This window comes from Diceros bicornis, chromosome 6 (genome assembly GCF_020826845.1).
Source record: "Diceros bicornis minor isolate mBicDic1 chromosome 6, mDicBic1.mat.cur, whole genome shotgun sequence".
Lineage (NCBI taxonomy): Eukaryota > Metazoa > Chordata > Mammalia > Perissodactyla > Rhinocerotidae > Diceros > Diceros bicornis.
In genome coordinates, this window is record NC_080745.1 from 31,602,860 (window position 1) to 31,747,038 (window position 144,179).

A 144,179-nucleotide genomic window follows, 5' to 3' on the forward strand; every position below is an offset into this window, starting at 1 on the left:
AAATTTAGGAATCATGCTGACCAGGCATTAGAATGCTGCACTCAAGTTCCTGGGTGTACAGGAAGAGGGAGCCAAGGGAACAGAAAAAAAGCCTAACGAGCTAGAAATGGGGTCACTCGAGGCTCCGGAATCAATCGCCCATCTTAGCAATTTATCCCCTTTGTACCCCAGTTTCCTTATCTATAAAATGACAGGTTTAAATCAAATGAAGTGGTCTTTAATAGCCATCAGCCACAGACTATGAGCAAAGACTTTTTCCCCCTGATTTCCTCTGGCTCTGAAAGCCACCTCTGGTCAAATGCTGCCAAGGTTCCACCCTTCTCCTGTACCAGGAAAAGCATAGCTAGATAGGCTTCCACAATCCAAAACCGGATTAAAGCTGCAGCCTGATAGATATCCCTCCCATGAGCAAACCCAGCCAGCAATCTTGCCTGGTCATGGTTGGGATTACTCATGTAAAGGGTTAGAAGAAGAGAGGAGTCTTTGCTCCTAACAGTTCAGGCACCAAAAGCACTGATTAATTCTTTCATTCAAGCTCAGACAGGTTGGTCTGAAATCAGCTTTGCTCCACTGGGAGCTGGTCTGCTCTGGCTCTGTTTGATGCTGTTGTGAGGCTAATAGCAGAGACTGACTTCCCATTCCAACTGCAGCATAACACACCACCTCCCAGAAGAACCTAGTCTCTGCTCAGTCACTTCCATTACCTGCAGTAAGGCTTATTCACATTGTGAACTATCTGTAGCATTTTTAACCTCCAGAAAATTTCACTTTGTACAGAACACTGATCTGAGGCTTCACCCTCTACAAACCCAAGGAATGTACACAATACCTAATAACCAGGAGAAGAAACACGGCAATTTACTTCAAAGTTGGATTCAGTAAATGTATCTGAGTGCTTACCTCCAAAGCCCTTTAGACCAAAGCAGCATTAGTAGCAGCCACCACTTACAGAGCAACTACCTTGTGTCACCCACAGGGAAAGCAAAGTCCATTCAGACGCAGCTCCTGCTCTCAAGCACTTAAAGTCATGTGTATATAGGTGTCAAGAACTGTGAAGGGTCTAAGATTTTACCCTACTTACAAGCTAGCAAGTTAGCTTGCCATAGGTTCATAAGTTTATAGATGCTGGCTGAAGACATGAGACTCGAAGGTCAGAGACAAAAGACTTCGTTACTTGTGGCACAGCAGGCAGCATAAGCTTAATGGTGGAATCAGTTCCACTTGCCTTCTACGTCCCACAGGAGTGATGCAGAGCACCTAGGTAGAAGCTGTGCACACCATGTATTTATGTCACAGTTCAGGAATCCTGACCTTAGGAAACCCCCTGCTTATAAGGAGCTGCTAAAAAACCTGCCCAACCTTTGCCCCAGAGGGAGACATTACAGTGTACTTCTCAGGAAATTAAATCTTGCCTCTGCCCTAGAAGGAGACACTACCTCTATTTCCAAAGGCTGTTTGCTATGCAAACATCCTTGTAAAAGTATATTGCCACAGAGGACTGTGGGCACAGTCAGGCTGAGGAGACGCTTGCACTAAAGTTTCAAAGTAGGACTTATCAAAATTAAAAAGCCCTAAGGTCAAAGATGGAAACGCAAAATTCTAGAAAGAGGTATGTGCAAAGCCATATGGGGGCTTGAAGTGACAAGAATCATTTGGAAACCACAAGTAAGTAAAGCTGGAAAAACCTGTAGAAAAAGTTGAGAGATTAGTGTAAAGATGTTGGCTGGAGCTAAATACTGAAGGTCCTAAAAACAGTGAATGAGGAGGAGTCTAGGGTGGCTGGGAGCAACATTTCTGGCTTGAGCAACTGGGAGGACAAAGGTTCTACTCACTGTCGGAAGGGCTACAGGAAGAGGGACAGGTGTGAGAGTAAAGAGGATGATTCAATTTCGGATAAGTATGAGGAGCCAGGGGCCACATCTAAATGGAGTTGTCCAGTAGGCAATTATGAAGCCTAGGAGAAAGGTCTGGGTAAGAGGCTAAAAGAAAACTCAGGAGGGAGTGTTTTCCTGGAAGCCAAAGGGGAGAGCAGTGGGGAGGAAGGAGCACTCAACAGTGTCACATCCTGAGGAGCACTCAAGTGAGGTAAAGACAGAGTATTAGTTACTATTACTGTGTAACAAATTACCCCAAAACTTAGTAGCTTAAAACAACAAACATTTTATTATCTGGAAGCTTCTGTGGGTCAGAAATTAGGGAATGGCTTAGTTGGGTGGTTCTGGCTCAGGGCCTCTCATGAGGTTGCAGTCAAGATGTTGGCTGGGGCTACAGTCTTTTAAAGGCTTGACTGTGCTGAAGGATCCACCTCCAAGATGGCTCCCTCATGTGGCTATTGGGAAGAGGCCTCAGGTCCTCATCATGTGGATCTCTCCATAGGGCTGCTTGAGTGTCCTCATGACACGGCAGCTGCTTCTCCCAGAGCAAGTGATTCGAGAGAGAGAGAGAGAGAGAGAGAGACTGAAGGCGCAATGTCTTATATGATCCAGCCTCAGGAATCACACTGTCATTTCTGCCTTATTCTCTTTGTTAGAAGTCAGTTACTAAGACTAGTCCACACTCAAGGGAAGAGCAATTAGGCTCCACCTTTTGAAAGGAGTGTCAAAGGATTTGTGGACATATTTTAAATCACCACAGTCGATCCTCTGGTCACATTATTTCTATTTCTCCTAAACAGAAAATACACTGATTCCCTCCCAAGACTTCCCCAAAACCTCCAGCCTTTATAGCATCAGCAAGAGGCCTCTCAGGTGTAGTTCCTTAAGTGCAGCAACTCCAGTACAGTTCCTCTTGATTTGAAGACCTATGAAGTAAAGAGAGAAGCTGTCTGCCCCCTACACACACATCTAACACACACAGAGTGGGATAGGCACAGGATAACTGCTAAAGACACCCCTGGTCAAAAAGAGGGAAACAGGAGATACACAGGAGTCCACAACAGTTCTGAAATCCAGCCAGACAAATTTTGAAGATGCCTTTATTAGGACTCAGTCCTACTCCTGTCTGTGCCAGATGAGGTCACATGGGGAGAGCCAGCTCTAGATACACATTCCTTCTCTTCCTGCCCCAGGCTCTGTCCTTCAGTGTGAGGAATACACCCCAGCCCACACATCCAAGCTCCATCCCGCCTCACATACATATGCTCCTTGACTATCCCATGGGCTTAGGGGTGTGTCACTGGCAGTTCAATCCATGCTCAGAAGAAAGGGCTCTGGAGAAGTCCATGCAGGCCCCAGAATGAGGCTCAGGACTGTTTCAACTGGGAAGACTGAGATCTTCTGTATCCAGAGTTTGGTCCAGATAAGGAAAGGGTGGGCATGGGCTTTGGTGGGCATGTTCCCTTGGCCCTGCAGACTCCTCACCCCATAGGAAAAGGCACAATGTGAGAAGGGTTAGAGTGAGTCACTCTAAAGTATGAGGCCCAGGGTGGGGGCCCCTCTTGCCCAGGTCTAATATTAGGGTTAGGGACTGGGAATCTTCATGCAATGGAAACAAACATTGAGATGAGAAGAGAGAGTGAGAGAAAGAAAGAAGACTGTAAGCTGTGGTTACGGTTAGAATGCGGGACGTTGGGATGTAAGATTTAGCAGCGGAGCATTCTGGGTCGTGGAAGTGAAGTTCACTGGAGTTGAGATGGTCAAGGATGATGGGTGAGGCTTAGTTGTTGGAGGCATCTGCCCCACACATATCCAATGCACAATGGTGGGATAGGCTCAGGTTGTTGGCAGGGAAACTGAAGTCACCAGGATGTTGCCAGGATAAGAGGTAGAGAGGAAAACTATGAGTTAAGTGCCAAAGTCCTCAGGGAGCATGGGAAACTGGTTATAAAGGATGACAAGTAGAGGATGGTAGAACTGATGGCATGAACCTCAAAGGAGGTGATTTTATAGGAGGGTGGAGGAGTGAAGAAAGTGGCCACCCGTCCCATGCCCAGGTCCAGCCCTAGGGTTGGGGAGGGCGTGGGAGAATGAGCAGTATTCCCTGGGACCCAATATCCAGGGGAAAAGGTAGTTTTATGAGGAGAGTGAAAGAGCATTCAGTGGTGAAGCTGAGGACTTAGGGTAGTTTGTTTACAATAGAACAATGTTCTAGAGGGCACTGTGGGATGGGGTGGCAGGGAGGGCAGCAGTGGGAGGACAGACGAGGAAGCAGGAAGCACAGACAGGACTGGGATGAAAACTAAGGCCAGGGACTTAAAAAATTTTGGGGAGTTAGGACCTACAGTTGAGGGTGAGGGGCATCCTAGGATTAACTGAGCTTGAAAGTCAAGCCAGTACCTGTGAAAAATCACTGAAATTGCACAAAAAGGACAGTGTGCCTGGTTTTGTGCATACAACTTTGGGCTGTCATTCATAGACACACTAAAGCATGAAAACCACTGATCTAGACTGTCTATCAAATCCCAGCAGTGACTAGGGGAAAGGAGGAGCATTCTATAGCTTTCCAGATTACATGCAGCGTGGACTCCATTTTGATTTAGTATTTAATATAAGATGTGATGATTAAAGCAAGGGGTGGAGTTACAGCTTAACAGTCAGGACACAAATTAAGTGCAAGCTTCATGCAGTTTCTGTCAATTGATATTCCAGTGTAGTGATTCTGGGTTGATGTAGAGACTGATATAAAGCTGTTTATTATCCAGTCAGCAACCTGTGGTCTTGCTCAGAGTTCCAATCTTGCTCAGAGTTCCAATTACACTGGTGAACCCTGTGTGTATTGTTCACACTGATGTTACAGTGATGATTGCAAAAGCTCACACCTTCCTCTATGGAAAAGCTTAGCCCAAAGTAACAGGGAAAAGGCACAGAGAATCCTGCTTCAGAGACTTCAGTGGCTCCCCTTTACCTATAGGATAAGGTCCCTGATATAAGGAAGATGGACCATGGTCCTACTCTGCCTTCCATCAGTCATGGTTCCCACCAGCCACGTGTGCTAATTCAGGTCACAGACTGTTCCCAAATCATGGTGTTTTTAGTGTCATTGCCTTTGTTTACGCTTCTTGTTCCACCTAGAATGCTTCCTTGTTCCCACTGCTTTGAGTTAAACCACCTGAATCCTTTTAAAGCCGAACTCAAATGTATTCTCACCACACCACAGTTTTTTCTCTGACTTACCAGCTACAGGTTCATTTTACTTTCTCTAAATTTCTATGGCATTTGTTACTTTACGGCATTTATTACATATTTTCCCATTATTTTATTATGAAAATTTTCAAGCATACAGAATAGTTGAAAGAATTGTATAATGAACACCTATATATCTACTACCTAGATTCCACAACTACCATTTTGCTGTATTTACTTTATCCCATGTCTATCCATTTATCCATTCATCAATTCCTCTTACCTTTTTTATACATTTCAAAGTCAGTTGCAGACATCAGTACACTTCACCCCTAAAGACTTCAGCATGCATATCATTACCTAGAGTTCAATATTTGTTTACAGTTCTTTTGTTTCAAAGTAAAATTTACCTCCATATCATGTTTTCAAAAAAATACTTGTACCTTCTGTCTTCCCAATCACACTCTTTTTTTTTTTTTTTGTGAGGAAGATCAGCCTTGAGCTAACATCCATGCCAATCCTCCTTTTTTTTTTTTGGCTGAGGAACACTGGCCCTGGGCTAACATCGGTGTCCATTTTCCTCCATCTTTATATGGGATGCCGCCACAGCATGGCCTGACAAGCGGTGCATCGGTGTGCGCCCGGGCGCCAGCAGTGGAGCGCGCGCACTTAACCGCTGTGCCGGGGCTGGCTCCATGATCAAACTCTTTAATGGTGAGAACGATTTCTTATACAACTTTATCCCCACCCACTGACCCATCCAATATCTAATAGTGATGACATTAGTAATGATAAACACACTCAAAATAATCAGGGCTAACATGTATCAGGCACTTGCTTTGTGCCAGGCATTGCTCTAAATATTTAGTATGCTTTATTTGATTCTTATATAATATACTATAAAGATACTTGTTATACCTGTTATAGATAAGAAATATGAGCTTACAGAGGTGAGGTAACTGGCCCAGGATGCATAGCTAGTTCTGTAAGTGGTGGAGACAAAACTGAAACCCAGCTCTGTCTGAGTCTGGATCATATGCTCTTAACCACCATTCACATTGCCTCCCCATTGTCCAAGCCTTACCCATTGAGGGTGACTAATCATATTTATGGAACATTCAAAGAGTCCACTGCTTTGGACCATCCTTGTCATGGCCCATTAGCAGAGATAGTTGGCTTAAAAAACTTTCCCTGGTAAATTTGTTTTTTGTTTTTTTTTTTTAAAGATTTTATTTATTTTATTTTTCCCCCAAAGCCCCAGCAGATAGTTGTCTGTCATAGCTGCACATCCTTCTAGTTGCCGTATGTGGGACGCGGCCTCAGCATGGCCAGAGGAGCGGTGCGTCGGTGCGCACCCGGGATCCGAACCCGGGCCGCCGGCAGCACAGCGCGCGCACTTAACCGCCAAGCCACGGGGCCGGCCCTCCCTGGTAAATTTGTGATGAGGGTGTGAGCCTCCACAATGAAGGTACATGGGGGATAGGGAAGCTGGCTTCTCCACAGACTTGTCACTGGGTCAGCACTGAGAATGTCTCATGACTCACATCCCACGGCTGCCTGCATCTACTGTGTGGCTGCCCTGTGTCTCTGGGGCTGGTGTGGGAAGCAGTGGAAGGAGGGTGAGGGAGAGTTCTGAGGCCTGGGAAAGTCACAAGGGCAGCTTGGCTGCCAGCCGCCTGGACACTAAGTACAGAGGGAAGCTGATGAGGAAGCCAGAGGGACAATGGGCCATTATTTCTGGCTGTAGGAGGTTGGTCAGTTTGAAGTTGGGAAGGATACATCCTTCCCAACAATTTGAGTTCTCCTAGACCTTTGGTTGGAAGTAAAGCAATTGGATTTCATATGATTCACATGCTATGTCTAGAGACTGGGGGCAGTCCCAGTGCTGGTTATGGCTGTAACTAATCAGTGATTAACTTTGAGGGCCACTCTCTTGCTGCAATCCCCACTATAGACCACTGCCAGATAACATAACTCTGAGTGCATGACTCCCCTCTTCAGACCCCCTCCATAAAGCAATCCATGCACCAGGTTAAACACAGGCTAAAGTCCTCCACAATATGGCCTAAACCTAACTTTCTAAGCAAGCACCGAGGTTTATTGAACACTAATACACAAGGCATTAATAGAATATACATATATAGAAAGAGCTCTGTGATCAAATAGAGAACTGCTGGATTAAACCAAGGTTAACCCATTTCTTTAAGTAGAACTTCTCAGAGCCTTGAGTTATTGTGCATGATGAGTCTCTGAAAGGAGAATCTAATATGTTCCCAGTTTTTTCAAGAAAGATCTTAAGAGACTAGTGTTCCATAGAAAGTGTGCTATCTTAAATGTCATTCTCAACATAGCTACTCCTGAAATTTAACCAATTCTTCTAAGACTATCATGGTATCCATGAAAATGCACTGTTCAGATCTGCTGCTGTGAGGAACACGACAGACGCACTGCTCCAGCTGCTGCCCCTCTGGATCCAATGAAGCCACATAGGCTGCTCCCAGCAGATGACTGAGCCAACGACTGAGTGATACTCAGGTCCATCCCTGCAAAACATGGGACTCCTCTAACAGGAGACTTCGGCTTGAGGATGCCCTTTTGGCCTTGCCAAAACTTTCTTAGAACTGTGCTGCCATCTGAGACTCTTCCTATCCAATCTTCCTTCCTTCCTGTATTGAAATCTGAAGCTTCTGCTTTGTCCCCTTTGTCCATTATAGGCAAATCCCTCAACAAATCTCTTGCACATTTAATTCTATCTTGGCATCTGCTGCTCAGAGGACATAAACTAGCACACCTATCTCAAATGTGTTTCTAAAGCCTTCTCAGATCCAGCTCCTCCCTGGAGCCTCATATCACTTCTATGGCATCTGCCTTTTGTGGTCTGCACTGAGAGGCCTTCTGGTACAGTAGAGAAGCTCATAGACTCTGGAAGACAGTAGCCCAGGTTTGAATCTCAACTCTGTCACTTACTAGCAGTATAACCTTAAGGAAGTTCTTCAACAAGCTGTAAAGTGGGCGATGGTATCACTATCTTGCAAGGCTTGCAAGGATTAAATGAAATACTACATTTAAAGCATTGAGCATATAGCAGGTGCTCAATAAACAGAATGATTATGATCCTTTACAGTCATTTGTGTTTTTTCTACTTTCCTCTATCAGATTATAAACTCTTGAATGTGGACAGTGTAATCTTCATCTTTAACTCCCCTGAAGGGCCTACAATATAGGCTTTATTCACAGTGGACCAACAAATAGCTGTTAAATTGAATGGAAAAAAGTGGCCATTTGCAGAAAGAAAGGGCATCTCACAGAAGAGGGGCAATCAGGAGACTCAGCCAATGGTACAGGAAATGTAAATATTCAAAATATATAATATATGTATAAAATAGAAAATGTTTATATAATATATATTTATTATATATATAATATTTAAATATATAAAAGAACCATGATTTCAGAAATAACTGCCTAGAAGAGGGCCAGGGAGACCACAGGTGTGCTCCCAGGCCCCTTTGCAGAGGTTGGCACTCTGTGCCCTGTAAACACAACCTGGAAGGGCTATTTTAGCAGTGAAAGCCTCACACCCAAGCTCAGTGCAACTAGGAAAAATGGCAGGAAAGCAAAGGAAGGAAATTGCAAAGGTCGATGAGAAACACTGTGTCAACGAATTAGAACATTAGCACAATTAGAACATACAGAACCAGGGCTTTCCTGCCTAGTTCAGAATATTGCCTTCTCATTCAGTTCAGGGTGTCAGGCCACCTTGGTTTTAGGGTTTTCTCATGGAGTCTGACTTGGTGGGGGAAACCATAGCACAGCAGTGGTTGCCCCCAAAGTAACCTGTTGTGGGTCTTTGCAAGAGGAAGCTACTGGAATTCCTAGATTTTCTGCCTATATGCCCAGCTGTGACTCCACCACTGGGGAGGCTCAGGAAAGTACATCATCTGTCGCAGAAGGCCAGCATTGCTCTCTGATGGGAGAGGAGCCTTCACACTCACTTCCGCTCTTCCCAAAGCCTTATTAGTTCCTTGAAACCCCGCCTCCAGGAAATTTTAGCAAAGAGTAAAAAAGTCATAGCTGTAAAGAAATGCCTAAGGCCCTGTTTGGGAGGCACAGCCCAGCACTAATGGCCTCTTTGCTCTCCCAACAGGCAAGTGTGTTCATGTGCAGCAAGGTTTCCTCCCCAGGCAACACCCTTCTGTTCTAACAGGATGACCCTCCATTACCAGTCTGTGTTTTTCTTCCTTTAAGGCTCTTATGCCACAGGAAAGTTCTGTGGGTATGATATATGTATAGAAGTGGGCTTTTTTTTTTTTTTTTTTTTTGTAGGGAGGGAATGTTATGGGGGGTGCCTGTTGTTAAGAGTTAAGGCTGCTGCTACAGTTCCTCTACAAGTAGAAAGCCACCAAGCTCATGAGGTCCAAATCTAGAGACCAAAGTGTACCAGGGACACCTGTTTCACCTCCTCCAAAACAGCATCAGATTTCTCTGAGTTTCCAGCAATTTTATGAGACAAGCTACAAAGACACACCATTTGAATGAATGAGTCTGCTCTCTGCAGTGCCAAGGACTTCAAATATAGTTAATTCAGATTAACTAGGTCCATCTAACAAGAGTTGGTTTGACTGAATCATAAAGCATATTAAAAAAAATTGTTTTATTACCTTCAGGAATCTAGTTGAACTATGATAATAAATTGCTTCTCAGTATAGGTCTTAAGGGAAACCTATTTTAATGAACAGATGAGAATATTTTCTAATTCAGTTCATCAATTGTTTATATGGAAAGAGTTACTTGTCAAGAGTTTAAGGCTACTTGAAATGCTTGCTCTTGTTTATATCACAGTATTTTATTTTATTTTATTTATTTAATTTTTATTTTATTTTTTTTCCCCCAAAGCCCCAGTAGATAGTTGTATGTCATAGTTGCGCATCCTTCTAGTTGCTGTATGTGGGACGCAGCCTCATCGTGGCCGGAGAAGCGGTGCGTCGGTGCGCGCCCGGGATCCGAACCCAGGCCGCCAGCAGCGGAGCACGCGCACTTAACCGCTAAGCCACCGGGCCGGCCCAATATATCACAGTATTTTAGTTGAACAAACCTTGTGTTTATAAATGGTGTAAAAGGAACCATCCAACTTGTCATTCCTTCAAAATTAGTGAAGTCTCAGTTAATGCCACAATGGCTCTGTTAGCATGAAATCAAGTTACTGTACTCATCACTCAGGAGGAACACTCAGCTTTTGCATGGGCTATTCTTCCAGCCAAGGGGCCATCCCTATTCTTTCAGATTTTGTGACACACATTCCTTCCTCTTTACAAATGTTTATTAAGCAACTAGTATGTGTCAGGCACTGTGCTGGAGACTAATTAAAAATCAACAATCTCACAGTCTAGAAAGAGACACAGACATGAACAAGTATTGTAAAGTGCTGTAGGTGCAAACATTGCTATATGAACAGAGGACAGTAGGGTTACGAAGGAGTCGGTTCACCCTGAGAGCATCGAGAAGGCCTCAGAGTTAAATATTCTTAAAAATGGAGGATGTGTTTGTGTGGCAGACAAGGAGGGGAAAGGCAGCACATAAGGAAAGAGGCCCAGGCATGCATGATACAGCATGGAATGTTCAGCAACTGCAAATAATAATAAAGATGCCCAGGCATGATACAGCATGGAATGTTCAGGAACTACAATAATATGGAAATTGCAACAGATGGGATATTAGGGGAGGAGGTAGCAGGATGAGGGGTTACCTAGCAAGGCCAGGCTGGGAAGGTCAGCTGAGTCCAGATTGCAACCTACGACAGAATGCCTGCTCAGGTTCTACCTCCTTCATGAAATTACAAGCATACAATGCTAGACATATAGAGTCCAGATCATGGGGAGCATGGGCTGCCTGTTCTCAGTACTGGGCCCACATCACATCTGGGGTATCATATTTAGGACGATTGTGAGAATCTAGGGGGCATCAATGAAGTGGGAGGGTAAATCTGGTCCCTATTACTCCATCTTGGCCAAGGCAGAAGTCTAAATTTATAATTTCTTAATTGAAAAATTTTGAAAGCATATATGTTGGTCAATTTAATTCCAGGCAAAGCCAAGTGAGAATACACCAGTGACTCACCAGTGAGACTGCATTTAAAATACAACAGCCTCAGAGCCAAGACCAGCCTTGTGAAAAAAGACTTCAGGACAGTATGGAACTGGATATGGGCCAGAAAGTTTGGAAAAACACACTATGACCTCTTAAAGAAGTAGAGCCAGGCCTTTCAAGATATAGAAGACCAGTGGGAAAGGGCTTTAGAAATAAAATGTTAGCTATATCAGTCATCTATTGCCACCTAACAAACCATACCAAAACTTAGTGGCTTACAACAGTCTATGTCTGTGATTCTGTGCATTGACTAGACTAGTTTATGTCTGTGATTCTGTGTCTTGACTTCTCCTGCTCTCCCTTGGGCTTACTCACACAGCTGCTTCAGCTGGGGACTGGGCTCAGCTGGGATACCTCGGTCAGTTGGGCCTCTCCTTATAAGATCCTTCATCCCAGGCTCCTTCATGGCACAGCAGTTTCAGGCCAGCATCCCAAGAGGGTGAAAGTGGTAGCCTCGTGGGTCACATAATAGCACTTCCAGCACATTTTTATTAGTCAAAGCCAGCTACAAAGACAGCCCCTACAAGGGGTGGGGAAATAGACTTCAGCACTTGATGGAAGAGGCAGTGAAGTCACATTACAAAAGAGTACACAGTCTACCACAGAGGACTTGGTGCCCACTGCAAAAACACCTGTATGGTGTAGGGTGAATGCAGAAGGGCTGAAAAGCAAAGAAAACCTTCCCCAGGCCCCTGACCATGCAGATACAGAACATTGGAAAAACTGAGTGGCAGAGAGGCCAAACTTCTGCAGGCTCAACCAAAGCCTTCAATGAGTGCAATTTAGAGAACAATCTAGCAGAAAAGGCTAGACACGGCAAACATAAGGGCCAGCAAGAGAGCCTTATATCAAAAGAGGGCATACTGCTCACCCACACACCCTCTCTACTAGAACTCACTTTCAGGGAGATTTGGTTCAAGTATGGGAATTCGCCAAGTAATAGTATAACCTTATACTCCAATGATACCTTTTCTTTGTTATAGCCAAGATAATTAACTCTCTGTCTTCCTTCAAGCACTTTATGAAGTGAGCAGAACAGGGACTCTTGTTCCTCCTTTAGAGATAAGGACACTACTGCCTGGAGGGACTATGTCCCCCAGTCCCCCAGAAGGTTAGCACAAAAGCCAGGCTTCTCATAACTCCCTTTCAGGTCTCTGTCCTGTGCCAGGGCATTGTCCTTGTCCCTGATGCTGCCTGAGGCCTCCCTCCCCAACTCCTTCCTACAGAGGTGGTTAAGTCATTCCCTGGGAGTGTGATATCTTCAGTTCTTAATTCCCCAGCATCTAAGGCTCTGTAAAAATAATGGGGACCTGGGTCCTCCATGCCAGTTTGTGGGCAGAGGAACTGCCCAGGCAAGGGCAGCTTATCGAGGCTTTGGGAAGGTGACGTTCAAAACAGCCCTCCTCACCCTGCAGGCTAAGCATAGCCAACTCCACTATTAAATACCTTTGGTAAGATAATAGTCACAGAGTGGATATCACTTTTCAGTTTTAACTTTTACAACATGAACTCAGTGGATTCTTATAATGTGATGATGATGATGATGATCATGATGATATGTTATGCCTATGATGTTCCAGGGATTATTTTACATCCTTTGCATGTATTAACTTAGTAATCCTCATAATAACCCTATGAGGGTAAGTACTATTACCAACTCAAAACTGAGAGACAAAGAGAGTAAGTAACCTCCTAAGATTACGTGGCTAGTAAGTAGAGGAGCCAAGATTTGAGTCCAGGCACTTGGCTTCAGAGTCCATGCCCTTAAACCACTCTACTATACTGTCTTCCAAATATTATCATCCCATTACATCAAATCAGGAAACTGAGACAGAGTGGTTTGGTGGCTTGCCTGAACCCACACACAGCCCCACTATATCATGACTAGGAGACAGAACTCAGGTCTTCCCCTTGTAAGCCAAGCCCTACTACAGTGTGACAGTTGAGGTTATCAGCCATGTCTATTTTAAATGGTTTTCCTAACAGGAAGGATTATAAGGGGTGAAAGGTGGAGCCCAGAGTGGGAAGCCAAAGGCAATGCCAATTCTGAATCTACTCCAAAACATGCTACCCTACGGCTAGGGAAATGAAAATGTAATACACTTTAGACATGCTGATATTTTCCTTGAGAAGACAACAGCTACCTTTAAATTTAGAAGCAGAGGAAGCATGAAGCTGTGAAAATGGGAGCTGCTTAGTGAACTGACCCCAGAAGTTAGAGCCCTGGAAAAGGGGCTTGGCAAAGGGAGGACCAAGGGAGGTCATGCCTCCAGATACCATTTATCCCCACTCAACTAGTGCCCAGGAAAGGGCAAACTTCCTCTCTCCTGCTGCCTAGATTAGAAACCCCATCTATTGCTTTCTACTTTGGAGCCCTCCATGAGAATGCAGTTCCCAATTCCCATGACCTGTCAAATGCGCTGAGGGCTACTTTCACCTCTGCCAAGCCCTGGTCCACCCCAAGATTTAACCCAAGAGTCCCCTTGGATGCTACAACTCAGATACCTGACCCACGCAGGATCTCCTGGCTCAGAGTGGCAGGATTGTGCTAAAAGCTAGACTCTTTCCACTCCTGGCTGGAGCATAATCTCTCCACTATAGGAAGGTGGGGGTTCTATTCTCTAGCTCTGGCCAATGTCTCTCATCTCAGGGCCAATGCCCTTATTATCATTTCAGATGTTTTTTCCCCTAAGTGTCCTTAGTGGTCACTTAAGATTCAGAATACCATCAATTGCTTTGTGAATTGGTGTATCTGCTCCTGGATATAATGACAGAATGGGGTCAGCAGATCTAGTTCTGGCCACCAGAGAAACAAGAGTTAAGATGGAATGGGGGAAAAATAAAACTGTCCCTATTCACAGATGAGATTGTCTGCAACTATGTAAAAAATCCTGAGGAATTTCCAAAAGAACTTCTAGAACTAATACATGAGTTTGGCAATGTCACAGGATAAAAGGTAAACATCCGAAAATCAATTGTATTTCTATACACTAGTAATGTACAACTGGAAACCAAAATTAAAAGATGGAATGAGGGAATAAAAAAGCTAAACATGATGCTTAAGGTAATCATTTACATAGAGCTTCAGTTGAGAGTACATTCACAACCGCCTACGAGGATGGAGGAGTGAACTAGGGAGCTTTGTGAACACCTGCATTCTCACTCCACTACATTCTGAAATGCCCTTAGGGGAGGCTGCCTCAGCCAAGTTGAAAGGCTCTTCAGGTGATTCTGACCACCTCTAGAGAACCAGTCTGACTGGGAACATCAGCAACACCTGGGAACTTGTTAGAAATGACAATTCCTCCATCCACAGAATCAAACTCAGGAGGTAGGATGTAGCGTTGTGTATTTAACAAGCCAGGTGATTCTGATGCGCACACTATACTTTGTTCAAAACAACTTCCATAGTTCATTCTGTGCCTAAGTGACAAAAGCATACAGGCTGCTAGAGGTTTGTAGCACCCTCTGCTGGTGCCCATCTGCCAAGGCAGACCTCTGAACCAAAAACAAGGCTCTCATAACTCTAGTTGGCCAGCCTGTGAATTTTTTAAAGTGAAAAAAAGTTAAGAAAAATCCTGTTTCCTATTACATCCTCTGCTGCCTCGTTCCACCGCAGCATTTCTGAGATCATGGTGCATTCTCCTTTGGTTCTGCTGCAGCTTGCATTTCCTTGTGCATCCTTCATTCTTCCGAACTTCTAATAAAGGACCCAGAAGAGCTTGATGAAACTTTCAGGGATAACAGTCCCCAAGGCCGGGCAAGTCGCCCGACACAGGAGATGGGTGGATAAGGCCTTCTCTGCCTTAGCCTAAGGGCAGTGTCACTCTGTCTACAATGGAGATGTGGGATGGAGATGTGAGTCACTCCCCTACACAAAACCAAAATCTCTCAATGGCTTCCTATAATACTCAAAGCAAAATGTAGTCTTTACCAGGACCTTTGAGGCCTGCATGATTGGAGCCCTGGCTACTTCTCTAAATTCATCTCCCATCACCCTTTCCCTTGCTCACTCTGAAGCCAAATTGGCCTCTTAATTGTAGAACACGCCAAGCCTGCTCCACAGGCCAGTGCACTTGCTACTCTCTCTACCCCTAGATAGCCACATGGTTCCTCGCTCATTTCATTCAGGCCCTTGCTCAAATGTCACCTCTGCAGAAGGCCTTTTAGTGCTGTCAGGTAGCAAGCGCTCCGTGTCACTCTCTGTCCTTTTATCTGTTTTCTATTGTGTGTATGTGTGTGTGTATATGAGTGTGTGTGTGAGATGGCACTTTTGGCTACCTAAAGAGTCAATTCCTACCAGCCAAAGATCACCAGGAATACACATCAGTCAAAGTTTTTAAAATTAAACTTCCTGCAGCAAGAGAGACTAAACACCATGGAGAGGAGTGAGGAATTTCAGCAGGAAGGTATTAGGAGAGGCTTCTACAGGATTGGGGCTCCTGTTAGGTGATCTTACAGAGGTTTCAAGAAAACAAAGAAGTGGAGTGCTAATCTGGATTGGATGTTTTCAGAAAGCGGGGCAATTCATTATCTTAGTTACTCATATTATTCAGGAGGAGGGATATATAGTTATTTTTGTGTTGCGTAGTGTCTGTTTAGGCCTGGTTACGAGTGAAGATAGTTCATCACGGTCATGCAGAGTCCTCATCTGATGTTGATATTCTATAACGTTGCTTATGTTCAGTGGCGGAACACCACTGTAACTAGGCCAGTTACTAGCTGACAGCTGTAAGGGATGCTTTTTTTCTTTCTCATATATATACTTATTATCTAGAAACTAAGCTTCTGGAGGGCAGGGACTTGGTTTTGTTTACCACTGAAGCACCAGTGCTTAAATAGTGCCTAGCACATAGCAGGTGCTCAATAAATGTTTGATAAATATTCTTTCAAAGCAGCTTCCATACCTTGGGTCTTACACATCTACAATGGTGCCCTATATCTGGGACAGGTAAATTCAGGTCCTTAGAACATCTCATAGGCGATGGCAGAGCCTATAGTAGCTGCTGGTGGGCAGACAGGTATTAACATTTCCTGAGTCCTCTAGACTCTCCCTTCTAGACAGGACTTAGCTTCTTTCAGGTGCTCAGGGAAGATAATTATCAGAAAAAAACGTTACTCTCCAATAGCAAGAGATGGCCAAGTTAAAGACTATGCTACAAATAAAATGGGAGAAACACTCAACCTGTTAAATCATCTTCCTTTTCCCATTCAACATCTTATAGTCATATGGATTTTTTAAAAAAATATATGACATAGTCTGCGATTCATTTAGTCCTCCAGAAAGATTTGCATACCAATAAAGTTGGCACCATTCCACCATTCCCTTATTATATTACAATTTAAAAATACTTCTGCAGCTTACTTAGGTAGAAAGGGAATTAAGATACCATTTTTAAACCTATCAGATTGGCAAAAATAAGAAAGTTCAATAACACATTACTTTGGCAATGGTGTGGATTAACAGGCAAACTCATATATTGCTAGTGGAAGAATAAATTGGTACAACTTCTATTGAGGTCAATCTGACAATATCTAACAAAATTTAAAATGCACAAAGACTTTGACCCAACAAATTCACTGTTAGCAATTTATTCTACAGATAAACTTACACATATGTAAAGTAACATGTTCTTTATTGCAGTATTGTTTGAATAGTAAACGATCTAAATGTCCATCTTTCAGGGAACGAGTAATAAATTATGATATCCATACAATGAAATATCATGATGCTATTAACAAGAATGAGGAAATCTCATTATATAACTATACGGGGAGAACACTAATAAATCATATGAGAAAGAAGAAAGCAGCTCTTGATGTTGGGGAGCTGGCCTGGCACTCACAGCGAGGCCTTATTGTTTTCCTGTTGGACATAAAAAATTTCACAGAACATCAACATCAGACAAGGAGATCTGTAACCATGAAAGAGCAAGACAAAAACAAGACTACTCAGTCATCATGTCTGAACACAAATAAAAACATAAGCATTATTGAAACCACAGAGATGACCCAATATCCCTCTATCCTGTCTAATATGAGTGACTGCTGTTTCTTTACCAATTGTAACGTTAGCCTCAATTCATTCCTCCTGCCTTATTGTCAAGATTTATTAAGATACCCAATCATAGAATGGCCTCAGCATCCTGAAACCATCCAATCCAGAGCAAATCCATGCTTCCTTAACATATTCCCCCGAAACCACCTAATCGAAACCCAGATCCTATAAAAGTCCTTTCCAACACCCTCCAACTGAGATGCCCTGTAATTCCCCATGGTGTGCGTTCTCCCTCACTGCAATGAGGAATAAACACACTTCTTTAATTAAGATATGTCCCTGGAGAGGAAGGCAATTGGTACATGTTAAGTGAAATAAGCAAGTGCAAAACCATGTACATATATGTACATATACATGTATATGCTACAATTTGTGTAAAATAAGGTAAAAATAAATTTTTAAAATATTTGTTTGTATATGCATAGAATACCTCTGGAAAAACACACCAGTTAAAAATGGTTGCCTCTTGAAAGGAGAACTAAAGGCTGGGGCACAGGAGTGGGAGGAAAAGAGTTTTCAGTATATATAGTTTGTTACCATGTTCATTAATCATTTACTTAAAATTAATAACTTTTTAAAAAGATAGTAAGAATCAAAGGCACCACTGTGGAATCAATAGTGAAGAAAATTCAGCATCTTGCCTGGATGGTTAGGCTTACCAAATTACTGCATGTGAGATTTCAACCATGTTAAGTCCCTCAAATTGCATCACTACTGCCAAAATGCTCTCTAGCTAAGCCTCCAAAATCAGTCTTTGTCAAAAAACAGGATCAAATTTCTTGTACTTTGATGTCTTATTGATGAAGGCTGCTGATTAGTCTGTATCAAAAATCATTAAGTACAGATATTCTCTTTAGAGTGGGATCCAGGGCTCTTAAGGCTGCAATATGAATAGGACATGGTGGTTGCGTATTTCTGGTTCTCATGAGGAGCCCTGTGAGCTGCGAACATATGGTATTTAAATATCATGGTAGTCTAGCAGAGGCCTTATAGCTATCATCTGGTATTCTTCAAAGTTACAGCTGAGGGTGATAACTGGAACTCCTCTGAGGCATTCTCTTACCCTAGCACTCTCCTCAAGTCTCCACCAAAGCCGGCTCCCATTCCACTTCACGCCTGGCAGCCCAGCACTCCAACAGGTGGGTTAGGTGCACGACCACAAGCAAGATAATTTTGGATACAGAGTATATTATATCCTATATTCATATTATACCAGCCAGTAGAAGTTGGCAGCTCATTTGTTTGGTGTCTTCATCTTCCTTGGCTGGGGGCAAAGGCCTTTTTCAAGCTGTACCCAGTCCTGGGTCCTTGACCTACTATCTTAGGGTCTCTAGCCTTCCCTTCATCTCTAGTTTGACCTTTTGTGTACTTCCCACCATCTTACCTCTCTCTTTTTGACTTATACTTCTGCCCTTTACTAATTCCTATTTTATAGTACTACTATACCTGTCCCCACAATTTAGACCCTAGCAACAGGCATTCCCAATGCTTCCATTTATAATAAAATCAAACACATACCCTGTCAACAGTTCCCTAATACATAAACAAATAAATCCAATTTTTTGCATGACAATTAGAGCCCTCTAAGCCTTTCATCATGTCCTTATGAATTATCCTTCAGGGAAGTGGCTCAGTTCAAGTTTCACATGCTTCAGTGAATTTTTGGACCCTTGGTGCCCAGTGAGCCCCTCCTCCCCTAAGGTACCATTAAATGAAGACAGTAAATTTGTCTATTGCCTCAGTGGTTTCCAAACATTTCCTTCCCCTATCCTCAACCCGTTTTTCAAAGAGAAAGCCTACTAGGAAAGCCAAATATGTAAAACACCAACTCCAGATGAAAATGGTACAAGCCCCAACTCTCTTCCCCTACCCATGAAGATGTTCAGCCAGGCAGTTTTAAAACTGATCTATTCCACCAATGAATGTTGTTATCTACCTTTTTATCATCTGGGAATCATCTTCCCAGCTAGATTATTAATTCCCTGGGGGGAAAGGCCCTGTTTTATTGACCTAAATTCAATTAATATTTCAGCATTATGTACCAGGTACTGAGCCAGAAAGGCTACAGTACTTTCATAATCTGGCCCTTAATACAACCTATGAAGCAGGCATTTCCCCCCCCATTTTACACATGAGGTTAAGCAGAGCTGGAAGAAAAGACCCAATTTAATCAACAGCAGAGATGCAACTCATATCCATGTCCTCAGAGTCTAAATCCAGTGCATTTTCTATTCCACCAAGCAGCCTCTAGGTCGGTTCTAGACTATTCTTTTCCCAGAGTTCCCAAGAGGGACCAGCTGAGGCCAGCACCAGAGAAGCTACAATTAGTAGTGATCATGAAGACTAGTTTAGTTGTGGATTAACCTCATATGGTCCTGTGACAATGCTTAATGTACCAACTACTCCACGGTTCTGGGCTACTGGGCTACCCCTAACAACTGTCTTCACGTTCATGATTATCTCCAAAGCTGACCTGACAGGATGATGCCATCTTCTTATATAATCTACAATTAAAATAAACCAAAACAAACAAAAAACTTGAACGTCTCCAGGAATAAGTAGCTATTTGTTTCTCTTCCCTCCCTCTCGACTTAGTCCACAATTATTCTAATACCCTCAGGAAGATCACTCTTCTTTCCTAGTTTACAGAAAATAAAGGGGAAAGAGCAAATGGCCTATCTAATAGACAACTAAAAATTAGTAAATGTCAGGGACTAGATTCTTCATTAGGATTTAAAGTTGCAGGGCCCAATCATTTGCAAAAATAAAAATTCACTGTATAAAAAATAGACCTGCTGCATTAATAATGCAAAGCCATTTAAATAAGAGACTGCAATCCAACTTTCAAATGTTTTATTTTTAGTGTTTTTAAACATTTTAATACAACAAAGATATAAAATAATATATATTAGTTAAATCTGGATTTAATTTAGAATCAAGATATTTACTTATATACAATACTGTGCTTCAAGGTATGGCTACCACAGGAACTTTTGCATCTTCAAGTAATACTAGTTTTGGTGTGGATAAGGTGACATTTAGGTAGAATTCTTAAACAAAACATGCCCATGTTAGTCCATGCTAATTTTGCTTGCCCCAGTAAGTACCAGTTTCCACTTTCTTTGTTCTATATCAGAAATACTTCAATTGTCCTGACAATCTAACAATCTCTGAATAAAAAATTATTAAAATTAAGCATTTTTAAGATGACATTACTGATAACACTGCTTGGCTACCTTCAGACAACCCAGTAGTTCAGATTGAAACAGACCTGAAATAACAATGAAATTAACATATTATTCTTTCTCCCTCCATATTAGGCACAAAGCTTCCTTATGCTTAAACATGGAGTACACTGAATAAAAAGTCCTTTGGTTAATTTAGGGTAGAACATACTCTAAAAACCAACTTTATTGGTAGCTGAATTATGACTTTATAGATTTCATAGATATTTTTATTGAACTTGATGGAAAGTAATAGGCCACATTTTAGTTACCTGATATTGGTGGAATTCACTGCGGGTGAGGGGTCGGTGAGAGGGGGACCAAAACCTACTTCCATAGTAATTTCAGTCATTCAAAGCCACTCAAAGACAGGGAAAAAAAACTTCAACCTCTTTCCTTTCTCACTGGTCACCTGAAGCAGTCTGATTTTTGATGATACTAACAATTCTCCTCTACAGAGATATAGGGGTAATTCAGGCTAAATTTTTTACAAATGCAAACTGTCTTAACTGCCAAATACAGTTGGCCTTAAAACTAACATGCTTTGTTGGCTTTGAAACTATCTAAATGAAACCAATACTCTTGAAGAGAGCTATTGGACTATTCTAAAAGAGAGCTTTCTTGTCTCAAATGCCTGAATACCTTAAAGAACTGACAAATGACTATTACTATAGTTACTTTTATTAAGGGATAACTTAAATCTACAAAAAGACTATCAAAGAATTAAATTTATTAGATCAGAGAGTTTAAAACAAGAATATGGTCAATGTTCTCAAGCATTTTGGAACTAGAATCCTTGAAAAAAATTTACCATGAAACTAATATGAAATTGCCTTTTGCTGAATGCAGTCAAAGCACGTTAGTGTTATGAATATGACTTTGAATATATAAATAGCACTTTCCAAAGAGATGTACCTAAAATAGACTGTTTCATATCAGCTATAAAAGGATTTGGCTTCTCTGTTCTCCATTTACAAATGTGAAGATTCTTGGAATTCTAAGCAACAGCAGGTACAGGATAGGCAAGAATGCCACTTGCAGTGTCAGTGTCAGAGTTACACTACCAGCAGGCCTCTCAGACAATGGGTTTTTTCTTGTGAACAGTGCACACTTATTTAACTGACTGGTTCTAAGGCTAAGCTCACTGCTTACTGATTTAAAAGGATACTAATAAACAGACCCAGCATATGGAAGATGTATTTTTACCCTAGCAATTCTGGCCACAGAGAACTACGGAGATGATAGCCATGTTGAAAAATCTGCAGCATAGCCAAAAATTATCCCAAATTATTTGGTGATAACAGCAAACTTGCCTTCTTCAAAACCTCCCACTCCCTATGAACTTCAATTACCCTTCAGTAACACTGCCTTGCATGGACTTAAAAAAAAAAGAGAGAGAAAAACCAAAAAAAAAGGCAATGCTGCCCCCAGGAACAGAGAAAATGCATAGAGGACTTGCAATATAACTTCCAGTTTGCATCCTCAAACCAAAACCTTCTTGGTTCCTTTTGAGGTGTTAATGTTTAATGATGTAAGCCTCTCACAAGTCTGCAACTGTAGAACCTAATACAAAGTCAAAAAATATGTAGCTATAAGGCATGTAGCTTCTCTACCTAGCCACATTCACACCCAAAATGTAAATGTAAATACTACCTTCTCTATGGTTTAGATTTTAACAAGAAAAAAAAATAGAAAGACAAATCTGGAAATTTCTGGACAAAACAAAAAGTGACTAAAATATAGGTTTCGTATTTAAAAAAACACAGAAAAGAATTTTGTTTCAGAGTTTTTCCAAGAAAGAGACTTGGAGATGATTAATTTATGTAAACATTACTTTGTAATAGTTTTAACAATAAATTATAAATCTAGCTTACCTTTTCCTCAAAACAGATACGATAAATGCAAGGCTGAAAAGTTATTTTACAACCCTGATTGCAGTCTGCTGTTAGGTACTCTCAATGTCAATAGCTCTGTAAAGTTAGTTGCAATTTTTTTTTTCTATTTTGTTCTAGAATAGAATCCATATGAAGGAAAGAAGACTGACATTAGGAAATCTGCCATTAAGTTGCTATTTAACATTCTTGAATTCATGTTGCCACAGACTTTTTTCAAACATTGTCCCAAAAGCCAACATCAGTCCCTTCCTAGCTAACTGTGGTCCTGTTCTGTCATTTGGAAAAATGGCAGTAACACATCTTTTGACCTCAAGGGTCAAACTACTCTAACTGGCATAGGAAACATCCTTCACCCTTCATGAATATGCAATTTCCTTAGATGAAATGTTGGCATTTTGTCCCTAGCATGTAACAGAATCAACAATTTAAGATACTGTAAGATCTGAAGTATGAGATTTAAAAGCATAATAAAACTTGAATTGCCTTGTGCCATTTCTCAAGTGAGAAATAAAAAATAATGTTCAGAGCAGACCTGAATTGAGGTCATTCAGCACTGACTGAAACTCATTTGCATAATATTCCTTTCCTGCCCAATCCATTCAGGCTCCTCTGTAGCTTATACAGGGGTGGGAATATGACTCAAAGTGCAAAAATAAAATATTTCACCCATATGAGGGGCAGACTTCTGCTAAGTGCCTTAATTTTAGATCTCGATATGCCAGCACCTTTTCTAATTCCGTTTTAAAATGGAATGTAAAAACTACAATTAATATTCTAAGTGACAAAGCTCAACAGTTGGGATTCAAATTTCAATTCCATAACCATCCTACTGTCATAACTACTATACAAAATCATTAAAAGTAAAGTGACAAATGTTATCACAGAGGTCAAATTACTTAAGGTATTAAATTTCTAGTGTTGTAAATAGTAATTAAGTTATATCACTTCCTGACTGCCAAATTAAGACCAAATAGAAAGAATGTATGTACACATTGTATTTAAAAATAAAAAACAACAAAACCTTTTCATATCCAAATATGTCTGAGACTGCTTACTTCTGATGGCCAAGAATGAGAAATTTCAAAAACCAAAAAGTTATATTATGCCTGCAACCTGTTATAAATTTCTTTTCAGAAAGAGAAAAAATATTCTTTGCATGCATATCTCCCAACTTAAAGACATAAGAACTTTATATAACATCTGGTAAAACACTCCACTATTTTGCTCATTAAATAACGTCATTGAAAAGCATAAAATTGGGCTGTCATCTGTCTAACTAACAGCTATAGCACAAAGTTATTCCAGGTACCTACATCACTAAAATTAAGCCAATTTTATTTTTACGGATGCAGCCATTTTTCCCTCAAGAATACTTACTGATGGTCATACTGAACCCTCAGAACAAAATGCATCTTTTGTTGCATCTTTGGTGAAAAATTCCAGCAATATATTTGTACTTTGTCACCTCATGTATGGCCCCTTTTATTTTCTTCTTGTTTCAGGCAGTCTAGTATGTTCAGTATACTTTTCTTAAAGATGGTTCAGAAGGCAAAAATTATTTGTAAGTAAAATAGATCAATATCCAGAGTTGCCTTTTTCAAAAAGACACAGAGATTAGTTCAAAGAATAAGTACTGCTCACTTGGTGGGGCTTTTTCCTTTGAAGATAATAAGGAGCTTCAAAAAATATTATTTATTGACTCTAGTCCTACTAGAAATCAAAAAAAAAAAATCTATCAACCATCAAATTGTTTAAGTTGATTTGCTTAAGTTCAATAAGCAAATACTCAACAGGTTAAGGGTAACGGCCTGACTTCAATCACAACATTAAGTCTGCCTAAAGAGAAGGGGCAGAAAACATTTACCTAAGCTTTCAGTTCAAACAAATATGTAAGGACTCTTGATTGTTCTTTCTTGCTTTCTATAATCACAACCTTGCTCAGAACGGGGAACATTACTTTGTCAACACATAAGCCAAAAAGCAAGACATCCAGAAACAACCTAGGGGGAGAAAGCAAAGTTATTCACTTTCAACAACTACTGTATATTTAATCATGAACCCATTACCAAGACACTGTTCATCCAATTAGTCTTTTCATTATTTCTGGTTTTGAAAATGGCCAACAATATTCATTAGGTACTGTACCATTAACATTGCATTCAAAAAAAGAAAACATGGGAAACCAAATTCTTGCTCTCCTACTCTGGTGATATGCTCTGGTATTGGCTAGAGTATGGTAGTACAAAAAGAGTCTTGTTGTGATATAAAAGGCAATAAATACATCAATGGAATAATGTTCATGGGCAGCCAAAATGAAGAAGATTCCAAAGAGGTTGAGAACCCAGGATAAAGTGTGCAAGAAATTCCAGCTTCGTGGTGTATCTGGGAAAAGGACAGAAAGATCATTTTAAAATCACATTCCTTCCAATGCTTCTCAGTCATGTTTCTTAGGTCAATCTGTTTCTCCCGTTCTTCACAGAACTTGACACCCTTTCCACAGCCTCCTCTGCAGCTAGTCATCTAATATGCATAGAAGCACTAAAGAGATACTTACATTCAGTGACAAAGAAATTCAGCATAGTTAGGACGACTGTGTGGCCACTGAACATGTAATCTCCACAGGTGTGAACGCCAGTTAGGGTCATACCAAAGCCACTCCAAATGGCAAAGGCCCGGTGTAGTTTCTCCCATACACTACCATATATCTACAAAGAAAGCTATGAATTAGTGCTTCAAATGCTCACGGAGGTAGGGGCTTCCCAACATCCACTCCCATTAAAATTCAAATGCTGAATGACTTAGAAATAATATCTAAGCAAAAGCAACCAGACTTCCAGTCTAATTAATTCCAGACATCAAGAATGGGTGGTAAAAACTTGACAGTACTCAGAAATATTTTGGTAATTACATGAAATGAATGTAATTCAAACTTCTCTACTAGGAGTTCCTTTACAACGAAAAGGTCACTCTAACACAAAAATATTTCCAAGTTTTTAATCCAATAATATAGTAGTATTTTCTTGGCTGTTCTTGCCAATAAGAAATAGGCTATGACAGGGACAATGGCTACCATTCAATATCCGTTCTCCCCTTCTTCACTGGTAACAGAATCTCAAATTTATTTGAAGTGGCAATGAACTCAACCAAAACATTGCATTTCCCGGCCTCCCTCGCAGCTAGGTGTGGCTATGTGACTAAGTTCTGTATAATAAGATGTATGTGGAAATGTAAAACATTTCCGGGAAGGCTATTTATAAAGGAAAGAGACAACAGCTTAGAAGTCTTTTCTACCTTTCCTTCTTCTAGCCTACAACTCAGACATGCTAGCTGAAGCTCCAGTAGCCATCTTAGACCACAAAATGGCTTTGAGGATGCAAGCCAAGTGCTAGGATAGGAGAGCAGAAAGACAGAAAAATCATGGCTTTTGATGACTCCATAAAGTTACCATATCTGACCTGGAGTACCTACTTTCAGACTTACCTTACAAGAGAGAATAAACCATTGTTTGTTTGTTTATTACACCATAGCCATCTTGAATTTCCTATTATTAGCAGCCAAATCTAATCCCAACTCCCACACGTAAGCTTAAAAAAGCAATACATTTTGAGGAAGAGTTTGAGCAATAGTCATACACAAAAAAGATGGATTTAACACATAAGAACAATACAAAAAATTGCTAAAATTTTATGTGCGTTTACTATGTGCGAGGCTTTCTGTTAAGTGCTCGATGTGCTATTGCATTTAATTTCTACAACAATCCTATGAAGTGATTCAGTTGTACAGATGAGGAAACTGGCTTAGAGAGGTCACCTGGCTAGTAAGTAACATAACCAGGATGTGAACCCAGAAGTCCAATTCCAAAGACTCCGCTATGGCTAATGAACAAAAGAAACAACCTCATTAGATATCACAATTTCATTAGAAATCTCACTTGCTGATTATACACTACCCAGCTTTCCCTTTCTGCCTCAGTTGAGGGTGGGAGAGGGAGAGGAATTTATTATTAGAGAAAAGGAAAGAGAACGTACTAAAATACACATGGTTTGGTTCTTCCAGGACCTCTAATGAGAATAGGGTTGGGGATGTTACTCTCATGAAAGTAAAAAATCAGGCAGTGAAGAACAGAGACTGCTAAGAAAATGTCTCAGCCAAGGACAGAAAACAAGCGATGCCAATCAAAAGAAAGCAATTATTGCTCAATTACTCAAGTCTCCCTATTCTTTCCAATCTTAAATGTCCCAAATATTCTTCCAGAAAAATAAAAATTGAAACACAACAGAAGGAATAAGATGCTTTGATGAGACAAAGTGTAGAAATTTGCTTTAAGTGTTTCTCTCCTTAAGGTGGGTCTATTGCTAAATTTCAAAAACAGGCATGTTCTTGGTTCTGTCCCCAAACCTCCCACTTTTGGGAGTGAGATTTCAAGCAATTAATTTATTACAATGAAAATGCCCTATGGCGTTCATTGTAAGGGATTTGATTGCTAGTTACTATCACCTTAACTTGCTATTTTTAAGGACTGCTGTGAATAATACAGGTCAATAAGTAGGTTATATTATAAGTCAAAGCAATTAACAGTATTTAGGGCAGATTTGAATAGAAATGTCCATATATAAGTAACTGATAATGAAAAACAGTCACTAGAGACAGAAAAATGGCTGTCGATACCGTAGAGGGAGGGTATCTAATTTATTTTTGTTGCACATGTTGCAGCCCTATGCACATATATCCTCCTTAAAGTGGCTGACCCCCAATTAAATTCCTCAGCTACAGGAAATTCTCCTTTCAGTGTAATAAACTTACATTTTTCTTCTTTTAAATCTCTTCTAATCAACTAGCATACTATTTAGGGGAAACTGTTCTATCCCTCTTCATACCATGTCTAAAAAAAAAAATTCAACAGATTAAAGATTTAAATATAAAACATAAGACCATAAAAGTCTCAGATATTATCTTTCATTGATCAGAATGGCAGTGATAAGCAGTGCTGGCACGCGGGTGGGAAAACGGACATGCATACATTGTTGATAGTAGTGAAAAACTAGGCTTTTCTAGTGGACATTTGAGCAATACATATCACAATTTTTAATGTGCATGTTCTTTGATTTCATAATCCCACTTCCAGGAATTTATCTTATGGAGATGACTAAATAAGTGAAAAAGCATAAATGTACAAGGATGTTTACAGTAGCATTGTTTATAAATAGTAAGATTTGGAAACAACCTAAACGTATATCCTTTGGAGACTGGTAAATCATACAATGGAACACTCTGCAGCTATTAAAAAGATGACGTATTTCTTTAGAAAAAAGTAAACATACTATTAAGTAAAACATAAGCTAAAGAACAACGTCTGCAATATAATCCTATCTTTTGTTTAAAAAGTATTCATATGAATGTATAAGCATGCTTAAGAATAGTCTACGTGGCTATATAAACAACTGTTAGCATTATTTATGGGGTGTGGTGAAAGAAGAGGGAAATTATGTGAGCTTTTACTTTTTAATTTATATATTTCTATAAAATTTTAATTTTTACAATAAACATATAACTTTATAATTAGAAAAAATTAGTTTCCCTTTTTGATAAAAAAAGAAACAAAACAGCTTTTACCTTAAAAATAAAATATTTCCTTTATAATAAATCCTAAATGTCATATTAACCCTTCCCTCTTTCTTACTGGTCAGTCTCCCAATACCAAGAGAAAGTTGTGTCATCTTTCAGCTCAGGGCTCTATTTTTAGCTTCTCATCTCCTTTGGCTGCTTAATCTTCCCTTGTCAGCATTTCAGCTATTTATATTGCAGTAGAAGAACTGACACTTAATTTTGTTTTACACTTTACCAACATTAAAATAATAACAAAGGTATTAATACATATATTTGAATATTTGGAAACACATAACTAAAGCACAGAGGCTTAGAAAAGTGGAATAATAAATTCTTTTGTCCAAATTTAACAAGTCACAACAGCCAACTTTGTATATAAAGCATAGGTGATTTTCAGGGTTTTTTAAATTTTTTAAAGTAATTCATTACCCTGTTTTTTCGTTCCCATCTGCATAATCTCTCCCTTCTCAATTTAACTGTAAGAGAAGTCTACAGTATACCAAAACAAGCTCGAGTATAAAACAAAAACAAAAAATCAGCCATTATTTAATCCCAGATATACTCTGTAAAGTTTAGAGTAGTACGTACTGTATTTTACATGGGATATGGTCAAACTGAAACACTTTTAAAAAAAGAGTGATGAGGATAGTGAAGGGATCAGAGTCATGTCACGTCATCTGAGGAACTAAAGATGCTGAGGATGGTGGGAAAGGGAAAATGATAACTGAAAGGAACTTTTTTTCTATTGCTCCACAGTGGAAAACTAGTCAATGAATAGCCGTAACAGGGAGGTAGATTTTGGCTTAAGATTTTTACCAAATTACTTCTAGAGGTTTATTATAGATACTGAAAATACTGAAAAGCACATTTTAATGTTAAAAGCAAAGTCTTAGCCCTAGTGCATATATGGTGCCATCAATCCACCAAGAACAAGAGAAAAGAATGATAAAGAAGGTAGCAGGCTACCTTTCCAGTACACTGCAGGTGCTGTCCTGGCACGGAGAGGGAGGTCACAAACATGGTAAAGCAGCGAAGCAAGAATACAGTGCCCATCAGACTACAGAGCCTTCGCAGAAGTATTGACCTGTGAACAGATTGGCCAAAGAGGGAGAAAATCAGAAGAAAACAAACCAAAATACCCCGGGCATCAAATGTTTACTTAAAGGGAGAGCAAGCAGGAAAACCACTAGAGTTTGATGGGGACAGAAATCTTAGAGACCATCTAAAGGATCATTGTCCAATAGAACGTTCTGCAATGATGGAAATGTTGTATAGCTGCGCTGTCCAATAAGCTATCTACATGTGGCTCTTGAGCACTTGAAATGTGACTAATACGACTGAGGAACTGAATTTTAATTTTATTTCATTTTCATTAATCCAGATTTAAATAGCCACATGCAGGGGCCGGCCCGGTGGTGCAAGCAGTTAAGTGCGCGCACTCTGCTGTGGCAGCCCGGGGTTCGCCGTTCGGATCCCAGGCGTGCACCGACGCATTGCTTGGCAGGCCATGCTGTGGCGGTGTCCCATATAAAGTGGAGGAAGATGGGCATGGATGTTAGCCCAGGGCCAGTCATCCTCAGCAAAAAGAGGAGGACTGGCAGATGTTAGCTCAGGGTCGATCTTCCTCACACAAAAAAATACATAAATAAAAATAAATAGCCACATGTGGCTAGTGTGTGCCATGTTGGACAGTGTAGACCTAAGAGCACCATTTCATTGATAAGAAAATATAGCAAAGAGAAGGTAAAAGAGTTATGCAAGAGAGAAGTAAGACTAGTACCTAGCCTGACTCTTAACTAAGTGTTAGTCCTATAACTCACATATTGCTCATAAATTATTTACTTAATGAGAAGTAAAGTTAAACATATGATTGCAGAGAATTTTTTGCTCATTAATAATATTGTAAATTCGTTAATGATAGTAGCTATCTAATAAAGGTTCTCTAACTTCTTCTAACCTAAACGTAAGCTATAAAATATTAAGTTTTTTTAATACTAAGTTTTACATTAAGTATATCGCTAACAAAAATTTTGAACTGCTTTGTGACATCACTTGTATTATTACATTATTTTTTAAAATGTCTTAAACCAAAACAGACTATAAGACTATGCTTTACACATTTTCAAAATGCTCCTCCCATCCTCAAAAAAAGCACTGAACACAAGGTCAGGTATGTTTCAAACTTCAGTGTGTACACCTGGGATGGAGCCTAGGAACCTGCATTTTACCAAGAGCCCAGGTGATTCTAATGAAAGTGGTATAAAGACTATACTTTGAGAATCACTTTCTTTGACTAATTAAACATCAAAACTTGCATTAACTGGCCACTGCTACACTTGACTAAACCTACCAAGGTTTCCTATAAGGTAAACTCTTCATTTGAAGAGTAGATAAATTCAAATCCACAGGGTCTTGTGAGGCAAAGTTAAACCAGAAAGCAGCAGTGTTACACGTGTTTTTTAAACCACCTCTGGTTTTAAGCAATCCAGTTAAACATACTGCTTCAAGACGACAGAGAATGAAGTGCAATATGGCCTACAAGTATAACAAGAATGGCAATCATCAACCTTTCCTTTCACCTTCAAAACATGGAAATAACTGCTGCTTAGACCTAAAATTCATCACTGTGGTTTACCTCAAGCACTCTCTAGTGAGGAGGAAAGATCAAAAACTCAAGCAAGTGTCCCTATTCCTCTTCAGTGTAGAAGACCAATGGATAGCAGATCCATAAACTTTATACTTTAAATATTTTCTTTGCTATGCCTTATTTTTTCCTTAAATCAAGTAATTCCCCTCATTGAACCAGGAGAGGAGCCTCCCCTTATGCTTCTCTTCTTCTTCTTCTTTTTTTTTTTTTGTGAGGAAGATCAACCCTGAGCTAACATCTGTCACCAATCCTCCTCTTTTTGCTGAGGAAGACTGGCTCTGGGCTAACATGTGAGCCCATCTTCCTCTACTTTATATGGGATGCTGCCACAGCATGGCTTGACAAGCAGTGCGTCCGTGCGCGCCTGGGATCCGAACCCCAGGCTGCCACAGCGGAGCGCATGCACTTAACCGCTACGGCACCGGGCCGGCCCCTCTCTTCTTTTTTTGATGAAAAAATATTCTTTTCTCTTTATTTCTTGGTGAAAGTGCCAAAGAAGCACTTTCCCTATTCAGCAATTTCCTATACCATCTGAAGTAAACCACACTGACTAGATGTGCAAGATGTGCAAAATAATCTCTTTTTTAATGGGCCTCCTTCAAACAGAGAACAACTTCTTCCATCCAAACATATGACCAAAGACTGTCCTTGAAGGAGTTTCTATCCTTCTACAGAAAGTGACATTTCTGATTTGTTTCCAAAGAAAAATAAGGCCAGGCTGTCATTGATTGGCCCATGGTTAAACATCACCATCTCTGATCTTTCCCTGAAAAATACATTCAGAGTATTACTAAATATGTAGGTATTACCTCAGGCTGACTCTTTTGTTAATCAAACCCAAAACATTTTCCTGTTAATAACTATAATGTCACAATTAGAGAGAGGAAATTTGTTTCACAAGGAAACTGCAAAGGTAGAAACAAGGTTGATGACCTTTACACAAGACAATCAAAACACTTTCAGTCTTTGAATGAAATAAGTGACATACCTGTGCTTGTGAAGAAGAAGAACCAGGAGCCAAATATAGCACAGAATCATGCCACATACTTCTGTCATGGCAAAAGCCCATGGGATTCTAGGAACGCTGGAACAGAAAAAAATTACATTTTGAACTGACAAGTATATGTACATAAATGACGCCACCTTTTACAATAAGATTCTCTTCTAATAATGACCTTAAAATTGCTTTCTGTAACTTTTACCGCTTTTAGGAGATGATATTTGGAGAACCTGGGGAAAAAAACTGTTTCATAAAGTACCCCATTTACTAGAACCTCTTTGTTGTCTATTCCCAGGCATGGTTCTCTGTAAAGAAGTAACAACCCTTTTCTCCCTCCCTATAGCACAGTAGACCTGGATACAGGACTGCCCACAAAAGACAATGAGAAAAAGGCTCACGTCTTGCATGATGTGCTCATTTCAGAATCCAGACAACCAGGGCTTGAACTTGACTCCTCTTTTTTAGTATATTTGGTTTTGTTTTAGAGGCAGTAAATGGAGTTTTTGTTTTGTTTTGTTTTACTCCTTTATTTCTCTCTGTCCTCTTTTGTTTTATACTCCTGTTTTCTTCTGTCTTTTCCATTGATCTCTTTCCTCACCAATCCACAGCTCCTGTGGTTATCCACTAGTAAAACACATGTCATATTTCTTAATTTAAAAAGAAAGGAGGGGGGAGAGGAGGAGGAGGAGAGGGAGAAGGAGGAAACGGAGGGAGGAGATGGAAATGAATTAGTCCAAATAGGTCATCTCTGGGTGGTAGGATTATTGATGGTTTTATTTTTATTCTTTGTACATTTCCACTAAAAAATTTTATACAATGACATGTTAATTTTATAACTAAGGAAATAAAGGTGTTTTAAAAAGAAAATATGAAATCTGAAAGATTTTTTTTTTTTTTTGGTGAGGAAGATCGGCCCTGAGCTAACATCTGCCAATCCTCCTCTTTTTGCTGAGGAAGACTGGCCCTGGGCTAACATCCGTGCCCATCTTCCTCCACTTTATATGGGACGCTGCCACAGCATGGCTTGCTAAGAGGTGCGTGGTGCGTGCCCGGGATCCACACTGGCGAACCCCGGGCCACCCCAGCGGAGTACGCGCACTTAACCGCTTGCGCCACTGGGCCGGCCCCTGAAAGAAAGATATTAACAGTCTACTCCAAACCTTATTCACAGTAACTGAAGAGAGTCAGTCATCTTCATTCAGGGACTCATCTTTTACCTGTTACCTCAGAAAAAATATTCTTTTATGTATTTTTAATCTATTGCCTTATTTATCTGGCATTACTGGGGAAAGGGTTATTTCACATAGAAATTTTCAAATGAAAGAAAGATTCCTTTAAATGACCTCTAAAAATTAAAATTTTTTTTTTTTTGGTGAGGAAGATCAGCCCTGAGCTAACATCCGTACTAATAACTCCTCTTTTTGCTGAGGAAGACCGGCTCTGAGCTAACATCTATTGCCAATCCTCCTCCTTCCCCCCCCCCCCCGACCCCGGAAGCCCCAGTAGATAGTTGTATGTCATAGTTGCACATCCTTCTAGTTGCTGTTACGTGGGACGTGACCTCAGCATGGCCGGAGAAGCTGCGCATCGGTGCACGCCCAGATCCGAACCCGGGCTGCCAGTAGCGGAGCGTGCACACTTAACCGCTAAGCCACGGGCCCGGGCCTAAAAATTTAAACTTTTAAAATGAACATTTAAAAAAATTATATATATGTGTATGTGTGTATGTATATATATATTTTAAGTAGTTTTACAATGTTTATGATGAAAATAAGTTTTCTGCCCCACCTCCAACTGAAACCTAATTCTTGCTCCCCAGAGGCAATCACTTTGGCTATTCTGTTTTATTTGGCATTATATCTTTTAGCCACACATCACAAACACACACACACACACTCTCTCTCTCTCTCTCTCCCCTCCATGCTTTCAATATTATTTCACAATTTTATTTAAAATAATTTTTGGCTTTTACTTAATGTAAGTTTTAAATATCATTTATAGCTAAATCAGTAGAGTGATTAAATCCCTTTCCTGTACAACTACTTATAATTCTCTGGAGCTAACAAATAACGTTTTTTTTTAGTTTGCTGTTTCTTGTGTGCCTACCACCAACTCATCTCCAAACTATTCTATCAATTTCAATTTTTTCTTGGGGAAAGTCTCTCCTAGAACTCTTTTTCTTCTTGTTCCAATTCAGAATGGTTTCATTTTCTAGTTCTCCGGCATGGCTATTTGTCAGAATAAAACTTAACCCTCATCTTGGGAATTCCTCTTTTTTATACTGGATTCTTTGTTTCCTGAATCCCACGTCCTCTTCTTTCTCCATTTACTCCTTAGTTTTGATGGTGCGTATCCTCCAGGTGTTTTCTGAGATAGAGGGGCTATAGGATAAACTTGTTTTTAATGTTAGATTTATTGAGGTTTAATTTACAAACAAAAACTCACCCTTTTTAGCTATATAGTGCAATGAGTTTTGACAAACATCTTCAGTCACGTAACCACAATAAAGATATAGAACTATTTTTTTTTATGTGAGGAAGATCAGCCCTGAGCTAACATCTGATGCCAATCCTCCTCTCTTTTTGCTGAGGAAGATTGGCCCTGGGCTAACATCTGTGCCCATCTCCTCTACTTTATTTCTTTTTTTATTTTTATTTTTTTTCGTGAGGAAGATCGGCCCTGAGCTAACATCTGCCAATCCTCCTCTTTTTGCTGAGGAAGACTGGCCCTGGGCTAACATCCATGCCCATCTTCCTCCACTTTATATGGGACGCCGCCACAGCATGGCTTGACAAATGGTGCATCGGTGCGCGCCCAGAATCCCAACGGGCGAACCCCCGGCCGCTGTAGCGGAGCGCGCGCACTTAACCACTATGACACCAGGCTGGTTCCCAAAAGTTCCCTTGTGCCCCTTTGTAGTCAATCCTCTCCCTCACTTCCAGTCTTGTGGCAACCACTGATCTGTTTTCTGTCCTTTATAGGTTTGCTTTTTCCAGAATGGCCTATAAATGGAATTACACAGTATTTCTCTAGGTACCTTTTATATCTGGCTATTTTTGCTTGGCATAATATATTTCAGATTCACCCATATTACTGCATGTACAATTCTTTATCCATTCTTTATCTACAATTTATTTATCCATTACCCAGTTGAAGGATATTTTGGGCTATTTCCAGTTTTGAGTGATTATGAATAAAGACCACATACAGGTCTTTGCATGGACACATGTTTTCATTTCTCTTGGGTAAATACCTAGGGTGAAACTGTTGAGTCCTATTTTAATTGCATGTTTAACTTAAGAAACTATCAAACTGTTTCCAAAGCAGTTGGATCATTTTGTATTTCTACCAGTAATGTATGAGAGTATCAGTTGCTCCGAATCCTCATCAGGCCTTGTTATTATCAATTTTTTTCATTTTAGCAATTCTAGTAGGTGTGGGGTTGGAGAGTAAATTTTTTGAGACTTGAAAATTTAAAAATATTCTTGGGTTTAGCCTTATATCTAATTGGTAGTTTGCCTGGACAGAGAATTCTAGGTTAGACATTACTGTCTCTCAGAATATTAAAGGCATTGTTCCACTGTCTTCTAGCTTCCACTGTTGTTAAGAATTTTGATGCTATTTGGACTTCCAATCTTTGTATGTTACTTGTTTTGTCTCTTAAGCTTTTAGGATCTTCTGTCTGTACCCAGTGTTCTGAAATTTTTCATTTCTTGTACTGGGTGCTCAGTGGGCCCTTTCAACCTGGAAAGTCAGGTCCTTTGGTTCTGAGAAATTTCCTTGTACTGTATCTTAGATAATATCTTCCCCTTCCTTTTCTCTACGTATTCTTTCTAGAACCCCTATTTGTTCACTGTTAGGCCTAATGGATTGATCCTACTTTTTCTCCTCTACTTTTCATCTCTGTTCTACATGTTGGGCAATTTCATCAAATCTATGTTCCAATTATCTTGCTAAATTTTAAATTTCTACTTTCATTTTTAATTTTCCAAAAGCTTTTTTCCTCTGAATTTTCCTTTTTTATAGCCTATTGTTACTGTCTCACACACTGCAACATTTCTTATCTGTGAGAATATGAATGGTTATCTTTTTTGAAGTGTTCTGCTCCCTATTGTGTGCTTCTCAGTTTGCTTTTTCTGTTTGCCTTGGTCTGTTTTCCTCAAATGTCTGGTAATTCTTGACTGACAATTCATATTTGACAGTGAACTACAAAAAAAAAATAACTTGATGCTCTATGTGCATGCACTGAGCTTGTAAAGTTGTAGATTTCACTGTTGAGTGATCAAGCAGAGGTCTGGTTGATAAGATAAGGACATATCCCTTACCACAGTATCTACAGTCCTTTCCTCTTATGCAGGTTTTCCAAGGAGAGGAATCTGTTCTCCTGCTTGGAGGATTGGGCCTGGGTGGGGGTGCGGATGGGAAATAAGTCTGGCTACTTAAGGAGGGGAGCTGGAAGTCTCAGTGATCAGTAGATAGATTTATAGTTAATCTCCTTGAAAACATGTACTTTGTTCTCATCTGGGCATGGTGTTCCCAAGTCCAGAGTCCCTCACATTCGACTACTCTAGAGAACATACTGCCTGTCTTCTGTTGGAGTAGAGCAGGTCTAAAAGCTTCTTAAATTGATTTTCAACCAATTTTCCCATATTTGGCTCCCATCTGTATTTGCTTGGTGCCTCCTGTTCTGAGTGTTTTTCTGGAGCTCTACAGTAAAAAAAAAAACTCACCTCTTGGGCACTGCTAGTACCCACTTCCAATCTCAAAACAGGCACTTAGCTGTCTACTTTTCAGATTTTCATTATTATTACTGTTTTTGCCTTCATGGCATTATAGGCACCCTCCGCCCCCCTGCTTTTTACTGTCATTTTAGTGGAGTGTTGTAAGGAACCTGTCAAATGTGTATTCAATATCTCATATTTACTTTGATGTAAAGCTTTCTAAAATGCATTATAGGGGCCAGCCCGGTGGCGTAAGTGGTTAAGTGCACGTGCTCCACTGCGGCGGCCCGGGGTTCGCCGGTTCGGATCCCCAGTGAGCACCAACGCACTACTCGTCAAGCCATGCGCACTACTTGTCAAGCCATGCTGTGGCGGCGTCCCATATAAAGTGAAGGAAGATGGGCATGGATGTTAGCCCAGGGCTAGTCGTCCTCAGCAAAAAGAGGAGGATTGGTAGATGTTAGCTCAGGGCCGATCTTCCTCACAAAAAAAATAAATAAATAAAAAAATAAAATGCATTATATATGTATATGCCTTTTTTTCTGTATAGGATTTAATTTTCTTTGGTAATTCAGAGTCATCACTGTCACCAGTGATTATTACACTGAACATGGTAATGACCTCAGGGACTACTGAGAAATAAACGGGAGTTAAGCCTCAGATTGATGTGGTTTTTCCATTATTTGTTTGCTTTTTATCACGCTTCTGTCTTCTCCCTTGCTATTATGGTTATCAGCTATCCCTTCTCACTGTTGTAAGTGAGGCTGCCTCTAGGAGCATCCCTGTCTCCTTCTAATTTTGTTTAAACAATGTACTGAAGCTCTTGCAATTGTGTCAAGCTTCAGAAGCAGACTCTGAAACAAAGGTCAGTGTGAAAGTGATTAAGAGTATTACCAAAGGAAAACCATAGGGTAGTGAGGAAATGAGATCAGGAAGACAAGGAAGCAAGACAAAGCAAAGGTGAGACATCAAGCAAAGCCCTGTGGGGAACTCAGGCAAGGATAACTTTGGCTCAGTCCTGTGGGGAATTTGGGAGACAGTGTAGGTCTGACCTAAAAGTTGTCCCGATTAGGGTGAAGAGAAATGAAATATTTATACCCCCACCTCATCAGTCATTAGTTAAGGGCTGCTGCTGGAGGGATATAAATTTCCAAGCATGTCTGGCTCTCTTTTCAAGCAGGCAAAGTGTATTCTAGCAGCCCAAGAGCAGCTCTCCAACAAAGAGACACATTTGCTGGATGTTGGGAGTATCCAGATGCAAGAAAATGGAAAAGAGATCCGAGGGGATACAGGAGGAACACTGACAGCACCTGCTACCATTCTCCTATGAATCAAGTTCAGATGCAGAAGAGCCCGGAGCTCTGTAGTGGGTGGCACTGTAGAGAGTTAGGCAAAATTTGATTTCAAATTCCCACTGCAAATTGAAAACACATGTCTATACAAAACTTTGTACACAAATGTTCATAGCAGCATTATTAGTAGTAGCCAAAAAGTGGACACAACTCAAACATACATCAACTGATGAATGGATAAACAAAATGTAGCATATCCATACAATGGAATATTTTTCTGTAATAAAAAGGAATGAAGTACTGATACATACTACTATATGGATGAATCTTGAAAACATTATGCTAAGTGAAAGAAGCCAGACACAAAAAAAGGCCACATATTGTATGATTCCATTTATATGAAACGTCCAGAATAGACAAATCCATAGAAACAGAAAGTAGATTAGTGGTTGCCAGGGTCTGGAGGGAGGAGGGAATGGGGTGTGACTGATAACAGATATGAGTTTCTTTTTGTGGTGATGAAAATGTTCTGGAATTAGTGGTGAAGGCTGCACAACTGTGTAAATATACTAAAAACCACTGAATTGTACACTTTAAAATAAAATCCTCATTGCTCTTCCAGACCATTTCCCCTCCCTTCTCCCATTATGCCTCGTTATAGTCATCTATAGAACCTCAGCATTCGTTCTCTCATTTCTTGAAGATTTTAGCTCTGGCTCACTGTCACTCTCTCCAAAACTTCCCCTGTTGTAATTTGTGTTCTTCTCACTCACTTCTCTTTTTACTTCTCCTCCTATGATCTTGTCATTTACTCTACTTCAGTGACCCACACTCCCAAGGTTACACTAATCTTTACCAAGATTATTCTTCATAATCTCAATTTCAAGAATCTTGTATTAACCAATATCTCTTGTCTTTCCAGCTTACTTCTTCTAGTACTCCAACTTCAATAATTCTGAGACCTAAAACCCCTTGATCTTATATTTTCACTGTCCTTCACCTACCTCATATCCTCACATCCCTCCTTATCCACCTGAGTCCATGGTCAGTCATTAAAATCACTCCCTTGCCTCTTCTTCCTTCATCACACTGCCTAGTAATAACCTGCTTAAACCCAATTATCCACCAATTCCGTACCTGTATCTGTGCAGTTGAGTGAGGCTGGTAAAACCACACAATGCCAACATGACTACTAACCTCAAGGAGGCCTTTACTGCTCCATCACACAAGTCTATTCACTCTCCTACATGAGTATTTTACACCTCATCCTTTCTCCTCAAACCTCCAACCCTCTCTCCATTCTACTCTCTGTTCACAGAGAAAATAAAAACACTCACAGGAGCACCTCCTCATGCTTCATCACCACATTTACCTACCTTCTACCTCCGTCTCCATATTTTCTACCTTCTGCTTTATTATGAACAGTCCATGTGCCTAAGACCAGCCTCTCCCACCCACTAGATCGCATCCCTTTTCATCTACTCAAGGACATGGCTCCAACAATTGTAGCCTATCTTTCGTCTAACATCATCCCTCTCCCCCAAAATTGGGTCATCACTATCATCAATACAACAAACATCTTATAATACAGCCCATGCAAAACAAAACCTTGGTGACTCCACATCCTTTCCTCCCCTTCCCAAGCTACAGCTCCATTTCTCTGCTAACCTTACAGGAAATTTGTAAGACCTGATTGTTTCCAATTTCTTTCTTCTCATTCTATTTCTCTCTCATCATTTCTTTGCCCAATTTTGTTACTTTGAAAAATTTTGATCATACCAAAAGAAAAGTTGAAAGAATAAACACTTTATGTTCTTCACCTAAATCCATCAATTGTTTATGATAATTAACATTTTTCCACATTTGCTTTATTTCACTCTTTCATACCTACATACACATACATGCATACTCTTTTTGAGGAGACTGAACCTCCTAAAGTAAGTTGCAGTCATTATGACACTTCTCCCCTAAATACTTCAACACATATCTGCTAAGAGCAGGGATGTCCTCCTCATAACCCAATACACTATTACACCCAGGAAATTGGAACACTGATTTAGTGTTACATTACATTATTTAATACGCAGTCCATACTCAAACTGTCCTGGGGCCGGCCCCATGGCTTAGTGGTTAAGTGCACGTGCTCTGCTACTGGTGGCCTGGGTTCGGATCCCAGGCGGGCACCGACGCACCGCTTGTTGGGCCATGCTGAGGCGGCGTCCCACATAGAGCAACCAGAAGGATGTGCAACTATGACATACAACTATCTACTGGGGCTTTGGGGAGAAAAAAGGGAAAAAAAGCAGGAAGATTGGCAATAGATGTTAGCTCAGGGCCACTCTTCCTCAGCAAAAAGAAGAGGATTGGCATGGTTGTTAGCTCAGGGCTGATCTTCCTCAAAAAAAAAAAATTTCCTAATTGTCCCCAAAATGTCCTTTATAGCAATATTTTTTTCTTAATATAGGATCCAATTAAAGTTCATGCATTGCTCTTGGTTATATCTCTTCAATTTCCCTTACAATTCCCCCTGCCTGGCTTTAGTCTGCCATTACATTGACATCTTTGGAGAGTCCAAATCAGCTGTCTTATAGAATGTTCCATGTTCTGGATTTGTCTGATAATTTCCTCATGATTAGATTTAGGTTACATTTCCTTTTTTTTGGCAAGATTATTATATAGGTGACGCTGTGAACGATCATTTGGTTAAATGATGCATGCCAGATCTTGCCATTGTAAAGGAACCTTATTCCCCCTATAATTAAGTAATATGTGAGATGATACTTTTAGATCACATGAATATCCTGTTCCTTAATGGCCTTTTACCTAATGGATTTTAGCATCCACTAATGACTTTCCTGAATAAATTATTACATGGGAGGCTGCAAAATAGTCAGGCCATCCACATTTATTTGCTGGTATTATTCTTGAAAAACTTCCCCTCTCACTCTATCATTTTTTGCTTGTTTATCACTATGGATTCATGGATTCTTTTTCTTACTCAATATATTATGATCCATTACCGTAATTATTCTTTTTTTTTTTTTCTCCTGTTTTTTTTTTTTTTTTTTTTTGTGAGGAGATCAGCCCTGAGCTAACATCCGCCAATCCTCCTCTTTTTTTTTTTTTTTTTTGCTGAGGAAGACGGCCCTGGGCTAACATCGGTGCCTATCTTCCTCCACTTTATATGGGACGCCGCCACAGCATGGCTTACCAAGCAGTACTTCGGTGCGCGCCCGGGATCCGAACCAGCGAACCCCGGGCCGCCGCAGCGGAGCGCGCGCACTTAACCGCTTGCGCCACCGGGCCGGCCCCCGTAATTATTCTTTTTGATGTCCCAATTGTACTAATTCGATCAGTGGGAGCCCCTTCAAACCAGCCCCTATGTTCTTTTGACATGTTTCCATTAGTTTTGAGCACTTTCTTGCTTTATAGCACAAGATCTGTTTCAGGCTCATTTTGTACTTTCCTTGCCCCAGACCTAAAACCAGTCATTTCTCTAAGGAGCCCTAGTCTCATTCCTTTTAGTAGGTTTTGGTATTTAGAAACCATGATCTGGATCCTCATGGTCTCACTGCTACTAAGTTTATCCTGCAAATCATTTCATATCACAGAAATCTTTCTCATTCTTTTTCATGATTAAATAGTACTCCTTTGTGTAGATGTACCATAGTATATTCAACCAGTTTTCCATGGATAAGCATTTAGATTATTTCCAATATTTACAATTATTACAAATAATGTCACAATGAATAACTTTGTGCATATGCTATTTCATATTTGTGGAGATATACTTTTAGGTAAATTCTTCTTGAACATTCTCTCTTGAACCCATTACAATCAGGCTTTTGTGCTTATTAACTCTTGTCAAGGTCACTGATGACCAACATGTTGCTAAATCCAATGGTCAATTATCCTCATCTTACCTAACCCCTCAGTAGCACTTGACACAGCTAATTATTAATTATTCCTGCCTTCTTAAAATACTTCTTTTACTTGGCTTCCAGGATACTACTCTCTCTTTGCCTTGACCTTCTCTGTCTTCTTTGCTGGTTTTGCCTTACTCTTCTGACCTCTAAATGTTATAATGTTCTTGGGCTCCATCTTCAATTGTCTTCTTTTCCCTTCTGAACTCTTACTTCCTAAGAGACCTTGTCTAACATCATGGTTTTACTGGTAACTCCCAAATTTCAGCCTAGATCTCTCTGAACTCCAACTCAACTTTCCATATCTTACTTGACACCTGATTGGAGTAAAAGATATCTCAAACTGGACATGTCCAAAACCAAAGCCTTAATCTTCTCTCAGGTCAGCTCCTTCTCCAGTTTTCTCTTCTATGTAAAGGGCAACTCCATCCTTCCAGATACTCAGGTCAAATATCTTGGAATAATCCTTGACTTCCCTCTTTCTCTTACACCTTATGTGCAAATCTATCAGCAAATCTTGTTGGCTGTACTTTCAAAACATATATATATATATACATAATTTTACTCTTTCACACCATCTCTACCACTACTAACCTCATCCAATCCACCACCATCTTTGTCTAGATGAATTCAATAATTTAATCCCTGCTTTCCCACTCCCACCTCCAGGCTATTCTCAATACAAGTAGAGTGACTTTTTTTTTTTTTTTTTTTTTTTGTGAGGAGATCAGCCCTGTGCTAACATCCGCCAATCCTCCTCTTTTTTTTTTTTGCTGAGGAAGACGGCCCTGGGCTAACACCTGTGCCCATCTTCCTCCACTTTATATGGGACGCCGCCACAGCATGGCTTGCCAAGCAGTGCGTCAGTGAGCGCCCGGGATCCGAACCAGCGAACCCCCGGGCCGCCGCAGCGGAATGCGCGCACTTAACCTTTAAGCTTGCGCCACCGGGCCGGCCCCTAGAGTGACCTTTTAAAAATGGAAATTAGATCACTCTACCCTTCTCCTAAATACTTTCCAATAGCTTGCCTTTTCACTCAGAATGAAAGCTAAAGTCCTTACAATGATCTATAAAGTTCCTACACAATGTGGGTTCCTGTCTCCTCTCAAGACCGCATCTCCAACTGTTCTCCCCATCTCTCACTTGCTGTTCCTTAAACATGCTAAGCACACTACCAATTCAGGATTTTTGCACCTTGCTGTTTCCTCTGCGTAGAGTACTCTTTCCCCAGACAGCCACACGTTTTCTTCCTTACTTCCTTAGGGTCTTCTGTTTACAGTTGGGAAAACTGTATAGAACAGAGGAGGAGATATAGGGATCTAATAGCTTATTAAACAGCTTTCATTCAATTCTCCTTATTTTACCACAACCTTTTCACCTGTAGTATCCAGCTTTGAGAAATCTGCAACATAGATTGGGTTGGTTCTCAGTTTTCCCAACTGCTGTTTTAGAATTAAGTTATTCTAGGTCTGCTAGTTGCCACTCATCTGCTTTTTTTTTTTGCTGAGGGAGATTCAATCTGAGCTAACATCCATTGCCAATCTTCCTCTTTTTGTATGTGAGCCACTGCCACAGCATGGCCCCTGACGGACGAGTGGTGTAGGTCCGTGCCCAGGAACTAAACCTGGGCTGCTGAAGTGGAGTGTGCCGAACTTAACCACTAGGCCACTGAAGCTGGGCCTCCATCTGCTTTCAAACTTCCAAAAATGTATAGCTGTTTTCTCTTCTCTTACCTGCCCCATCCTTGTGGGCTTACAACTTAAAACAAACAAACAAAATCTCTTTGCTATACTTTTCGTCAGGATTTGAGAGGGAACAAAATGTGATATCTATGTCACTCTGCCACCTTAATGTGGACATTTTAATTCATTTTACTTTAAAAAACACATACTATAAGGCACTTTGAGAAAGGCAAAATGTTTTATAAAAACAAACATGAAAGTACTACAAACTTTAAAAAGATTTTAAAAAGCAAACATATAAAAATTAATGTTTTTGAGTTTTTTTCTATTCTTATTTTTTATATACATATACTATATTCTTTTTTATGCATTCAGTATTTCATAGAAACAATAGAATACTATTAATGAATCAGTTTGTACTATTTTGGAAAATTCCAATTTATTTGGTGATACAGCACTTCCCATATTTTTTGGAAAAGTAGAATCCTGTTCATCACACACACACACACACACACACACACACACACACACACACAAAGTAACCAAATTCCATTTATTACAAACAACATCCAGGAAACCCTTTTAAAATCTGAAGTGCCCAAGGAACTATAATATAGATATAGAAAAATAAATTAAGCAGTGGTCTTTCCCACTCACCTAGGCTTAAGGTCTAATTTACTCTAAGAGAAAAAGGTGATTTCAAAGTAAAGCAAATGGAAAGTATATATCAACCAAAACAACAATAACAAAAAACATAATTATCATAAATATAGTATTATCATTACTGTTATAGCAATCTTCTACAAACTTGGCAACTAGAAACAAAACTTACCTGTCTAAGAATATATCTGGGAGTGGGGGATAGGTCTGCATGTCAGGTACTCGCTCGTGGACTATTACCATAATGAAAGATGTAAACCCAAATACTATAAAAACATATATACAACTCAATATGGTCTTCCAGTACTCTGGGTCCAATCTTCGAACAGAGTGTTTGTTTTTACCGTTCATATACTGGTACTGATCAGAATTCAAATCAGTGATGGGTCCATCACAGTCATGTGAAGGCTCCCCATTACAGAGCCACTCTGCACTCTGAAGAGCACTGATGAAAGGGGTCATAGAACCCATGGGACTGTCACTGTTGTATCCCATGTCTTCTAAAACATCAATATGTATTTTCTGCAATTTTCGGACTGAAAGCATTAACCTTTTAATGTCCCCTAAGACTTTGATTTCCAGAGGAGGAGACCGGAGATCATACTCAGTCAACGTTAGCAATGTGATTCCATCAAGTCGGTGCTTATTGCATAAAATGTCCACATATTCAAAAAAGCCTTCATCCTTCAGCCAAATAGCTACATGCTTTGTTGTCCAGCGGCGAATGCAGAGTTGATTAGGACCGGCCATTTCCTCCTCCACTGCCTGTCAAGGGAATACAGGAAAACAAAACAAAAACTTGAATGTGTCCTAACAACTCCTTTGAAGACCAAATACACACTAACATACCAGAAACAACAATTTACCTGTACTGCCCTATTGGCTTCTACAAGAGAGTAAAAGAAAGAAAAATTATTCAATATGAGTGGTTTTCAATAGATTAACATTCTAATAATTTTATGCATATCATATAACCCCAGTAGCAGAAGGAGGGCTAATGATCAAACATGTTTACAAAACATTATTTTACAAATGGCTTTTCCACACCATAGCAGCCATAACTTAATTAGGAAAATCCCATTTTAATACTTTTCATAAAATGAGATATACAGAAAAATTTGTTACATGTAAAAGTAAATCAAATTTTGGAAATGTTCATGGAGTAAGTATCTCCCCCTCCTCTAAAAAGAAAAGAACAATAAAAACCACCACAAAGGCAAATAGAGATAACTAATTTCAGGAAACCCCTTGGATTAAGTGTATTTCTTTCTTTTTTTTCTTTGCTGAGGAAGACCGGCCCTGAGCTAACATCTATTGCCAATCCTCCTCTTTTTTTTTTTTTTCCCTTTTTCTCCCCAAAGCCCCAGTAGATAGTTGTATGTCATAGTGGCACATCCTTCTAGTTGCTGTATGTGGGATGCTGCCTCAGCATGGCCGGACAAGCAGTGCGTCAGTGCGCGCCCAGATCCGAACACAGCCGCCAGTAGGGGAGCGCGCGCACTTAATGGCTAAGCCACAAGGCCGGCCCTGGATTAAGCGTATTTCTATCCTCTATATAGATAACAATTTCTACAACAGATATAAATCCTTTAAACTAGATATAAAGATCTATAAATATCTTCATAGCTCAGTTCTTTCTCTATCTTGAATATTTCATTATAGAACTGAAAAAGGAATTTCCTTCTTAAACTATCATTGAAATTTTAGTGATAAAAATTTCAAAAGAAAGCTGTTATTTCAATGTACCCAGAAATCTGAAGACCCAAACTTTATATTGCAATTATAAAAGGCCAATAATGTACTGTTTCAAAAAGTACTAATAATTTTTACCACTTTGATCCCACACAGATCTGTTTATGTTCTTTTTCCATTTTAAAACCTTCAGTTACTTGGGTGTATATCAGGTTTATAAACTTTATCAGATACACGGGAGACAAAGGCCTACATGGAAAAAACCTATTTCTCTAAAGTACTTTCTCAACTACTAAAGCCTGTGAGTTTTATGACATTTTCCAGATCTCTAAAGACCATTTCTCCTACTGAGATGATTTTTAAAAAACATTCTAGGCAAACCTAAAGCATGAAAAAAAAAGAATACAGAATGATACAACAAACACCCATGTGCCCACTACCCAGCTTGAAAAAAAAGAAACAATTCCAATACAAATGTTCTGTTTCTTAATTGAGTATTAGTTACACAGGTATGTTCATTTTGTGAAAATTCACCAAGTTGTACCCTTATGATCTATTTTTCTCTACGTATGTTAAACTTCATTTAAAAAGCAAAACAAAGCATCAGTGTAAGTGAATGTGTTTCCCTGATAGCATCCCCTTCCTCCTTCCAGATGTAATAATTCCTGATTTTGGTGTTTATAATTCCCTTATAACACGCATTTTTGGCTATGAAAAATCTTCTATACTTCTTTATGCTGAGGAAAGAAAAAGCTGCTACTGTTTTGTATTCTTCCCCTATCCACACAAACTCTTGCCATGAAGACTTATAATCACTTGAAAAAGGCAAATACTTAACTACATGAGCACCACTTGCAGCATCAAAAATATTCAGCAAACAAGAAATATATACTTATTAAATATTTATTTCTTAATTACTAAAAAGCAATCCTAGTTTTTGGAAGCCTTAAATCATATTTTGTTTCCAAACAGAGTTTTTAATATTATCTATCCACAACAGCTTTTCAGTCTTAGAAAATTAACAGCACATCTATCTATAAGGAATCTGTATGTTTTAAAAGGCTATCTAATCCTTATATACTGTAGAGCTACAAAAACTCTTACTCAACTCTTCTTTTTAGCTACTACATCATTGCCATCCCAAAGGCCAAGGAATTATGATTTATTCACTTTAACACATGAAATTTATACAAATTTATGTATCATTTTATATCATTTATTACATATGTATAAAATTTCATTAAAAATATGATTTTGCTATGTTCACATACATAGCCAGATGGTTTCATCCTACCCACTACATACAAATCTTTTCCCCAAGTTATGCTCTGAATAAATTACTATATCCTTGAATATCCAACAAGTACATACTATAAACTCTGCAGAAGTTACCATGTAGCAAATTTGAGAAACTCATCTCACACAAAACAAGCCCAGATTTCTTCTGTCATTTTATTTCTATTTGGGTACATTTCCCCTTTCTCTAATAGCTTACCACCAGTGGGTTCCAAGTCACTCCCATCCTTGTAGCATTATTCTTTAGTACAGTTTGATCTCATACACTGCTCAAAATGATCTTCTCTTTCATGTTTTTTTTCCTGTCTTATATTACCAGTTCTTTACACTCTCAATCAGGCTAACAAATGCTTTGAAGTGGGTGTTTTAGCTGCTAAAAAATATGAGTTATCATACAGGAAGCCTCCTAGAAGTCTTTGAGCCCACTGTGGCAAAGCCCTAAAAACATGATGTCACTGTTGTGTTTCATCAGGTCAGGGCATGTACTTTAATTGTATTTTACCCATATAGTTAGAGGCCTATATTTAAATAACACTGTGAAGATTTGCATTAAAGAGGTATATTAAAAGATGATAAAAGGCTTTAGGGCCAATTTAATATTTATGATGTACCATAGGAACTACAGAGAATAGAAGATTTTGAACAAAGAATATGACAGCTATAGATTTCATACAAATCGAAAAAATGAAGAAATTAGGTCAGCAAATGTTTAACAACACTTTCAGCTTTAACCAATAATTAATACGAATCAATTATCAGTTAAAACGACTTCTGCTTCCGACCAAGATATACTAAGAGTGACCAGATTACCCTCCCACCTGAAACAACCAAAAAATAAATAAAATATATGGGAAAAAAGCCCAGCTTCAAAACACTGGGCATCAGACAACAAAGGAGATCCCTGAGAGAGCCCTACTGCTCTCGAGCCTCTAACAGGTTTACAAACTTTATCAGATACATGGGAGACAGAGGCCTACATGGAAATAAGGTGAGCCCTACTGTCCCAGCTTACTGCCTTGAGAGTTTCTACGCCATCAGCGGCACAGGATGGAAACTGGCTGAGGCCTGGCAGACTCACTGAGTGGAGAAGATAGAACTGAGAGTCTGGGGAGGCTAGTGTTCATGGGATAGAATACTGGAGAGGAGAAAGATGCACAGACAGAGAACCTGTTATGGACTGAATGTCTGTGTCTCCCCAAAATTCATATGTTGAAATCCTAACCCCCAATGTGATGATATTAGGAGGTAAGTAGGTCATGAGAGCAGAGCCCTCATGAATGGGATTAGTGCCCTTATAAGAGATACCCCAGAGAGTTCCCTCACCCTTTCCACCATGTGAAGACACAGCTAGAAGATGACCACCTACGAACCAACAAGCAGGCCCTCATCAGATACCAAATCTGCTTGTACTTTAATCTTTGACTCCACAGCCTCCTGAATTGTGAGAAATAAATGTGTGTTGTTTAAGCCACCCAGTCTATAGTATTTTTGTTACAGCAGCCTGAACAGACTAAGATAGAACTCCAGAGATCTGCAAAGGGTCTCCCTTGAATACACAGTTGAATGCTGATCAGCACACATATGTGAAGAAACCAAACAGGACTGAGAAAAGAACTATCCAGAAAGAGTAGAGGGAACACTGCCCAGTACTCACACAAAGCCAATAAAAGCGCCTACCCCAAACAACTAGACTGAAAAAAAAATCTCATGATTCATGGGGCTTTGGGTAGAGTATACAGGAAGACCTTGCCATAGTAGTGAGGCAAAATTAACCCTAAAGCAGTAGTTCTCACCTGAGGGCAATTTTCCCCTACCCCCAACATCTGGCAATTTCTGGAGACATTTTTGGTTGTCAAAACTAGTGGGTCATCTAAAGATTAAAGGCTAGGGATGCTGTTAAACATTCTACAATGCACAGGACAGCCTCTCACAACAAAGAATTATCCGACCCAAAATGTTACAGTGCTGATATTAGGAAATCCTGCCCTAGATTAAACATGTCTCTGGTCCAGCCAAGCAAATCTTAAACGCAAGATCCAAAGGGATCAAATTGCTTTCAAGTAATTTGACCACATCCCACAGCAAAGCTCAAGAATATTAATAGGAACACAAAAGTATTCAGTACCCGAGAGGTAAAATTCACAATGTCTGGCATCCAATCAAAGATTACCAGGCAGTAGCTAGTCAAAATCAACCCAGAACTGACACAAATAATAGTTTAGCAGACAAAGAAATTAACACAGTTACATTAACTGTATTACATATGTCCAAAAAGTTAAATAGAGACATGAACACACAGAAAACACCCAACTCAAACTTCTAAAGATGAAGTTACAATATATGTAGTGAAAAATACAGTAAATGGGATTAACAGCTGATTAGACATTACAGAAGATAAGAATAATAAACTTGAAGACATAACAATAAAATTATTCAAAATAAAACACAGAAAGAAAAGAGTATTTTAAAAAATGAAGAGAATATTATTCAGCCTTTAAAGGAATCCTGAAGACATTGTGCTATGTGAAATAAACCAGACACAAAAGGACAAATATTGTACGATTCACTTAGATGAGGTACCTAGAATAGTCAAATTCATAGAGACAAAAAGTAGAATGGTGGTTTCCAGAGACTGGGGACAGGGGACAAGGGAAGTTATTATTTAATGGGTACAGAGTTTCCATTTGGGATGACAAAAAAGTTCTGGAAATGGATGGTGGTGATGGCTGCACAACAATGTCAAGGTACTAAATGCCACTGAACTGTACACTTAAAAGTGGTTAAAATAAGTTTATGTTATGTATACTTTACTATGATTTAAAAAAATGAAAAGAACATCAGTGAGAGGTGGGACAACTTCAAACAGCCTAACAGATGTGTGATTGTTCTCCCCAAAGGAGGAGAGAGACAGGAGAAGACAGAAACAAATATTTGAAGTAATAATGGCCAAAAATTTTCCAAATTTGGTGAAAACTATAAATACACATATCCAAAACCCTCAATAAACTCCAAACTTAAGAAACACAAAGAAAACTACACCAAGGCATATCATAATCAAATTGCTCAAAACCAATGACAATGAAAAAAATCTTAAAAGCAAAAAGAGAAAACAGATGCATTATGTACACAGGAACAAAGATAAGAACGATAGCAGATCTATCACTGGGAACAATGCAAGCTAGAGACAGAGAAACATCTTTAAAGCACTGAAAGAAAAAAACTGGCAACCTTTAATTCTGTGCCCAGTGAAATATGTTTCAAAAACAAATATAAAATAAATACTTTTTTAGACATACAAAATCTGAACGATTTCATCACTAGTATACCTGCACTACCAGGAATGTTAAAAGGAAGTCTTTCAGGCAGAATGAAAATGCTACCATATGAAAATATGAATCTACACATGTGCTGAATACCAGAAATGGTAACTACATATAGTAAACATATAAGTAAAATATATGTCAACAATAGCACAAAATTTGGCAGAAATGGACTACTAAAACACCACTCTTCCAGAAAAGGAGTGAATATTTCTGCATTCATCGCATGAGGCCAGTATTACCCTGACACCAAAACCAAACAAAAGACATTACAAGAAAATAAAACTATAGCCTGATAACCTTTGAGAACATAGGTACAAAAATTTTAAACAAATCTTAGCAAATCAAATCCAACAATGTTTAAAAAGGATACATCATAACCAAGCGGTGTTTATCCCAGGAATGCAAAGTTAGTTTAACACTTGAAAATTAAAATAATTCACCGTATTAACAAGCTAAAACAGAGAAACCACATGATCATCTCAAAAGACACAAAAAAAGCAAATCCAATACTCATTCCTGATAAAAACTCTCAGCAAACCAGAAATAGAGAGAAACTTCATCAACTTGATAAAGGGCATCTTTGAGAAACCTATAGCTAACATCATACTTAATGATGAAAGACTGAATACTTTCCCTTTAATATCAGGAACAAAGCAAGACCGTTCACTCTCACCATTTTTATAAAACACTGGACATTCTGGCGAGCAGAGTAGGGCAAGAAGAAGAAAAAAAAGGCACACAGATTAGAAAAGAAGAAACAAAACTGTATTTGCAGACAATACGCTCATTTATGTAGAAAATTCAATGTAATCTATACATTAAAAAAAAGCTACTAGAGGGGCCGGCCCAGTGGCGCAAGCGGTTAAGTGCGTGCGCTCGGCTGCGGCAGCCCGGGGTTCACAGGTTCGGATCCCGGGCACACATGGACACATTGCTTGTTAAGCCATGCTGTGGTGGAGTCCCATATAAAGCAGAGGAAGATGGCCATGGCTGTTAGCTCCGGGCCCATCTTCCTCAAGGAAAAAATGGGAGGATCGGCATCAGATGTTAGCTCAGGGCTGGTCCTCCTCACACACAGAAAAAAGCTACTAGAACTAGTAAGTTAGTTTAGCAAGATTGCTGGATATAAGATTGACACGCAAAAGTCAATTGTATTTCTACATACTAGCAATAAACAATCAAAAATTGAAATTTATAAAACAACACCATTTACAATAGCATCAAAAAATATAAAATAATCAAGCATAAATCTGACAAACATGGGAAAGACCTCTACACTAAAAACTAAAAACACTGCTAAGAGAAATTAAAGATCTAAATAAATAGTGCGAGATGGGTGGGTCAGAAGACTCATTATTGTTAAGATGTCAATCTCTCTCAAATTTGATCTATAGATTCAATGCAATTCCAATCAAACTCCCAAAAGACTTTTTTGTAGATATTGATGAACTTACTTCAAAAGTTCATATGGAAATGCAAAGGACCCAGAATAACCAAAAGAACTTTGAAAAAGAATAAAATTAGCTGATTTCAAGACTTACCATACAGTATTTGTTTTCTACTGTTATGTAACAAATTACCATAAACTTAGCGGCCACTCAAATTTCTTGCCATGTGGCCTCCTCTTATTCCAAAAAATAGCAGCTTCCGTGTTGAATCCCCCTTGTGCTTGGAATCTCTTTCTCCAGGAAAAGCCCAGTCATTTTAAGGGCTTGCTTGATTACGTCAGGTCCACTGAAGATAATCTCCCTTTTTTAGTTCTCTGAGCCACGTAACACAACCTAATCACAGGAGTGATAGCCCATCATATTTACAGGTCCCTCCCATTATACAAAGGTCATTGTGATACCAGCTCAACACAAGGTTGACATAAGGGAAGCCATATTGTAGAAAAGAAACCATATTGTAACTTTTAATGACCTCTGATTAACTAACCCAGACACGCTCTGTAGATTTCATGGCCCCTTCCAGTTGCCAGAAGTTGATAACTTTGTTCTTTTGCATTCCTTAGGAATGTGATGACACCCAGGCAGAGAGTCTATGCTGACAGCCATCATCAATGACGACTGAAACATCAGGGTATAGGGCGTTGCTCCAGTCTGTGATGCATATCCAGTAAAACAAAAGACTATCGGGAACTAAGACCAGATAGATGTCTGCCCCCCACCTGGAGACCAGCTCCCTATATAACTGGTCTGTAGTCTTTATTCTGTAAGATGGTTCTTTTGGACATTATTCGGCCATCTTCCCCCTTGCTAGCAAGCTATAATAAAACTCTTTCTCTCCTACCACTTTGCCTTTTGACTATTGGCATGTCTTGCAACGGGCAGATGACTCCCCTCGGGCGGTAACAAATTTGGTCACTCTGGTGGGATATTAAGTCCTGTTCCTGGCCAGAGAACCTTGAATGGGCAATCTGTCGGGTAAGTCCCTCACAGCTCCTGAAGCTCTCTTTGTCTCGGGGATCTGCCCTTCCGGCTTTCCCATACCGATGCTGGCTGCCTCCCAATGCTGACTGTGGTAGGAAATGAAATGGCTATGTCTGGGGAGTCCACAGGCTCAAAATGGAATAGGGTAAGTCACCCTGGGGATGCCCATGAACTCCCTTCTCCTCCATCTGGGGTCCTTCCATTTACAGCAGGGTCCTCTTGGGTCCAACAGGACCATCTGGGCACGCACTCAGAGTGGGAACAGTTGTAGGTTTTTTTGACCCTAAATCTGCGAACTAGTTCACTGGTGTCTGGCTTGTCTGTGTCAGCAGAAGCCTAAAATTGGCTGTTTGGGGACCCAGTTTCCTGGTGATTGTAACAAACTCTCTTTAGAAAATTACCTTGTTTGTTGCAGCCACCTTGGGAAAAGCCCCTTAAAATGAAGACAACTGTAAACAGCTGGCAAGGTAACCTGGGAAAATTTTAAATTACAGTGGCCATTTTGGGCTCCTTTTGAGCTTTTGAACTGAGAAACAAAGAAATCTTTAAAGAGTCAAAGGCCTCACTCCTGGGAGCTCTCCTCTGGTTTCTGGGCTTGATCATCTCGGCGACCCCAAGTGAGGTGCCCTCTCTTGGTGGTCCTGGTTTCTGGTTTCTGTTAATCTCTTTGGGCACCTGGAGTGATTCTAGGTTGGCCCCTGGGTCAGTCCTTTGACTGACAAGGCTGCAGTTTCTGGCTTCAGAGAGTTCGTGTTCCACCCCTAGGAGCTCTCCTCTGGCTTTTGGTTTTGGAGAGTCCCCACTCCACCTGTGGGAGCTCTCCTCTGGTTTTTGGGTACCTAGAGTGATTCCAGATTGGCCTCTGGGTCAGTCATTTGACTGACAATCTGAAACTCTGTTTTGTCTCCTGTCAAGAACCTGCTGAGTATTTTAGATGCCTAGTGAGTAATTTATTCTATAAACTGTCCTGCCAGGGTTGTGTGCCACAGCATGGAAACTGTTGTTTGTGTGACCCTTATCTTGATAACCCTTGGGAAGAGGCTGTGAGGACAAGGCCTGATCACTTCTTTCCTTTCTTTGTCTCATTCGTCACCTCCTCTGTTGTCACCAAGTCAAGGTTAAGTCCAGGCTGGACCTGAGCAGAACCTGGATCTGCTGTAAAATCGAAAACTTGAAAACCTCTTGCCAGGGACTTAACTCTCAACTCCGGTGTTGGGAGCCCCAGCCCCCGGCCTGCTTTAGGCCTTTGCCTCTTGCCTCCCTGGCTTGCCTTGTGTCGGCTCAGGGACGAAGTGCCCAGGCTGAGCAGGACTTGACTAAATCTTATAACTATATTGACACCCTCAGTTGAGCAATGCACCCTTCTCTGGGCCCCCTGTCAGTCAGACACCAGCTTTACTGCCATAAGGAATACCCCAAGCACCCCTGGAGACTCACCCCTCAGGTGCATTTTAACTAATTGGAAATACTTCAATTGGATGTGTTATGCCCCAGAAACCCCATCTTGGAGAAAACTTGACTGCTTTCTCTTGCCTTTATGATGTAAATTCTCTCTTCCCATCTTCTCTAGGACCTAAGAGCCATTGTTTGAAATGAAAATGTTTCTCATAAACTAGTGAATTTTGTATTGCACCTGACTCATAAAACTTTAACGGAAGCTATAAGGTCTCTGTCTGTGTCTACCTGTTTGCTTATGTGTGTCTATATGTATGTTACATATGTGTGATATTTTACTTCCAGATGGTATGGCCAAAATTAAGAGCTCTGTTTAATTGGCTTAAAGTAGGCACTCATATAAATTATTTCTAAACATAATAGAAACTAACCCAAATGTCTTTCAAGTTAACCTGATATAAATTAATCTTTGGTAAATGAGAACTTGTTTAAATTTGTTGGTTTGATTGAAATGGGCATGTCCTGAGAGTTGTCAGTATTTGGATATGATGCAGATGTGCAGCCTGGGTTTACTAGTCAGATAGGCTCATGTTGCCCCTGTTACAAATTTGTCAACAAGATAATAGCTTTAAATGATAGCTAATTTTGTCTAACGTCTCATGAAGTTTTCAGGAGTAGTCAAAACACAATTGGTGGAAACAAACGATTTAGATAGATGAAAATGGTTAAGAGTTTTTTGGGTACAATAATTATGTTTTATAGTCTGTATACTTGAAAAATCAGCTTCCAAATTCTTTTTAGTAACTTAAAACTTTAAGAGTTTTGCTAAATTAAGTTAAATGATAAAAATCTGTTGAGTATCTAGATCATTTCCACATAAAATATTAGAAATTGATTATTAAGCATAGATTTGTCTGCCTCTGGTTTCTTATCTCAGAGAAACTAAAAATGCTTGGGTTTGTTGATAGACATGTTTTGTACATGCTGAGGAATTTTCTATGAGAAAGAATGTATTTCCAGAAAGTCTGTATACAAGGAAAGTAAAACGTTTTCAGTAGAGAAGGTATAAAGAATAGAGATATTTGTTTGTTTTTGTTAAGAAAGATAAATTTGTCCTAAGTACTAGGAAAGAAAAAGTGAAAAATCTTGGGACAAATTCTGAACATAAAAAGTGACAGAAAGTTTGTGAAAGTAAAACCCTGAGGAGTTTTATGCATGGTCAAGTTGGCTAATATTAAAGTAAATCCAATTAAGTAAATGAGTTTTAATGTCAAAAATGGGCTGGTGCAAAACTGGAATTTGGTCTCCTCTCTTTTAGGGGGATAACTATTGGTGTGCTCTTGATAAAGAGATTATAAAAGGTTTTTCTTTACCTTTGAGTAAATCTATGTAAAAGACAGAAAATCTGTGTTTCATTAAAATAATTTCCTATGTTCAGAAAGACTGAGGTCTCTCTATTATTATTATTTTTTTTTTTAACTATTTGGCTCTGTTTGCTTTCAAGATCTTTGGTTGTCACCACGGTTGAATGGACAGCTAAGCATTGTTTCATGGGGACCTATGATATTGTGTAGGTAAATGTTAGCAATATAAATGTTTTACAAATTATACAACTTTCTAAAATTCTGATCTGCCCTGGTTGCCAGCCATAATTCCAGTTATTATCTTGAAGTGTTGTATGTCACCGAAATAGGGGAACCTCAAGAGAAGAGGAGAATTCACTCAAATCTAAGGCACTGCAGGTGGAGCCTGATGACAAATCCTTGGCTTGGCTTTCCTGGCCTTGAGAGGCCTTTAAAGTTCAATCTGAGATTCCTTATAAAAAGTTCTAGCAAAGCAGATTTTAAAAAGCCTATATAATCAATTGCTATTCTTGCTGGACTTATATAAATAACTGGACCAAGTTTTATTGAAACTAGACTTATTTTCCAAATGAATTAGTCTTAATTTGGCTATCTCTTGTAAGAAAATGAGGGTGATATTAGAGAGAAAAATTATGTTTCAGTAGAAACTGTAGTATACATTCATGGATATTAGATTCTGGCTCTGTTAATTGTCTTTGAGGTTTCTGTTTTATATCTGTTAACTGGACTGGATCCTGAATTCTTCCAGTCTCCTGAAAAATCTGGCTACAAATCTTCAAATTAACGTTTTCAACTTTTTCCGTCATTTTCATCTTGAATCATTGAGAACTGAGCCTGCCCTTTTTCCTGAAGCCTTCCAAACTGAAGCTGGACAACTTGACATAAACTTAAGACAGATTCATGTCTGCTGCTGTGTAAGCCACTCAGAAAAATAGCTGAACACCCGATGACATCATCAGAGATATTTCAAACGGCAAAAGATGCTTCGACTCTGACACCTAGAAATTGTTTGACTGGCTGCCTCCTGGGCTCAGAAACTGGTTTATAATTTGCTCCCATCATTAACTTTGTTTTTCTCTTTATTTCTCTAGAAATGCTTCTTATTGAATACCTGGTTACATGCTTACACAATATAGGCCTAACTTTGGGAGCCCACCTGCATTACCCTCTTACTAAGAGGCTGGTTCAATGAGATGGAACAACCTATGCCCCTCATCAGCAGGGTATCCCTCAAAATTGAGGAACAAGTAACAAAAGGGGGGAACTGATACCGGCTCAACACAAGGTTGACATAAGGGAAGCCATATTGTAGAAAAGAACCCATATTGTAACTTTGAATGACTTCTGATTCTTGTTATCTTTAAAGTAAATCAGGGCATTGGGCATTGCTCAAGTCTCTGCATATCCAGTAATAAAAATATTATCAGGAACTAAGACCAGATGTCTGCCCCACCTGAAGACCAGATATCTGCCCCACCTGAAGACCAGATGTTTGCTCCACCTGAAGACCAAACATCTGCCCCACCCAGAGACCAGCCCTTTATTAAACTAGCCTGTAGTCTTTGTTCTGTAAGATTGTTCTTTCGGATATTGGTCGGCCATCTTCCCCCTTGCTAGCAAGCTGTAATAAAACCTTTTCTCTCCTACCGCTTTGCCTCTTGACTATTGGCATGTCTTGCGGCAGGCAGATGATCCCCCTTGGGCGGTAACAATTGGAGGTCATTTTAGAATTCTGTCTATCACACTATCCTAATCAAGACAAAGTGGTACTGGCATAAAGATACACAAATCAATGGAACAGAATAGAGAATCTAGAAATAGACCTACATAGATATGGATATCTGATTTTCTACAAATATGCAAAGGCAATTCAGTGGAGAAAGGATAGTGTTTTCATCAAATGGTATTGGAACAAATGGATATCCATATGCAAAAAAAAAATCAATCCATACCTCTCACCACATATAAAAATTGATTTGAAATGCATCATAGACAATGTAAAACCTAAAACTAGAAAACTCCTAGAAGAAAACATAGGAGAAAATCTTTTTGACCTTAGCTTTCTCAGATATGACACCAAAAGCAAAATCCATAAAAGAACAAATTGATAAATTCGACTTCATTAGTCTAAGTAGGGGACTGAATGACTTATATCGTTTTTAGTCTGCAAATTTCTGCATTGTTTGAATCTTTATAGTCATATATTTCTATAACAAAAAGACAGAAAAATATATAGAAGCAGTACATATTCACTGACGAACATTTAAAATATAACTTTAAAATTACCCCCCAGAGAACTATTGCTTGTGATTTGTTATATATCTCTCACACACAGAATTTTAAAGAGAAATAATACCACAGATAGTTCTGTATCATTTTACTTAACATCATTACATGAATCCTGTCTGATGTTAATTTATCCTTTGAAAAGGATGTTCCACTGTATGGCTACAATAAATTGTCGCCTCCCTATTGTTGGCAATTCTTCACAATTTTATTACTATTACAAATAGTACTACAGTGTCTTAGGTTACGTTTCTAGAAGTGGAATAACTATATCAAAGAATCTGAGGTGTTATTTAGACACAAACTCTCAGGTACATCATTAAAGCTTGATACACATTAAAAAGCATTGCAAAATGCTAATTCGTACATATAAAGGCAACATTTCAATGTGAGATAAAATTTAAAAGAAGTTTATTCTGATATCATGAGCAATTAAGAAATTACTTAATTATCAAAGGTCAATACTGTATTATCAAGGCACTGAGAGAACAGACCACTCCTGCAGAATCTTACTATCAACAGGCACCAGTCAAATTTAGTTTCAAGTCATAGATAATGGATAAACAAAAGCAGCTGATTGTTCTGTACAAAGTGGAACAAAAGATATCTTATCTTTTGGGTGAAATCTGGTTAGAAATTTTTGAAAACTATAAAAAAAACACAATTTTCAGCACATCAACTCTTTTATTTACTAGCAAACCTATTCATTTTCTCTCCAAATTTAGTTCATACTAATTAGAGATTTCAGTAGCCTGAGAGCAAAAGAGCTCAGTATATCTCCTATGTTCTTATCTCCATACTTAATAAAATGAAAAAAGCTTATTATAACATAAGAACTTTAAATCTGGTATTTCTTAACAGTAGCATAACTATTCCTTAATTAATGAGCCTTTAATGCATCCCATTAGAGTGACCCAAATCTCTTCACAATAATATAAATAACTCAGTTGTGTTCTACCATATTAAAACTGCAAACACTGTATGTTAGGTTTAACAAACTAAACACAATCAGCCCAGAACTATAAAAGGAGATAATGACTATCAACAAACTCTTTCCCAATTCTGCCTTGTTGAAGCTATTTGTTTTGCCCCGCCCTACCTCTGTGACTGACCAGCTGCAGGACAATCTGGCCATTACTGGAAATGATGACTTGACTAAAAGGAGCACTGCCCTCTATGAATCACTACTGACTCAGGGTAGGTGACAAATATGATGAATTGGCACTCAGAATCCTTTCCAATCTCCCTTTAGTTGTTTTCTGCTACTGCAGAGGTTGAAAAGCTAAAAATTATTCTCCAGGATCCCTTGCAACTAGGGTTCTAGATGTGAATTAGGTTCAGCCAACTAAACGCTCTCACGAGATATGGAAAGCAGAAAGTAAAGTAGGCGCCATTTTCCTGAAGTTTTGGCTATCCACAAGAAAGACTATGGAATTGTTGGTTGCATGTGTGTGCGTGTAATTCTCCAGTTTTCAGTCACTAACTTTGTGAGTGTCATGAAGCAGCTGCAGTCATGAAGCAGCTGCAGTTACTGGCTTTCTAATACCTGCATCACAGATATGTTGTTATGTTCTTTGTGTTTGTGTGTGTGTGTTAAACTATACATAACATAAAGTTTACTATTTTAACCATTTTTAAGTGTACAGTTCGGTGGCATTAAGTACAATCACATTGTGTACAACCATTACCACCATCCATTTCCAGAACTTTTTCATCATCCCAAATGGAAACTCTGTAATCATTTAACAATAACTCCCCATTGCCCCTTCCCTCCAGCCCCTGGCAACCACTACTGTACTTTCTGTCTCTATGAATTTGACTATTGTAGGTACCTTATGTAAGTGGAATCATACAATATTTGTCCTTTTGCATCTGGCTTATTTCTCTTAGTATAATGTCTTCAAGGTTCATCCATGTTACAGCATGTGTCAGAATTTCCTTCCTTTTTAAGGCTGAATAATATTCCACTGTATGTATATATCACATTTTGTTTATCCATTCATCCATCAATGGGTTGCTTCCAACTTTTGGCTATTGTGAATAATGCTGTTCTGAACATGGGTATACAAGTCTCTGTTCAACTCCTGCTTTCACTTTTTTTGGGTATATATCCAGAAGTGGAATTGCTGGGTCACTTGGTAACTCTGTTTAATTTTTTCAAGAATCACCATACATTTTTCAAAGCAGCTGCACCATTTTACATTCCCACTGGCAATGTACAAGTACTCTAATTTTTCCACATCCTCGTCAATGCTTGTTATTTTGTTTGTTTCTTTTTTAACTAACAGTCATCCCAACGGGTGTGAAGTGGTATCTCACTGTGTGGTTTTGATTTGACTTCTATAATGATTAGTAATGTTGAGCATCTTTTCAAGTGCTTACTGGACATCTGTATATTTTCTTTAGAGAAATGTCTATGCAAGTCCTTTGCCCATTTTTGAATCAGACTGTATTTTTGTTGTCGAGATGGTATGTTCTTAAATTAATAGTTTCATGCTGGCCTTCTAATATCTAACACCTTTGCTGACTGTGGCACTCTTCTGGCACGCCAGTTCAAATCTTGTTCTAGAAGTCATTCCTATCAGCCCAGCCCAGAGCCCAGAGTAGTTTCTGTCTCTTGCAACTAAACCCTAACTGAATATACCAGTATAGACCCCTCAGTCTTTCAAGTTGTCATCTTTCAAAGCAAGTGAATTACCCAAAGTTAAAGGCTTTGAACTCTCTCATAAGGTCCACATTTTGGTTCAATTTTGGTGAGGCAAAACAACTTTATGTTGTTTCCTTTAATTTCCTGGGAAATTAATTAAGCAGGATATGGTTTTATCTGCTCTTCTCATTAAGTATATATACCCTTGCATTACCTCTGGAATGAATGACATGTTTTATTTCAATAAGCTGTACAACTATTTTTTTCTCAACCAAGCACATTGTGTTAGTGAAAAAAGACTTAAGCAGTAAAATGTCTCAATAATAATGTAAACAAAACAAGGGCTCCGATCTGGCCATTTCATCTATTAAGTACGTTCAAGAGTATCAAGAATAAGAAAGTAGACAAATACCACACTACAAACTAAAGAAAGGGGAGAAAAGGGAAAATAAGAATGTACCCAGCAAAAATAAATAAATAAGTATTAACTAGCACCTAGGACAGGAAGAGAGCTTAGTGGATTTTTGTTAGGTTATTTTTGATTTACTTTTTAGAGGAGATAGTAGGGATTAATAAGAACATTACTAAGGCCTGTATGATTAGCACATAGTAGGTTCTCAATAAGCATTATTAAATGAATGTGCAAAAAAGGAGAAATCAAAATAATTTAATAACTCAATTCCCCAGTGTCCTCCCAAACAGGATCATGAAAAACAAAACAGAAAAACCTCCTGCCTTTAGACTAGCTATTTTATTCTTAAGAGTATACATACTATTAAAAAGATTTTAAGTTTTCCCTTTATTTCTTTTTTTTTATAATTTTATTTATTTATTTATTTATTTATTTATTTATTTATCTATCCTCCCAAAGCCCCAGTAGATAGTTGTATGTCATAGCTGCACATCCTTCTAGTTGCTGTATGTGGGACGCGGCCTCAGCACGGCCGGAGAAGCAGTGCGTCGGTGCGCGCCTGGGATCCGAACCCGGGCCGCCAGCAGCAGAGCGTGCACACTTAACTGCTAAGCCACGGGGCCGGCCCAGGTTTTCCCTTTATTTCTGCATATTTTTTATTACAAAATTTTATTACAAATTCTTCAGAGCTTCAGACAGTTTTATATCAACAAATTTAGAATGTATAATTGCCAAGAGATCATTTATCCCTGGTCACTAATTTGGTAAATTCATAAGAAGTCAGGATCTGATGTTCAGTCTCAAAGGTTCAAAACTTGATCTTGTCAGTACCACAGAGTTGATCAAACCAAGGGAGACTAAGAGCAAACTCACAAGGTACTGATGGATAAACTAGAATGCCAATCCTAGACACTAAGGTATGTAGAAAGAATGCTCAAGCACCTTGCTCAGGCACACCCTTTTATAATTTTGAAGTACCTAGGAAACTGATTTAATAAGCAAAACGTTACTTGTAGAGTAAGTAATCAGAGCAAAGAAAAGCAGATGATCTTAAGCAAAATTTAATCCAGATTGTGCTACACAGAGAGTATCTGTCTAGAAAAGGTTGTTCACACCTCCCAGCTTCTCTCTCTCTCTCCTAGCCACTGCAAACTATAAATTCTCTTTGACCCCTCCTTTGCCTATGCTCCAAGGAAACTATATATACAATGGCTTTCAACTCTGGCTATATATTAGAATCATCTGAAATTAAAAAACATGCCTGTACCAATGTCCATGCCCCACCGCAGGACAATTGAATCAGAATCTCTGAGGGGACAGGAGCTTTACATCTATATTTTTTTAAAAGCTCCCCAAGTGATTCTGATACGTAGTGAGGGTTTCAAAGCACTATGTTAGACCACCCAATCTAATTCTGTTTGTTCTTCTATTTCTGGCTTGGATAACATTTAATCTTTGAGGTACCTGTGCACACATCTTATTTCATCCATTATATATTGATTTCACGTTGAGTTCTTGTCTCTTTTATATTATAATCTATGTGATACAATTGAATAAAATATAGTTAAACATATACATAGAACTGCCAGAAAAGAAATACACTCTAGGGTTGACTGCTAGTATATAATATTAAGAAAAATTGTACTTACTTTATATTAAAAATAACTGTTTAGAGTCTGTATATAATATCAAAATCTAATACCCAGAAAACAGAGAATTTTATTATAAATAACTAATCAAATTTAGCCACAATTTACATATTTCTTTTTTTTTTTTCTCTCCCCAAAGCCCCCAGTTGGGGGCTTTGGTTGTATATCCTAGTTGTAAGTCATTCTAGTTCTTCTATGTGAGCCACCGTCAAAGCATGCAACTGACAGATGAGTGGTGTGGTCCCGCGACCAGGAAACAAACCTGGGCCGCCGAAGTGGTGAGCACTGAATTTTAACCACTAGGCTATCAGGGCTGGCTCTATTTCTGATAATTTTAAGAATAAGGATATAAATGAGTCTTCAAAATATGGTAAGAAGGCTAAAAAATTCCTGGTAGGATTTGATAGCTTTATTTTCAACCTGTCCTGTAGCTCCAAGGAAAAGCAGCATGGTGTGGTAGACAACACTGGATTAGTTGTTAAAATTCTTGGAGTTTAATTTCAACACCCATATTAACTCTTTAGGTGACTTAAAATAATCTTAACTTCTTGGCATCTCAATACCCTTATCTGTAAAATGAGGAAGGAAAGAAAGGGCCAATAGAAGGAAACTAACATTTATAAAAACCTGCTACAGGTCAGACACTGTGCAGGGTGATTTCACATGTCATTTCATTTAATAACTGCTGCTTCATCTTTGCCTAGCTGCTTTAGGGGCTCTGCCTATCTGGACTTGTTTTACATTTTCCACCTTTTGAGACTTCCAAGCTCTCTTCCAAGTGACAGATAATACAAAACAGTAACAGCAGCAGCAGCAGCCACATTTATTGAATGCTCAGGTACTATCCTGAGCACTTTATTTGAATGATCTTATTTAATCCTCCCAACAGTTTTATGAGGCAGATATTACTATTATCTCTATTTTACAGATGAGACAACAAAGGCATAGAAAATTTAAGAAAAGTGACCAAAGTCCTACAATTTGAAATGGGCACAGCCAGGATTCAAATTCAGGGTTCAAAGATTTTGCAACATTTGCTTTACACACATACTCATGCACTGCTGAACCATTTAATATGAAGACATTATGATAATCGCCATAAATACTCCAGAACGCATCTTCCAATAATAATGACAATTTCCTATATAAGTACAATACTCATTACCAGACCTAAGGAAATTAACCATAATATGACCCCTAATTGTCCCAAGAATGTATTTTATATCTGTTTTCCCTCCCAAATCAGGATTCAATTTAGGTTCACACATTGCATTTGGGCATCACTTCTCTTTAGTATCCTTTAGTCTAGAACAATGCTCCATCTTTTGGGGGAAGGAGAGAGAAGGGTTCAGTTCAGGATAGTTCTTTTGCAGATTGACCTATATTCTGGATTTGCCTAGTTGTTGTTTTTGTTTTTTTTTTAAAGATTTTTATTTATTTATTTATTTCCCCCCAAAGCCCCAGTAGATAGTTATATGTCATAGTTGCACATCCTTCTAGTTGCTGTATGTGGGACGCGGCCTCAGCATGGCCGGAGAAGCGGTGGGTTGGTGCGCGCCCGGGATCGGAACCCGGGCCACCAGCAGCGGAGCACACGCACTTAACTGCTAAGCCACGGAGCCGGCCCATGCCTAGTTGTTTATTTTCTCTACTCTTAGCAACTATACTATGATGACACAGGTTAAGATTACAGCTAAAATTAACATAGATCTCCAACAATAAGGATTCAGATGGTCTTGGGGGTGTTTCTTAAAACATTAATGGCATTATTTTCACCTTTACCTACTATATACCTAAGGCTCTATAAACAAACCAAATTTAAATCTCAAGAGGTCAAATGAGCCTAGTTAATCATTTTAACTTTAAAGAAGTCCAAAAGAGAATAAAACAAATATCTTCACAATGAGAAAAGTACACTAGAAACAAGATTCAGATGATTTTTGGGGATTTGTAATATAGAAAAGAATTATGGAGGACAGTAGGGCTTCTTTATTATAAAAATGTCAACTTTTGTTAAAAGACCCTTGCGCAGAGAGAAATAATATATTTTCCTCAATGTTTATCTGGAAATCTGTGCTACTTAGGTACCAAAACCAGACAAATGCATGTATTAATAATGCAATAGAAATAGCTGAATAAAAAGCAAATCTTTCCATTTCAGGCTTGCAACTATTTATTTCCCTTAAACTTTATAATCACTACCAGGTTACTAGCCCAATATCCCTGTATATACTCCCAATCAATAACCCTCTTTATTATCCCATGGTAATCACAAACCTATCTTTGTGATAATCCTCCCTTCTTTTTATAGCTTTATTTTATAGTTTTTCTTTATAGCTTTACTACTTAAGCAAATATCCAAACAATACAGCTTAGTTTTGCCTGCTTTTGTATTTTATATGAATAGAATCCAACCATGCGTATCCTTTAAGTCTTATACAAAAGCAGACTGCAGAATTAACCTGTTATTAAAAAAAAAAATCTGAACCAAATTAATCTTGGAAAACGTTTAGAAGACTGTTAAATTGATAAAAACAGACTTAAGATTAAAAACAATATAGGAAATGTTAAACAGTCATTTTAATTTTTCCATTAAGACAAAATAAAGGGTATATTACCTAGGAAGAGTTAACTGCACAAAATAGGAAGGCATATTCAACCAGAACTAATAGTTTGTTATATCCTTCAAAGGAAGAAGACAAAAGTACATATTGTTCCTTGGTGTGAAATAGTTAATAGTTAATAGTTTTAGTTCCTTTCTGAGCTAAAAAGTCCCAGGAGGACTTGTTTATTTAACTTTTGTATGATGAGCACGATGAGGTGAACAGGATTATCAGCTATTCATTCAATACCTACTGGTATAGGAACACAGTAGGCAGGATGTGCAGGTACAAGACATTTGACGTCTGCAGAACATTGTTTCTTAAAAAGAATATATATCCTAACTCACACACTCCTTAAATTCCGAACTGTGTTCAGTGCATTTTCAGGAAGTAACAACAGGTAATAACTAGACTAGTTAACACTTAAGGCATTTACAAAGTGCCAGGAACTGTTCTAAGTGTTTTACTTATATGCTCAAATAACCCTCACAACAACCATATAAAATAGGTATTATCTTCCTCATTTTACAGATGGTATAACTGAAACAGATGGGTTAAGTAACTTGCCCAAGATAAACTTTTACTAGTAACTAGTACAGACAAGTTTTCAACCCAGGCAACCTCATTTCAAAGTCTATGTTCTTACTACACCACACTGCCTCATATGAGCTGAGGGCTCTTCTACCTCTCTAAGGGTTGAATTTCATGAATATTAAATATTTTCTAGTTATCAGCAGAGGAATTCATGAAAGGTCTTCAGTTACATTAGAGAAAGATTACATCAATGAGACTGCCTAATAATGAAGGCTTTTTGAATCATAAATTTTGCATTGTTGAGTCTCATACATTTACTGTCTGCTATATACAAACGTCAGATACTAAGGCACTGGAGATACAGACAGTATCCTAAAGATGTCCTCATGTTACATTTATTTACCTATTAAATATTCATTGTGCACATACTATGTGAAGGGTATTGCAGTAGGCAATGTGGCATTTACCTAGATGAATCTGAAACAGATCCTGCCCTAAATGATTTTACAGTCTAGAAAAGGATACTAAAAGAAAGTCATTAAAAAAGGAGGTAAAAGGAATTACAATTGCTAGTTCTTCATATATATTAGCTCACTTAATCCTCAAAACACTAATAAAGCAGTTACATAACTTGTTAAAAATTGGAAAGTTCAGGGAGTTTTTAAAAAGAGGTGATTTCCAGTTGCTGAGATTAGAGAAGAGTTCTTGCAAGTGACATTTGAGCTGAGCCTTAAAGAATAGATGAAACTGTGGCTAGAGATAGAGAAAGAAAAGTACACTAGCAGAGGAAACTGCATGAGTAAAGGTATAAAGACAGAAAACAACAGAGAACATTAGTATACATAGCGCACAAGGGAGTATTAGGATATTAAGTTGAAAATATGAATTGGAGCCAGAGCATGGGAACCTTTAATTGTCAAGTTAAGGATATTCTATAAACAACGTGGAGCCACTAGAGATTTCTGAAGAAGAGAATGACATAATCAAAGTGTGCTTTATAAAAAATAATTGTCAGACAAGTGTAAAACAGATTGTGAAGGTTGAAGCTAGGATGAAAAGTAACGACAGATTGAATGAAGGAAACAGCTTCTAAAAAGTAGAGGCATGGCATGAAGGAAATACAGCAGATGAAAAGACACCACTGTTTGCACTCTTTAAACTTTCTGACAGGAACATTTTTTAAAAACAGCACATGTGGACTTCTACTTGTGGAAAGATGGAGTAGACATACTTTTCCCTATTACTCCCTGGGCATTACGTACAACACAAACATAAGAGGACTCCGAAAGGTGGAGAGGAAGGCAGACTGGCTAGGCACGTCAGGACCGGAGGAACAAACACAATAATAAGCTGTCTGGGGGTTTTTGTTTGTTTGTTTGTCTTGTCACAAATATCCCAGACGGGGATGAAGCTGGCAATCAGGAAACGCCGAGCGGTGCAGACAAAAAAGAGCCCCAAGAAAAGCCTTGAGGACCAGAAAAGATGCAGCTAAGCAAGACAAAACTTTTAAACGATAACTGCTCTATTCTAGCCAAACAGTATGGAAAAAACTATGTCCCACCTCCACCCCTACACACGCTAGCAAAGGTAGAGTGGAGGGCCTAGATTTCTAACTTTGTCAGTCAGTCTGTCTGTTACTAGGCCATACCTCCCTCAACCCCTCCCACTGGGTTGATATCAGAGAAGGCCAAGTAGAGAACAGTCTGCCATAACCACCTAGCAGTTAACAAGTCCCCCCTCTCCGCTAACACGGTGTCAGCGGAGACCATATGGGGAGCCTGGACTTCTATCCACCTAGCATTGATACAGTACCACTCCCCCTCCTTGCTGAGGTACTGTCAGTGAAGGCCCAGTGGAGAGTCAGGATTAACACCACCACTCAGTGGTAGACACCAAACACACCCACCCATCCTCCCACAGTCCAAATCCCCAACCAGGAGAACAATGAGGCACTCTATCCCCTCCCAGCCAGCAGAGTAGAAAACCTGAACCTCTACCTGGCACTAAGGAGGCAGCACCTATAGAAAACTACAATACGAGTGACCAATATCCCCCATGAATACAGATGCAAAAATCCTTAACAAAATGTTAACAAACAGAATTCAGCAATATATAAATAAGTATAAATAAACACACACACACACACACACACACACACACACACACACCCCCCCCATGACCAAGCAGAGTTTATCCTGGGATGCAAGGCTGGTTCAATATTCAAAAATCAAACAATGTAATCCACCACGATAACCAGATAAAGAAGAAAAAGCACAAGATTGTATGAACTGATGCAGAAAAAGCATCTGACAGAAATTTTATCTTGAATACCCATTCATGATAAAAATTGTCAGAAAACTAGGAATACCTGTAGAGAGGAAATTCTCAATTTGGTAAAGAACATCCATAAAAAAACCATATAGCTAACATCACATTTGATGGTGAAAAACTGAATGCTTTCCCCCTCAGATCAGGAACAAGGAAAGGATGTCCACTCTCTACACTGCTATTCAACATGGTACTGAAACTTCTAGCCAGTGCAATACGGCAAGGAAAGGAAATAAAAAGTGTACATATTGGAAATGAAGAAATAAAAATATTTCTATGTATTTGCAGGTGACATGATAGTCTACATAGAAAATCCCAAGGAATCTACAAAAAATCCCTCCTAGAATTAATAAGTAAGTTCAGTAAGGTTGTAGAACACAAGAGCAACATACAAAAATCAACTGTATTTCTATATACTAGCAATGAACACATAAACAAAGAAATTAAAAATATAATACCATTTATAATCACCAAAAAAAAGAAATACAGGCATACCTCAGAGATATCGCAGGTTTGGTTCCAGACTACCGCAATAAAACTAGTATTGCAATAAAGTGAGTCACACGAATTATTTGGTTTCCTGGTGCATACAAAAGTTATGTTCACACTATACTGTAGTTTTTTAAGTGTGTGCAATAGCATTATATATAAAAAAATGTACATACCTTAATTAAAAAATAATTTATTGCTAAAAAATGCTAACCATCATCTGTACTTTCTGTGAATCGTAAACTTTTTGTTGATGGAGGGTCCTGCCTCAACGCTGATGGCTGCTGACTAATCACGGTGGTGGCTGCTGAAGGTTGGGATGGTGACGGCAATTTCTCAAAATAAGATAACAATGAAGTTTGCCGCATCGACTGATTCTTCCTTTCATGAACGATTTCTCTATAGCATGTGACGTTGTTTGATAGCATTTTACCCATAGTAGAACTTCTTTCAAACTTGGAGTCAATCCTCTCAAACTCTTCTGCTGCTTTATCAACTAAGTTTATATAATATTATAAATCTTTCTTGTCATTTCAACAATCTTCACAGTATCTTCACCAGGAGTAGATTCCATCTCATGAAACCACTTTCTTTGCTCATCCCTAAGAAGCAGGTCTTCATCCATTAAAGTTTTATCAGGAGATGGCAGCAATTTAGTCCCATCTTCAGGCTCCATTTGCTCCTCTCCAGCTATGAAAAGTCCTAGATGGCATCTCCTTCCAATATAAGGCTATTTTGTCTACATTGAAAATCTGTTGTTTAGTGTAGCCACCTTCATTAAAAATCTTAGCTAGATCTTCTAGATAACTTGTTGCAGCTTCGACATCAACACTTGCTGGTTCACCTTGCACTTTTATGTTACAGAGATGGCTTCTTTCCTTAAACCGCATAGACCAACCTCTGCTAGCTTCAAACTTTTCTTCTGCTGCTTCCTTACCTCTTTCAGCCTTCACAGAATCGAAGAGAGTTAGGGCCTTGCTCTGGATTAGGCTTTGGCTTAAGGGAATGTTGTGGTTGGTTTGATCTTTTATCCAGACCACTAAAACTTTTCCCATATCAGCAATAAGGCTGTTTCGTTTTCTTCTCATTCGTGTGTTCACTGGAGTGGCACTTTTAATTTCCTTCAAGAACTTTTCCTTTGCATTCACAACTTGGCTAACTGTTTGGCACAAGAGGCCTGGCTTTCGGCCTATCTCAGCTTTCAACATGCCTACCTTACTAAGCTTAATCATTTCTAGCTTTTGATTTCAAGCGAGAGATGTGTGACTCTTCCTTTTACTTGAACACTTAGAGGCCACTGTAGGGTTATTAATTGGCCTAATTCCAATATTTTTGTGTCTCAAGGAATAGGGAGGCCCAAGGAGAGGAAGAGAGATGGGGAAATAGCTGGTCAATGGAGCACTCAGAACATACACAACATTTATCGATTAAATTCTCCATCATATGGGTACGGTCTGTGGTGCCCCAAAACAATTACAATAAAGATCACTGATCACAGATCACCATAACAAATATAATAATGAAAAAGTTTAAAATATTGCAAGGATTGCCAAAATGTGACACAGAGACTTGAAGTGAGCAAATGCCATTGGAAAAATGGCGCTGATAGAGTTGCTTGATGTGGAGTTGTCACAAACCTTCAATTTGTAAAAAGCGCAGTATATGCGAAGCACAGTAAAGCTAAGTGCGATAAAACGAGGTATGCCTGTACTCAGATTTAACTAACATGTATAGGATCTTTATGTTGAGAATTCTAATGAAAGAAACCAAAGAAGACCTAAATAAATTGAGAGATATTCCATGTTCATGGATTAGCAGACTCAACAGAGTAAAGATGTCAATTTTCCTCAAATTGACATAAGGTTTAACACAATTCCTATGAAAATACCAGCAAGATATTTTTGTAGATATAGAAAAGATTATCCTAAAATGTATATGGAAAGGTAAAGACACTAGAATAGCTCAGTCAATTTTGAACAAGAATAAAGTGGAAGAAATCACTCTACCCAATTTCAAGACTTATTATACAGCTATAGCAATCAAGACGACGTGATACTGATAGAGGTATAGACATATAGATCAATTGAACAGAATAGAGAACCCAGAAATAGCCTCACACAAGTACGGCCAACTGATTTTTGACAAAGATGTAAAAGCAATTCAACAGGAGATAGTTGAAAAATAGCGCTAGAGCAACTGGATATCCATAGGCAAAAAATGAATCTTGACCAAATCTCACACCTTATGTAAAATCTCATTCAAAATGGATCACAGATTTAAAGGTAAAGTACAAAACTTTTAGACAATAACATAGGAGAAAATCTTGAGGACCTAGGGCAAAGAGTTTCTAAACATGACACCCAAAAGCACAATCCAAAAAAACCATAAACCAAAAACCAATACATTGGGCTTTGATAAAATTAAAAACTTTTACTCTACAAAAGACCCTGTGAAGAGAATGCAAAGACACACTACCGACTGGGAGAAAATATTTGCAAACCACATACCTCAGAAAGAACTCATTTCTTGACTATATAAAGAATTCCCAAAATTCAACAGTAAAAAACAAAAATCCAATTAGAAAATGGGCAAAAAGACACAAAGAGGATATACAAATGGAAGATAAGCACATGAAAAGATGTTCAACATCACTAGCTACTACGGAAACACAAAACTATGGTGAGGTATCAATACACACCTATTAGAACAGCTAAAATAAATTGTGATGATACGAAATGCTGGCAAGGATGCAGAGAAACTGGACCTCTCCTACGTTGCTGGTGGGAAAGTTAAACTGCATAGCCATCCTGGAAAACAATTTGGTAATTTCTTAAAAAACTAAACATACACTTACCATAACACCTAGCAATTGTACTCCTGGGCATTTATCCCAGAGAAATGAAAAATAATGTCCACACAAAAACCTGTACACAAATGCCCCTAGCTTCGTTACTTGTAATAGCTGAAACATGTATAAAAACAAAATACCCCATGTGTGAATAGTTTAACAAACTGTGGTACATCCATACCATAGACTACTTACTCAGCAATAAAAATTAATAAACACACAATAGATGGGTCTCAAGAGCATCATGCTGAGTAAAAAAAGCCAATCTCAAAAGGTCACATACTCTATGATTCCATTTATATAATATCCTCAAAATGACGAAATTATACAGGTGGAAAACAGATTAGTGGTTGCCAGAGGTTAGAGACAGTGTGTGACAGAGGATGCAGGGTAACTCAATGGAGATCTTTATAGTTATGGAATAACTCTATATCTTGATTGGAGCAATGGTTACACAAATCTACTCATGATAAAACGACACAGAACTATACAAACACATTGAATCAATGTCAATTTCCTGGTCTTGACACAGTACTATAATTCCGTAAGATGTAACCATTGAGGGAAACTGAGTAAAGGGTACAGGAGATCTCTCTGTACTATCTTTACAACTTCTTGTGAACCTATAATTATTTCAAAATAAAAAGTTTTTAAAAAAATTTAAGGAGCAAAATGTCCTAAAAAATAGCATATGTAGCATGTATATAAATAAATAAATAATCAAACTATTAATGATTATTCCTCTAGTAGACTCTCTTTCACTCTCTACATTAAATATTTCTAAAATTTCTAAATTTTACACAGTGAGTATATAATACTTGATAATCAGAGGGGAAAGGTTCTCTTAAGAAAATGAAAACAATATTATTTCTCACTGTTTGAAGCACATTATACTTAGATATGAATAGAAAATTTAAAAAATCAATTAAATTCCATTATTAACCCATGTATGCATATACACACTAAATAAAAGTCAAGAAATAGTAAGGCAACTAGCAAGACCCAGGAGTCCAAGAGAAGATTTGATTATAGATCCAGCTCCATCACCCATTAACAGTGTGACTCTAGAAAATGATTTAACCTTTATACTCTAAGAGATCAAGAGATTACGAACAGAAACTATTCAGAAATATTAAACACATCACGTTTTGTAAATCAGGATGACAGAATTCTCACAATGTTAGAATTGGAAGTGACCTGAAAGATCTAGTGCATTCCTCAACTTACAGCTGAAGAAACTAAGGCTAGAGAGTTAAATAAATTTCAGACTGCTATACTGCAACAGAATCTGACATAAAACCCAGAAAACATAGTAGTTAAGAGTGCTGGCTGGCTCTGGAATAAAACTGCATAGGCTCAAATCCCAGATTTACCACTTACAGCTATGTGACTTTGCAGAAGTTACTTAACCTCCTTGGGATTCATTCTTTTCATCTGTAAAATGAGGAGAATACCAGTTCCTACTCCATAGGCTTGTAGTGAAGATTACACGGAATAATACATGTAATGCGCTTGTAATAATGCTTGGCAAATAGAAACTGTTGAGTAAATGTAAGCTAGTACTGCCATCATCATCAACTCCTCTTTCTGCTAGTGTTGCCCTAGGCCTCAAATTAAATCATTAGGACAGTCATCTATCAACTAATAGTCAAATCCACTCTTAATTCTGGAAACCTTTGGGTTAATACAAAATAAAGGAGTATTTGAAAACAACTGTTAAATCTTACAAAGGTTTTGCTCAAGATGGAATTCTGAATCTTTCAGAAAAACAACAAAGCAATCAGGTAACATGAACTGAAAAACAGAATAACAATACAATAGATTCCAGCTAATCAAAGCAGAATTCTACACATCAACATGAGTCTCTCATATAGAGATTTATTTAATATCAAATTTAACTAAATAAAAATATTTCAACAGGAGCATACTACTCACCAACATTTTTTTAACGTATGCTACAGGTTGATGCAATTGATTATTGTTGATACTTACAAGTATTTTTATACTTTAACAATTTGGGAAGAAATTGGGAAAATTTCCTAAAGTAACAGGCACCAATAAGTAGAAAGACACAAGCTATCCCACTGATCTTAACTATGCAAACACACAAGAGACCAAAATGGCTTCTAATTTACCATTATTCAATCTTTAGAATATATATCAACAAAATGAAACCTTCACTATGTGTTTTACAGAACCAGTGCCTATGTTCAGATGGTGAGTGCAGTGATTTAAATATGCTGGATTTTTTCTTGTAGTTTCACTAGATTGTGTGTGTGTATATAAAATATGCTAAAGCACTACAGTATAGCTGTCTGCAGCAACTGTCCCCTTTAAACACCATACATTGTCTTTAAAAACCATACATTCAAATTCCCCTAAAAGAATTTAGAACAATTGATGAAACTCGATTCATAAATACAAAATGTGCTGTTTTTGGAAGTTATTACTGATGTGGTATACAGTAAAAATTTTAAAAAGCTATTATTTCCAAGTGATGTATAAAACCTAAAAAAATAATATCCATATCCTAAGGCAAAAAAAGAGGAAGATATTTTTTAAAATTATGTAAAATTAATGTTAATATATTCTCCTTAAGGCAATTATATATTATAGTTGCACTCACACTAAAATAAGGTTAAAGCCAATTTTATCTAATAAAGCTTATTTAATATGCACACAATAGAGACAGATTTTACCAGTTTGCAGACCCATAAACCAGAGCATAAAAGTAATTTTTATGAAAGCAAAAAGCCTAAGTTATAATGTAGAAGGACAAGGTTTACTCTGGGCATTTAGCTCTGCGGTTTGAAGTATTTAGGACTATGCAGCTTTTTTTTTTTTTTTTTTTGGGGGTTACAGGGACATTTATTAAGTACTTATTTTGTGGCAGACAGTGTGAAAAGTCATTCATAATAGATGCTCACAAAAACCCCATGATGTGGATCCTCGTCTTATCTTTTTTTTTTTTTTTTTTTTTATTGATATTTTAATGGTTTCTAACATTGTGAAATTTTGGGTTGTACATTTTTGTTTGTCCATCACCCCATATATGACTCCCTTCACCCCTTGTGCCCACCCCCCACCCCCACTTCCCGGGTAACCACAGTCCAGTTTTCTCTGTCCATGTGTTGGTTTATATTCCACATATGAGTGAGATCATACAGTGTTTGTCTTTCTCCTTCTGGCTTATTTCACTTAACATAATACGCTCCAGGCCCATCCATGTTGTTGCAAATGGGACGATTTTGTCTTTTTTTATGGCTGAGTAGTATTCCATTGTATATATATACCACATTTTCTTAATCCAATCGTCAGTCGAGGGACACTTAGGTTGCTTCCACTTCTTGGCTATGGTGAATAATGCTGCAATGAACATAGGGGTGCATAAGCCTCTTTGGATTGTTGATTTCAGGTGCGTTGGATAGATTCCCAGTAGTGGGATGGCTGGATCATAGGGCATCTCTATTTTTAATTCTTTGAGGAATCTCCATACCGTTTTCCATAGAGGCTGCACCAATTTGCATTCCCACCAGCTGTGTATGAGGGTTCCTGTTTCTCCACATCCTCTCCAACATTTGTTGTTTTTTGTCTTGGTGATTATAGCCATTCTAACGGGCGTGAGGTGGTATCTTAGTGTTGTTTTGATTTGCATTTCCCTGATGATTAGTGATGTTGAGCATCTTTTCATGTGCCTATTGGCCATCTGTATATCTTCCTTGGAGAAGTGTCTGTTCATTTCCTCTGCCCATTTTTTGATCGGGTTGTTTGTTTTTTTGTTGTTCAATTGTGTGAGTTCTTTATATATTATGGAGATCAACCCCTTGTCAGATGTATGTTTTGCAAATATTCTCTCCCAGCTGGTTGGTTGTTTGTTCATCTTGATTCTGGTTTCATTTGTTATGCAGCTTTTTTTTTTAATCAGATTTTTAATTTTTAATCCTAAATTAAAATCTTTTCATTGAGCAAACAAAAAACTATTCTTTTATCTTTAATTTATCAAAAGATAGTTTACTTTTTCTTAGCAAGCTCAGGGCACTTGTTTCCAAAACATCTATGAAATCTGCTATAATTACAAAACAGTTTCAAAGACCCAGAATCAATTCCTACCATCCATTTTTGAAACTTTAGCGTGATTTTCTACTGTTTTGTTATGTCCCACTTCAGAGCAGCGCATTTGAAGAAATTAAATTGCATCCTCAGTTACATCATCATTCTCTTGGCTGCACTTCAGTTCTGGGACATTTTTTGCTGCCCAGACCATGCACTCTTATATACTACTAAAAAAAAAAAAAAAAAAAAAAAAAGGTTGTCATGTATACCAAAGAACACAAAACTTTTCTGGCTCCAACTTGCCTTTAAACTAAGACTCACACTATCAGGTTGCACCTAATTCTGTACCACATCCAGAACTATCTCAGGTCAATGAATAACAATCTAATAGACAACACTGTCCAGTTTATATCCTAGTTATAGTAAAAGTTTTTACACAACAATCAAAATTTAGTGGCAAATTTGATGAAGGGCTCTTGACCTGGCTGCATGCCAGATCACACCAGTAAAAAAGCCAAGTATACAGGGGCCGGCCCGGTGGCGCAAGCGGTTAGGTGTGTGCGTGCTGCTTCAGTGGCCTGGGGCTCGCGGGTTTGGATCCTGAGCGCGAACCGACACACCACTTGTCAAGCCCTGCTGTGGCGGCATCCCCTATAAAGTAGAGGAAGGTGGGCACAGATGTTAGCTCAGGGCCAATCTTCCGCAGCAAAAAAAAGGAGGAGGATTGGCATTGGATGTTAGCTCAGGGCTGATCTTCTTCACACACACACACACAAAAAAAGCCTAGTACAGAGGAGTGACGCCAGCATCACGGCAGAGTGAGCTTCCCCCGTTGAACTCTCCTCCTCTAAGATACAACAAAAAGGACATTCATATTCCAACAGAAGCTATTCACACAACACAGGGGAGGTCTGAGGCACCCACACAGCCATAAACCCGAGGACTGAGGTGCTGGAATCCCCAGAGTAAGTGGAAGGAGGTAAAAGGAGATCCCTCCCTTCCCCAAGGACTGCGACCCTGAGACTGAGACCACCCTGCTCTCGGGGGGAGGAGGGGGTGGGCAGCTCTCTGCAGGAAAACCAGCACTCTCCAAGACCTTGCACAGCCTGTGGGGAATCCCCCTACGGGGGGAGTGGAACTGTTGCAAGGGTACTTTCCACAAGGTAGCCCCTCAGGAGAGCAGAGAGCGACAGCGAGGGAAAAAACCTCTGAGATCGGGGAGGCAAAAGTAAGCTCCCCTCCCCCACCCACCCACCCGGTGCTTTAGCACAACAGCCCTGTAGCCTCAGCACAGCGGCACATCAGCTCAGCCCGGCCCCAGAGGTTGCGGCTCCCCAAAGCCCCGGCACCTGTGGCAGTGGTGCGCTCACATCCCGCTCCCAGAGGCAGCAGACCCCTGGCACCTGGGCACCAGCAGTGGTGACCCCCCAGCGCCCAGGCCCCACCAGCGGCAGCCGCACACCTGCACTCAGGCCCCAGAGGCAGCAGCCTGCAGGTGCCCGGGCACCAGTGGCAGCAGCAGCGCGCCTGCACCCAGGACCCAGAGGTAGCAACCCCTAGGTGCCTAGGCACCAGCAGCAGCAGCAGCGCACCTGCGCCCAGGCCGCAGAGGTGGCGGCCCCCTGGCGCCCAGTCACCAGGAGCAGTGACCCGCTAGCGCCCGGGCCCCACCAGCGGTGGCAGTGCACCCACATCCAAGCCCCAGAGGCAGCGGAACCCTGGCACCCAGGTATCAGCAGTGGCGGCTCACCCAGGCCCAGGCCCCAGCAGCAGCAACTCCACAGTGCCCCTGCCCCACCAGCGGCAGGGTGTGCCCATGCCTCCACACCAGAGGCGGTGGCAGCTCAGGCCTCACTGTACCATAACCCCAGCTGCTCCGGCTAGACTGTGACACAGCCCCAGCTGCTCTGGCTCGACCGCACCACTGCCCCAGCTCCTTCGGCTCAACCACGCCCCACTCCCAGCTCCTTCGGCTCGACTGCCCCCTGGCTCCAGCTGCTTCGGGTTGGCCATGCTCAGGCTCCAGCTGACTTGGCACCAGCAACTTCGGCCCAGTCGCACTCCAGTTCCAGCTTCTTCAGCCCAGCGGCGCTCCGGCTCCTGCCTCTTCAGCCCAGCCACGCTTCAGCTGCAGCTGCTTCGGCCTAGCTGTGCTCCAGTCCCAGCTGTTCCCTTGCTTCACCCCCAGCAGCCTCCGCTCAGCTGTGCTTCAGATCAGCTGAGCTTCAGCCAAGCCACGCCTCAGCTCAGCTGGGGGCTGACCAGAGTGCCCGCAGATCAAGCTGGGCACAGAATACACAGGCCTTGACCCCCACCCAGCGGCGGCAAGAGGAAACTGCAACCAGATATTTTCACTATTAGGAAAAAGAAGCCAACACCGACAGGCACTATGCAAAAATATATTAAATATCCAGACCAAAAGGAAAACACCAAGCACCCAGAAATCAACCCCAAAAGCACAGAAATGTATAACCTTAATGACAGAGAATTCAAATTAGCCATCATAAAAAAGCTCAATGAAATACAAGAAAACACAGACAGACAATTCAATGAAATCAGGGCTTTCTTCACAAAAGAGATTGAAACTATAAAGAAAAACCAATCAGAAATCTTAGAGATGAAAAACACAGTAGAGGAGATAAAGACAAATCTGGAAGCCCTAAGCATCAGGGCTGACACTATGGAAGAAAGAATTAGGAATATTGAGGACAGCAATGCAGAAATGCTCCAGATGGAGGAGGAAAGAGAACTAAGACTAAAAAGAAATGAAGAAACTCTCTGAGAAATACCTGACTCAATTAGGAAACCCAATATAAGGATTATAGGCATTCCAGAAAAGAGAGAGAAAAAGGAGCAGAGAACTTGTTCAAAGAAATAATAGCTGAGAACTTCCCAAACCTGGGGAAGGAGCTGGAAACACCAGTGAATGAAATAAACAGATCTCCTAAATATATCAACATGAAAAGACCCTCTCCAAGGCATATCGTAGTAAAGCTGGCAAAAGTCAATGACAAAGAAAAAATATTAAGGGCAGCTAGACAAAAAAAAAATAACACACAAAGGATTTCCTATCAGGCTTTCATCCGATTTCTCAACAGAAACTTTACAGGCTAGGAGAGAGTGGAACGATATATTCAAAATTCTGAAAGACAAAAACTTTCAGCCAAGACTACTCTATGCAGCGAAAATATCCCTCAGATATGATGGAGAAATAATAACTATCTCAGATAAACAAAAGCTAAGGGAGTTTGTTGCCCCACTACAAGAAGTGCTCAAGAAGGCCCTCATGCCTGAGAAAAAGAGAGAAAGGGGATTCAAAGTTTTGAACAAGGAGGAAAATAGGTTGAGAAAACCAGAAAAACTGCAGCTATCAGAACAGATTAGCAAACACTTAATTATAAAACCTAAGATCAAGAGAAGGAAAATTCCAAAAATAAATATAACCTCATCATTTTAAAGACAAACTCACAACACAAGAAGAAATAAGATGTGACAATAATAACTTAGAAGGGGAAGAAGAAAGGGATCAAATCGACTTAGTCTAAGCAAATAACAGGCTATCAAAAAAATGGACTATCACACCCATGAGAATTTTTTATACAAACCTCACGGTAACCACTAACCAAATAATCAGAACAGAGTCACACATGATAAATAAAGAGAAAACTAAGAGAACTGCCATACAGAACTACCAAACTGAATTGGTATTCCTAAACACATGGGATGAGAAACAAAAGAAATGCAAAAGAACTGGAAAATGAGCGATAAAATAGCAACAATAAGCCCTCGTATATCAATAATTATCCTAAATGTAAGTGGACTGAACTCTCCAATGAAAGACTCAGAGTAGTGGGATGGATTAAAAAACAAGACCCAACAATATGCTGCCTCCTGGGAACACATCTCAGCTCTAAAGACAAACATAGGCTCAGAGTGAAAGGATGGAAGACAATATTCCAAGCTAAAGGCAAACAAAAGAAAGCAGGTGTTGCCATACCTATATCAGACAAAGTTGACTTCAAGATAAAACAGGTAATGAGAGACAAAGAGGGGCAACACATAATGATAAAAGGGACACTCCACCAAAAAGATATATCACTTTTAAATATATATGCACCCAACACAGGAGCACTAAAGTACATAAAGCAACTATTAACAAACCTTAAAGGAGATATTAACAACACAATAATAGTAGGGGATCTTAACACCCCACTTTCATCTATGGATAGATCATCCAGACAGAAAGTCCATAAGGAAATAATGGACTTAAATGAAAAACTTGACAAGATGGACTTAATAGATATATATAGAGCACTCCATTCAAACATAGCAGATTACACATTCTTCTCAAGCGCGCATGGAACATTCTCCAGAATAGATCATATGTTTGGAAACAAGGCATGCTTCTATAAATTTAAGAAGATTGAAATCATAACGAACATCTTTTCCGAGCATAACGCCACGAAGCTAGAAATCAACTACAAGGAAAAAACCCAGGAAAGTGACAAAGTTGTGGAGACTCAACAACATGCTACTAAACAACCAATGGATCATCGATGAAATGAGAGGAGAAATCAAATCATATATGCAGACAAATGAAAACGAAAATACACCGTACCAACTCACATGGGATGCAGCAAAAGTGGTCCTGAGAGGGAAACGCACAGCAATACAGCCCCACCTTAACAAGAGAAAGCCCAAATAAGCAACCTCAAACTATGCCTAACAGAATTAGAAAAAAAAGAACAAACAAAGCCTAAAGTCAGCAGAAGGAGGGAAATAATAAAAATCAGAGCAGAAATAAATGAAATTGAAATTAAAAAAACAGTAGAAAGGATCAATGAAACAAAGAGCTGGTTCTTTGAGAAGATAAACAAAATTGACAAACCCTTAGCCAGACTCACCAAGAAAAAAAGAGAGAAGGCTCAAATAAATAAGATTAGAAATGAAAAAGGAGAAATTACAACAGATACCAGAGAAATACAAAAGATTACAAGAGAATACCATGAAAAACTATATGCCAACAAATTGGACAATCTAGAAGAAATGGATAAATTCTTAGACTCATACAACCTCCCAAAACTGAATCAAGGAGAAACAGAGAACCTTAATAGACCAATCACAAGTAAAGAGATTGAAACAGTAATCAAAAACCTCCCAAAAAATAAAAGTCCAGGGCCAGATGGCTTCTCTGGAGAATTTTACCAAACATTCAAAGAAGATTTAATACCTATCCTTCTCAAAGTACTCCAAAAACTAGACGAAGATGAAACACTTCCCAAAACATTCTACGAGGCCAACATCACCCTGATACCAAAGCCAGAAAAAGACAATACTTGAAAGAAAACTACAGACCAATATCCCTGATGAACGTAGATGCAAAAATCCTCGACAAAATATTGGCAAACCAAATTCAGCAATACATTAAAAAGATCCATACACCATGATCAAGTGGGATTTACACCAGGGACACAGGGATGGTTCAACACCCGCAAATCAATCAGTGTGATACACCACATTAACAAAATGATGAATAAAAACCACATGATCATCTCAATAGATGCAGAGAAGGAATCTGACAAGATCCAACATCCATTTACAATAAAAACTCTCAACAAAATGGGTATAGAAGGAAAAGTACCTTACCATAATAAAGGCCATATATGACAAACCCACAGCCAACATCATACTCAATGGGGAAAAACTGAAAGCCATCCCTCTGAAAACAGGAACAAGACAAGGGTACCCACTCTTGCCACTCTTATTCAACATAGTACTGGAGGTTCTGGCCAGAGCAATTAGGCAAGAAAAAGGAATAAAAGGAATACAAAGGCAACGAAGAAGTGAAATTCTCACTGTCTGCAGATGACATGATCTTATATATAGAAAACCCTACAGAATCCACTGGAAAACTATTAGAAATAATCAACAACTACAGTAAAGTTGCAGGGTACAAAATCAACTTACAGAAATCGGTTGCATTTCTATATACCAACAACAAACTAACAGAACAAGACCTCAAGAAGACAATCCCATTTACAAGTGCAACACAAAGAATAATATACCTAGGAATGAATTTGAGCAAGGAAGCGAAAGACCTATACGATGAAAACTATAAGACATTATTGAGTGAAATCAATGATGACATAAAGAAATGGAAAAATATTCCATGCACTTGGATTGGAAGAATAAACATAGTTAAAATGTCCATACTACCTAAAGCAATCTACAGATTCAATGCAATCCCAATCAGAATCCCAAGGACATTCTTCATGGAAATAGAACAAAGAATACTAAAATTCATATGGGGGAAGACCCTGAATAGCTAAAGCAATACTGAGAAAAAAAGAACAAAGCTGGAGGCATCACAATCCCTGACTTCAAAACATACTACAAAGTGACAGTAATCAAAACAGCATGGTACTGGTACAAAAACACAGGTCAATGCAACAGAATTGAAAGCCCAGAAATAAAACCTCACATCTACGGGCAGCTAATCTTTGATAAAGGAGCTAAGAACGTACAATGGAGAAAGGAAAGTCTCTTCAATAAATGGTGCTGGGAAAACTGGACAGCCACTTGCAAAAGAATCAAAGTAGACCATCTTCTTTTGCCATACACAAAAATTAACTCAAAATGGATCAAAGACCTGAAGATGAGACCTGAAACTACAAAACTCCTGGAGGAAAATATAGGCAGTCCACTATTGGTCATCTGCCATAAAGGGATCTTTTTGAATTCCATGTCTACTCAGACAAGGAAAATAAAAGAAAAAATAAACAAGTGGGACCTCATCAGATTAAAGAGCTTCTACAAGGCAAATGAAACCAGGATCAAAATGAATAGGCAACCCACCAGCTGGGAAAAAATATTTGCAAACTATATATCTGACAAGGGATTAATCTCCATAATATATAAAGAACTCACACAACTGAGCAACAATAAAACAAACAACCCAATCAAAAAATGGGCAGAGGATATGAACAGACACTTCTCCAGAGAAGATATACAGATAGCCAATAGGCACATGAAAAGATGCTCAATATTACTAATCATCAGGGAAATGCAAATCAAAACCACACTAAGATATCATCTTACACCCATTAGAATGGCTATAATCACCAAGACAAAAAACAACAAATGTTGGAGAGGCTGTGGAGAAATGGGAACCTTAATTCACTGCTGGTGGGAATGCAAACTGGCACAGTCTCTATGGAAAAACAATATGGAGATTGTTTAAAATAGAAATACCTTATGATCCAGCTAACCCACTACTGGTATCTACCCAACAAACCTGAAATCAACAATCCAAAGAGGCTTATGCACCCCTATGTTCATTGCAGCATTATTCACTATAGCCAAGACATGGAAGCAAACCAAGTGTCCCTTGACTGATGATTGGATAAAGAGGTGGTGTGTATACACACACACACACACACACACACACACACACACACAATGGAATACTACTCAGCCATAAAAAAAGACAAAATCGTCCCACTTGCAACAACACGGATGGACCTGGAGGGTGTTATGTTAAGCGAAATAAGCCAGAAAGAGAAAGACAAACACTGCATGATTTCACTCATTTGTGGAAGATAAACCAACACACAGACAGATGGAACTGTTTGGTGGTTAGCAGGGGCAAGGGGGGTGGGGGTTGGGCACAAGGGGTGAAGGGATGCATTTATATGGTGACTGACAAACAATAATGTACAAGAATTTCACAATAAAAAAAAAAGCCAAGTAGGGGCCGGCCCCATGGTGTAGTGGTTAACTGCGTGCGCTCTGCTGCTGGCGGCCCAGGGTTCGGATTCCGGGTGTGCACTGATGCACCGCTTGTCAGGCCACGCTCTGGCGGCGGCCCATATAAAGTAGAGGAAGATGGGCACGGATGTTAGCCCAGGGCCAGTCTTCCTCAGCAAAAAAGAGGAGGATTGGCATGGATGTTAGCTCAGAGCTGATCCTCCTCACGAAAAAAAAAAAAAAAGCCAAGTATATAAAATTCTAATTCTTATTCTTTTTTTTTCCCCCCAAAGCCCCAGTAGATAGTTGTATGTCATAGCTGCACATCTTTCTAGTTGCTGTATGTGGGACGCAGCCTCAGCATGGCTGGAGAAGCGGTGGGTCGGTGCGCGCCTGGGATCTGAACCCGGGTCGCCAGCAGCGGAGCGCACGCACTTAACCGCTAAACCATGGGGCCAGCCCCCTCTAATTCTTATTCTAATCACTAAAATAATATTTGGGCAGGCTAGTGGTTTGACACATTGATTGGCAAAACCTTTATTTTTAGATATGCTACACGCTCAAATCAAATTAACATAATAGAAAATGAGAAATTGGCTCAAGACTTCAAACTCCATTACAATATCGTGAAAATATATTGGATTTGGACCCAAAATTTAACATATGGTTTTGGCAATCTTTGACTTTCATGTCAATATTATATTGATGAAACTGACATCCATTTAACTTAGTCTCAAAGTTCCAAATTAAAAACAATTTGCAGGCATTTCTAATAACTCAGTGATACAGTTTTACTTATAAGAAGACCCTAAATTAGCAGAATTCATGGTTCTCACATCCTACTAAAATTTCTTACCTGTCAAGAATTTTAAGAGAACAGAAAAAGGGTCAAGATAATAGATACATTACCACTTCTCTTGTCCTCTGCCACAATTCAAAAGCTTAACTAAATCTACAATAATATTTTAAGACAAATACAAATATAGGTCACTGCTTCCAAAACACTCTTTTGAGGTGCATATCACAAAACACTGTTTTATGGTGAAACACTGTGGTGAAACTATTTTAACCAAGTTTTCCTAATTTCTACCATCCTAAGCAACAGCCAAGATAAACTCACACTATATTACATTCTGTACTGAAGTGATTTTATTACCGGGAGGGCCCAGTGTGTAGTGAAGTAACAACATTTCAATACGGAAACATGAAATCTAGACTCAGCTAGAAGGTTGGGCTTAAGATCCAGTAATGATGGTGCTGTGTGTATAGGAGGAGGGGGGTGCAGGCATACTCACACCATAGATTTGTCACAAATCCATACCCACATATTCAGATAGCAAATTACCAGGCAGTGACAGAGGCAGCATGTAAACACTGAATTGTTCTCCAAGTGTGCCTGGCCATGCTGTCCTATTTTTAGTTAATGTCCTGATATTTCAAAGCCAAGAGAACCACAAGACTTAAAGTAAGAATCACTGTCATGATAATATCTTTAGTCAAGTGGCTCTTTCAGTTCTTGCCCAACTATTATCCCTGTACCCCCTGAGAGAAAAAAACAAAGCAAAACTAGATTTCAAAAGAGTTTCCAAAACCACATGCAAGCAAAAATTAAAAAACACCAAGATACAGCATTTTGTAAATAAGTAACACCTTATTTGTAAACAAACACAAGAGAAAAGTGAAAAAAAAATTAAGTTCTCCCCAATCTCTGCAAAAAGTAAAACATTTACTCTTGGCAGGAGATAGTGTAGTCTTTCTCTGTAACCCAAATCCATTAAAAGAATTAGACTTAGCTCATATTGTATTTTTTCACTACTACCACCATTTTTCAAAAGAGTTTCATAGGTAATTTAGCAGAATATGGAAATGTATTCATATCTCACATAAGTCAATTTAATGTCCAGAAAGAATCAAAGCTGCAGAGGCTTTAAATTAAAAAAGTGAATTCAACCTTCACTGACAATACACCACACCTTATAAAAAAATGAAGACAAGAAAAATTTCCGTCCATAAGTTAATAGCTATGCTAGGTATGCCCTACTATTAACAGCATAATATATGCTGTTAGGTAAGCATATATTAGATAATATAGGCCTGGAGGTAAGAATTTTGAAAGAACAGCTAGTTAATATGGTTGTTCTTATAAGATAAAATAATAAAAATATTCATTAGAACATCTGTGATTCAACAGTTTCTCAAAAACAATGCTCAAATTTCAATTCTCAGAAAAGCAATGAAAATGTCTCTAAATCAGCTATAGTAAAGTTTTGAAAAAGCATTGAGGATCTAGTGATTAACAAAATAAAAATGTTTATAAGTAGTTGTGCAATGTGATACGAGTCTTTGCAGAACGGAGAAGAGTGCTACTGAAATCAAAACTGATTTATCTAAATATGTCTGCACGTTCTGCTCTCGCAGTTATGATGGCTTCCTCAGGAATAATATAGATTTTCTTGCCTTAGAGAAACTGCTCTACCATAAAATACTAAGTGGCTGTGAGAACTGTCAAAGAGAAACCAAAATAAAATAACTATTAGGCATGCTAATATATTAATTGTACAACTCCAGCTAACAGTTTCTGTCTTTAATTTTGCAGTAACATTAAGACGTAACCTTTAATAGTGAGTTCCTATAATTCCGTTCAGTTTGGCAAATTTTTACATGACAAGACTTTTATTTAGAGCTAAGTATGAAGACAAGGTCTCTAGAGGATCTCAGTCTGGTGAGGGTAAACAGAAACATAAATAAACAATAGTAATACTATGTAAACTTCTTCAACTAAAGATCATTAGTATTAAGTTAAAGAAAAGGGAGTTAATCTTTTGACAACTAAAAGCAAAGCTAAGAATTCATCTCTCCTTTGAGGAAATAATTACTAGTCCACTGAGCATTTGAAGATATGGCATAGAGTCTACACACATAAACTAATTTAAAGCTTGTTGCAATTATAAACTATCATCTCACAAAGATTAAACAGCAGATACCTGTTTAGAGTAGAAATATTTGATTAAAAAGTTTGTCTTGAAATGGCCAACAACTTTGCAAAACCTATAATCAGATAAAAGTTGTAACGGTAAAACAACATACTAGATGTGGCTCAAGTCAAAGATTTCATGAAGCCATTATAATTTAACAATTACAAAAGGAAATTACCTTACTTGTAACAAAGTGAATATACATACTGTAATCACTATTTTTCTGGCACAATTGTGGTTTTGGTAGTATATCTTCTATAAAAAGCATCTGTGTACCCACCTGTCCCAGTTCTGTTAACTGCCAACTACAAGTATCCTCTATTCTTATTTTTCTAGATCACTCTACTAAAAATATTATGTATACAGTATCTACAAAATTGCACTAATATTGGTCCTGCAAATCTGTTAAAAGTACCCCTCCAATTTGCAAGCGAAGTAACTCCAATCTTGGAGTTATAGGTGAGAAGAAGATCTGGTAAGCTCCTGGACTGTGGTGATTTCACATCTAGTTTTATGTACCATTATAACCCAGACACCTGCCATTGACCACATTTTTACCCTGCGGTAAATACTTGGGTCAACTCAAGCTGTCAAAGTGGAACCATTCAATACTGAGTATCTGTAAAACCTAAGTGTCCAAATTCTTGTTTCGACTTTAATTTCTTAAATTTAAAGGTAATGTATTAAATCTTTTTCTTAAAGATCTAAATTTGTCTGGTATTTAAAATAAACAAATTTAAGAAATAAATATGAAGAAAAAAAAGAAACACTATTGCTGCTAAAAGAAATCCAAATGATATCTTTATTTTTAGAATCACTCCTTTCACTATCTTTTCCAAACAACACTTCCTTTTCACTACTTTTCCCAGTCCTTTAGCAAATCAGTGTTTAACACCGCCCCTCCCATCCCAGATTCTTAAAAGAATCCACTGTCCACAAACGAGAAAGCCCCATAATCCATTACCCTAGTGATCTTCGATGCTTTGAAAGACACACGTGAAAATGCCAAAGCCCTAAATTATATCCCTGAGGGCTCCTTGTCTTTCTTGACCACAATTCTCTTCTTCGGCCCTTTAGGCCAGCGACTTCCCACCGGACAGCCCGTCCTTCTCCCAGTCAAACCTAAATCCTTTGCCTAATTACCCCCACCCCCACTTTGGTCAGCGATCTCGTCAGTCTCAACCCGGTTCCCTCTCTCTCGCCATGTGGTAGCATCGACCCTGGTCCTGCTCCTCTGATCCCTCACCCCCACACCATCTCTTCCTCCGGCCCCACACTCATGCGGGACCCCTTCAATCTTCTTCCCTCACTATCCTGCTTTCAAAAACCTCCGAGCCCTTGCCTCTTCAAGGCCACATCTCCATCGGTCTCCCACTCCCCGTCACCCGTCAGCCTCCACTCACCCCTCAGCCTCTGGCCATCGTCACCCCCTTCAGGCCCTTGGCTCAACAACCTCCATTTCCCTCAGATTCCATTCTAAAGCTGCAGCTCCAAGCTCCCTCAACCGTCTCCCGGGGCCCCTCCGGATCCTCGGCCTCAGCAGTCCCCGCCTCCATCCCTGATTCCCCACTCACCCTCGGCTGCAGGCGCCCCCCAAACTCCCCTCTCCTCCGCCTCTGCTCCCGCTCACCTCCGCAGTCCGAGTCGGGCTCCCCGGACCCACCTCCGAGTCGGCGTCCGAGGCGCCGTCGGAGTCTAGGGCCCTCTGCGCCTCGCAGGAGTGAAGAGCCTCGAGCGGCGGGGGCGGAGCCCGGGGAGGAGAGCCTGAGTGGACGCGGGGGCGGTGGCGGCTGCGCGCAGGCATCGCTCCGGCCCGGGTCTCAGCCGCGCCGGCAGCTGCCGGAATCCGAACCGGAACTGCTTTGGGAGGCGGGGCCCTACCGGCGGGGGCGGGGCCCAAACCGGAAGGGACGCGGCGCTCAAGATGCGCTCTAGAGGAGAACGGAGAAGGGAAACCGCAGCAGGGAAAACCGAGAGCGCATGCGTCAGGCCCAAAGCCGACGCAGAAGGGGCTAGTGAAGGTGGGGCGGGGCCTTTGGGATTAGAAAATGGGGTTTGGGGGCTAAAGGAGGTTTTTCTAAGAACTTTGGAGGGAGTCAGCCCCTTTCCAAGAGTCAACCCCCAATGATCATTGTTACCATTTATTGCCCCTTTATTCTTTGACAGTCCCTATGTCAAATGCCATATAAAAATCTCACTTAATCCTTGGGCCTACTCTATGGGGTATTACAATACAGAAGGACCGAGAAATTTGCCTGAGGTATGGCAGTTAATATGTGCCAAAGCCAGTATTCCTACTCAAATCTGTCTAACCTCAGAATCTATGCTCTTCTCACTCTGCTATACCACCCCATCCTGAGGGAAGTCCCCAACCTAGGCCTAGCATCGGTATAAACCAAGTCCAAAGCCACCTGCTGCCTGGCTCTATCACCTCCTTGGCCTTGCTTCCTCATGCTGTGCAGGGTGGGGTGGACATGAATGCAGACTGCTTCCAAGGGATGTCCTGGTGTGGCCTTTACCCTCAAGCTGGACTCAGGGCCAGGGGCAGCCAGGAGCCTTCCCACCGCAGTTCGTACCCCTCCCAGCCGCATCAGGACCTTCATGCAGTGACCTGAGAGCGGGCGAGACATCTCACCTCTTCTGCCGATAACTAGCTCTGACAGAAGGACAGATGTAGACCTTTCTCAGTTTCTGTTGTGGGGACAAAAGCCCTTATAGGCAGAGGAAATCTCCCTCCCACCTCAAAAATGTTTCTGATGATGGTTAGGCCCTTTGACTTTTCCACCTCCCTTCTTCCCTTTTGACATACATGGCCCCTTTCAGCCTTCTCTTTTGAGAAATCAGCCATCTTCATTACAGAACCATTCTTCAAATCTTCCCCCATGAACCCTGTGGGCACCCTTTAGATGAGGTCAGGTCCTCTATGCCTCCTCTCCACTTTTCTGTGGCTGTACAACTCAGGAAACTTCCCCTGGGCCCCATAATCTGAAGGCTCATCCAACAGTCATACGGTTCCCACCTAGTTTGTGGCGCACCCAGACCTACAAAACTTTTTCTGTCATTCATCCTTGGAGCCTACAACCTCCTCTCCACCCTGGATCTCTACTTTAATTCAGTCCTCACAACCAAATAGCCTTATTCAGGGCTCTAAATCTGTTATTTAAACACCTTTTTTTTACAGCATCTACTATGTGTTAGACACAGAACATCATTTGTTTCATTTAATCCTCACAATTCTGTAAGGTAGGTGTAATTATCTTACTTGACAGGTGAAGAAACTGAGATTGAGAGAGAAAGTGACTTGCAGAGGTATGTCTGATTCTATGTTGTCACAGAGTCTGGGGATGGGAGAAACTTGGGGAGGAAAAGGTCCTGTTTTCTGTATAGGCCTCTGTGACTTGCTGAGTCAGAGTCACTTGCTGCTGTCCCACCTGTCCCTGCCAATCTCCGGGAAGGAGAAATGACACTGGAGAGGCAGAGAGGAGTGACTGCAGAGACAGAGGAGTGGGTGGGCTGGCCCATGGCTGAGGCCTCACTCCCAGAGCAGAGGGGAGATGCCGAAGCCACGCCTTGCCCCAGCGTCCTGGAACTGGAGGAGCTCCTGAGGGCGGGGAAAGTTTCTTGCAGCCACGTGGACGAAGTTTGGCCGAACCTTTACATAGGAGATGCGTGAGTGGTAGCTGGCCCAAGAGGTGTGGGGGTGGGGACAAGGAGAGGCCGTTCTTGGGCTCTTTACCAGAGATGGGAGTGGGATGGGAACAAGGAGAAATACTTCTGCTCTGAGCATCCCAGGCCAAGGACTTTCTCCAGGACCCCCATGTGCTGGGGACAGTGCAGTGACCAGGTGTAGCCACCAGGGGGAGCATGGACTTTGCCTGCCTGAAAGATGAGAGCTCCCAGTTCCTGGAGTCTTCTGGCACAACCAGGACAATTGGCGAGTCTAAGCGGGTAGAGGTCTGAGGAATGGTGATTTGGGGTATGAGATGGGGTGACAGAGCTCCCCTTCCCAGTCCCAGCTTTCCTCCTCTGGACACAAAGTGGGTGAGGAAGCCTGACTGAAGGTGAATCAGGGAAGGTGTCACTTCTAAACATTTGCATCATTAGGTATGAGGTAGTGGCCAGGAGAGGCCGGATGTGCGTGGGAGAGCACGGGGCAGGAAGGGAGGGGCAGCTGGGTCCCAGGGCTGAAGCAATCCTTTCCCTCCTGTCGTAGCCAAGGCAGGGGCAGATAGCCTCAGGTAGCAAAGACGGCCTAAAGATAACTCCTTGTACCACCACCTCTTCCACCAGAAAGCTCTGAGGGTGGGGCTGTGAGCTGTGGACCCCATCTCAAGCTTGCTGGGTTCCTTCCAACTCCCTTTGGACCCTAAAGGCTTCATCCCTCTGAAACAGGGGGCCAAGCAGAGCCACCTTCCTGGACCCCATGGCTCAGCCAGCATCCAGCCCCTTTCCTCCCCTCCCCAGGACCACAGCAAATAACCGCTTTGAGCTATGGAAGCTGGGCATCACCCACGTGCTGAACGCTGCCCATGGGGGCCTCTTCTGCCAGGGCGGTCCTGACTTCTACGGCAGCAGTGTGACCTACCTGGGGGTGCCAGCCCCTGACCTCCCTGATTTCGACATCAGTGCCTACTTCTGCTCTGCAGCTGACTTCATCCACCGTGCCCTCAGCACACCTGGGGGTAGGAGTTGGGGTGTGAACCCTCATCCCATCCTGCTCAGTCACTGGGGGGATGTCCAGTTTCCCCTCAAACATCAGTCCCCTCCTATCCCTAGTTTTTAAAAAGCCATCAAGTTTTTTAAAATCCTCTGCTCAGTGCTCTAGCAATTTATCCAACTGCATTGCTTCACAGATGGGGAAACTGAGGCCTAGAATACAAGGTCATGCCATGAATTAGGAGCAGCCCTGGGGCTAGAAGCCAGGTCTCCCAAACAGCAAGATAGTTCTTTCTCTCTGCATCCCTCAGCCTTGGGAAATCACCATTTGGTACCTAGATATCTGGTTTCTCCCCCAGGGTACTACCAAATGGAAAAAAATCTCCTAATACCCAGGGTACAACAAAGGAGCCTGGGAAAGCTGGAGCCCCTGCCCTTTGCATCCTGGATGAGAGCTGTGCCCTTGCTACCCCCCCATGGGCAAGCCAGTGTCCCTCTCTGGACTTCAGTTTCTCATCTGTATGATGGGAAAGACAAAACTATGGCTCATAGCACTTTTTAATATCCAAAGCACTTTGACATCATTTGTTCTTCATCCATTCATTCACCAGCTATGTATTATCTTCTGTGTGCCAGGCACAGAGCTAGACACTAGGAATCTACACTTAGACAAGGCAGAGTCCCTGCCCTCATGGAAAGACAGTCAAAATGGGAAGTATTATGAGTGCTACTCATATGAGTGGGCAGATGTGAAGAGCTATGGCAGCACAGGGCAGGAGTGCTCAGAGGATCAGGGAGGTGGGGAGACTTCCTTCTACAACAGTATTCACTGGGCCACATGCAAAAAGGATGAACCACTCTGTGATTCAAGCGATACCATGAATGGTTAAGAAAGCCTAGGTGAGGAAGCCATGTCTCAGCTGAAACCTTACCGATTAGTAGTAGAAGTTAGACTAAGAGCAGGGAAAAATTTTACAGGTAGTTGAAATAGCATGTGCTAAGGCTGGAGGCCAGAGATCATGACAGCTTCAAGGAACTGAAAGTTACACAGTGTTCCTAGAGCTGAGGGTTGGGTGGGATGGCCTGAGGTGAGTCTGCAGGTTCAGTAGGGGCCAGTGCACAGAGGGTCTTGTAAGCAATGTTAAGGAGTTGGACCCCATCCCAAGGGTAGGCAAAAGAGGTATTGGTCTACTCATTTGACAGATCAGGAAACTGAGGCCCATAAAGGCTGAATGACTTGCCCAGGGTCACAGATGCACCTAAGGCAGAGCAGGGAAAGGAAGTTGGGTGTCCACCCCAGCCCCTGGGTGGGGCAGCTCGTGGGAAAAGGTCTTTCACCAGGATGTCTTCCTCAGCCAAGGTCCTGGTGCACTGTGTGGTAGGTGTGAGCCGCTCCGCCACACTGGTCCTGGCCTACCTCATGCTTCGCCAGCAGCTGTCCCTGCGCCAGGCGGTGATCACTGTGAGGCAGCGCCGATGGATCTTCCCCAACCGAGGCTTCCTCCACCAGCTCTGCCAGCTGGACCAGAAGCTGCGTGGTGCAGGCCGGAGCTGAGGGGCCAGGTGAGGGCTGGGCAGGGCATGTGGGGGCGGGGGTGGGAGGGGGCTGAGTGCAGTTAGAAGTGAGATCAGGTGAGGGGTGGGCAGGGAGAATGGAAGGGGAGGCTGGTGAGGGCTGAAAGTGAAAGGTCAGATGAGGGGCTGGGCAGGGGCAAGGGTACAATTGGAAGAAAGGGCTCAGGTGAGGGCTGGCAGGGGACATGGGTGGGACCAGTTCAGAGGTTGGTTGTCGGGGCTGTGTGTGGCAGGAAGTGAGGGTTGAAGACAGCCTGGGCCACTCCTCAACCTGTTGGGCTCCCCTCACCAACCCAAGGTCTCAACAGGCCCCAGCCAAAGCAACCCTCTGGTAGGACCCTCTCTCTCACCCAGCCCACCCAGATTCCTGAGCCCCCAGAGAAGATGAAAAGGCTAGGAAGGAAAGGGGTAGAAAGCATGAAATGGAAGAGGTGAGGCCTTCCTCCCTGGTCCTGATACTGACTTGCCCTGCCTCCTTGGCAGATAGCCTGTGGGGCTCACCTGAACCCCACCAAGGCAGCAACACAGCCAGTCCTGGCACCTGAGGACTGCCTGGACCTTCCTGCACCTCTGCATCCCTTCCCCTCAGGTCTGGACCCCAGCCACAGCTCTGGGGAAGTAGAGTGTGGCTGTGCTATGAATCCAAGCTTAATTAATTCTCATGTCAGCCCTCCCTCCCCATTCCCATCATGGGGAAGGAGAACAGGTGCTCCTGCCCCCAGCCAGGACCTCCTCACACAAGCCTTGCTTGATACCAAGTTCTCCTATCATCATGCCTTTTCAGTTCTCTGCCTTGGACCCAGCACCCCACTCCCTCCCCCAATCTGAGCTCAGAGATCTACAGAAGGACCCTCCCTAACTGCCCTCTCTCTCTGGTTCTGGTGACCCCTTTAGGGCAAAAAGGTCTTCCTGAAGTCTATCCTCACTCCTTCCTGCTTCCGTTTACCCCCTGCCTTTTTGTTCTGTGTTCAGTGCATTTGGAGCAATAGCAGATGGTCCTTAAGATGCACAAGGGGAACAGGTCCCCAGTACCTCCTCTCCCCAAGTGTCCTCCCTCCTGCTGGAGGCTCCAGTGTCCCCAGCTGCCCAGTAGAAGGAGTTGGGCTCCCCCAGCAGCAACACTGCTTCTCAGGCTCCCAGCCCACAAATGCTCACCGAGGTGCTGCTTCCATTTCTTTGGCATCAATCCCGTGTTTTCCTCCAGCTCAGCTGGGAGGAGGCAGGGGTGTCTCTTCCTGGGGTGGAGTGGCTGTGAGGGCACCAGGATTGTGAGGGAGCTGCAGAGTGCCCACTGCCCTTCTTCTCCCACCATGCCCAGGCTGGGTCTGTCCCTGTCTGGCCCCAACAGCCCGCCTTCCTCACACTCACATCCCTCCGAGGGCCATCAGCTGGGGGTTAGGCCTCTGGGGCGGCTCTCTGCTCCCCCTACCCTGCTTGCAGCTCCTGCTACCCATACTGCTCCTTCCCTCATCTCTCTTCAACACTGACTTTGGCTATGCCCCAGCCATTGGCTCAGAGGGGCTGCCTGCTCTGGGTGGGTGACTGGCCTAGGCTCTCCTGGGAGTTGGAAAAGCAGCAGGTTTCTCCTCCTGCCGAGAGCTTCCGGGGCATGGCCGGAATCTCCTCCTGCCCCCCACCCATAGGAGCTGTTTTGTCTCTGAACGCATACCCGCCCAACCAAATGGAAGCACTTGAGCAATATCAACCCCTTCACACAAGCTGTCGGGAGGATGAGCATCTTGGCGATGGGGATTAGGGCAGGACAGAGGGTTTAGAGTTTCAGGGGTGAGTGTAATGGGAGAAAATTAGGGTTATAGCTGGGGTTGGGATTAAGTCTGGGCTGAGCTGGGTGGGAAACTGTTGTGGAGAGCTCTACAGGTATGAGGAGCCAAGAGAGGGGCAGGAATGGCATGTTCCCGTCCTACTCTCTTTCCTCTAAACAGGTTTCAGGAACCTGGCAGAGCAGTAGATCTCTGATCATGCCCAAATCACTCCACTTCCTTGGCCTGGGCCCTTAAATGTCCTGACCTCCAACCTCAGCATCTTTCTCATCAGGCAGCTGGCTTTGGAGGAGTCAGTTGGGCTACAGCATTGCACAATTCCCCAGGAGTTGTGCAGCGTGCAGACTGTGCAGCTGTACACAGCAGCCCTGGGGCTGGTGACTCTGAAAGATGAGGAGGACAGTCATTTCTCCCCATGAGCCCTGGGCCCCAAACCCGCCTCCTCATCTCTCCCAGCACCTGTACCCACTTGACCAGGCACGGAAGGCTCAAGGCAGAAGCAGATTTAGGTGGCTCCTAATCTTGCTCCTGCCCTGATGAGTCCCAGCCAATCTGGGCCTTGGTTTACCTGCCTGTAACATGGAGCTCATTTCTCCCCCAGAGCCGGTCCGCACACCCTGCCACAGGGCTCTGCCACTTTGCCACCCTGGCGCTGGCCCTGCTGGTGCTGCTGGAGGCTCTGGCCCAGGTGGATACCCAGAAGATGGTAAGAGCCCAGTATGGGGTCCGCCCTAGAGCCTGCTACTCCATCTGCTTCCTCCAGCTGCCTGCACTCCCTCTCAGTCACTGTCTTCAGTCCCCACAGGTGGGAATGGGCTGCCCTCTCAGCCAAGACCTGAGATGATTCAGCCTGGGACCCCAAGTTTCCTTGGGGCAGCGGGGGGAGCGTGGGAGGAAAGCGGGAGGGGATTCTTAGTGTTCATGATAGCCCTTGGCCACACCTGCTTCCACCATTTCTCCCCAGGGCTCTGGGAGCCCCAGCAGGGGCTGAGCCCTAGCTCCCTGGAGCTCAGACTTCAGAGACCCAGTGTAGGGGCAGCTGTGGGTATGCGTCTGTCTCTGTGTGTGTCAGTTCTCTGGGGGTGTGAGCGGGAAGAGTCCTGAAGTATGGGTATATGAGGAGGGTCTCTGGATAGCAGGGAGTGTTCTTAACAGGCCCAAATCTAAGGTCCCTAACTGACCACAGTTAGCCTTGGGAAGGACCTTAAAGACCATCTTGCTGAGTCTTTAAGGCCCAGTGGGGCCTGGGCCAGGAATGCCTTCTCGGGGAGAGAGGAGCTTGGCAGAGGGCAGAGTGGCTTCTGGATACACAGTTTCTGACTGCCGGCCAGAGCTGGTCTAAAGACCTGCTCTGAACCCCACTTACGCCTTTGTCTGTCTGTCTACCTGCACTTTCCTCAGGCTGCGTCTTCTGGTTCTTATCCTGGGCCAGTCCTGTAATCCTCAGCTCCCAAGTAAGGGCCCCTGGACCTGGGTTCTGATGTTGGCAAGGCCACCAGTTTGTGTCTGATTTTGGCTAGTCTCTTCCCTGTCCTCCTCTATGGAAGATCCTTCCAGCTTTAACTTTCTGCCCATGCTCCACAGCACTCTTGAAGGCCAAGGGAGCTGTTAAAATGGCTTATTCAATCTGCCTTCTCTCTGCCTCCCAATCAGCGTTCACATACACACGCACCAGAGGCAGACCCCTGCCAGGCGGCCTCTATTCCCAGCAGGGCTAGGTGCCCAGCTGGACTTGGCACTGACCATGCCATGGGACCAGTGGGTGAGTTGGGAGTGGCAGGGGGAGGCCAGAAGAGGGGAGCAGCACATCATGCTTTATAATTAAACTCAAATCAAAAAATAGAAACAGCATCAAGTGTGCAGAGACAGGCGGCTGGAAGCCGGCAGCATACAGTGCCCGTCAGAGAAGACCACAGCCTGGGCCAGATACCCCCACAGGTGGGTGAGTGCCCCTGTTTCAGGGGGGCCACAGAGCATGCTGGGTAATGAGGGCCAGGGCACCTGTGCCTGTGTGTGTTGTGGGGGAGATTGGGTTAGATTGGGAGACAGATGGGGTCAGAGATAGAAGCACAGACAAAGCATTGTAGAGTCAGAAAGATCTGGACTTGAACCCTGGCTCCCTTGCTTATTGGCTGTGTGACCTTGGGCATATTGCTTAATCTCTCTGAGCCTCAGTTTCGTCATCTATAAAATGGGGATGATAATATTACCTGCCTCATAAGGGTACTGTGAAGATTCAATGAGAAAGTGTAAGCACTTGGCTTTGTCCAGTACATAGTACATCCTTAGTAAGTGGTGAATATAATAATAATTATTGCTGGCCAGAGGAAGAAACGTCAGGAAACACAAAGATAAAGACCAAGCCCCACTGTCCCATAGGGAAGTTACCCAGGATATGGCTGAGGCTTGAAAGGGTAAGACTAATAATAGTCATAATAATAAGAGTAAGATGCACCTTTTTTTTTGTGAGGAAGATCAGCCCTGAGCTAACATCCATGCCAATCCTCATCTTTTTGCTGAGGAAGACCGGCCTTGAGCTAACATCTATTGCCAATCCTCCTCCTCTTTTATTTCCCCCCCCCAAAGCCCCAGTAGATAGTTGTATGTCGTATTACACATCCTTCTAGTTGCTGTATGTGGGACGCCGCCTCAGCATGGCCGGGCAAGCGGTGCGTTGGTGCGCGCCCGGGATCCGAACCCGGGCCGCCAGTAGCGGAGCGCGCGCACTTAACCGCTAAGCCACAGGGCCGGCCCCAAGATGCACCTTTTATTAGGCATCTACCATGAGGCAGACCCTATGGGAGGTGGCTTACATTTACTGTCTCATGGAATTCTCACAGCAGCCCCACTGAGGAAACTGGCTCAGAGAAGACCATACAGAAACAAGTACCAGACCTGAGAACTCCTCCTAGGTCTGCCCTCCTCCGAGGCCTGCACGCTGAGTGCACAGACCCGCTGGCAGCTCACCATTGGCAGCCCGCCTGCCACCCTCCTGAGGCTTCCTTCACTAGACTCCTCACTTATCCTGCCCTAAGATCTCTGGCCCCACCTGTCCTGTGGCCACAGTCCCACCTGGTCTGCCTTGGGAGGAGGAGGAGGAGGCAGAGAGAGCGGGCAGGAGGAAAGACCAGGGGAACATCTCCCCGAGCTGCAGCTGAGAAGGTGGATGGCAGACAGCTGCCTCCTGCCCTGAGGAGGCTTGCGCCTTAGCCTGAGCCGCCGCATGCAGGGCGGTGTGCTGGGAGGTGGTGGAGGAGCGTGAGCTCCTGTGAGAGGGTGGGAGACAGAGGCAACCGGGGAGAGCAACATAGAGAGGAGGAAAGATACAGACAGACAGAAAACAAGTGTCTGAACTTATCAACAGCAGCAACACAAAAGCAGGAAAACCCCTGCCCACAGAGGCAGCTGTTCAGCTTCGGGGGAGAGGCAGGAAGGAGGCAGAATGCAGGCTAGAGGGAGTGGGGAGAAGAGCCAGGCCGGGCCCTGTCTCCGCTGGACATCAGGCCCTTGCTTCACCCTGCGGTGGCCGAGGAGATGTGGGAGGAGGTATCAGGCAGGGTCCTTGGCAGTTCAGGTCTGGGGGTGGCAGAAACCAGAGGAGCTGCTGTAACGACCGACTCCCCTTCCTTGGGTGTGCCTGGAGCTTGAAGGATGAGTCACTGGGCAGGGGGCTGGGCCTGACTCTGGCTGGCAAGGCAGGCTAGACCCCCAGTGGGATAGAGCAGACAGGTGGGGGGTACATCCATGAGCATCAGGAGTGAGGCCCTAGGTGGGACCTGACAAGGAGTATCCCTAAGTCCAAGGAAAAGCCCCCTCTCCAGATCTGGGCCCTGGGCTCCTAGGAGGCTGAGGAGTGGGCTGTGGCCTAGCAGTCCTCAGTCTCTGACCCCTTTGCTGGCTCTCCCAGCAGCTCCCCAGGAGCCTCTAGGAGGAGCAGGGTCCAGCTCTGTCTCAGCTGGAGCCTGGCTGCCTGCTCAGACACAACTGGGCTGTGAGGCACTGACTGGCCACTGGGCGGCGGCCTTACCCCACGCCAAGCTCGGAGGCCTGCGCAGGCGCCTGCCAGGCTTCCCAGAGCCCCATCTGGTCCCGCCTGGGGCTCCTGCAACCCCAGCTGGCGGCTCCAGACCAGTGCGGCCATCAGACAACCCTGGCGCCTGGGGGCTTCACCCACACAACACACTACACCGCTCTCTACCCTGTAGTTACTGCATACACAGCCACTCCTCTCATTCTCAAGTCAGACCCCCAGAGAATCCTGCAGGTCAGGCAAGGCCAGGCTCTTCGACATGAGAAACAAACCTGTGACCCAGACAGGAGAAGAGACTTGCTCCAGGTCACAGAATGAGGCTCTCCTCCCTCTGTCTAAAGCCCCCTTCCCACCACTCAGGTAGCCTCCCATCTTTGTGGGAGTTCCAATACCAAGAGCCTTTAATCCCAGAGACTCCAGGCAGAGAGGGGGCCTGGGGGTTTGGAAGGACTGCACTTCTGTCCACAGCAGCCTGGGTCTGCTCTCAGGCCCCACCCCCCTGGGCTCCAGGGAGGGACTTGGAATTCTAGCCGCTTCACAGCGTTTGTGTTCTGGGCAGAACCTGCCCAGCCCTGTTCCGCTCACGTGCTGAGTCTTGTCCCTGCACCCACTCCCCCACTCCCAGCCCCAGACCATGCCCTAGGTAGGTGGCAGGCCACTCAGCCTGCCCTGAGAGGTCACAGTGGGGGATGAGGGGGAAAGCCGGGTCTTCACTTCCGCCCTGCCCACCGGCTGCCCGCTGGGTGAGCTTGGCCAAGCCAGTGGCCTCTTGGGTGCCTGTTTCCCTTCCTGGTCCTGGCACTGCCTACCAAAGAGAAAAGACGTTCTTCCCAGTTTGTACCTTCCCTAGTTACTGGTTGAAGGGGCCAGGGACAGTTAGCCAAGATAAGCACTCCTTCCCAGCACAGCACCAGACCCAGGTTCTGGTGCCACCGATATCCCAGCTCTGCAGGGTCCCGGACTTCCTCAGCCAGCTGACTCCTGACAGAACCCACCCCACCTGGGTGAGGCCTGACCTGCAGCGCTGGCCTGAGTCGTGGGGGTAAGGAGGAAAATCCCAGGGCCTATAGGCAGTTGTGTAACAGCAACACCAAGGCTCCCCTATAGAGATGGACGGGTTAGTGACCACTTTCTGGAGTCCCCAAGATGGTAACTGGAAGGCTTGGGGATGGAGCTGAAGGAGCACAGAACCGGATTGAAACCCCAGCCTTGCTACTTACCAGCCATATGGCTTTGGGCATCACTTAAAAAAATTCTCTCTGAACTTCAGCTTCCTCCTGTGTAAAATAGGGACTTAGCACAAATGAGGCACCAGGCCCAGAAGAGGCATTAGATCATTCAGTGTGGAAATGCTAACAATCATCAGTTCATAGCCCAGGCTTCTCACTCCAGAGATGGGCTCTGCCCTCCAAGCACCTAAAACTGGAAGGGGATAGGGGCCTGAGGACCAGCCCTGGAAGTAGCAGAGGAGCTGCCCAGATTGGGGGCGTCCTTCCTGCATGCCCTCTGAGGGCCATAGCCATCTGGGGTCTCCATCCCCACAAAGTCCCAGTGACTTATGTGACCAGCGACTTAAGGGGTGGGGTCTGCACTAACTGGTTGCCACAAACGGAACTCCAAGGGCCCCTTGCCCAGAGCTTCCAACATCAGGGAACTCTAGAGAGGGCCAGAGAGAGGGCTTCCCAGCTCCACAATGGTGACAAGGGACTGATTCCCTTGTTCCCTGGGGAGAGGGTCTAGGGCTCAGCCCAGCTGAGCTGGCAAATAACCTCATCTAAAATAGCTGAGGACCTTCCCACAACATCCCAGGGGCACCTCCACATCAGCTGGATCCACCTGTGGGGAGCCTGCCCCAGCCACTGCGGTGTCCACTCTGTTCCAGGATGGACTCACTGCAGAAGCAGGACCTCCGGAGGCCCAAGATCCACGGGACAGTCCGGGTGCCCCCCTACCAGCCGCCCACACTGGCCTCGCTGCAGCGCTTGCTCTGGGTCCGTCGGGCAGCCACACTGAGCCACATCGATGAAGTCTGGCCCAACCTCTTCCTGGGAGATGCGTAAATACAACCCACGGTGGGGGGTGAAGGGAGCAGAAAGGGAGCCTCTCCCAGAGCCCCCTAGGGGCAGAGGTGGCAACCTCTTTGCCTACCACCATCTCATTCCACGTGTTTCTTTCCTTTTGTCTTATTCTTTAATTGTGGAAATACAACACATGTAAGAAAAGTGCATAGAGTATATATGGACTGTTCCACCATCCAGGTCAGGAAATAGGACATTATTTGTACCCCAGAAGCCCCCACTGAACCCTTCTCATCATAACCCTTTTTCCTGTGGGTAACCACTATCTAAGTGTTGAAATAATTATTTCCTTGCTTTTCTTTATAGTTTTACCACCTATGTACCTACAATGTAGTTAGTTTTGCCTGTCTTTTAAAGGTATATGAATGGAATCTTATGGTGTGTATTTTGTGCCTGGCATCATTTACTCAAAATTGTAAGATTTACCCATGTTATTATGTGTAGCTGCAGTTCATTCATTTTTCATTGCTGTATACTACTTGACTGTATGAATACACCATAGTTTATCCATTCTATTGTATATGGACGTTTGAGTCGTTTCCATTCTTTGGCTATTATGAACAGTGATCCTAGGAACATTCTAGTACATGTGTCCTGGGTACATACACACGAATTACTCTAGGGCGTATATATAGAGAGTAGAGCTGTGAGTCATTTTCCCTAAAAGTTTTCTTAAAATTTAGAACATATGGATCCATATATGTAAATTTTAGAAATTTTCCTTAGCATTTAGAAAATATGGATCAATATCTTGTTAACAATATGGCAAATATGCTATTCTCCCCCCCCACACACACACAGATACTCAGTAATAAAAATCCCTGTTGAATTTTTTAAAAATGCATACACACATACACACCATATGCTTTTCCACAATTATTTTTTTACAAAAATGGGATCACGCTGTAATTCCATTTTGTAATCTGCTTTACATAGAAAGCTTTTTAATGGAATCACACAACATATTTTTAAAACATTTTTAAACAATGTTCTGTTTTTGTATCCTGCATTTTTCACAGGTTCTCAATATAGCACAGACATCTTTCCTTGTTTACCCACATCTATCCACCACATTTTAGCAGTTGCATAGTATTTCATTTAGCTATATCATGCTCAATCTCCTATTATAGGATATTTAGTGATTTTTTCCCCCAATTTTTCACTATCTTAAGTATCATTAGTTCCAGTTTACACATATCTGTGGGAACATTTTGGATTCTTTCTTTAATTAAGTTCCTAGAAGAAAACTTGCTGGGGCAAAGTATGAGTACATTTTTAAGGCTTTTGATGCATATGGCCAAACTGCCCCCCCAGAGTGGCCTGAGTGAAGGAGAGTCTTAACCTCCAACTAGAGGAGACCCTTCACCCCAGGCCAGTTCACTGGTTCCAGTCTCACACTTGGAGGGGAATGACAGAAGAGGAAAGGGGATGAGTTCCCGCCCAGCCAGAGCTGACCCAGTGAGCTCTGCCCCTACCTCCCAACTTCCCCTGTGCCCTCCCTCCAGGTATGCAGCCCGGGACAAGAACAAGCTGACCCAGCTGGGCATCACCCACGTTGTGAATGTTGCTGCAGGCAAGTTTCAAGTGGACACAGGTGCCAAGTTCTACCACGGAATGCCCTTGGAGTACTATGGCATCGAGGCTGATGACAACCCCTTCTTCGACCTCAGTGTCTACTTTCTGCCTGTTGCTCGATACATCCGAACTGCCCTCAGTGTTCCCCGAGGTGAGCTGCAGGGGAAGGCACTGGGGTGGAGGTGGGGGTGAGGGAAGGCTTTGGGGCTTTCCGTTTTTCCGGTAGCACTGATGGGTGGGGTGTCCAGAGCCACAAACCCCTTCAACAACCCTCCCACCCCATGAGGCAGATAGCTACTACCATTTAGTGAGCATCCCCTTCAGGAACATCCTGGAAACCAACAATCACAGACATAACTGAGGTGCAGTGCGGTCGTCAGTGTAACCATATCCCTCAGTAAGAGGTCAGGTATTGGGCAGAAGGTACAGGACCTAGCAAAGGCTGAGCAGGCCCCTCTAAGATGAGGCCTTGGCAGGGGCAGAGGAGAGGGTAGAACTAGGGGTAAGGGGAGGTACGTGGACACCCCCTATAATCTGCTGCAAACCCAGGGGTCTCTAGGAGTACTGTCCCTGTCCACCCCACCACAGTTGCAAAGGAAGCACCTTGGACCAGGAGAAGGGAATCCCAGCTGCTAACGTTAGTACTGCCGCTAACTTGCTGGGCGACCTTGAGCCAGCATCTTTCCCTCTCTGGGCCTCAGTTGCCCTGTCTGATAGGGAGAACAGTGTCAGTATTCCAGGACTGTGATAGGTGGACTGAAGGATGGTCAGAAGCATCTCTGATTCCCCAAGGGGTGGGCAGTGCAAGGGCAGGCAGCTGACGCTAGGTTGGGTCTTCCCCGCAGGCCGTGTGCTGGTACACTGCGCCATGGGGGTAAGCCGCTCTGCCACAGTCGTCCTGGCCTTCCTCATGATCTACGAGAACATGACACTGGTGGAGGCCATCCGGACGGTTCAGGCCCACCGCAATATCTGCCCCAACTCAGGTTTCCTCCGGCAGCTCCAGGTTCTGGACAACCGACTGGGGCGGGAGACGGGGCGGCTTTGACCTGGTGGACAGCCAGGAGCCCTGACCCTCCGGCCAGCACGGCCCAACCCAACCAGCCTGGCCCTGGGGAAAGCAGCCTCTGCTGTTTCCAGTGACCTTGAGATGTAAATAGCAAGTGGTGGCTTAGCTGAGGCAGAGGCAGGGAGAGCAGGGTGGTGACATTTAGCAGGTGGATTTCCCTGACCCAATCCAGAGATTCTTTATGCAAAAGAGAGTTCAGTCTGTCTCTATAATAAAAGGTTCATCGTAATAAAGACAGGAGATCTTCTGGTGGTTTGTGGGGCAGTGGCTTCCTTCCAGGGTGGCCATGAGGATGCAGAAGGCTTGCCAACTCTGATTTAGCATGATAGCGGCCTAGAGGAGTCTGAGTCCATTGTCTGAATAAAGACCAAAGTTCGATGTGTCACCATCCTCTCTCCATGCCCACCCTATCAAAAACCAACTATCAAAACTCACTGTGCACAAATAGCATCTCCTGAATCCATTCAATCTTTTCATTTATACTCTACTTTCAAAAAGACTGACTAAAATTATAGACACCTAAAAAATAGAGGCATTAAACAAGAGGATAGAGGTTGGGGTGCAGACACCCCAGAAATCTTAGGTGAAGGGTGATTATATGATGGAGCAAAACATTTAGCTCTGGGTTACTTAGTTCTTGTGCCCTAATAAAATAAAACAATGTAAAAAGCCCACAAGTTCCTCACCTGTAAGTGGCACAAGGTATTTATGAGGATTAAATGGGCTGTCTTTCCTTCTACCTCGCTGGCCACTCCTGTTTACCCTTGTCCCCTCCAGCTGACCCTTAAACGTCAAGGTTTCTCAGGGTTCTGGCCTCTGCCTCTTCTCTCCCCCAGTGTTCCCACACTCCTGGGAGATCCTCGTGCTCCCACAGCCTCAGTTCACATCTCTAGGCTGATGACTCTCAGACGCCTATGGCAGCCCAAGTCTCTCTCCCAAGCTCAAAACCTATGTATCCCACTGCTACCTCTGTTGAATATTACACTTGAATTTCAAACTCAGCTGAACTTTTCATCACTCCCACCCAGACCCACTCCTTTTCCTAGTTCCCCATATTAGTGAAGGGTTCTGACAGTCATTGTTACCCAATTCAGTGAGGGGGTCACCCTGGACTCCTGCCTCTTGTACAATTGTCAGTTGTACCTCCTATCAATTCTGCTTCCTACATACCGCTTGGATCTGCTCACTTAGCTTCATCTTTGTTGTGACTACCCAAGTTCAAGCCACCCTCACCTCTCACTTGGATTCTTGCAACAGCCTGCTAACAGTCTCTCTGCCTCCAGCCTTGCCTCTCCATCCTCCACACAGTACACAGACATCTTACTAAAATAAAATATCTCTGCTTACAACCCCTGAAGTACCAACACCTTGACAAAGTATAAGGTGCTTCATTATCTGAGACCTGCTCATATCGCCAGCCATATCTTTTATAATTCTGTTCCCATGCATACCCTGTCATTAAGAAATGGTAAACCCACTTGCAGTTTCCAGAATGTACAACACTCTCTCACCGCTGCTACTTTGCAGATGCTTCAGGTCGTACCACTTGAATGCACCACCCTCACCCATTTACACTGGGTCTTCTTGAGTCTCAGTTGAGATGTCAGTTCTTCTTCGTTTCATCTTCTCTGAGCCTCAGTTTGTTCATCTGTAAAGTGAGGATAGTAATCCCTACATCCCAGACAAGGTGGCATACGTTTGTACAGTTTATAAATTGTAGGAGTGAATGGGGGCTAACACACAGCCTGTGCTCAGCTCAGCTGGGCACCCTGACTTGGAGCTACATCCACTTGACCAGGCTGGTTGCTAGGAGTGCTTCTGCCCAAAAGGCTGATTTGCCCAGAGGAGCACCTTTTTTGATTTACACAAAGTAAAAACACTTGCCCTCAGGAAATAGACCAGATGGCAGAGAAGGGCAAAGCCCCGTTAAGCCCCCAGAAGGCAGAACTGGCCCCAGAGAGCCTTGGTGGGGAGTGAGGAGGTGGGTCAAAGCTAGGCCAAGAGGGACAAGATGTGCTGGGAAGAGGGTGTGAGGGTGACCAAATGGTGAGATGCTGCCTGCAGGTGGAGCTGGGAGGAGAGGAGGTGCCCTTTGGAGGTGGGCCCAGTCCTGGGGCCAGCTGGGATCCACTCCCCCTGGTGGCCTCTGTAGAGAGGGCCGAGTGGCATGGAACCACAGAGCTATACCTGAGGGCAGAGTCATAGCCAGAGAGTGTGAGAGCCAAGGGGACCTTGAGCCCAGAGAAAACCTGGTCAGAGACAGCCAGTTGGAAGAGAATGACAAGGCACCAGGCCATTATAATTCAGAGTGACAGGTGATATCAAGGGGTAGATGGACATTCTGGGAGCCTGAGGAGGAGCACTTCTCTCAGGCTTGAGGAGTCCAGGAGCTGCCCGGCCAGCTCCTCTGCTCCCTGCAGCACTTGGTCCTTATCCCAGCTGGCTGTTGGCTGCCTCAGGTGCTCGCTGGGCCTTTTCCAAAGGGTAAACATACATCCTGGCTGGAGGATGGCAGAAGGGCTGATGCTGCTGTGCCCAACCAGGCAGGGCTCCTTTCCAATCTGGGATAGAAAACTGTCCTCAGTTCATCCTCAGGTTGGTGGGGCCTATAATTCTCCAGAGCAGACAAAGCTAGTCCCCACTCAGTAGCCTAACCTGCCCGCCTTCAGTTCCCTTGGATCCCTCCTCTGCCTGACAACTCAGCCCTCGTTGCTATTTCTTGCTTATGCACTGTCAGCGGAATCCAAAATAGTGGCTCCAGAAGCCAGTCTCTAAATCAACATCCGGGTCTACTAGTGCGGGCAGCCTGTCCTGACCGGCTGTGGTAGGGTGCCCAGAGGCTGGGACAGAACTGCACTCTGGGGCTTGAGTTTCAGCATGTCACCTTCTTGGGGCTCTGAGGGTTGGGCTCAGAATCTAGGGCTGAAGGGGGAAGGGGGGGAAGCTCTGAGAAGGCAGGTGGTGGGAAAGCCAAACATTTTCCAGAGCACCCAGGGAAACAGGTTGAGCTCCAGACTGGCACCTCTGTCAGGAAGCCTTCCTGCCTGCCGCACTTGCCCCAGGAAGTCTGTGATGATGTGTCTGCTCCCCCTCTTCTCTAGAGTAGCCTCATGAAAGGAGTGGTATATTGTTAAGAGCATGACTTTGGAGCCAGACTACCTGGGTTCAAGTACTACCTCTGCCCTTTACCAGGTGTGTGACCTCAGTTAATCTCTCCATGCCTTAGTTTCCTCATCTATAACATTAAAGTAATAATAGCCAACATACAGGATTGTTGTAAGGATTAAGAGAGGTATATAGAAGTGGCTTTATACAACATGGGGCAAGCTCTCAAAAATGAGAGCTGTGATTACTGTCATAGTACATAATGCAGGGGCTCCTGGCATCGTCTGCTACACAGAGCCCTCAGTCTTGAACTAAAAGTTGGCAGCACTCTCAGTGTGTTGAATGAATGAATGAATGATTTAAAATTAGCTGACCTAAATGCAACGTGGTATCCCAGATGGGATTCTAGAACAGAAAATGGACATAAGTAGAAAAACTGGTGAAATCTGAAAAAAGTCTGTAGTTTAGTTAAGTGTTACACCAATTTTAATGTCTTCGATAAATGTGCCATAGTTATGTAAGAAGTTAACAGTAGAGGAAGCTGGGTGAAAGGTATATAAGAAATGTTCCTACTATCTTTATAACTCTTCTGTAAATCTAAAATTGTTTCAAAATAAAGAGTTATAAAAAATTTGCTGACAGTTACTGACTGCTTTGCATGTGCCAGGCACTATGCTAAGTGCTTTAGAGACATCTTCTTTTCAATTTCATCCATAATGTTTTACTTCTTCAGAAAAAACACAAATCAAATATAGCAAAATGTTAAGGTTTGACCATACTGAGTTGTGGAAATATAGGTGTTTGTTATATCTTTTTTTTTTTTTTGTATTCTTTAAAATATTTCCTAATTTAAAAAATCAAAAATAAATTGACTAACTTCTAAAATTAGAAACATCCTACTCTATATATTTATGTTTTGAAACCCATCAGCAAATGGATTTTAGGACTCCATTTAGGAAGTATTCTGAATTAATATGGTACCATTATTACTGGCTTCAGGCCTCAAATACTGCAAATTCACACGTTATCCTTTTAAAACCTTCAAGAGGCTTTATTATGGATAATCTTGCTTCAAGAAAAAGGTAATGATGACCCAGTTTATAGTGCTTAGATGAAATAACTCATCAAAGCCAATAAGTCAAACTATACATTTCATTTAATCCTCACTACCCTATGGGGAAGGTCCATGCTAGAGAAGCCGTGTTAAGGAAACTGGTCAACAGTCCCAGCAGAGTCCAGCCTTCCAGCCAGTGTCTTGCCAAGGCACTAGACATTTGAGTGACTCCTTGAACTCTGCAGACCAGCACATCTGCCAGCTAATTACCACCAAGTGACCTCAGTCAACACCACGTGGAACAGAAGAACAATCCATCCAAGCCTGCCTGAATTAAGGACCCACAAAATCATGAGCTACAGTGTAAGAAAATGCTCCTGTTTTAAGTCACTAAATTTTGGGGTAGTTTGTTACATCAGTAGATAACCAGCACAGCAGCAGAGCCAGTTCTGACCAAAAGCCCCTGTTTTTTACCACTAAATTAGCTTCTGGAGGAATGGGCGAACGAGAAAAGGACAGAGCAGCCACATCCGTCCACCCCCGCACCAAGTACATGACGGTGAGGTTCCACGTCTATAGAGGAATACAGATGACAACAGAGCCCTGGCTCACGTCTGCCCAGAGCCCCACTCTGGGTAGGGGCCTAAGGCGAATATTGGTGGCAAAGTGCTAGAGGTGGGCAAGGTGGAGAGGCTGCCAGAAAGGGAACAACCCCCTCCTCATCTCTCTCCCAAGCTCTGCCCTAAGCTCCAGCTGCCCTACTTTTTAGGCCATCAGACTCCTGCTGAGCAGCCCAAGACTTCCTGACCACCAGGAGGCCCCTATGGGTCTGCTGGCCCCTAGCTCCCAGCCTGGCCTTGACAGCTACTTCCGCCATTTCCTCCCCCACTGGGGTCGGGAAGGCAGCCGCAGTACAGACTCTGCAGCCACTGGGGCCTTGGGGAAACCTGGTTTGAGGAAAACTCAAAGGGAAATACTCCACGCACCCCTCCCTACCCAGGTACTGCCCTCCCTGGCAGGTAGGAGGAACCAGCTGCCAGTATTCTCCTGTCCTCAGATCACTCTGCTCCTCTCAGTTTATCCTGCCAGGTTTCTGCATTAATCTCTTCATCCATGCCTCCTGAGCCATTTGATGTCAGGTCAGCCTGGTCCTCTGTCTTTGGGAGCTGCTAGAATTTCCCCTCCTCTGAGACATGCTGCACCCCAGCTGCTTATCCAGAGCTTCCATCAGCCCATCATGTGCCCTCCCTCCCTCAAAACCCTTCCCCTTTCACATCCCTAGACAGGTATTCTGGCTTTGCCTCCTGTACCCTCTGGGCCTACAATAGGGCTCCTGGGACCCACAACCGGGACCCACTCAGACTAGCTTCCAGGCCTCCCAGGGCTCCAGCTTAGTGCTGTTGACCACTAGGGCCATCCAGACTTTGGTAGCGACTGGGGTGGAGGGTTGCTGATTGGGCAGAAATGAGAAAATACACACACAAGTATGAAGAACTGAGGACAGGTTCATTTTCCCAGGATCACATGCACACTTTAAAAGGGGTGCCAGGGAAGGCAATGCCTCACTTGAATGATGAACTTGCAGGCAGGACTACTAAGGGGAAATTTGGGGGTCAGGTAAGGGGGTGCTTCTAGTTCCTTTTGGACCATACCACACAGATGTAGATATGCACCCCATACAGTCCATGCAAGGCCCCCATCATGCCAGTGCCCCTTCCTGAGAGATTCCTGGTGTCACACACTCACTACCATATGGCTCTCCTGTCCTAGCCATAGATGGTTGCATCATGATGAGCACTTGGGCACGGACTTCTCCTTGCTCCCCTTTGACTTTGATGAAGAACCTCAATTGTTAGCTGGGTGGCAATGCAGCCAGCTAAAGCAGAACCTCTCCCAACCTCCCTTGCAGGTAAGTGTGGCCAAGTGACTATGTTCTGGCCAATGAGATGTAATTATGTAAGTCTCTTTAAAAGGGAGGGTGGGACCTTTGATCCACACCCCCTCCTCCCAGCCATGGTGCTGCCTGGAGTGTGAATGGCATTGGCTGGGCTCCCTGCTAGTCTTAGACTGCCTCTGCCTCTACACTTCTCTTATAGGAGAGAGAAAGAAATGTCCATCTTGTTTAAGCCAGTATTTTTCAAGTCTCTGTTACTTGTAGCCAAACCTGGTCTCAACCATTAACTCTCCTGACCCACAGGTAGCCAGAGGCCTGTGGTCTGATGTAAGAGGCTGCCTTTGATGGGTGCTCTTTCCTGGACAAGACTGTTGACTCAGTGAGGTCCTCTCTCTTGGAGAGTTTGAGTGGGTGACAAATTTAGAGGTAGCAGGATGGGTGGGGAAGTACCTGAAGATAAGTCAGGAAGCAGGAGCCATGGGCAGCAGAAACCACAAAGCAGAGAAGCAGAGGGAGTCAGCTGGTAGTGACAGAACATCAGAAGCCAAGCAGAGAAGAGCCAGGTCCCCACACAGCCAGAGCCCTGGAATGAGGAGCAGCCGCACCTGACAAGACTCCACGTTAACCTGGTCACTGGGATCGTGGCGCATCCTAGCAGACATTCCCATTCTCCAGGAGATTCCTTGTTTCCAAGTGTGTTCTTACAATGAATCTCCGAGGTCACTTGATTGTGAGTTTATTTTTTGGCACCTGAAAGAACCTCATCTATTCATTTCATGAACTTCAATCAGACCACAAGCAGCACCTGACAAGAATGAGTCCCTTTGGCAGGACAATGGGTCAATGGATTCATGCCTGTCCCAGAAATGGCCACGACATGGAAGTACACGGCCTGACCTCTCTCTCAATCCAGCTTTTGTCCGCCAAAGAAACAATACGTCTCTAGGCAAGGAGATCGTAACATACACCACCACCACCACCACCACCAAGTTGAGCTGCCTGGGGTGGGAATGGAGTGGCAGGAGGAACAGGAGCCTTGGACATATGTGGACTTAGGTTTTCATTCAGACTCCATCCTTTAACCAGCTATGCGAGCCTGTGCAGATAGTTAACTCCTCTGAACCTCACGTTCCTCAAGGGTAAAAATGGGAAGGGTAACAGCATTGCACAGGTCTGTTGTGAGGATGGAAACAGAGAAGCAGCCCAGTGCCAGCACACAGTAGGTGCTCAACAAAAGCTCGAGTTTCTTTCCTGCCGGCTGAGACAACCAGGGGCTTGGGAAGGAAGAGGTGGATCTTTATCCTTCCTGGGGCGGGGAGAAGCGGGGTGGGGCTGGTCACACAGACCCCAAGAGAGACGCAGTCTTTTCCTGCCACTTCTCGGAACAGCAGTGGGGCACAACGGGGTGGTCATGACCAGCCTGTTCCAAAAGCCCATCATCTGGATTTACTTTCACATTCGTTTAAATAGATGTATATGATTTATAAACTTTTGCCAAGCAGTTTTACATACATAAGAGGCTCGGCATTCTATTACAGCTTTCTTAAATATGGTTATAAACTTACATTAGGACATTAGGCTGTAATGACAAATGCAGCCCTCTCACATAAAACCCCGATTCTCCAAACACTAGAATATTTGCTTAATGAAAAGAGTTTTATAGGCTCTCCAGAGTCCCAGTTCATCTTTATTCTGGTCCTTAATTTAGGGAAGAAGAGAGAAACGTTAAATGTCACACGCACACACACAAACCTCCTCGTTTTTTCAACAAAAACTCTGGTGTGGTCTGGCCAAAATCTATGAGCATTTGCATGCACGCGCGCGCGCACACACACACACACGTTTGAAGCAGGCTTATGAGAAAAATCTGGAATGTCTTAGATTTTTTTACTTTTCAATTACAGCTCAATAAAAATGTCCTCATAAAAGTTCTAGGTAAGCAATCGCTTTGCCAGCAGGATGGGGCTACCCACACCCCAGGGAGGCCTGCCTGGTGGGATTAGGAGAGGAAGGGCAGGAAGCCAAAGTTGGTCCTTCATCACCCCCCGACCCCCAGCCCCAACACACACATAGTAGGCTCCTCTGAGGAACTGGGAACAGCCCATGCTAGGGAGGAGGTGGGGTGCAGCCTTCTTCTTTCTGAATCCCTTCTAAGTCTGTCCAGCCGAGAGGCCAGCTGAGGCTAAGCTTTATATCAGGCACAATATTTTGAAAATACTAGATGGCTGTGTTTTCGTTCTTCTCCCCAATAATCAAGTCCCCTGGAAATAGGATTGCCAGATAAAATATGGGACACCAGTTAAATTTGAATTTCTGATAAGCAACAAAAAATTTTTTAGTATGAATATGTCCCAAATATTGCAGAGGACATACTTATTCTAAAAATTTATTTGTAAATCAGTCAACTCTACCTGGAAGTCATTTCGCCATTATGGCCCCAGAGAAATGGGAAAGAGAGGCCAAATCCAGTAGGAGGAGGCCCAGAGGATGCTCTGGTAAGAAAGGAAAAGAAAGTGAATGGTTAAACAAGGAGAAGAGGATAGAGGAGAGGGCAGCCAGCAGTGAGGCCTACAGATGGTGACCTCCATTCTCTAAGATAACGTCCCAGGGACAAAGTGACACGTGGAGAGGGTGCTTTGCTCTTTACCCATTTAGCCTTCTGAAAGGAGATCATTGTGCACAACATGAGCAGCAGCCAGGCTCAAGGGGCCCCACAGCATCAAGGCCCCCTCCCCACCTTGGCTCTTGCAATAAACCCTGATGTACATCCATAATCCATCGTGGGCAATAGAAGAGGATTCTGAGAACTTGAGCTTTTAACTGGGAAGAGATTGGGATATTATTATTTAGCAAATTAAGTGTTCTCAATTCCCACCAGGGTAGGGTGGGGCTTGTGGGGAAGGTTAGAAGAGCTAAAGAAAAATAGAGATGCCTCACTTTCTTTGTACATCTCAGTGAAAAGAATAGCAGCAACATTAGAGCAGTGACATAGTATATCTTGTTGTTACTTTTCCCTCAGTTTCTAGAACAGTGCCTAGCACATAATAGGTGCCATACGGGGATGGGCAGAGTGAATGATTTTTGACCCATTCCAAGCCAGACTGACTGCAGCAATGAGGGTCTCTTGGGTCCTGGGCCACATCCACTGACCTCCCTCCCTGAGAACTGGCCTCAGGGACAGTCTGAGACCATGTGCACAGACACCAAAGTTGTGAGTTACTTAATAAAACATGAGTTTCTTTCCTAACTCAATCCATCAGTATCTTGTGCAGGGAAAAGTTACATCATCAGGGTCAGGGTTAAAACAACAATAATAGTTATATGCTAGGGCCTGTGTTAAACACTTTATATTATTTCATTTATTCCTGAACATACAAATCTCTCATAGTCAAATTCATCAGGTAATCCTTTACAATCTACCATCAAAATGTATCCAGAATCTGGCTCACTTCTCACAAACTCTGCTGCTACCATCCTTGACCAAGCCACCAGTATCTCTTGCCTGAACAACCAGAATAGCCCCCTCACTGGCTCACCTTTTGTTCACCACATTATACCCTCCACATACCAGTCAAAATGTTCATCTTGAAATGCAAACCAGATCATGTAAGCATCCTCCCCAGAATAAAATCCAAACTCCTTACCATGGCTGCAGGCCCCATGGTTATAGGCCCTTATCTGCTAACATTCTCTCCCTCACTCACTCTGTTGCAACCACACTAGCCTTTGAATGCATTAGAGTACAGGCTAGGTTACTGTAACAGAGGCTCCAAAATACAGTGGCTTAGACAGCTGTTTATTTCTCTCTCATGTCACTGTACAGAGGTAGGTGGGCAGTCCAGACAGGCGAGGGGACCTGGCTCCAAGAGGTCATGCAGGGACCCAGGTTCTTTCCACCTTGTTGCTCTGCCATCCCTGAGAGTGTTATCTTCATATGCCAGGTTGAAGCTGAGTCACAGCACATCTGTATCCCATGGCCTTCCACTATCGCTACTTCCTGACTGCTTCAGCATCCCTCTTTTGTTCCCTTAACCCTGCTCATACTCTGTATGTAGTCTCTTCATTAACAAATTCTCATTTAAACCACCCATGGTGAATTCTTTCCCTTTTTGGATCCTGACTGATCAGTGTCCACTGCACAATGTGTCAAAGTCAACCACTTCCTAAAACTAAGCTTAGTCTAGCATATATATAAATTTTTTCCTCCTAAACAAAGCGCCTGAAATTTAACAAGAATTGGCTCAAGGTACCTGTCATGACTAAACTATCATGGGTTGGCTAATGCCTATCATTGAACTAAAATGTTCATGACAGTTTGGAGTAATATCACTCTCTATGCAACAAGTGTTTGTTGAGTGCCTACTGGGTTCATGGATGACCAGCACATTATGACATCACACTCCCATCCAGCCTTCCTCGCTCAGAGCCAAAGTTGGCCTCCTCTGATTGTCTTTATTGAGTCTCCTGGCTCTTCTCGGCAATTCTTGTGCACCCCCCTTCAAAGCCCTCACTCACTGAGCTGCCAGCATGTGCTTAGAGGTCTGTTTCCTCACTGGACAGTGAGTTTACCCAAGGCAGGCCCTGATTTCCTGCCTCCCTGTCCTGCCGCCTGCTTCTAGAACAGGGCCTGGACACAGAGTAGGGTCTCACCTCAGTAAATGTCCACTGAATCCATAGGGAGATTTCAGCTCCCAATCCAATGGTTTGTTAATTTAATCTTTAGAGATTTCTTAATCTGTCCAATGGGAGCTAAAACAATTAACCAGAGTTGAGGGAGAGAAAAAGAACAGTGATGACTAGTATGCATTGGTTGCTTATTCCAAGCCAAGAGCTTTACATGCCTTATCTTACTTAATCCTCATGATAACCCTATAGGAAGATCCTGTTATTATTCCCAATGTACAGATGAGGAGACAGAGAAGTTAAGGGACTTGTATCAGCTTAGAGCTAAGTGGCAGGGACAGGATTTGAACCCAAGTCCTTACATTTTGAAAGCACATGCTCTTCTCTCTTCTGCTCTCCTGCCTCCCACACACGAGTAATCACACTGTCAAGCCTTATCAATGTCATTCTGATGCACTAACAGGCTGTGAAGAGGAAACAGCCATCTATCTGTAAAATAAACAAGTCCTGGCATGAAGACAGAGGTGCTAATAGAGACACAATTTACCCATTTGCTGAGATCACTGACAGACTTGAGAGGGCTCAGACAGCATTCATTCTCTGGGAAAGGGGGGAGTTTGGGGGACCCCTGCCCACAGCCCATGCCGTAGGTCCTAAAGGCTCCAGAGCCCCCTAGCAGGAGTCTGGCAGCAGGCACTCAGTGTTTTGACAGCCAGACAGATAAACAGAGGTATCGATTTCAGAGAAATATCCTCGGCCCTTGAACCTTCTCTCCAAACACAATGTCCTCACATTGCTCAGCCATCAGAGTCAAGTGTGACAGCTACACAACAAACGTGCCTGGCCGGCTGCCAAAAAACTCCCTAGCAAGCCACAGAAACCTCCAAGTCACCCACACAACAGGTTTTAGGAACTGGGGACAACTTAGGCTGGGGGGAGGGAAGGTTTGTGATCATCTGGTGGGAAGGAGGGAGGCCAGGCCTGGGCAGGAGGACAGATGGAAGCCCCCATCCCGTATTGCCATCACCACACTGACTTGTCTCATTCTCAGGGGTCTAGACCTGGGCTATCCAGAATGGAAGCCACCAGCCCGTGGGGCTATCTAGCGCTTGAAACGTGGCTGGTCCACAGTAAGATGTGCTGTTAAGTGTAAAATACAGATTTCAAAGACTTTGTATGGAAAAAAGAATGTTAAATATCTCAATAATTTTTCATATTGATTACATGTTGAAAAGATAATATTTGGGGTATAGTCAGTTAAATAAAGTATATTACTAAAATTAATTTCACCAGTTTCTTTTTACTCTTTAATGTGGCTACTAGAAAATTTAAAATTGCAGATATACGGCTTGCATTATATTTCTGTTGGACAGTGCTGATCTGAAGGATCGAAAATAAAATGTAATGGAATTCAAAGTGAACAAATGTAAATATTATTTTTATCAAAATGTAAATTAAATGAAAACAAAAAACTAAAATTATTTCCATGTATATTTTCAAAAGAGTTCTTTTTATAAAATATTCAAAGTTTCTATTAAAAATAAAAGGGACTACATAATTATTGAATATTAATTTTAAATCAAAATGATCTAATGAACCTGAAAATCTTACTTCTTTGAAAGTTTTGTTAAATCTTATAAACTATTGTTATAAAAATAAAATTATTGACAATTCTAGTAGTCAATGTAAAGAATTGACATGATGCTTCACACTTACTACATTTAGATCTACCCATACACATTTTAAAGAATACTACGAATTGTTTAATATACCAAAATATTCCTCAGCTGTTGTGTGACTGTCACGAATATCACGCTAATTCTGGATCACCTCCAGAACCCAGAAGCAGAACACAGTGACACACTGGATGCTTAGCACGACCAGGTTTTTGTACTATCTGAGCAGACGACTGGACAAGTTGAAGAAGCTATCTTTTCTCTCACCTAAGCACTTTCACAGCTCAAATCCTCCCCCATGCTCCAAGGTTAGCAGCAACACAACCCACCAAACTTCATGGAATTCAGACTCAGTTACCTTTTGTTTTGAGGACACAGAGCAAGAGAAAGGGAAACACATTATCTGTGGCTTAAATGGCATTAGTCACAAAAGTGGATAGATTCATGGGTCACACTCTGCTGGTGCTGAAAGCCAGATCCCAAGTGAGCAAGGCAGCACCCATGTAACCTTTTTATTTTTAAATTTACATACAGCAAAATTCACTCTTCTTGGTTTTATTGACAGATGCATATATTTCTATAACCACTACCACGAACAAGATACAGAACTGTCCCAACAGCCCCCAAAATTCTTACTAGCATTTGGTATTGTCGGTTTTTTGTTTGTTTTTAGCCATTCTAATAGACGCGTAGGGGTAGCTCAATGTTTGTATGTGTGTGTTTGTGATATGCAGGGACCTCTGAAAAACAAGCTCAGGGCAGGGACGCCTGTTTCCAGGGTCTACAGACGATACTGTCTAGGGGATCCAAAATTCCCCTCTTGGACTGGCGATGTATCTAAGGAAATACCTTGGTGGGCTTTTTTGCTGAGAAAGGGAGGCCCCTAGGCTTAGCCTGTTTGGGAGGTGGAGATTTAGAGGGAGCTGACCTGCTCTGCATAATCGTAAGGGAGGAGGAATCTGGAGCCTCTTGAGGGACTCAGATCTAGAGAGGAGGGTGAGAGACCAAGAATGCAGAAAAGGAAAGCTGTGATGATAGTCCATACAGAGAGTAGCCTCCTGAACATGGCAGGGACAGGGACAGAAGTCTCTGGAAGGAGAAATTCCCTGGGAATGGGGCCTAGCCAATAATTTTCTAAGAATACAGAGATTAGACATTAAATTTAGAGTTGTCTCCTGCTCTGTGCTGTGGTCCCCTCTGCCACACACAATGGCTTTGGGTGGGTGGTGCTTTGGAGGAAGAACAGAAGAGGGCGGTGTCAAGCTTGGAGTGAGGTTGGAGGAGTGAGAGGCCAGAGGTGCCAGCAAGGGTGGAGAAGGCTACAGCGAACCGACTCAGGAGAAATGAGAGCCATCCTACCTATACCTCTCTCAGGGGAAAAACAGCCCTTCCAGCTGTCAAGGAGGGCCCTGGGTTTCCTGCAGAACATGGGCCTCAGTCTGTTCGCTTTGCTTTGGTTCTTTTTAATACGAAAGAAGAGAGAGATCTCTAGGAGAGCAGAGGGCTTACAGCCATCAGACGCCACATGTCTGCCACAAAGATGTGGCCTCAGCCCTCTGGGCTCAGTCTGGGCTCTAGGTGGACTCAGGGTCCACATAAACTCAGGTGTTCACAGAACGCTGGAAGCCTCTGGATCTTTTGGACCCAGAAAAGTCATGTATTAGCCAAACCTCATGTATTAGTTTCCTATGGCTGCTGTAACAAATTACCCCAAACTCAATGGCTTAAAACAGCACATTTATTATCTTACAGTTCATAGGTCAGAAATCTGACATGGGTATCACTGGGCTAGAACCAAGATGTTGGCAGGACTGCATTCCTTCTGCAGGTTCTAGGGGACAAACTGTTTCCTTGCCTTTTCCAGCTTCTAGAGGCTGTTGTTTGGCTTGTGGCCCCTTCCTCCATCCTCAATGCTAGCAACAGGAAGTTGAGTCCTTCTCACATTGTATCACTCCAATCTCCTCTTCTGCCTCTCTCTTCCACTTTTAAGAATCTCTGTGATTACATTGGGCCCACCTGGATGATCCAAGCTACTCTCCCTCTCTTAAGGTCAGATTACTAGCAACTTTAATTCCATCTGCAACCTTAATTCCCCTTTGCCATGTAACACAATATATTCACAGGTCCCAGGGATGAAGATGTGGACATCTTCGGGGGGCCAGGGGAGGGTATATTCTGCCTACCACACTTGCCACTGGGCCTAAGTGGGATTCTGATCCAGAGAGGCTGGGACAAAGAGCAGTGTCTACCTATCTCTGAAAATGGAGAAAGTAGAAGGAGATTCTGGGGAAATGGAGTTGCTAATAACAATAACATGAGGGGCCAGCCTGGTGGCGTAGTGATTAAGTTCGCGTGCTCGGCTTCAGCAGCCTGGGGTTCGCAAGTTCGGATCCCGGGCGTGGACTTACGCACAGCTTATCAAGCCATGCTGTGGCAGGTGTCCCACATATAAAGTGGAGGAAGATGGGCATGGATGTTAGCCCAGAGCCAATCTTCCTCAGCAAAAAGAGGAGGATTGGCAACAGATGTTAGCTCAGGACTAATCTTCCTCACCAAAAATAATAATAATAATAATAATAACATGAGTTGGGGATAGCCCAGTGACATAGTGGTTAAGTTTGCATGCTCTGCTTTGGTGGCCCAGGGTTCACGAGTTCTGATCCCGGGCATGGACCTACACACTGCTCATCAAGCCATGTTGTGGTGGCGTCCCACATACAAAATAGAGGAAGATTGGCACAGATGTTAGCTCACAGCCAATCTTCCTCACCAGAAAAAAAAAAAGATGAGTCAGAGAACCAGTGGTGGGGAAAAACCTATGTCAAACATTGTTGTAAGTAAGTTGCTAAGAAGCTACATGAAAATAACAGCTATTTCGACAGATCATACTTTACCTGCACTAGTGCAGCTTGCAGTTGCACAGAACCCAAGGGACTATCCTTGGAGTTGGGAAGAGTTTGAGATGTCTTTGGATTACCTGGTTCACTCCCATCCCAGCAGGATAGTGTGTTTGCTGCATGCACATGAGGCAGCTCTTATGGCATCTACCCATGGCCTGAGTCCTGTCCTCAGAACTGTGCAGAGAGCTCTATTGTTTCTCTCACAGCTCAGCACTTCAGTTACTAGAAGATAGACCAGGTGTCCCCTGCCACCACCCCCACTCTTTTCTAATAAAATCTTCCCAGGGCTTCTGACAGCTTCTCATAATGAATGATGTGATTTTCCACCCTTCCCCGTCCTTGTCACCCTCTTTTGGGCATATTTAATGTGTGAAGGATTGGGGGCATGTGGGGTGTGGGGAGGGAGGTCACCAGTCTTCTGGTCAAGCACATTTAGGGTCTACTCTAATGGCAGTGATAATCCAGCAACCCACCAAATTCTTCTCTTGGCTTAATTTAGTTGAACATCCTCTCCCTCTCTTATCTATCTTTCTATCATCTATCTATCTATCTATCTATCTATCTATCTATCTATCTAATCTCAGATGTCTTTAGATATTTGATTTTTGCCCCCCTGCTGAACCTACGTGCTCAGAGGCCCCTCTTGCCTCCTTAGCCCTTGACTTGGGCTAGGGTTAGGGCTGGGACCAGCCCCTCGGGCTCCCAGCTAGATGGAAATCTTTCTTCAGTCTTTGTCAGCTCCAGCATCTCTGACTCCTTTAGTTCTTGGGGTAATTGCAGAAGGGCCTTTTGACCCTACTGCTCTGACTCCAGAGCTTGACAGCAGGGATATTTGGACCCTGACATTTTGGCCTCGTTGTACACTGATCCTGAGTATTTGCCTTGTAAATATTCTTTGCACCAAGAAATCAATAAAAGCTAAGTCTTTTAGCAGTTTCACAGTGAATAATACAGTAGAAGTAAGCACTCTAAATAAAACTGGCAGTAGCTAACCTGCAAATTGTGAGGAAGATCTTTGGTTTGCTGAATACAAAGTTGCAGAGGACAACAGAATGACCCTGACACAAGAAAGACCGCGACCCCTGTTAAGTGAAGGATTGTGGGGAGACTTGTGACTCCATCCCCTCTCCCCTCAATCCTTCACACATTAAAGTATGCCCAAAAGGGAGTGATAAGAATGGGGAAAGATAGAAAACGACGTCATTTGTTATAAGGAATGATAGGAAGTCCTGGAAAGATTTTACTAGAAAATTAGAGGATCCTGGACAGGACTACATCTCTCAGCACTAAAAAGAGGGCCACAGTAGTAGGGCTTGTTGTGGGGATCCTGGAGCAAATAAGCCTGGAGCCAACAAGATGGGAGGATGAGAGAAGGAACCACTAAGAAGAGAGACCAGGGATGTTGAATTGGGACTATTTTTTGGCATACTAATACCATCTAGCATTTTTTTAATGTTTATCACATGCCAGGCACTGTGCTAAGTACTTTCCGTACTTTATCTCATTTAACCCTCGTAACAACATAAGAGAACAGCGTTATGATTATTTTTCCCACTGAAGCCCAGAAGGGTTGGCCACTTGTCAGAGGTTTCTCCGGAAGTGACACAATGTAAATGAACACAAGCTTACAGTCTCTTGGGGTTTCATTGACCGCCCCTGCATGATGTAGCATCCACTCCATCCACACCCCAGAGATGGCTCCACAAACTCTCAGAAAAGACTGGAATGGGGAGTTCTTCCTCAGGCTGGGCGCCCCAGACCCTCCCATAGGCTCTGCACCAGCGGGCAAACCTCCCCTGTTCCAGCTGTTCCGGGACAGAGCCCGGGCTGGGCCCCACAAACACCTGGCCTCGTCCATCCCAAGAAAACAGAACTGGGAAATCCCCCTGCCTGTCCCTGCCCCGGCGGCCACATGTCCTGCCTCTGTGGCTGGGCTGGGGACAAGCGTGAGGGCTCCAGGTACAGGACTCCCGAAGTCAAGGGTTTCAGGTCACGTTGGTGAATCATTCTGCAAGCAGACGCCACAGGTCTCTTCTCTGACTGGGCAGCATGCAAGGTCAGCGTCAGCAGATCTGACCCTAAAAATAGGCTCTCGGATGCCAGTCGAGGCGGCTGGGTGTGCGGCTGCCACACGCCCCACGGACCAGCACCTCCTGACCCGGCCAGGCCCCAGCACGCACAGGTAAGGCCCTTGGGTGGGAGGCTGACACCTCTTGGGTCCAGCCAAATGTCCTTTGAGGGCCTGGGTGTGGGGACTAGAGGCCCCCCTTTCCACCCTGTTCTGGAGCTGCAGAGAACAGCTGACATCCTTTTAGTGTGAAAGGCTTCTTGTTGCCCCTTCTCTAGAGACTCCATGAAATTTTCTCCACTTCCCTCCCTCTAAATCTGAGCTTCCAGTTCAATGACCATTTCTAAAGGATAATAGGGTGGGTTAAAGCTCATGGGGCCCTTCTGAAGCATTGGATGCTTTGTATCATATATCATATTCCAGCAAGGGTCTGCATTTGTCTGCTGAGCCAATAGAGGGGAAAAAATCTCAGCGGGAGGCAGGGATAGAGACCCTGAAGTAACTCGCATCATGTGTAGGGAAGCACAATTACAAATAAGTACTCAACACCCCAGGGATGAGAATTCTTCCTGCGTGCTGGGTAATGCTAGGCATCAGTTGGACAGAGTGACTATTTTCAAAGGTTTTCCCAGTCCTGGTGGAAGGACAGGGTTGGGGATGACTGCCCTGGGAAAGATGGGGAGACTGTGTCACGAAGGGACAGAGCCACTTGATCAAGACAGCAGCACGTGTAGGTAGGAAGGTGGGAAGGCGTCCCGTGTCTAGACCAGGGCTCTCCCATTAGACCCTGGTGCCCTTGTCCTGTGGCCCCAATAGCCCCTCATGGGAGTGGAACCCAAGAGCTGCTGGGTGTGGGGAGCTCTGATTGTTCAGGGAAGCTGAAAACATTCCAAGGGAAAAACCTTTTAAGTAAGAAGGGAAGGGGCATGAGGCACAGGTGTGGAGAGGCTCCTCACGTAAGGCTCCAGCACCTGAGGCTCCCGGGTACTTGGTGCTTGTTCTGTTGCCCACACCTCTTCCTTGTGCTCCTCCCTTGTTCTCTTCAAGGGAAAATCATTTTGTTCCCACAAAATGACATTTACAAACAACACTTGAAGGGCTTCTGAGCTGAGTCCTGTACGAGGAAAGAGCCTTGGACATGGAGGGGAGTGGGAGAGGGTCTGAGGAGTTAGGGGGAGGTCAGTGGGCCCTGAAGGCTCTTCAAGGGCAAAAGCAGATCTGTGCTGAGGGTTAGAGGGAAGGCAGTGGTCCTCCACCATCTGATAAGCTGGAAGCCCTCACTGGGGACACTTCAGTTCTGGGGTGACACAGGGCTGGAGGGGAATCTGGGTCCTGTTGAGGGTGGAATTCCTATGGCTGTTGTCAACCCCACAGGGGATGAGGAGCAAAGGAGGGGCACTGAGCCTTGGCTGTTAGCATTTCCTGCAACCCTGCTGAGGCCCAGCTGAGTCCACCTGAGGAGGGGGCAACCTGCCCTTCACCAGCCACTGAGCCAGGGTTGGCCTTCCACAGACACTGCACTTTGTGTATCAGTAATGTTTCCTGGTGCTGACGATGTGCTAGACACTGTTCCAAGAGCTCTTCTTATAAGTATTAACTCACTTACTCCTCACAACTACAACAGCCCTGTGAGGGATCTACTTCATCATGTCCATGTCCATTTTCAGATGAGGAAACTGAGACACAAGGAGGTGAAGTGGTTTGTCAACGTCACAAAGCCCAGACAGTGGTAGAGACTGGAACCCAGTGTGCCTCTGATGGCGCAGCCACTGTGCTCTAGTGCCCCTCGGTGGGGTGGGGGTAGGGGTGACATCTCACTGTCCTGCCTCCGTCGAGGCCTGAACTCCAACCTGGATCTACCCCCAGGGAGGGCTGGGCCTGGAAACAGCTACTCCAGGTCCTGGTGCCAGCAGTCATAGTTCCATTTGTCCTCTACAGCCAGACCTCAGAGTAGATGGTGTTTGAATTTTTGCTTCCGGAGACCCTTGATGGTTCTGGGCCCACCACTTCCACAGTAAACAGGGGTTCAAGTCTCATAGCATCCTGGCACAGCCAGCAGATATTAACTGGCTGGAGAGAGTCCTTTCTCCTCCTCCCAAGACCTTGCTTGCACTACATACAGGAGCAAACGAGCCCCATCACCCACAGGAGAATGTTCAGGCTTATTTATGCCCTCTCCCATCCGCCACAACCACCCGTCAGAGACCCTTGGCCCTGGCCAAACTGCTCTACTCACTCTTCCCTATTCTTAGCTCAGGACTTAGCTCCCAACACAGTTGGGAATTCTCCACCCACCCTTCCCCTGCCTTCTCGTTCCCCCTTCATGAAACGTTCTTTGAGCCTATGTCAATGTGCCAACGACTTATATTATCTCATATAATCGAACAACCAGTGAAGTGGATATTATCCCCATTTTATAGATAAGGAAGTTGAAGCCCAGGAATGTGAGACTCCAAGGCCAGTGAAAGCTCTTTCCATGACTTCACCACTCTGTGCTTCACATCGGAGAGGGAGGCATACCAAATTGAAGGGCCCAGGCCCGCCCTCAGGAGCGCATACCTTGTGACCAAGAATATAGTGGCCTATCTGTTGACTCGGGTTGGGATGCTCAGCTGCCTGGGTTGAGTTCCAGCCACACCACCTACACGCTTGATGTCATCACTAACTTCTCTGACCCTCATTTTTCTCATCTGTAAAGTTGGGGCAGCTATTCCCTGTCTAAGAGATTTTGAGAGTAGGTAATCAGCAGGCACACGATAAAAGTAACCATCTATATAATCATTTCTCTGGGTCCTGCTAGGGCCTTGATTTCTCAGTGAGCTTTTGTGGCAGTTTTAAGAGGTGAGAGCTTAGCCCCCAGCCTTCCCTAGGCCCAGAGCCTCCTCTGTGCAGCGTTGAGAGATAGGCTTACTGAGGAATAGCGGCCTGGATGGGAAATGGATGGGTGGCAGGTCCATGGTGGGGGCTGCATCCCCACAGTCTACCCCACTCCCATCCTTCCTCACACAAAGAAGCCTCACGTTCTGAGGTGATGCACAATGGGAAATAGTTCTTGAAAGATGTGGGCTAAAAGGCCATCTACTCCTGAATTCATGAGCTGTGAAACTGCCTGCAGTGTTTCCACACATTTTCAGAGGAAGCAAAGCTCCAGCTACTTAGGAAGGAACCACAACTGGCCTGGTCAGACGTCACGGCCTCTCATCTCCTGTGCCAGAGCCTTCTCTCCCTCACAGGAAGCCAGGCCACAGAGGTAAAGTCCACCCCGCCAGCTCCCTTGTCTGAGGAGGAAGCCACGTGTTGGCCTCCAGCCTCCTCACGGTTTCCGGGAGGCCTGGCTCTGCCAAATCAAGATTGGGGAAATCAATTAGGAGTTCATAAATTACCACCCCGAAGCACTCTGAAACCATTCGAAGAGTTAATCAAACAAGTTAATGACATCGACACCATAGTAGAAGGAATATTAAATTACCTCTTTAAATGAAGCCTTTTCTGTTTTTTTAATAAAAGGATTTTATATTAATTCACTTAATTGCCTCCTGTTAACATACTTGCCAGAATCCAAAAGAAAAAAATCTGTTAAACTTGGATTACGTCTGATACATTAAGAATTAAATTATAGGCAACAGAAAATTCCTGGGTTTTCACGTCCAGGTTTTAATTTTTTAAAAACCTACAACCTTTACTTCTTAGCTAGGATCATTTTTGTAGATTTAAGATGCTTAAAGACAAGCACTGACTTGTAAATTTAAAATATGTATATTTATATATGTACACTGCTGCCAAATTCCACCCTCCACATACCTCAGCAGTAGGCATTACTGTACTAATAGAGTAATTTACCCAACCACAAGAACATTGTTAGTCTCCCCTTCTTTCAAGGCACATTCCAAGCCCAACTTGGGTGGTGTCATCGAAGAAATGTGGTGTGCACGCATTTAAACATAGACTAACATCCCCCAATGATCCCAATGCATTAGGACATAAACATGTGACGTACAGGTTTGCACAGATACAGGATACCTTCAAAAGGAGAGGAGAATTTTTTTAAAAGGATTATAAAAGCTCTACTAGACTAAAAACTTCTAGAAGGCAGAGATCTCTCTGGCCCAGCCCATCCCTGGTGCTTAACAGACAGATGTGTGAGTAAAGCTGGGTGGAAGGAGGGGGCAGGGCCAGGTCTAACTTTTGAGGTGAAGTCAAGGAGGAGGTGACGCCACTTCCCATCCCCACTCGTGACCCACCAGAGCACCCCAAGGTTAGCTGATTTAGACTAGACCAAGAGCAGGCTAAGGTGAGTCATGGGGGACAGGGAAGGGTGCTGCCCTCTCCATCTGAGGTCTGTCTCCAGTCAGAGGGGAAGGAAATTTCCCTCAGAGGTGGATTTACCCCGAAGCTTCAGAACCCCGCACTTGCACTGGCCTCTTCCAAGGCCCTGCACCTATTTGGTTTCCTTAAAGAAATTGTATAAGCTTCAGGACCCACAAAACTTGACTCCCCTCTGGTTTCCCGGGAAGCACTGAGGGACCAGAATGACCTTCTGACGCGACCTAGACCTGGCTCAGCCACCAGAGGCCTCAAGGGGGACACAGCCTTGCCTTTGCGGAGCTCACACTTACTGGGAGGATACTCAGTGCCATGCCAGATGTAAGGAACACATGGTCAGGCCTCATCCTGAAGGCTACCTTCCTGCGCCTCAGCCCAGTTTTAGGGTGAGCATCTACTACATCCAGAACAATTCTAAAACAGAACTTTCACAGGCTTTTTTTCCCCTCCATATACTCAAGTAATACATGTTCCATCACAGAAATTTTAGAAAAGATGCTTCCTTAAAAAGAAGAAAAATCACATAATTTCATCATCCTAAAATAAGTATATAGCCAGTGTTACTATTTTGGTGAAATGTATTTTTGTATAAGAACAGAATCACATGTACTGTACCTGCTGCTTCATAAACATCTGGTCTCTTCTCTGCACTGGCACAAGCCTTTCCCTTTAATTTCTCAGAACCACCACAAAGGTGGTGGTCTGTCGTGTCTAACAGTTTCACCGAAGGTCTAGGGTGACAAAGCGGGGGCTGATATAGCTATAGGGCACCGCAAAGTTGAGCACTGGGAATCCCTGTTCTCAGTAGTCCTGTGGCTGTGTCTCCCCTGAACACTCCTCACCTGGCTGTCTCTGGCCCCCACCACCCTCCCTCCCTCACCTCGCCACAGGGCCACTTAGAGATTTAATTTTCCCACTGAAATGAATGATGCATCTCTCCTCCCGCTTCTCCCATCCTCCACCTTAGAAAGCAAGAGAGTTCAGGTTGGGGTTTTGTTTGTTTGTTTGTTTGTTTGTTTGTTTTAAAAAGCATCTTTACCCCCCTTGTTACAGCTCCATTTTATCAAAGAAGATAATGAAGCTTATGGAGGAAGAGATGTGTAGATCTGAGAGTCCTCAGTGACTGTTGGGGCTCTGAGAGCAGAGAAGGGCCATGAGCCAGTGAACGTAGGGAGAGAGATACAGAGAGGCAGAGGAGTCCCAGGAAAGTTCCAGGTCCCGGGAGCAAGTAAGATAGAGTAGAAATCGCAAATTAGAAGTCACAAGCAGCTTTCTGCCCAGACTGTTCTGTTTGGCCAGCACAGTTAAAAAGTATAGACATGGTTATTTATTATAAAATATGATTATTTATTAAAAGAATCCCAAAATAGAAAACAGAAAAAAATTTCCTTGAGTCCTGCCACTTGCCCACAGTATGGACATTCTGATGGCCTTTTTTCCTAGTTTTAAAATATATGTATATATTTATATTATTTATTTTATATAAATATATATTTATATTATTTATATTATTTATATAAATATATAAAATATATTTATATAATTAATATATATAAATTAATTATAAGTATATATTAATTAATATTAATATATATAACATATATATAAAACATGTATATATATATATACACTCATTTTTTTTTCTTTTTTACATAAAGTCAAATCACAGTGTCAAAATTATAGTTTTCAATTCAGATCAAAGCCTTTCCTCATTGGGCAATGGAAACCTGTAACCAAATGCAAGCTGTACCATTGAAAATTCTGAAATGGAGTCAGAATTAATGTGTTGATTATTTCTGGAACTAGCTCCTCAAAGTAAAGGCCACTGTTTCACAGAGTGAAATGGCACTCCAGGCCTTGGTGGTCAAGGATCACTTGGCTTCTGCATTCTCTGTTATCACAGTGTCTTTAAATGTTTTAAAATTAGCAGTATCTTAGTTCAGGTTCCCTCAAAAGTGGACCCTGAGACCAGGGTTTTGGTACAAGTTGTTCATTGGCGAGGTGCTCCAGGAAGCACGGTGCAGAGTGGAGAAATGAGACCAGGAGGGAAGAGAGCCAGCAAAGGATGTGTGAGTGAGCAGGTTACCACTCTGGGCACGGGGCAGGAGCGCACTGCGGAGCCTCCAGGAGACTGTGTAGAACAGACTTTAGAATGGTCCCACTCACGGTGGAGGAAACTGGGGTATTTATCCACCAACTCCTGCCCCTCATTGGCGATAACTTCTGCGAGTAATTTCCCACACTTTAGGCCTAACTAGTGCAAAGACCAGAAAATACCCTCAAGCTAAGAGATACAGGGGCTTGCGAGAGGAAACCTTTGTGTACCAGGGAACTGTCCACTTACACTGCAGTGATCTGAGCTGAGGAGTGGGATGGGACAAGGACAGCATCTGCTACAGCTGCCGGCATATAAAAATCAGCAGATTTCTCACAAGACTCTGCTTTCTCACTTCTCATAAAAATATCAGACAATCCAGGCTTGCATTCCCACATGGAATGGCAAGTTGCTGCCCCTTCAGAGGGGGCACTGGGCTCTCTAGTGTGCCACAGTTCCCACCACTCCCAGATGTCTCCCGCCGGAAGCCTATAATTAGGTCTTTGTTTGTTTGTTTTATTCTTTAACACCCAACCCACTTCCCTCCTCCATGTTACCTGCCTGGCCCCTCCAGGAAGGAGCCTGAGTTTGTTCTCCTTTGAGGAGGAGACAGACTGATGCTGCACACAGGCAAGTAGCCTTCAAGTTGGCATTTGGTTTCCAGGGACCAAACCTTTAAATATGAAGCTGTAACAGGAACCTGGAGGCCTTTCTTGACAACCTGCCCAGCTCTCATTATGACATTTAGCCTGTGATTGATATTGTGTATGTCATCAAGACCTTGGCAGTTAATCTCTGGGTCGAATCTATGGAAACCAAACAGATTTGTCTTCTCCTTCCATTTTGGCTGTGATCTGGGAAACAGACGCTCCCAGCCTCTCTGAGATTCAGAGAGTTGGGAGCCATGCAGAGAGGGATGCACACAGGCCGCCTTCAGGATTTGGAAAGATTACAGGTCTGTGGTTTCTGGACGGCTCTGTGCTTTGTTCTCTTTCCCCATCAAATCTCCAAGCCGGAGGATAATAGATCCCAGAGCTCCCTCTGCGTGCCAAGCCACTCTGGGTAGACCACACCACTTCCTCTTCTGTCTGGAAATCCAGCCGAGGCTTTCAGCACGGGGATGGGGATGGGGATGGCTCCTTCCACAGTATAATGAAGGAGGAAGGGCCTCAGCAAGGGTGAGGTCAGCTTCAGTGATCAAAGGAGGCAGGCAGAGGTTTCAGAATGCAATTTACTCCAGTGTCTCCCTAAATCACCTCTTCTGAAGCCTCCTTTAGTGGCAGGCAGGGTTCAAAATGGCCTAAACCTCCTAATTTAGGTGCATGGTGCCCAGCTTCTACTCATTTTGAAACAAGAAGAGTTGGTGCCATGGACAGGCTGAGCTCCAGACCTCTCAGAATTAAGGTGCCTGTGGACCTGAAGCAAGGAGAGCTCTAACTGCACTCTTAGGAGCTGAGGGGTCTGTGCTGGTGCCCACCCCAGAAGTTTCTGGCCATCCCTTGAAACAACTGCCCACTTTGTGACTGGAAACGCCAGCAGGCAGACTCCAGAGTGGAGTTCAGGCCTGAGCAACCATCCGCTACAGGGGTTGGTCTGTCCTGTATTCTGCACTCCGCTCACCTTTACCCCTCCTCCAAATTAGCCCAGAGGCTCAGTCCTGCCTCATCAGCTCTGACTGAGTCCCTAGCACAGGCCTCACAGTCCTTTTTTTATTCACTCACTCAGTCATTCATTCACTCATTCACGAAGCCATTCCCTCATTCAACAAATACTTTCTGAACACCTCCTCTGTGTCAGACACTGAGGCTACAGAGATAAACAACACTAAGGAACCATCTCCAAGGAGTCCAGAACAAGGTTATCCAGCCCCTCACTCCTCCCGGTCCTGCACCCTTCTTCTGGCCTCCACTTCAACGAGAAGATGGAAAGCATATTGAGCACCCTTACTACCCTTCTCTTGACTTACCAGCTCCTGATTCTTTAGCCGTACTACTCTTGGGCAATTATTATCAAACGTGACCAAGCATCAGACTCACTTGGGAGCTTGTTAAAATACAGGCTCTTAGGCCCCTAGCCCCAGTTCATGGTGCAACCCAGGAATCTATTTTTAGCAAGTGCTGGATAATTCTGAGGGAAGTGGTCTTTAGATCACGCTTTGACAGACCCCAAAGAAAGGTCACCTCTGCTGCCTATTGCCCTCATCCCCCAACTCAGGATCTTGCAGGAGCAAGTCACAGATTCTGGCTTCTCAGGATCCTCAAAGACACACACCGCTAGCTAGTGCTCCTTTAATTCACCTCCTGTGAACTTGAGAGAAGCAAATTCCCCGGAGCAGTGCTTTCAGCCCTTTCCTTTTCCTCTTAAAAATTTTTTTATGGAAATTTGAAACACAAAGAGAAACAGTAACTATTTTACAACCATCATCCAACCGCAAGCACCATCATCCATGGCCAATCCTGCCTCATCACACCTCCACCTATACCCCCCACCCCACACACAATATATTACTACGTTTTCCAACTATATCATTTTTGAAGCAAACGCCAGACATCATATCATTTCATCTGTATTTCAGTATGTATTTCTAAAAGATAAGGCCCTGTGGTATAATTTAACTGTCCTCTGAATCTCCTGCAAATTGGTTGTTAGATCTAGACTCTGAGGACTCGATCAAACATTCAGGCTTTTCTTTGGTGAGACTACTTTTGTGGTGGTGGTGCGTTCTTCCATCAGAAGGCCCATAATGTCTGATCATCTCTCCTTACGTTGCTAGCAGTCAGTGTTCAATGCCTACCTCCATTAGCTCATCGGGTGTTATAAAATGGTGCTTTCTTCCTTCTTTATTATCTGGAATACGTCTATAAAAGAGAAAATTTCCCTCATCTGCCCAGTAGTACAGTTTGTATCAGAAAGGAACAATAAATGCTGGATTCTTTCCCTTTACTATCTGTCTTCAAAATAATGAGCTGGTTCCCTAGCATCTTCCAACAGTGAATAATTGTTTTAAGTAACATTACAATTTAAATGTTTGATGTTTCAATGCACTGCAATTATTTTTATTATTCATGTTCAAATTGTTCCATTTTTGACAAGAGGGAGCCTCTTGGAGTTGTATCCTGAGTCCTTTTCACATGATCCTAGCGGTCTTTGAAACTACCAACCCTTTTTCACATTCTTCAAATCCCTGGCCTGCTTCTCCTCACACTGCACCCCCCAGCCCCACCTCCTCTCTCTCAGGAATTACTTCTTCTCAGAAGACAGAGACCATGTGTTACAAACATTCTCAGTTTACAATTTTCCTCATCTGTACAATGGAGATAATAATAAGCACCTATCTCCTAGGGTTGTTAAGAAGATTAAATAAATTAATAATTATAAAGCACTTGGATCAGTGCCTGGCACAAAATATGTGCTACATAAATACTTGCTAACTAAATAAATATTCCCTCCCCATCACTCACTTCCGTGTTCCTCAGTTACCCAATTCTTTTCTCCTTCCCCGCAGTCTCAGAGCACCAGGAGTAGAACTTCCCTTCCCTCCCCAGGCTGTCTGAGTGTAGATGTATCAGTCGCTCAGCTCAGAGAACAAACCTGCCCAATTCCACAGTTAATTCATCTCCTTGGGGACAGCGGCCTCTCTTCTCCTGCATTCCACTTGCAGAGCCCGACAAGCTCTCCAAATAAACGTTTCAATCTGCAAAACACAGCTCTCTAGCTTGGAACATCTCTTCTGATCCCCTGGTAAGTCAGCACAACCGCCAGCCCCCTAGTGTGTGAGCGGCAAATATTGACTTCAACTGTCCTAACTAGCTGACTAAGCCTCATGCAGCCAAATCTTCTTCCACTCTGTTGGCCTAAAACAAATAAACACTCAGTTATTTTACCAACAAAATGGCTTTATTCTGGAACAGCAAGGAATTGCAATTTGGGACATGAGGTCTACGGTACACCTCAGGCAAGTCCGGAAAAACAAAGGGGAGAAACATTCTTTTACAAAATTGGGCGGGGCTGTTATAAACAGGGAGTCCATTGGAGCAAACTGGGAGTTTGAAGTATAGTGGCTTTTCATTGGCTGACTTATGGCAGTCTCTCATTGGCTGAGCTGTTGCTGGGCAAGGAGGAATTTCTTCCTTCCTTCTGCTGGCGAAGTAAAGTAGTATCACTTCCTGTCTAGAGATGCAAGGTACGGCTCTTCCCTTCCAGGTCTACAGTGTGTGTTGAGTGGCACGTGCAAGAGTTCTCTGTTCTGGCCTCCTGACTCCATTTTAAATGAGGTTTCTGTTTATTAATTTTCACAACCCCAAGGCTGCTGAAGCCCGGAGAATGTGTCTGGCTGCCCAGACAACATAGGCTCTGGATTTCTAGGGGTACCCATTCCACTGGCCATTGGCTCTCTGCAGATGTTAAGTACCAGAGTCCTGGAATGGCAGAGGCTGTCTGGGCCTTCCTATTCCGGTTCAAAATGGCCCAAACCAGCAGATTGGAGTCAGAAAAAGGAAAAAGTAGGCACCAACGAAGAGGTAAAATCTAAAGGAAAAGAAGCAGGGGACTGGCTGCCTGCAGGGATTTCTTAAGCCCGAAGCGCATCTCCAGTTTGCTGCAAATCCTCCTCGGCCCACATCAGAGGGTGCCCAGCACTCTTGCTCTGGTGGAGACTGGAGTGTTGAGGAAGTGTTGTTTAACTGTCACCATGGCCTTCTTTGTGGCCTGGGAAGAGGAAGCAGGAGCACAGCAGGCCAGGGAAATGTCTGCCAAAACTTAAGATCAGCTTATTCCCACCTCTCTTTGTAAAGCCCACTTCCTACCTCTGTTCCCTGCTAACCCCAATTCTGACCCTCTCTCATGACCAGCTGCAGAAAGGAAAGCAAATCCCTGGGCTCCAAGATGACATCCGGAGAACCGAAGACAAGCCTCAAGAATGCCTACCCATCTGCCAGGAGGCTGCTGCAGAAGGCAGAGGAGGGGGAGGCGGAAGACTACTGTACCCCCGGAGCCTTCGAGCTGGAGCGTCTCTTCTGGAAGGGCAGTCCTCAGTACACCCACGTCAATGAGGTCTGGCCCAAGCTGTACATCGGTGATGAGTAAGTGCCCAGGTCAATCCTCACCTTCAGCCTTGCCCAGGAGAAGGTCCCCAGCCCCTCCCCAGATCACACCCCTCACCGCCTCTTCACCCTGAGCTTTTGCTTTTTAGGTTAGTTGTTTTGTGAGAACTCTTTTAGTTAGGGCTAGGGTCGTTTTCATGTTGCAGAAAACTCAGAAAAGGGGCTTAAGCAAGATAGAGTTTTATTTCCCTCTCACATAAAAGAAGTCCAGAGGAAGGCAAGTTGGGGCTGTTATGGCAACTCTAGGGTCTTCAGGAGCTTAGGCTCCTGTGCTTCTGCTCCACCATCCCAAGGTCATGGCTTCCTTCCTCAAGGTTGCTGCATGGCCCAAGATTACTGACAGGGCTCCAGCGATTGTCTGTAGGATCCAGACCACAGGAAGGTTGAGGGAAAAGAAGAGCAAAAGGGTATCTTTCCAAAGGGAAGTCCCACCTAAGACTTCCCCTGCCCTTAGCTGCAAGGGAGGCTGGGAAATGTAGTTTTTTATTTTAGGTGGTTATAATACCGGCAAGAATAAAGTCAGTTCTCAGTTTGGTGACACAGGAGCACATCAACCTATGTGCCAGGAAGCATAGGCCTAGCAAAGTTGAGGTTGCTGTCCCGTCCTCTAGATTTTTATAGCCACCATTCCCCACCCTGTAAGCAATTGGGAAGTGCCTACTGTAAATAATATTAATAATAATAATGCCTATCGTTTATTGAATACCATGTGCCAGGCACTGTGCTAAGCATCTTGCATGTATAATCTCATTTTATTCTCACCATAGCCAAATGAAAGAGGTCATCTAATTACTCCCATTTTAAAGACAAGGAAACTGAGGTACAGGGCTGGCCCCGTGGCTTAGCGGTTAAGTGTGCGTGCTCCGCTGCTGGCGGCCCGGGTTCGGATCCCGGGTGCGCACCGAGGCACCGCTTCTCCGGCCACGCTGAGGCCGTGTCCCACATATAGCAACTGGAAGGATGTGCAGCTATGACATACAACTATCTACTGGGGCTTTGGGGGGAAAAATAAATAAATTAAATTAAATTAAAAAAAAAAAAGAAACTGAGGTACAGACCAGTTAAGTAACTGGCCCAAGGTCCTACAGCTCAGTAGGTGGCAGAGAGCTAGATTCGAATGCAGCCCAACCCAGAAGCTTTCATCTTTAACTAGCACTCCTACTCTGCCCTCCATCCCCCAGATTCCAGCTCACATTCCATCTCTCCAAGGAGCAGATGGTGCAGGCCCCCTGCATGTGTGATTTTAATACACGACGTGCTGCTTAAAACCTAAAGAGAATTGTCTGGTCGTGGGAAGATCAAGGGACAGAGTTCTTTGTCTCTTTTTTCCTTAATATTTTTAAATTGAAAAAGTTACAAAAATTATATGCCTTTTTATACTAAATTAAACTAAACAGAGAGTTATAAAAACAAACTGCATAATCTCCCTTGTCCTCTCTTAATTTTGCCACTAACTAGTATTAAGTTTACTTGCATACTTCTACTACTTTATGTATGCTAATGCAAACATATAGAAGGTTTTCATTTCTTTTAAATACTCTTTAGCGAAAAAAAAAAGGAATCATACTATTCTGTACTTTTACTATTCCATAGGATAGCTGTACCACAATTTATCCAGTCTTTTCCTAGTGTGAACATTAGGGGAACCTAGGTGAGGGGTGTATAGGGACTCTATGTACTGTTGTTTTTTTTTTAAAATAATAGCTTTATTGAAATATAACTTACATTCCATAAAATTCACTCTTTTAAAGTGTACAAGTGTACAATTCAGTGGTTTTATTATATTCACAGAGTTGTGCACCCATCACCACTATCTAGTTTCAAAGCATTTTCATCACCTCGAATTATTTTCGAACCCATTAAGTAATCACTCTGCATTCTCCATCTTCCCCCAGTCTTAGGCAACCACCAGTCGGCTTTCTGTTTCTCTGGATTTACCTATTCCGGACATTTCATGTAAACGGAATCATAATATCTGACCTTTTGTGACTGGCTTCTCTCACTTAGCATAATGTTTTCAAGCTTTATCCAAGTTGTAGCATGTATCAGTATTTTGTTCTTTTTATTGCCAAATAATCTCTGTAATGTTTTTAAGTCTACAATTAGTTCAAAATAAAAATGGTACACATACTCCTTGACTCCAAATATCACTTTAAGAAATGTAATTTACAGGGGCTGGCCCTGTGGCGTAGTGGTTAAGTGCACACGCTCTGCTGCTGGTGGCCTGGGTTTGGATCCTGGGTGCACACCAACGCCCCACTTGTCAGGCCATGCTGTGGCAGCGTCCCACATAAAGTGGAGGAAGATCGGCACGGATGTTAGCTCAAGGCCAGTCTTCCTCAGCAGAAAGAGGCGGATTGGCATGGATGTTAGCACAGGGCTGATCTTCCTCACCAAAAAAAAAAAAAAAAAAGAAATGTAATTTACAGAAATAAGAGTACCAATGCATAAGGAAATATGCACAACAATGTTTATTTTAACACTGTTTGAAGTAGCAAAAAAAACAAAGAGGAGGAAACCTGAATCTCTTATCCTTTAATAATAAAATATTAAATACATGTAGTAAATACATGTTTTTTCTAGTATAAAAGTAATATATGCTCATTATATAAATATAGGAGTCTTAGTTTCTCTATTTGTAGTAGTTTAATGAGAACCTTTCTCATAGGGTTGTAGAGATTAAGTGAGATAATATATGTAAAATATTAGTGCAGTGCCTAGTACACAGTAAACACTCAACAAAGGCTAGCTGTAATAATAAAATAGTGACTAATGTATGGAAGAAAACTTGTAAATCTCCCAGAACAATAACCAAAGCCCATTACTCTGAAGCCACTCTTATTAATATTTCAGTATATTTCCTTCTAGACTTTCTGTGTATTATTTTTGGTTTTGAAATTTGTTTTTATATAGTTGTAACCATATTGATTATTCATTTTTTCCACATAGCATCATTCATAAACTCTTCCCTTATTATATCCTTCTCATATATTGAATATAATACTATATATTATGTATGTAATATATAATTATATATATATAATGATATATCAGATGGATATAAGATCATTTATTTAACCACTTCCCTATTGTTGGACATATCAGTTATTTCCATGTTCTCAATTTTATAAATAATGCTGCAGTGGACATCTTTATGCATAAAAATTTTTTCATATGTAGGATTATTTGCTTAGATCTGACCCTAAAAATGGTATAACCAGGGGAAGGGGGATTGAGATTTTAAGATTTACACTGTCTCTGTGTCTTTATTTATGCTGTTCCCTTTGTCTACAATGCCTTCCTTTCACCTCATCTCTGTTTCCAAATCCTATGCGTTCTTCAAAGTCCACTCAAGTTGGTTCTGCCATGAAGCTAGCTTTCCCCAATCCCCATAGTGAGAAGAAAGTTTTTTCTCTCTGTACTGTATTATTTACCTTTCCAACAGCTTATAATAGTAATAACAGCTAATTGTGTTGGATTCTCACCATGGGCCATGCCCTGTGCTAGGCATCATTTAACCTCCACAATGACCCTATGAATGAGGTACCATTATTACTCCCATTTTACAAATGGGCAAACCAAGCCTCAGAGAGTTCATCCATTTAGTTAGTCAGTCAGTATTTACTGGGCACTTTACTAGGCGCTGTGGGGGACACAAAGAGGAAACTGAGGCTCAGAGAAATTAAGTGACCAGCCCAAGGTCACCCATCAGTCAGTGGTAGAATTTATGTGCAAACCCAGATCAAGAATATGTGGTCAGTCAGATAAAGAAGCTGTTTTGCAGTTGAGGAGAAGAGGTGTGTAGAAATGTAACAGGGAACGGAGAGAGAAGGGGGTAGGGGGATGGAGTGTGGGGTTTGAGTCTTGGCTCTGCCAGTTACCATCTGTGTGATCTTGGACAAGTTGTTTTACCTCCCTTCTCCTTGTATGGCCACGGTAATAGGGCTTATCTCACAGTGTGAAGATTAGATGAATTAAAACAAGTGAAGTGCTCGAGTAGTAGCTGGCACACGGTAAACACTCAGTAAGTGCTTGGTATTATTATGGACCTGAGAAAGCGTCACAGAAGAGGTGACTCCCAAGCTTGACTCTAGAAGATGGGTAGGATTTCAACAAAATTCCAGGCAGGAGGAGCAGGATGAGAAAAGGCATAAAGGTGAGAGCAAACAGAGCAATTTATCTGGAATACAGGGAATGAATGTGGGAGAAAGGGCACTTGCAGAAGGTCTGGGACTAAGCCAAGTTTTACCACTGTGTGGTCAGCCTAGATTTAGCCGTGCAGTGGTAACAGGTGACCCCAACATCTCGGTGGCCTACCACAATGTTTATTTCTCACTCACGTGACATGTCCATGGTGGACATGCCGGCCGGTTCTAACTATGCTTCATGTCCACTTTACTCCAGGACCCAGGACTCAGAAGTAGCCGTTATCTGAGATTTTGGCAGAGAGAAAAGAGATGGCGAACCACAAGCTGACTCAGAAGTGACACAAGCCACTTATGCCCACATTTCATTAGCCAAAGCAAGTCCACGCCAAAGCTTCATGTCAATGGGGCAGGAAAGTGTAACCTACCCCTAGGGAGGGGCAGCAGATATTGCAAATGATAACACAGTCTGTCACAGCCACAATCTACTCCCGGTGTAGAGGCTCCGGGCAGGTTCTTTCACCTTTCTGGGCCTATGTCCTCATCTCTAAAAATGGTTACAGAGAAGGTTAAAAGAAATACGGAATGTGAAAGCATTTTGTAAATTATAAAGTAATAGACAAATGCAAATGTTATTATTATTGTTATTAGTGAGGAAGAAACCTGGGAAGGTAGGTCAGGGCCTGCTTGTGGAAGGCTGAGTGCCAGCCAAGGGACTTTATTCAGGAAGCCATTGAGAGTGTTTGAGCAGGACAGACATGTTCTAGTTAATAGCTTGCCAGAAAATCGAGTTTGATGCAATAAGATATGCTTGCCTCCTTGATATGTGACCATAACCTTGCTTCTTTCAACCAAGAAAATGTCACTGCCCTTTCGATTCAATCCAGCTCTGTCTAATCGAGCCTCAAAACAAACACACACACACACACACACACACACACACACACACAGTCTAGGCAGGCTCCACGGTCAGCATGTGTGACCTGCGTGCACAGCAGGGGTAGGGGGCTAAAGTCAGCATCGCGTGGTGTTTGTCCCCTTCTCTGCTTATGGTCCCTCCTAGATACCCACTTCACAAGGTGAACAAGACTCACAGATGCTTACTGAGCAATTCCACTGCCAATGCAACCACGTGGAGGTGTTTCTTGGTCTCTTTGTAGATGTTGCCCAAAGCAGCAAAAAGCTCAGAGCTGCCTTCTTACACACAAACCCTCAGTTTTAATTTGATATTTGCATTTAGGTTGAGTTTCTCCTTTCCCTAAAAGCATCTAAGACTTTTGAAAGCAGAGTATTAAGGCTCTGGAAGTTAGGGCGGTCACCACCAAGAGTGAAGATGGATGTCCTGGGGCAGCCAGAGCCACCAGCTGTGCCTGGAGTCCAGACCAGTGATGCTTGGGACCTGCTGGGGACCAGACTTACCCCCAAGAAGCAGCTCACTCTTTCTCCCTCCTGTGTCCTCAAAGTCTTCTTTATGAAGCGAGAGGCAGAATGGCGGAGCATCTGCTCCGGAGCCACAATGTCTGGGTCAAATACTGATTCCTGTGTGGCCTTGGGCAAGTCACTCGAGCTTTCTGAGTTTCGATTTCTTCACCTATAAGATATGGATTAAGTGGGTTAATACATATGACGCTTAGCACAGTGCTTGGCACATCCAATAAGTGTGAACTCTTATAGATCAAGTAGGTTCTGGAAATTCGACAGTGTGAGAAGGTAAAGAACAGTCATTATGCTTTGCCACTAAGGGTCCCTCGTGCTAAGGGCAGCCTTGGGACAGAAAACACCCCTGGTCAAATTTCTCCCATGAGATGCTGTCATAAACCCAAGGCCAGGTTGGAAGGAAGGGCCCTCTTAATGGGCCTTCTCCAGCTCATGCACCAACTCCTTCCACAGACACTGTCCTGGCCTAAGGAGGCAGTGCCACATTAAAGCCCTATAGGCCTGTGGGTTTGAGATTTTCTAAAGCATTTTCTCAGTCCCAGTTTATCTCAAGGGGATCACCAAGTAGGGTACCTGGTGACTCCAAGGCCCCATTGCTTAACAGCCTGGGGAGGGCAGAGGTGGCCCCACCACCGCAGCCAGGTGAGAAGAGGCCACAGACAGGAGGGAGACGTGCTTGGTGTTCAGTGTGCTGGGTCAGCAGAGGGGGTGTGGCCAGGCCAACCGGCCAACTTTTGGATGTTCTCACGGGGAAGTCTTCCTCGCTCAAGGCGCAGCCACCCTCTCCCCACCCATTTCCCACTACTCGGTAGGGGGTCTGAATCTGCCACAGTGGGAACTATAGAGTCAGCATGAAGTAAAGCAGAAGCCCTCAAGCGGGCTTCAGGGCACAGGGTTCAAGCCCCCAGTGTGGGTGGCCACTGTGTGTGGCCTTTGGCAAAACATTTTACTGTTCTAGGACTCAGTTTCTTTATTTGTAAAATAAAGGGATGATTTCAAAGATCCCTTCCAGCTCTAAAGTAAAATTCTTTAAGAAATGTCCTATTAAATAAATTAGGCTTTATTAGGTTCAAGCACATACTTGTTTTATTACTTTTAAGTCATTCAAATTAGATTCAAATTAGGTTAACCAAGTGTTGCCCTCCGGAGAGCCAGGGACTGGCGTCAATGATGAGATAAGAATAATTCATCACCGCTTATCAATCAGCAATCCCTAAATGGGTGCTTCAGAAGTGCTTGAGTATGCTTGAAAGCACTAAGTTTCTGTAATTTAAATATTCTCACTTTAATCTCACTCACATCTTTCATTTGCTTAGCAAAATCTTTTTTCTTTCCTGTAGTGAGCAGGAGGGGAAATACCCTGGCTACTGTCAAGGCGATTGCAAATTCCCAGCCAGGACAGCCTCCTGATAGTAAAGCTTCGTTGAAACAGGGTAATGGAGAAATCTCGCTTCCCTCTCACGACGTGGGCACCCCTGTGAGCCAACAGCGTGCTGTTGAGCTGCTTTGCCACTTGAGTGGCGGGGGCCCTAAGCAGCTCCCCATTTTTATTAAAACCACAGTTGCCTCCAAGGTCTGGCTTTTGGAGTCATCGACATCCAGCTGCCCCTCCCCATAAAGCCTGACTCCTCAATTGCCGGTGACCAGCACCCCCCAGCTGAGCTCACTTTCCAGGAGCCTCTCTGTCTTGCCCTTTCTGTTTTTCTGCTCCCTACCAGACCAACGGCTTCAGAAGCCAGAGGCATCTCCAGGGCTAACCTGGAGTCGAGGAGGCTGGGAAGTGAGGTGAGGGCCAATCAATCAGCTGAGACAGCCCTCAGCTTGAGAGAGGGCCTCTCACTGGTGCACCTGGACAGCCACAACCTCTCCCCCCCGGAAAAGGAGAGCTGAACCTTGCCCTGCTTCTCCAGGGTGGGCCATGGCTTGTTTAGAATGCAACAAAAACACAGCCAGGGTTGACAATTTAATGTGCTGAATGTTACCTGAAAGAACTAGAAAACCTGGACTCTGAACCTCCAAGTACCAAAGGTGACTTGGGTACAACAGGGCACCATTCATGGGCAAGGTGACCAAGGAGACATGCCGGAGGCCCTGGCCTGGCTGGGCCTTCTTATGCTGGGTGACAGCTTCTCAGTGAAGGCCTCAAGCAATGTCAGCCGTTTCCTTTCACGGCTAACCAGATGCCTAGTCCAATCATTAATACAACACGGTTTCCCAAAACCAGGCCTCCTGTATATTCTTTCCCCTCTTAGCCCCCATCCTTGGAGGACTCGAGTCTCGGGGAGTGGGGTAGACGATGAAGAGATTTCTAACAAGAGTTAAAACCGCAGAGGCCACCTTATGTCTTTGTAATAGTCTGTCCTGAGAACTAAGGAAATAATATCAATAAAAATCACGGTATATGTTTACATATTAAGTGAATATATGCCATGTTCATTACCAAAAATCTACAAAACACAGATAGACAAAAAGAAGAAAATTAAAATTCCCATTACCCATAATCTTATTACCCAGAGATAACCACTGATAAGATTTTGGCGTACATCTTTCTACTGCTTTTTCCCCCTGAATTTGTCTTTTAACCTTTCATAGAAACTTGAATATTGCATCATTCAACTTCACAAGAATCTTGTAAGGAAAATACTGCCAATGTAATTGGTTCTTTTTAACAAATAAAGAAAACCGAAGGTCCCAGAGGTTCACATGCAGCAGTTTAAGCTTATAAACTACACCTGTCAGCCCTATGTTTTCTAGGGGCCTCAAAACCAAACAGCTTTATCATCAGCAAGTAACAAGAATACCCAAGAAACTAGAAAGCCAGTGAATTTTACTTTCATGTCAGGTGAATTGACTGAGATCAAAAGCTAGAAATGTGCCTGCTGTTTTAAAATCCCCCTGCAAGGAGTAGGTGTGGTCAAGACTCCAAAGGAGGAGAAGGTCACCATCAGGGTCACGTCCATGAAGTGATGTGAGACCCCAACAGTGTCACAAGCATCAGAATAAATAAGGTGCCAGATTACAGGATTTAGGCCCTTGGCAAACAGGAGTCCACAATTAGGGGCGGGAAATCAGCAGGTCCTCACAGATGGAGGTGGGGAGAATTAGTGGGCCTTCTTCAATGCCCAAGGCAGAATCCTGGCAACATGGCAACAGCTTGTTTCCCACTGCAAGGGAGCTGGTGAAGGGCTTGTACAGACGTATACATGCATGTCCCTCCTCCCCTCTGTGCAAGAGTATACACCTGGGGAAAATGGGCTTTCAGGTAGATGCTGAGGTATGTACGCTGGGAACCAGGAGGGCACCAAGGGGCCTGAAAAAATGGAATGTCAGGAGTGCTGCCTCAGAGACAGTGCTCTTTGCCATTCCTCAAGGGTGGGGGGTTGAAGCAAGCTTCCTGGAGGAACTCCAGAGGGGCTGGAAGGAAGCTGGGCCAGGCTGGAGAAGGAGAAAGGGAGGGGGAGGTCTCTGACTGAGGAAATTGGGCTATGTGAGAAGGAAGTCACTGCCTTGGCCCTCCAGTGTGTAGTCAGAATCCAGAGCTAGGCAAGAGGTCCACAGGGAAGGAGAAGAGCTAAAGAGAATTGGGTCGAAAATAGGGATATGAAAATGTTCTTCGAAAGTAAACTGCACGAGTCCAACAAACGTGTGAGAAAATGCCCAACCTCATTGCTAAAACAAAGTAATGAAAACAACACACTTTCTTTTTTTGCCCATGAAATTAGCAAAGAATAAAAATCAGAATGTAAATGTGAGCAAGTTTTCTGGAGGATGATTTAGTAATGATTATCAACTGTATTAAAAATGCTCATCCCCATTGATTCAGCAATTCCATTTCTAAAAATCTCTCCAAAGGACATAGAGATGTACCCAAAGAAATACAGCAAAGTTGTTTGTTTATAGTGTTTCTTATAACACCTACCACTCTCCCTCCAGGAGAGAGAGACAGAGAGAGACAGAGAGAGAGAACACCGATGTCCAAAACTGGGGTAAGGTAAAGTTGAGATTTACCTATAGAATGGAATAGCATGCAGCTATTGACGGCTGTATGTTGACGTAGGAAGATGTTTACAATACGTCACCTCGTCAAAGTTTTTGAAACTATATATATAGTATTATACCCCTGCAAAAATCTATATAAAACATACAAATCTATGGCCTGGAAAAATAACTGGAGGATCTTATATCAAAAAGCAAATAGTCTTTGTCTCTAGGGGTAGAAATACAGATGATTTTCTTTTGTTGTGTGGGAGGGGATATATTTTCCACATTCTGCATTGAGCATGTGTTATTTTTGTAATTAGATGGCATGTTATTTTAAAAATGAACAGATTGCTTACATCTAGGATTTTTCTTAAAACAACCAGAAATGAAGGCTCCTGCATCATCTAGATTCTAGAAGTAAATTCCTAAATCTGTTTTTCTTCTGAGCTTTTCCCCTTCAGCAGAGGCACATTTCTTAGTCTCTTTCTCACATATCTGAGCAGGTGGCCCTGTTATTAAAAAATAAATAAAATACAGTGTCAGACACCACCCTCCAGCCCCATCCCACTCCCAGTGTTTGCTGACCTAGGCATCTGAGCCAACTGGGGATCTGCCTCCATCACAGCCCCTGTATGCTAAGAGTGCTAAGAATCACCTGTTTATCTGTAGGTCCCCATTCTGCTGTGGATACCCTTCTGAGCTCTCAGCTGGACTCTGAGTAAACCAAGCTAGAGGGAAATCCCCAGACTGGTGTGTGAGGACACCACCTCCCCTTCCCAGCCCAGGTAGCCACAGAGCCCAAAAAACCTTCACTGGGCCTCAGGTACCCACCAGGTCTAATCCTCCCCATGAGCCCTTTCTCTCCCTCACACACAGCCAAAACCAGCTCGGTGGGGCGAATGTGGAGGAGTCATGCAATGAGTCTTGTTGCATATCTACCCTGATCCTTGACCCTCAAAGCAGCAAAGTACAAATTATTATTTAGTCAAACTGCCATTTGATTATGGCAAAACCCAGCTGCCGAACCCAGAGAGAACAGTCTTTATGGTGGGTAGGAACTTCCTGTCAAGGAGAGTTAATTTTAATTTTTCCACTGAGCTCAACCCCAAAGTGAGGTTGATTGCTACTCAGCAAGATGGACTGCATTAGTGGAGGCTTTAATTGAGCACAGATCTACATCCCCAAAGCATAATGTTTGTTGTATACATACTTTGGGACAAGAAGAAAAATGAAAAACAGACCTTTCTGAGGAAAAATTGAAAGCAGAATGTGTCCCATAGTTAGGATAGCAGCCCCAAAAGCCAGCTGGGGGGTTTGGTGGAACTCCCCACCCCCCCATGCCTCAGTTCCAATGGGCTGTTTGCAAATGTTTCTAAAAGCTCAATGCCTCTGTTCAGGTCTCTCTTTCTCAAACACGGACTCCATCGTGGTTCCTCCCATGGCCAAAACAAAGCTCCAGGAAACCAGCGATAGACGAGAGGCCATGGCATGTGTTTCTGGTGCAAGGCTTCTCTCAGTCTAGGGTGTTGATCCACATTGGCCACTATGGCCACTTCTGTCCATGTCCTTTTACCAGTGGCCTTGAGATGAGCCCTTAGTTATTTATTTTTTTTTAAATTTATTTTCCCCCCAAAGCCCCAGTAGATAGTTGTATGTCATAGCTGCACATCCTTCTAGTTGCTGTATGTGGGACGCGGCCTCAGCATGGCTGGAGAAGCAGTGCTTCGGTGTGCGCCTGGGATCCGAACCCGGGCCACCAGCAGCGGAGCGCGCACACTTAACTGCTAGGCCATGGGGCCGGCCCCAAGAGCCCTTAGTTATGATTCCAGACCCTTGTTATCTCTTCCCTGAGCTATAGAACTGGTCTTTTTGCTGTTGAGGGAGATGTCGTCTTAAAACCCAGATGGGATCACCCCTCCTCAAACACTATCAGAAGCTCCCCTTGACCCCCAAATACAGATTCTGGCATTGAAGCACTTCCATGATCAAATCCCTCACTCCCTCTCCAAACCTTTCTCTACTCTCATCTCACATCCTATGCTCTGGCCAAACTAGTCCCCTCCTCCCTGTCCCCATTCCCAGTATATCGGCAAGTCTGCTGTGATACCACCCTTGTCCAAGCCACCCTCCTCTGTTGGCCATTCAACTGCAATAGCCTCCAGCAGAGCTCCCTGCTTCTTTTTTTTGCCCCCTCCACTCTATCTCCACACATCAGCCAGACTGATCTTTCAAAAAGTAAGCAATGCTCACCCCTTCCTTAAAATCCTCTGTGGCATGTGGCATTCCACCATACTTCGAATAAAACCCAAACTCTCCCTATGGCCTACAGGGCCCATCTTTCCAACTTCGTCTTGTACCACTACCCCCTCACTACTACAGCCACACTAGTTTCCCTTCTGTTCTTAGCACTTACTGTTCCCTCTGCCTGGATGAAACACTTCTCCTCCAACTCTTCCCCTAGCTCCTTCTCATTCCTCAGTCTTAGTTTAAATGCCACCTGCCTGCAGTGGCCTTCCCTGACCACCTTACCTAAAGCAGGGTCACAGTTGTTCTGCACAGTTCTTAGTGCTACCTTGAATTATCTTGTTTATTCCTTTGTTGCTTATTTGCTACCCCCATTAGAATCTACGCTTCCTGAGGGACCTTGACTAACCTGTTCACTGCTGCCTCATCAGCACCCAGGACAGTGCCTGGCATGCAGTAGACTCTAAATCATTATCTGGGGATAAATGATTGGTTACAGGAAATAATAAACATTTCCTGAAATGCCTTCATTTTCTCCAGCCTCCATCCCTTAGGTTGTGCCATTTCCTTGGCCTGGTGTGCCCTTGTCTCCCTCTTCACCTTCATCACCAAGTATTGACACTTGCAGTAAGGCAGGCTCAGAAGCCCCTCCCCCACACAGTCTCCCCTGCCCCTCTAGGCAGAAATAACTCCTTCCTCTGACAGCCTACCTCTGCCTCATGTTTCAAGGCCACCTACTTCAACATGACTTTACTCTTTGTTCCTAGAAATTCTTGCCTAGAA

General features: G+C 42.7%; 4 protein-coding genes across 7 annotated transcripts in view; 3 read left to right on the forward strand and 1 right to left on the reverse strand.

The window, feature by feature from the left end:
* Nucleotides 1–20,101: 20,101 nt before the first annotated feature.
* Nucleotides 20,102–93,477, reverse strand: SAMD8 (sterile alpha motif domain containing 8). Of its 4 annotated transcripts, none has more exons than XM_058543116.1 (6): nt 93,372–93,477; nt 44,089–44,681; nt 31,627–31,722; nt 28,958–29,075; nt 24,939–25,089; nt 20,102–24,766 (listed from the first exon to the last, which is right to left on the reverse strand). In XM_058543116.1, exons 2-6 carry the CDS (start codon nt 44,664–44,666, stop codon nt 24,462–24,464), a joined length of 1,248 nt encoding a protein of 415 aa, XP_058399099.1. In that variant the 5' UTR covers nt 44,667–44,681; nt 93,372–93,477; the 3' UTR covers nt 20,102–24,461. The 4 variants fall into 4 exon arrangements, with proteins under 4 accessions (XP_058399099.1, XP_058399097.1, XP_058399098.1 ...); XM_058543114.1 differs by lacking the exon at nt 93,372–93,477 and adding an exon at nt 87,616–87,794; XM_058543115.1 differs by lacking the exon at nt 93,372–93,477 and adding an exon at nt 87,560–87,615.
* Nucleotides 87,929–90,805, forward strand: DUSP13A (dual specificity phosphatase 13A). The gene is made up of 3 exons (XM_058543118.1): nt 87,929–88,006; nt 89,255–89,654; nt 90,450–90,805. The coding sequence occupies exons 2-3, from the start codon at nt 89,446–89,448 to the stop codon at nt 90,766–90,768; spliced, it is 528 nt and encodes a 175-aa protein (XP_058399101.1). The 5' UTR covers nt 87,929–88,006; nt 89,255–89,445; the 3' UTR covers nt 90,769–90,805.
* DUSP13B (dual specificity phosphatase 13B) lies at nt 91,692–103,684 on the forward strand. Its single transcript, XM_058543120.1, has 6 exons — nt 91,692–92,204; nt 94,599–94,802; nt 95,841–95,935; nt 99,910–100,083; nt 101,611–101,831; nt 102,526–103,684. The coding sequence occupies exons 1-6, from the start codon at nt 92,118–92,120 to the stop codon at nt 102,726–102,728; spliced, it is 984 nt and encodes a 327-aa protein (XP_058399103.1). The 5' UTR covers nt 91,692–92,117; the 3' UTR covers nt 102,729–103,684.
* A 27,527-nt stretch (nt 103,685–131,211) lies between these two features.
* DUSP29 (dual specificity phosphatase 29) overlaps nt 131,212–144,179 on the forward strand; it is a 22,154-nt gene continuing 9,186 nt past the window's right edge. Inside the window, exon 1 of the mRNA XM_058543121.1 lies at nt 131,212–131,568. Within this exon, the coding sequence (XP_058399104.1) occupies nt 131,330–131,568 (239 nt within the window). The 5' untranslated portion in view covers nt 131,212–131,329. The remainder of the gene's footprint in view (nt 131,569–144,179) is intronic.

Coding starts and splice junctions, on each gene's coding strand:
- SAMD8 (XM_058543114.1), bottom strand. CDS start 87,789: ATGCCTGCGCGCAGCCGCCACCGCCCCCGCGTCCACTCAGGCTCTCCT. Junction 31,723..44,088: donor CCAGATATATTCTTAGACAG/GTAAGTTTTGTT, acceptor TTTCTGTTCCAG/CGTTCCTAGAATCCCATGGG. Junction 29,076..31,626: donor CTTCTTCTTCACAAGCACAG/GTATGTCACTTA, acceptor ATCTGTTCACAG/GTCAATACTTCTGCGAAGGC.
- DUSP13A (XM_058543118.1), top strand. CDS start 89,446: ATGACACTGGAGAGGCAGAGAGGAGTGACTGCAGAGACAGAGGAGTGG. Junction 89,655..90,449: donor AACCTTTACATAGGAGATGC/GTGAGTGGTAGC, acceptor TCCCCTCCCCAG/GACCACAGCAAATAACCGCT.
- DUSP13B (XM_058543120.1), top strand. CDS start 92,118: ATGGATCTTCCCCAACCGAGGCTTCCTCCACCAGCTCTGCCAGCTGGA. Junction 92,205..94,598: donor GGCCGGAGCTGAGGGGCCAG/GTGAGGGCTGGG, acceptor TTTCTCCCCCAG/AGCCGGTCCGCACACCCTGC. Junction 95,936..99,909: donor TGGGCCAGATACCCCCACAG/GTGGGTGAGTGC, acceptor ACTCTGTTCCAG/GATGGACTCACTGCAGAAGC.